This window comes from Genypterus blacodes, unplaced genomic scaffold (genome assembly GCF_046128005.1).
Source record: "Genypterus blacodes isolate CSIRO-AG114 ecotype Tasmania unplaced genomic scaffold, CSIRO-AGI_Gbla_v1 ptg000337l_1, whole genome shotgun sequence".
NCBI classification, from domain to species: domain Eukaryota; kingdom Metazoa; phylum Chordata; class Actinopteri; order Ophidiiformes; family Ophidiidae; genus Genypterus; species Genypterus blacodes.
The window spans coordinates 11,840-147,280 of record NW_027467122.1 but is presented as its reverse complement, the minus strand read 5'-3'; the positions used below and the strand labels follow the sequence as shown (position 1 = coordinate 147,280).

The 135,441-nt window shown below is 48.1% G+C and overlaps 16 protein-coding genes and 1 non-coding gene across 23 annotated transcripts in view; 9 read left to right on the top strand and 8 right to left on the bottom strand.

The window, feature by feature from the left end:
• The window catches only part of LOC142988579 (galactose-specific lectin nattectin-like), a 2,468-nt gene extending 1 nt beyond the window's left edge, over positions 1-2,467 (top strand). The window contains exons 1-7 of the mRNA XM_076137777.1: positions 1-86; positions 185-229; positions 442-457; positions 555-646; positions 775-909; positions 1,878-1,986; positions 2,169-2,467. The exon at positions 1-86 is cut by the window's left edge and continues 1 nt beyond it. Of these exons, the coding sequence (XP_075993892.1) occupies positions 185-229; positions 442-457; positions 555-646; positions 775-909; positions 1,878-1,986; positions 2,169-2,230 (459 nt within the window). The 5' untranslated portion in view covers positions 1-86 and the 3' untranslated portion in view covers positions 2,231-2,467. The remainder of the gene's footprint in view (positions 87-184; positions 230-441; positions 458-554; positions 647-774; positions 910-1,877; positions 1,987-2,168) is intronic.
• A 590-nt stretch (positions 2,468-3,057) lies between these two features.
• On the bottom strand, positions 3,058-5,843 carry LOC142988613 (exportin-4-like). The gene is made up of 5 exons (XM_076137829.1): positions 5,781-5,843; positions 5,304-5,428; positions 4,856-4,973; positions 4,678-4,770; positions 3,058-4,289 (listed from the first exon to the last, which is right to left on the bottom strand). Exons 1-5 carry the CDS (start codon positions 5,841-5,843, stop codon positions 4,092-4,094), a joined length of 597 nt encoding a protein of 198 aa, XP_075993944.1. The 3' UTR covers positions 3,058-4,091.
• An 827-nt stretch (positions 5,844-6,670) lies between these two features.
• On the top strand, positions 6,671-9,139 carry LOC142988583 (galactose-specific lectin nattectin-like). The gene is made up of 7 exons (XM_076137780.1): positions 6,671-6,758; positions 6,857-6,901; positions 7,114-7,129; positions 7,227-7,318; positions 7,447-7,581; positions 8,550-8,658; positions 8,841-9,139. The coding sequence occupies exons 2-7, from the start codon at positions 6,857-6,859 to the stop codon at positions 8,900-8,902; spliced, it is 459 nt and encodes a 152-aa protein (XP_075993895.1). The 5' UTR covers positions 6,671-6,758; the 3' UTR covers positions 8,903-9,139.
• A 564-nt stretch (positions 9,140-9,703) lies between these two features.
• On the bottom strand, positions 9,704-12,515 carry LOC142988611 (exportin-4-like). The gene is made up of 5 exons (XM_076137828.1): positions 12,453-12,515; positions 11,976-12,100; positions 11,528-11,645; positions 11,350-11,442; positions 9,704-10,961 (listed from the first exon to the last, which is right to left on the bottom strand). Exons 1-5 carry the CDS (start codon positions 12,513-12,515, stop codon positions 10,764-10,766), a joined length of 597 nt encoding a protein of 198 aa, XP_075993943.1. The 3' UTR covers positions 9,704-10,763.
• An 825-nt stretch (positions 12,516-13,340) lies between these two features.
• LOC142988584 (galactose-specific lectin nattectin-like) lies at positions 13,341-15,811 on the top strand. The gene is made up of 7 exons (XM_076137781.1): positions 13,341-13,430; positions 13,529-13,573; positions 13,786-13,801; positions 13,899-13,990; positions 14,119-14,253; positions 15,222-15,330; positions 15,513-15,811. The coding sequence occupies exons 2-7, from the start codon at positions 13,529-13,531 to the stop codon at positions 15,572-15,574; spliced, it is 459 nt and encodes a 152-aa protein (XP_075993896.1). The 5' UTR covers positions 13,341-13,430; the 3' UTR covers positions 15,575-15,811.
• A 3,880-nt stretch (positions 15,812-19,691) lies between these two features.
• On the top strand, positions 19,692-22,157 carry LOC142988585 (galactose-specific lectin nattectin-like). The gene is made up of 7 exons (XM_076137783.1): positions 19,692-19,776; positions 19,875-19,919; positions 20,132-20,147; positions 20,245-20,336; positions 20,465-20,599; positions 21,568-21,676; positions 21,859-22,157. Exons 2-7 carry the CDS (start codon positions 19,875-19,877, stop codon positions 21,918-21,920), a joined length of 459 nt encoding a protein of 152 aa, XP_075993898.1. The 5' UTR covers positions 19,692-19,776; the 3' UTR covers positions 21,921-22,157.
• A 1,423-nt stretch (positions 22,158-23,580) lies between these two features.
• LOC142988610 (exportin-4-like) lies at positions 23,581-25,533 on the bottom strand. The gene is made up of 5 exons (XM_076137827.1): positions 25,471-25,533; positions 24,994-25,118; positions 24,546-24,663; positions 24,368-24,460; positions 23,581-23,979 (listed from the first exon to the last, which is right to left on the bottom strand). Exons 1-5 carry the CDS (start codon positions 25,531-25,533, stop codon positions 23,782-23,784), a joined length of 597 nt encoding a protein of 198 aa, XP_075993942.1. The 3' UTR covers positions 23,581-23,781.
• An 821-nt stretch (positions 25,534-26,354) lies between these two features.
• On the top strand, positions 26,355-28,829 carry LOC142988582 (galactose-specific lectin nattectin-like). The gene is made up of 7 exons (XM_076137779.1): positions 26,355-26,448; positions 26,547-26,591; positions 26,804-26,819; positions 26,917-27,008; positions 27,137-27,271; positions 28,240-28,348; positions 28,531-28,829. Exons 2-7 carry the CDS (start codon positions 26,547-26,549, stop codon positions 28,590-28,592), a joined length of 459 nt encoding a protein of 152 aa, XP_075993894.1. The 5' UTR covers positions 26,355-26,448; the 3' UTR covers positions 28,593-28,829.
• A 3,812-nt stretch (positions 28,830-32,641) lies between these two features.
• LOC142988589 (galactose-specific lectin nattectin-like) lies at positions 32,642-35,177 on the top strand. Its single transcript, XM_076137788.1, has 7 exons — positions 32,642-32,707; positions 32,806-32,850; positions 33,063-33,078; positions 33,176-33,267; positions 33,397-33,531; positions 34,588-34,696; positions 34,879-35,177. The coding sequence occupies exons 2-7, from the start codon at positions 32,806-32,808 to the stop codon at positions 34,938-34,940; spliced, it is 459 nt and encodes a 152-aa protein (XP_075993903.1). The 5' UTR covers positions 32,642-32,707; the 3' UTR covers positions 34,941-35,177.
• A 3,643-nt stretch (positions 35,178-38,820) lies between these two features.
• LOC142988627 (transcription termination factor 2-like) lies at positions 38,821-46,181 on the top strand. Its single transcript, XM_076137851.1, has 23 exons — positions 38,821-38,955; positions 39,554-39,659; positions 39,803-39,889; positions 40,019-40,088; positions 40,294-41,169; positions 41,298-41,418; positions 41,557-41,745; positions 41,817-41,974; positions 42,106-42,187; positions 42,280-42,405; positions 42,554-42,704; positions 43,006-43,111; positions 43,192-43,376; positions 43,479-43,632; positions 43,719-43,810; positions 43,967-44,052; positions 44,133-44,281; positions 44,371-44,550; positions 44,669-44,727; positions 44,857-45,010; positions 45,115-45,197; positions 45,418-45,492; positions 45,594-46,181. Exons 1-23 carry the CDS (start codon positions 38,928-38,930, stop codon positions 45,736-45,738), a joined length of 3,462 nt encoding a protein of 1,153 aa, XP_075993966.1. The 5' UTR covers positions 38,821-38,927; the 3' UTR covers positions 45,739-46,181.
• A 570-nt stretch (positions 46,182-46,751) lies between these two features.
• Positions 46,752-66,663, top strand: LOC142988626 (M-phase phosphoprotein 8-like). 6 transcript variants are annotated; one of them, XM_076137850.1, is made up of 14 exons: positions 46,752-47,183; positions 48,570-48,731; positions 50,563-51,627; positions 51,754-51,850; positions 52,024-52,269; positions 52,515-52,637; positions 53,410-53,498; positions 63,342-63,482; positions 64,063-64,149; positions 64,414-64,568; positions 64,735-64,886; positions 65,123-65,247; positions 65,347-65,430; positions 65,828-66,663. In XM_076137850.1, the coding sequence occupies exons 1-14, from the start codon at positions 47,088-47,090 to the stop codon at positions 65,882-65,884; spliced, it is 2,679 nt and encodes an 892-aa protein (XP_075993965.1). In that variant the 5' UTR covers positions 46,752-47,087; the 3' UTR covers positions 65,885-66,663. The 6 variants fall into 6 exon arrangements, with proteins under 6 accessions (XP_075993965.1, XP_075993964.1, XP_075993963.1 ...); XM_076137849.1 differs by lacking the exons at positions 63,342-63,482; positions 64,063-64,149; positions 64,414-64,568; ... (2 more) ...; positions 65,347-65,430; positions 65,828-66,663 and adding exons at positions 55,434-55,722; positions 57,250-57,318; positions 57,448-57,738; positions 57,883-61,020; XM_076137848.1 differs by lacking the exons at positions 63,342-63,482; positions 64,063-64,149; positions 64,414-64,568; ... (2 more) ...; positions 65,347-65,430; positions 65,828-66,663 and adding exons at positions 55,434-55,722; positions 57,250-57,738; positions 57,883-61,020.
• A 2,446-nt stretch (positions 66,664-69,109) lies between these two features.
• LOC142988591 (zinc finger MYM-type protein 2-like) lies at positions 69,110-85,479 on the top strand. Of its 2 annotated transcripts, none has more exons than XM_076137791.1 (24): positions 69,110-69,200; positions 73,393-74,079; positions 74,469-74,637; positions 74,764-74,918; positions 75,362-75,510; positions 75,626-75,788; positions 75,954-76,166; positions 76,276-76,426; positions 76,588-76,703; positions 76,835-76,960; positions 77,202-77,352; positions 77,433-77,605; positions 77,709-77,903; positions 78,018-78,159; positions 78,420-78,541; positions 78,626-78,776; positions 79,008-79,145; positions 79,992-80,176; positions 80,288-80,459; positions 80,644-80,795; positions 81,102-81,216; positions 81,755-81,997; positions 82,225-82,369; positions 82,616-85,479. In XM_076137791.1, exons 2-24 carry the CDS (start codon positions 73,408-73,410, stop codon positions 82,848-82,850), a joined length of 4,233 nt encoding a protein of 1,410 aa, XP_075993906.1. In that variant the 5' UTR covers positions 69,110-69,200; positions 73,393-73,407; the 3' UTR covers positions 82,851-85,479. The 2 variants fall into 2 exon arrangements, with proteins under 2 accessions (XP_075993906.1, XP_075993905.1); XM_076137790.1 differs by having other exon boundaries at positions 75,626-75,815.
• A 6,316-nt stretch (positions 85,480-91,795) lies between these two features.
• LOC142988593 (gap junction alpha-3 protein-like) lies at positions 91,796-93,196 on the bottom strand. The gene has a single exon (XM_076137792.1). The coding sequence runs from the start codon at positions 93,194-93,196 to the stop codon at positions 91,796-91,798; it is 1,401 nt and encodes a 466-aa protein (XP_075993907.1).
• Positions 93,197-95,255: 2,059 nt separating this feature from the next.
• On the bottom strand, positions 95,256-99,972 carry LOC142988576 (gap junction beta-2 protein-like). Its single transcript, XM_076137774.1, has 2 exons — positions 99,821-99,972; positions 95,256-97,930 (listed from the first exon to the last, which is right to left on the bottom strand). The coding sequence occupies exon 2, from the start codon at positions 97,895-97,897 to the stop codon at positions 97,115-97,117; it is 783 nt and encodes a 260-aa protein (XP_075993889.1). The 5' UTR covers positions 97,898-97,930; positions 99,821-99,972; the 3' UTR covers positions 95,256-97,114.
• Positions 99,973-100,827: 855 nt separating this feature from the next.
• LOC142988621 (lambda-crystallin homolog) lies at positions 100,828-110,564 on the bottom strand. The gene is made up of 9 exons (XM_076137839.1): positions 110,420-110,564; positions 109,689-109,796; positions 108,625-108,751; positions 106,854-107,015; positions 106,586-106,681; positions 106,255-106,353; positions 103,162-103,270; positions 101,767-101,873; positions 100,828-101,139 (listed from the first exon to the last, which is right to left on the bottom strand). The coding sequence occupies exons 1-9, from the start codon at positions 110,458-110,460 to the stop codon at positions 101,035-101,037; spliced, it is 954 nt and encodes a 317-aa protein (XP_075993954.1). The 5' UTR covers positions 110,461-110,564; the 3' UTR covers positions 100,828-101,034.
• A 1,574-nt stretch (positions 110,565-112,138) lies between these two features.
• LOC142988587 (galactose-specific lectin nattectin-like) lies at positions 112,139-114,599 on the bottom strand. The gene is made up of 7 exons (XM_076137785.1): positions 114,520-114,599; positions 114,377-114,421; positions 114,149-114,164; positions 113,960-114,051; positions 113,697-113,831; positions 112,620-112,728; positions 112,139-112,437 (listed from the first exon to the last, which is right to left on the bottom strand). The coding sequence occupies exons 2-7, from the start codon at positions 114,419-114,421 to the stop codon at positions 112,376-112,378; spliced, it is 459 nt and encodes a 152-aa protein (XP_075993900.1). The 5' UTR covers positions 114,520-114,599; the 3' UTR covers positions 112,139-112,375.
• A 5,035-nt stretch (positions 114,600-119,634) lies between these two features.
• trnas-uga (transfer RNA serine (anticodon UGA)) lies at positions 119,635-119,716 on the bottom strand. The gene has a single exon. It is a non-coding gene; the product is annotated as a tRNA-Ser (tRNA).
• Positions 119,717-135,441: the final 15,725 nt, after the last annotated feature.

Below are 135,441 nucleotides of genomic sequence, written 5' to 3'. Positions count from 1 at the left end.
ATAAAGGTGCTGAGTTTCTTCCTCCAACATCATCCTGACACAGAAACCTGCTGCTGCAACATCAGCTCCTCTTCATCACCACTGAGGTCAGTGTCTTAACTTTGTTTGGTCTGATTCTGTGATGCCTTTACTGTCTGAATAAAAGCTCAGTCATCTGGACTCCTTCCATGTCTCTATTCCACAGATGGCATCCTTTCTTCCGCTCCTCACGCTCCTCACTGTGGCTCTGGTGAGTCAAACACACACTCAGGTTCTTAGGGCTTCATCTTCCATTCCAACTGTGTAGTGTTCTGTGCTTTCTACTTCATCTTCCTCACTTTCTCTCCTCCTTAGTTTATTGTCTTCAGATCTTCTTCATTCTCTTGTTGATATCTTAACAGGAATTTGACTCCATTGCTTTTTGATTTTCCCTCTGACTTTGTGTTTCTTCTTCCTTTACAGTTTGCCTCAGCTGAAGGTCGGTCCTGCTTCCTTCCTTTGATTACATGTTGTGCAAATGAACATGAACACAATCATTGATACATTTTGATTGACTGACTGGTTCTGTGTGTTAGGGCACTGTTGGCATCATTGCAGAGGTTGGGGCCGGTGTCACGGTCGTTATTTCCTGCCTGTATTGAGGCCTCTGAGCATGCCTGACGCTGAGGTAACCAATCAGCTTCCAGCTGCTCTTTAGTCATTTCACCTTTAGTTCAGAGGTTTTCCTGAATTTTAAAAGTTCATTCAGACTCTTTTCTTGTTTTTAATCTCTTTCTCCTTTCTCCTCTCGTTAAGTCTTATTGCATGAGAATGGGGGGACATTTGGCCTCCTACCACAACTTCAGAGAACGGAACTGTGTGCTGAGATTTATCCGGGCGAGATTTCACAGAGCTCGCAACACCTGGACTGGACTTTACGACGCCCTTAAGGTCAGTAAAGAACAAGGAAAGAAAAATCCTCCCAGAGTTGCATGACGACACGTCAGTCAGTTGATCTCAGAAGAGTGATGCCTACTGTGGCCAATCACATTAATGTGGGGGAGGAGAGGACACGCCCCCTCCAAGTCAGAAGGCAGATCTCCGTCCAACTAAAAAATGTTACAACTCATCTCACATTTCCTTGGACTCTGAAGAAGGAGAAGGAGAGACTTTGACTCAATGTCGACGTGGTTCCTTAAGATAAGATAAGATAAGAGATAAGCTAAGATAAGATCGTTTATTTAAGTCATTTTGCATGCAACTGACAGCAATCACACACAATTGAAATTTGTCTTGCACCCCCTACATATCACACACACAAACACATGCACTACAGAGGGGGTGCAGGGCAGCCATTTTTCGGCGCCCGTGGAGCAGTTGGGGGTTCGGTGCCTTGCTCATGTGCACCTCGGCAGTGCTCTGGAGGCAAACTGGCAACTCACTAGCTACCAGTCTGCTTACTTGGTCCACATGGGGGACTTGAACCGGCGACCCTCCGGTTCCCAAACGGAATCTCTACAGACTGAGCTACTGCCTCGCCAAATTTGTGTAGCACACTTGACTCTTATTGTGTTTGGTAACTTTATTCTCCCCTGACTTTGCTTTCTCTGCCTTTCCTGACTGAAAAGCCGTCCTGCTGCAAGATGCCTGATTACATTCACTCTCTTTCTGCACGAGTAGAGAACACAATGAAAATGTGACTCATCGTCATGTCATCCTGTCTTAAAGTGACAGTGCACCATTTCCTGGTCTGGGTCTTCAATGGCAAAAACCCATCCTGGTCACATTGGATGAGTTATGGAGCTTTATGAAGTATTAACAGTTAGAAAGGGCAAACTGACACATAAGCTCAGAGTACACACATATACAAGTACCAACTATTCAATTAACAATCATTTTCCACATCCATCCTCTTCCAGGAGGGTCGCTGGTTCTACACCGATGGCTCCAGATTTAACTACAGACCCTGGCATCACGGGGAACCCAACAACTGGAGGAATGAGGACTGTGCGGAGATGTACTCCTCAGGTACCAAATACTCACTGTATCCTTGGCAACCAGGGCCACCAGGGGCACCAGGGGGGACTGGATCTGGACTGGATCGTTTGTGCTGTTAGAGTTAAAGATGCCACAAAGACAAAGAATGAAACCTTCATCACACAGACCACAGAGATCCAAACTGTTGTCTAATGTCTGACGTCTTTCCACAGGACGCTTCAACGACCGCAGGTGTGGAGATAGAAGATCCTTCGTATGCGCCAAACACGCGTGATGACCTTCATCATCCTACCATCAGGTCCAACTCATCCTAAACAACAGGCCTCAATGATGTCATCATTTGGAAGGCTGATCCACTGTGGAGGCGTTGTAACAAACATCAACAGAATCACCTCCCTCCTTCATTCATCATCAAACTCAAGCTTTCATTGTGATGCTAAAGTTCTGGCTCTGTTCTGATTGTGGTGAGAGTGAAACCTGCTTGGATTCAATAAACTACTTGCATTCTGAATTTGGTTGAGCTTCTTTCTTTCTTTAAAGCTCATTTTAGTTTGTATTCTTATTTGGGGTCCCAGCACAAAATGCTGAAACGCTCAAATGGTAATTTGATCTTTTCTGCTAGATTTGCCTCCAGCGGAAAAACGCAAACCGACAAATCGACTAAATAATTTCAAAATCACAAAATGTTTCCAATATTTGACGTATAAAGTTATTCTGTTTCTGTTTTATGACTCAATCTTCTTTGTTTTCTACTCGGATCCACTTCCAGCTCCAGTGGACTTGGGTCAGTTTGTCATGACCCAAGTTTCACTTCACAGACTTGTTGACTTGGAAAGACTCGAAAAAAAGAAGAAAAAAAAAAAAATAGAATTATTGTCGTCATCCCAAATCTGATCAGTAAAGTAATACTCTGTAGCACTTTGGGATTGTTCCTAACTATGCAAAGTGCTCTACAAATAAAATGTATTATTATTATTATTATTATAAATGCAGAAATCATGAAATCAATCCCAACTTCCTCCAGCAGAGGGCAGAGCTGCTCACACTAACGAGCAGACTGAACCTGAACGCATCATAATAATTAATAACTTTATACAGCGGGCAGATTAAAGACATTACAACAAAGCAAACATGTAAAGAAAAAAGCAGAGGCGTGATTTTATACAATACATTTATGTACACGTATACACTTTAACAAACGCACAGAGCAGCTGATCAGAGTCTCTGCTTCAGTCCAGTGTGAGGTGGATCAGCTGTAGAAATACAATGAGACAAACCTTCAGGCAGAGGCCACGCCCCCTCGTGTTTGCTTCCACGGGGGCAAAGTAAAAACTACAAGAGCAAAAAAAGCAAACCACAAAGGTCAAAGCCTCAACTGTCGCACTTCCTGTTGGATTGGTCAGGCCGTCGTATGAAAACGTTTCAGTCCAGACTTTTGTCTTTAAACTTTTCTTACAATTCTTCAGAATGTATGAATGTATGTTCACCCTTAACTCCTCGCCATCCCTTTGGTTTCATCAACACAAGCTCCTGTGCAGCATCAGCGACCCCAACGACCGCTGTTGTCATGGCAACTGTGTGTGTGTGCGTGCGTGCGTGCGTGTGTGTTTGTGTGTTTGTGTGTGTTGTAGGCACATTTGTCACTGTTGTCCAATGAAGATTCAGCTCACACACACACAGAACAATCAACAAACAAAGGCACTCTGGGAAGGATTTCTGGGTAAATGTGTCAGAACGGAGACTTACCATGATCTGTGTGTGTGTGTGTGTGTGTGTGTGTGTGTGTGTGTGTCTGTGTGTGTCTGGGAGCCTCCAGGTACGTGAGCGAGGTCACAGCAAAGGTCTAGGAGCCGCCGTTCTGGGCTTGATGCTCTGGCTGAGTGCGTCTCCGTGGTTACTGCGCCGTCGGTCTGGGCTGGAGGGGGCGGGGCAGGAGAGGCGGGGGTGTCGAAACAAGACATCCACAAATGAGAGAAAGGGGCTAAACAGGCAACGACCCCCTCCCAGGAGAGAGGCAGACACACCCTCCTTTCAGGTCTCTGACCGTCTTTTCTACCCACAGTTCTTCGGGGCAGAGGGGGCGGGGCTGAAGGTGGCTGACTGGTTGGTTCGGAGGCAGCGTCGGTTTCCAGTGGTTATTTCACGCACAGTAGGCCGCCCACGTTGGCCACAAACTCCTCCAGGCTCTTGAGGAAGGCCACCTTCTGCTTGCGGTCCATGGTGGGCGGCCTGCTGCTCGCTGTCAGCTTGTTAAAGGCGTCGGCCAGCCGCTGGTAGATAACGGCGTCTCTCTGAGAGGACAGCAGCGTCTCCACCAGCTCAGAGTACTCCGCCTCACGGGAACAAGCAGAGAACATGCCAACGTCAGCCACAAGGAGGTCTGAACACTGAGCTGTGCTGCACATCACCACTAGAGGGCCTCTGGAGGCATGAAAACATTTACACTACGCTTTTCTAAACGTCTTTGTCTTCTGAACCTAATCCAGCTAAAGAAATCTAAAATGAAAATGTAATCATTTGTCACTGTTGGCACAAATGTAGCAAATAAAATCAGGAATTCTTGGAAAATAAAATCCCCTCACATGGACTTCCTACTCCAGAGGGTTCGATTGAACGTCCTGATCATGACGTCGATGCTCTGGAACTTTCAGAGCATCGACGTCACGATCAGGACATCAAACCCGGGGAGCCTGGAGTGTTTGGAGTCTCTGGTTCACTCACTTGGTGCAGACACACGAGCGTGTACAGAGCTTCTCCCGCCGCCACCGTCATCTCCATGTTGTGCTTCTGAAGGACCAACATGTCGAACACCAACTGCACACAGACCAGAAGGCCACCAGGTGAGGGAACAATCGGGACTCAAACCTTTACTGGCCCTAAGACCTGGACGGGCTCGTACCTTGAGGAAGTGCCGCGTGGCGATGAAGAGCGGCGTGTCCTTCTCCTGGTTCTTGGCGCACTGTTCAGCCAGAGGAGACAAAGCTTCCAAACACAGCTGGCTGACCTCTGAACTCATGCTGGAGACAAACGTCAAGGTCAACCAACCACAGAGGAACCAGATCTGAACCCTGAGAGGCTTTACCCTCATGCAGATCCACACTTTCATGGACTCGTTAGTTTGAGCTCAACCAGAGAGAGAAATCACTCAAACAGAAGATATTTGAAATACTAACATTGAACCAAACCACTTCCTGTACTGTGAATTTAGGTGTAAACACTGCCGATCTCACTGAGAATCAACACTCAATCCTTGTACGTGACCGTGTTCACACACGTGCAAACTTTGTGTGTGAAGCACTTGTGGATGTTCTGAGGCGAGTCCTTTGAGTGACAGGCCGGGAGGATACGAGGTCATTCCCAGCTCCAGGGAGAACATCAGGCTCTTGAAGAGTTCCTCTGGCAGCTGAGGGATCTTCTCTGGAAAGATCTTGCAGATGATCTTTGCAGGCTCCTTTGCAGCCTGATCCACCGTCTGGTTTGGATTTCAAAGTACCTGTGGTTGTCTGTGGACATCTGGAGATGAGGACAGCAGTTTAGTATCAAGTGCTCCAGTTTGATCATTTGTTGTGATCTGAGTGGGAGGCCTGAAGGTCTGTGTCCCTGCAGAGACATGAAGCTTCTCCTCTGGGAGCTTCAGCAGCGTTTGTGTTTTGCTGCTGGACTCCATGATCAAAGTCAATACAGCCTGAGAATAAACTGCTGAAGAAGTTTGCACAGCATTTTCATGTTTAATTTGATGTTTACCAAAGATCCCCAGGTTATTAAACAATATCAGAATATGTCCACATCCTTAGGGCTTCATTCGGTGATCTCAATGTGCTGACACTGCTGAATTTGCCAAACTCCTGTCTGTCACACGGTTCCCTCTCTTGATCAAACAGTCCCATGGTCGCTCTCAGGCTTTTGTTGCAGTAATAAACTATAATAAAGCTTCTTTTTGGTTGGTTGGACGTAAAGGAGCAGTTCCCCTAGCATACACAGTGTAAGTTCAACCTTATGATCCCCATAAAGACATCTAACCCATAATAGCTCTACAGTCTTGCTTCCTAGTGATTCCCTAACAACCAGCTGGCAGTGACACAAGTTGCAGTTTGGATCTAAACCTAAATGCATCCTGATCTGAAGGTAGAGAGCTGCATCTTCATCAACTCTTACCTCTGATCACAAACTCTGTGTGGTGAGCAAAAGAAAGTGATGGTGGAGACGATGAATGGATGAATGTCTCTCATCTCATCCCACCTTTGACCCTGAAGAATGGCAGCACCCGTTCAGATTCTGCTCCATCTGCAGTGAGATCTTGTGGAGCCGAGCTGAGCGCCGCCACTTCCTGGAGACCTCAGATGATTTTTGAACTGATGTGACAATGAGACATCCAGACCTTCTTCCTGAGGTGAAGGGGACTCCAGAGTCTCAGGGACTCTGAGGAGTCATGGTTTATGAATCAGTGGAAACCTTTCACTTCTTTTCTATCTTTGTCACTTTGATGAAACTTGATGCAGCCGTGGAATCGTTCCATCTTAAAGTCACATGGAGCTCCTGAGGCTGAAACCGTCTCAACCTTATTAACCTTTATTCAAAAGCACACAGATCTGCTGCTTATTTACTGAAGGCAGCTCCTTGATGTGTCATTATAGACACATGATAATACAATGTTTGTGTGTGTGTGTGTGTGTGTGTGTGTGTGTGTGTGTGTGTTTGGGGCGATGTTTTGAAGGTATAAAGGTGCTGAGTTTCTTCCTCCAACATCATCCTGACACAGAAACCTGCTGCTGCAACATCAGCTCCTCTTCATCACCACTGAGGTCAGTGTCTTAACTTTGTTTGGTCTGATTCTGTGATGCCTTTACTGTCTGAATAAAAGCTCAGTCATCTGGACTCCTTCCATGTCTCTATTCCACAGATGGCATCCTTTCTTCCGCTCCTCACGCTCCTCACTGTGGCTCTGGTGAGTCAAACACACACTCAGGTTCTTAGGGCTTCATCTTCCATTCCAACTGTGTAGTGTTCTGTGCTTTCTACTTCATCTTCCTCACTTTCTCTCCTCCTTAGTTTATTGTCTTCAGATCTTCTTCATTCTCTTGTTGATATCTTAACAGGAATTTGACTCCATTGCTTTTTGATTTTCCCTCTGACTTTGTGTTTCTTCTTCCTTTACAGTTTGCCTCAGCTGAAGGTCGGTCCTGCTTCCTTCCTTGGATTACATGTTGTGCAAATGAACATGAACACAATCATTGATACATTTTGATTGACTGACTGGTTCTGTGTGTTAGGGCACTGTTGGCATCATTGCAGAGGTTGGGGCCGGTGTCACGGTCGTTATTTCCTGCCTGTATTGAGGCCTCTGAGCATGCCTGACGCTGAGGTAACCAATCAGCTTCCAGCTGCTCTTTAGTCATTTCACCTTTAGTTCAGAGGTTTTCCTGAATTTTAAAAGTTCATTCAGACTCTTTTCTTGTTTTTAATCTCTTTCTCCTTTCTCCTCTCGTTAAGTCTTATTGCATGAGAATGGGGGGACATTTGGCCTCCTACCACAACTTCAGAGAACGGAACTGTGTGCTGAGATTTATCCGGGCGAGATTTCACAGAGCTCGCAACACCTGGACTGGACTTTACGACGCCCTTAAGGTCAGTAAAGAACAAGGAAAGAAAAATCCTCCCAGAGTTGCATGACGACACGTCAGTCAGTTGATCTCAGAAGAGTGATGCCTACTGTGGCCAATCACATTAATGTGGGGGAGGAGAGGACACGCCCCCTCCAAGTCAGAAGGCAGATCTCCGTCCAACTAAAAAATGTTACAACTCATCTCACATTTCCTTGGACTCTGAAGAAGGAGAAGGAGAGACTTTGACTCAATGTCGACGTGGTTCCTTAAGATAAGATAAGATAAGAGATAAGCTAAGATAAGATCGTTTATTTAAGTCATTTTGCATGCAACTGACAGCAATCACACACAATTGAAATTTGTCTTGCACCCCCTACATATCACACACACAAACACATGCACTACAGAGGGGGTGCAGTGCAGCCATTTTTCGGCGCCCGTGGAGCAGTTGGGGGTTCGGTGCCTTGCTCATGTGCACCTCGGCAGTGCTCTGGAGGCAAACTGGCAACTCACTAGCTACCAGTCTGCTTACTTGGTCCACATGGGGGACTTGAACCGGCGACCCTCCGGTTCCCAAACGGAACCTCTACAGACTGAGCTACTGCCTCGCCGAATTTGTGTAGCACACTTGACTCTTATTGTGTTTGGTAACTTTATTCTCCCCTGACTTTGCTTTCTCTGCCTTTCCTGACTGAAAAGCCGTCCTGCTGCAAGATGCCTGATTACATTCACTCTCTTTCTGCACGAGTAGAGAACACAATGAAAATGTGACTCATCGTCATGTCATCCTGTCTTAAAGTGACAGTGCACCATTTCCTGGTCTGGGTCTTCAATGGCAAAAACCCACCCTGGTCACATTGGATGAGTTATGGAGCTTTATGAAGTATTAACAGTTAGAAAGGGCAAACTGACACATAAGCTCAGAGTACACACATATACAAGTACCAACTATTCAATTAACAATCATTTTCCACATCCATCCTCTTCCAGGAGGGTCGCTGGTTCTACACCGATGGCTCCAGATTTAACTACAGACCCTGGCATCACGGGGAACCCAACAACTGGAGGAATGAGGACTGTGCGGAGATGTACTCCTCAGGTACCAAATACTCACTGTATCCTTGGCAACCAGGGCCACCAGGGGCACCAGGGGGGACTGGATCTGGACTGGATCGTTTGTGCTGTTAGAGTTAAAGATGCCACAAAGACAAAGAATGAAACCTTCATCACACAGACCACAGAGATCCAAACTGTTGTCTAATGTCTGACGTCTTTCCACAGGACGCTTCAACGACCGCAGGTGTGGAGATAGAAGATCCTTCGTATGCGCCAAACACGCGTGATGACCTTCATCATCCTACCATCAGGTCCAACTCATCCTAAACAACAGGCCTCAATGATGTCATCATTTGGAAGGCTGATCCACTGTGGAGGCGTTGTAACAAACATCAACAGAATCACCTCCCTCCTTCATTCATCATCAAACTCAAGCTTTCATTGTGATGCTAAAGTTCTGGCTCTGTTCTGATTGTGGTGAGAGTGAAACCTGCTTGGATTCAATAAACTACTTGCATTCTGAATTTGGTTGAGCTTCTTTCTTTCTTTAAAGCTCATTTTAGTTTGTATTCTTATTTGGGGTCCCAGCACAAAATGCTGAAACGCTCAAATGGTAATTTGATCTTTTCTGCTAGATTTGCCTCCAGCGGAAAAACGCAAACCGACAAATCGACTAAATAATTTCAAAATCACAAAATGTTTCCAATATTTGACATATAAAGTTATTCTGTTTCTGTTTTATGACTCAATCTTCTTTGTTTTCTACTCGGATCCACTTCCAGCTCCAGTGGACTTGGGTCAGTTTGTCATGACCCAAGTTTCACTTCACAGACTTGTTGACTTGGAAAGACTCGAAAAAAAGAAGAAAAAAAAAAAAATAGAATTATTGTCGTCATCCCAAATCTGATCAGTAAAGTAATACTCTGTAGCACTTTGGGATTGTTCCTAACTATGCAAAGTGCTCTACAAATAAAATGTATTATTATTATTATTATTATAAATGCAGAAATCATGAAATCAATCCCAACTTCCTCCAGCAGAGGGCAGAGCTGCTCACACTAACGAGCAGACTGAACCTGAACGCATCATAATAATTAATAACTTTATTCAGCGGGCAGATTAAAGACATTACAACAAAGCAAACATGTAAAGAAAAAAGCAGAGGCGTGATTTTATACAATACATTTATGTACACGTATACACTTTAACAAACGCACAGAGCAGCTGATCAGAGTCTCTGCTTCAGTCCAGTGTGAGGTGGATCAGCTGTAGAAATACAATGAGACAAACCTTCAGGCAGAGGCCACGCCCCCTCGTGTTTGCTTCCACGGGGGCAAAGTAAAAACTACAAGAGCAAAAAAAGCAAACCACAAAGGTCAAAGCCTCAACTGTCGCACTTCCTGTTGGATTGGTCAGGCCGTCGTATGAAAACGTTTCAGTCCAGACTTTTGTCTTTAAACTTTTCTTACAATTCTTCAGAATGTATGAATGTATGTTCACCCTTAACTCCTCGCCATCCCTTTGGTTTCATCAACACAAGCTCCTGTGCAGCATCAGCGACCCCAACGACCGCTGTTGTCATGGCAACTGTGTGTGTGTGCGTGCGTGCGTGCGTGTGTGTGTGTGTGTTTGTGTGTGTTGTAGGCACATTTGTCACTGTTGTCCAATGAAGATTCAGCTCACACACACACAGAACAATCAACAAACAAAGGCACTCTGGGAAGGATTTCTGGGTAAATGTGTCAGAACGGAGACTTACCATGATCTGTGTGTGTGTGTGTGTGTGTGTGTGTGTGTGTGTGTGTCTGTGTGTGTCTGGGAGCCTCCAGGTACGTGAGCGAGGTCACAGCAAAGGTCTAGGAGCCGCCGTTCTGGGCTTGATGCTCTGGCTGAGTGCGTCTCCGTGGTTACTGCGCCGTCGGTCTGGGCTGGAGGGGGCGGGGCAGGAGAGGCGGGGGTGTCGAAACAAGACATCCACAAATGAGAGAAAGGGGCTAAACAGGCAACGACCCCCTCCCAGGAGAGAGGCAGACACACCCTCCTTTCAGGTCTCTGACCGTCTTTTCTACCCACAGTTCTTCGGGGCAGAGGGGGCGGGGCTGAAGGTGGCTGACTGGTTGGTTCGGAGGCAGCGTCGGTTTCCAGTGGTTATTTCACGCACAGTAGGCCGCCCACGTTGGCCACAAACTCCTCCAGGCTCTTGAGGAAGGCCACCTTCTGCTTGCGGTCCATGGTGGGCGGCCTGCTGCTCGCTGTCAGCTTGTTAAAGGCGTCGGCCAGCCGCTGGTAGATAACGGCGTCTCTCTGAGAGGACAGCAGCGTCTCCACCAGCTCAGAGTACTCCGCCTCACGGGAACAAGCAGAGAACATGCCAACGTCAGCCACAAGGAGGTCTGAACACTGAGCTGTGCTGCACATCACCACTAGAGGGCCTCTGGAGGCATGAAAACATTTACACTACGCTTTTCTAAACGTCTTTGTCTTCTGAACCTAATCCAGCTAAAGAAATCTAAAATGAAAATGTAATCATTTGTCACTGTTGGCACAAATGTAGCAAATAAAATCAGGAATTCTTGGAAAATAAAATCCCCTCACATGGACTTCCTACTCCAGAGGGTTCGATTGAACGTCCTGATCATGACGTCGATGCTCTGGAACTTTCAGAGCATCGACGTCACGATCAGGACATCAAACCCGGGGAGCCTGGAGTGTTTGGAGTCTCTGGTTCACTCACTTGGTGCAGACACACGAGCGTGTACAGAGCTTCTCCCGCCGCCACCGTCATCTCCATGTTGTGCTTCTGAAGGACCAACATGTCGAACACCAACTGCACACAGACCAGAAGGCCACCAGGTGAGGGAACAATCGGGACTCAAACCTTTACTGGCCCTAAGACCTGGACGGGCTCGTACCTTGAGGAAGTGCCGCGTGGCGATGAAGAGCGGCGTGTCCTTCTCCTGGTTCTTGGCGCACTGTTCAGCCAGAGGAGACAAAGCTTCCAAACACAGCTGGCTGACCTCTGAACTCATGCTGGAGACAAACGTCAAGGTCAACCAACCACAGAGGAACCAGATCTGAACCCTGAGAGGCTTTACCCTCATGCAGATCCACACTTTCATGGACTCGTTAGTTTGAGCTCAACCAGAGAGAGAAATCACTCAAACAGAAGATATTTGAAATACTAACATTGAACCAAACCACTTCCTGTACTGTGAATTTAGGTGTAAACACTGCCGATCTCACTGAGAATCAACACTCAATCCTTGTACGTGACCGTGTTCACACACGTGCAAACTTTGTGTGTGAAGCACTTGTGGATGTTCTGAGGCGAGTCCTTTGAGTGACAGGCCGGGAGGATACGAGGTCATTCCCAGCTCCAGGGAGAACATCAGGCTCTTGAAGAGTTCCTCTGGCAGCTGAGGGATCTTCTCTGGAAAGATCTTGCAGATGATCTTTGCAGGCTCCTTTGCAGCCTGATCCACCGTCTGGTTTGGATTTCAAAGTACCTGTGGTTGTCTGTGGACATCTGGAGATGAGGACAGCAGTTTAGTATCAAGTGCTCCAGTTTGATCATTTGTTGTGATCTGAGTGGGAGGCCTGAAGGTCTGTGTCCCTGCAGAGACATGAAGCTTCTCCTCTGGGAGCTTCAGCAGCGTTTGTGTTTTGCTGCTGGACTCCATGATCAAAGTCAATACAGCCTGAGAATAAACTGCTGAAGAAGTTTGCACAGCATTTTCATGTTTAATTTGATGTTTACCAAAGATCCCCAGGTTATTAAACAATATCAGAATATGTCCACATCCTTAGGGCTTCATTCGGTGATCTCAATGTGCTGACACTGCTGAATTTGCCAAACTCCTGTCTGTCACACGGTTCCCTCTCTTGATCAAACAGTCCCATGGTCGCTCTCAGGCTTTTGTTGCAGTAATAAACTATGATACAGCTTCTTTTTGGTTGGTTGGACGTAAAGGAGCAGTTCCCCTAGCATACACAGTGTAAGTTCAACCTTATGATCCCCATAAAGACATCTAACCCATAATAGCTCTACAGTCTTGCTTCCTAGTGATTCCCTAACAACCAGCTGGCAGTGACACAAGTTGCAGTTTGGATCTAAACCTAAATGCATCCTGATCTGAAGGTAGAGAGCTGCATCTTCATCAACTCTTACCTCTGATCACAAACTCTGTGTGGTGAGCAAAAGAAAGTGATGGTGGAGACGATGAATGGATGAATGTCTCTCATCTCATCCCACCTTTGACCCTGAAGAATGGCAGCACCCGTTCAGATTCTGCTCCATCTGCAGTGAGATCTTGTGGAGCCGAGCTGAGCGCCGCCACTTCCTGGAGACCTCAGATGATTTTTGAACTGATGTGACAATGAGACATCCAGACCTTCTTCCTGAGGTGAAGGGGACTCCAGAGTCTCAGGGACTCTGAGGAGTCATGGTTTATGAATCAGTGGAAACCTTTCACTTCTTTTCTATCTTTGTCACTTTGATGAAACTTGATGCAGCCGTGGAATCGTTCCATCTTAAAGTCACATGGAGCTCCTGAGGCTGAAACCGTCTCAACCTTATTAACCTTTATTCAAAAGCACACAGATCTGCTGCTTATTTACTGAAGGCAGCTCCTTGATGTGTCATTATAGACACATGATAATACAATGTTTGTGTGTGTGTGTGTGTGTGTGTGTGTGTGTGTGTGTGTGTTTGGGGCGATGTTTTGAAGGTATAAAGGTGCTGAGTTTCTTCCTCCAACATCATCCTGACACAGAAACCTGCTGCTGCAACATCAGCTCCTCTTCATCACCACTGAGGTCAGTGTCTTAACTTTGTTTGGTCTGATTCTGTGATGCCTTTACTGTCTGAATAAAAGCTCAGTCATCTGGACTCCTTCCATGTCTCTATTCCACAGATGGCATCCTTTCTTCCGCTCCTCACGCTCCTCACTGTGGCTCTGGTGAGTCAAACACACACTCAGGTTCTTAGGGCTTCATCTTCCATTCCAACTGTGTAGTGTTCTGTGCTTTCTACTTCATCTTCCTCACTTTCTCTCCTCCTTAGTTTATTGTCTTCAGATCTTCTTCATTCTCTTGTTGATATCTTAACAGGAATTTGACTCCATTGCTTTTTGATTTTCCCTCTGACTTTGTGTTTCTTCTTCCTTTACAGTTTGCCTCAGCTGAAGGTCGGTCCTGCTTCCTTCCTTTGATTACATGTTGTGCAAATGAACATGAACACAATCATTGATACATTTTGATTGACTGACTGGTTCTGTGTGTTAGGGCACTGTAGGCATCCTTCCAGGGTTTGGGGCCGGTGTTACGGTCGTTATTTCCTGCCTGTATTGAGGCCTCTGAGCATGCCTGACGCTGAGGTAACCAATCAGCTTCCAGCTGCTCTTTAGTCATTTCACCTTTAGTTCAGAGGTTTTCCTGAATTTTAAAAGTTCATTCAGACTCTTTTCTTGTTTTTAATCTCTTTCTCCTTTCTCCTCTCGTTAAGTCTTATTGCATGGGAAGGGGGGGACATTTGGCCTCCTACCACAACTTCAGAGAACGGAACTGTGTGCTGAGATTGATCCGGGCGAGATTGCACAGAGCTCGCAACACCTGGACTGGACTTTACGACGCCCTTAAGGTCAGTAAAGAACAAGGAAAGAAAAATCCTCCCAGAGTTGCATGAGGACACGTCAGTCAGTTGATCTCAGAAGAGTGATGCCTACTGTGGCCAATCACATTAATGTGGGGGAGGAGAGGACACGCCCCCTCCAAGTCAGAAGGCAGATCTCCGTCCAACTAAAAAATGTTACAACTCATCTCACATTTCCTTGGACTCTGAAGAAGGAGAAGGAGAGACTTTGACTCAATGTCGACGTGGTTCCTTAAGATAAGATAAGATAAGAGATAAGCTAAGATAAGATCGTTTATTTAAGTCATTTTGCATGCAACTGACAGCAATCACACACAATTGAAATTTGTCTTGCACCCCCTACATATCACACACACAAACACATGCACTACAGAGGGGGTGCAGGGCAGCCATTTTTCGGCGCCCATGGAGCAGTTGGGGGTTCGGTGCCTTGCTCATGTGCACCTCGGCAGTGCTCTGGAGGCAAACTGGCAACTCACTAGCTACCAGTCTGCTTACTTGGTCCACATGGGGGACTTGAACCGGCGACCCTCCGGTTCCCAAACGGAACCTCTACAGACTGAGCTACTGCCTCGCCGAATTTGTGTAGCACACTTGACTCTTATTGTGTTTGGTAACTTTATTCTCCCCTGACTTTGCTTTCTCTGCCTTTCCTGACTGAAAAGCCGTCCTGCTGCAAGATGCCTGATTACATTCACTCTCTTTCTGCACGAGTAGAGAACACAATGAAAATGTGACTCATCGTCATGTCATCCTGTCTTAAAGTGACAGTGCACCATTTCCTGGTCTGGGTCTTCAATGGCAAAAACCCATCCTGGTCACATTGGATGAGTTATGGAGCTTTATGAAGTATTAACAGTTAGAAAGGGCAAACTGACACATAAGCTCAGAGTACACACATATACAAGTACCAACTATTCAATTAACAATCATTTTCCACATCCATCCTCTTCCAGGAGGGTCGCTGGTTCTACACCGATGGCTCCAGATTTAACTACAGACCCTGGAATCACAGGGAACCCAACAACTTGTGGAATGAGGACTGTGCGGAGATGTACTCCTCAGGTACCAAATACTCACTGTATCCTTGGCAACCAGGGCCACCAGGGGCACCAGGGGGGACTGGATCTGGACTGGATTGTTTGTGCTGTTAGAGTTAAAGATGCCACAAAGACAAAGAATGAAACCTTCATCACACAGAACACAGAGATCCAAACTGTTGTCTAATGTCTGACGTCTTTCCACAGGACGCTTCAACGACCTCAAGTGTGAAAATCGAAGATCCTTCGTATGCGCCAAACGCGCGTGATGACCTTCGTCATCCTACCATCAGGTCCAACTCATCCTAAACAACAGGCCTCAATGATGTCATCATTTGGAAGGCTGATCCACTGTGGAGGCGTTGTTACAAACATCAACAGAATCACCTCCCTCCTTCATTCATCATCAAACTCAAGCTTTCATTGTGATGCTAAAGTTCTGGCTCTGTTCTGATTGTGGTGAGAGTGAAACCTGCTTGGATTCAATAAACTACTTGCATTCTGAATTTGGTTGAGCTTCTTTCTTTCTTTAAAGCTCATTTTAGTTTGTATTCTTATTTGGGGTCCCAGCACAAAATGCTGAAACGCTCAAATGGTAATTTGATCTTTTCTGCTAGATTTGCCTCCAGCGGAAAAACGCAAACCGACAAATCGACTAAATAATTTCAAAATCACAAAATGTTTCCAATATTTGACATATAAAGTTATTCTGTTTCTGTTTTATGACTCAATCTTCTTTGTTTTCTACTCGGATCCACTTCCAGCTCCAGTGGACTTGGGTCAGTTTGTCATGACCCAAGTTTCACTTCACAGACTTGTTGACTTGGAAAGACTCGAAAAAAAGAAGAAAAAAAAAAAAATAGAATTATTGTCGTCATCCCAAATCTGATCAGTAAAGTAATACTCTGTAGCACTTTGGGATTGTTCCTAACTATGCAAAGTGCTCTACAAATAAAATGTATTATTATTATTATTATTATAAATGCAGAAATCATGAAATCAATCCCAACTTCCTCCAGCAGAGGGCAGAGCTGCTCACACTAACGAGCAGACTGAACCTGAACGCATCATAATAATTAATAACTTTATTCAGCGGGCAGATTAAAGACATTACAACAAAGCAAACATGTAAATAAAAAAGCAGAGGCGTGATTTTATACAATACATTTATGTACACGTATACACTTTAACAAACGCACAGAGCAGCTGATCAGAGTCTCTGCTTCAGTCCAGTGTGAGGTGGATCAGCTGTAGAAATACAATGAGACAAACCTTCAGGCAGAGGCCACGCCCCCTCGTGTTTGCTTCCACGGGGGCAAAGTAAAAACTACAAGAGCAAAAAAAGCAAACCACAAAGGTCAAAGCCTCAACTGTCGCACTTCCTGTTGGATTGGTCAGGCCGTCGTATGAAAACGTTTCAGTCCAGACTTTTGTCTTTAAACTTTTCTTACAATTCTTCAGAATGTATGAATGTATGTTCACCCTTAACTCCTCGCCATCCCTTTGGTTTCATCAACACAAGCTCCTGTGCAGCATCAGCAACCCCAACGACCGCTGTTGTCATGGCAACTGTGTGTGTGTGCGTGCGTGCGTGCGTGTGTGTGTTTGTGTGTGTTGTAGGCACATTTGTCACTGTTGTCCAATGAAGATTCAGCTCACACACACACAGAACAATCAACAAACAAAGGCACTCTGGGAAGGATTTCTGGGTAAATGTGTCAGAACGGAGACTTACCATGATCTGTGTGTGTGTGTGTGTGTGTGTGTGTGTGTGTGTGTGTGTGTGTGTGTCTGGGAGCCTCCAGGTACGTGAGCGAGGTCACAGCAAAGGTCTAGGAGCCGCCGTTCTGGGCTTGATGCTCTGGCTGAGTGCGTCTCCGTGGTTACTGCGCCGTCGGTCTGGGCTGGAGGGGGCGGGGCAGGAGAGGCGGGGGTGTCGAAACAAGACATCCACAAATGAGAGAAAGGGGCTAAACAGGCAACGACCCCCTCCCAGGAGAGAGGCAGACACACCCTCCTTTCAGGTCTCTAACTGTTGTGTTCAAAATTCTTCTTCAGGCCAGCAACAAGGACTTCAAGGAGAGGGAGAGAGAGGCCACACTTAGGCTGTTTATCAAGCAATAGAGGTTAAAGTTGTGATGCAGAGTATCTGACTCAGCTGAGATCTCATGGTCTCAGCTGAGGTCTCATGGTCTCAGTTGAGGTCTCATGCTGCTTCAAATGGTCCACAGACTTCACGCAGTTAACTGTCTACATTTCCACAACATGAGCCCGAACCTTGGATTTCCATACAATTTATACTGTTCAGTGTGTGTGTCTTCTTCGTGTTGGTTTGTGGTTGGTGCACAGGCGTGTCCACGCCCATCGGCACACGATTCCCTCTTCTCAGGTCCTGTGCATTACAGATAGTATAGAAGTAGTGCATCTTGCCGTATCTGGCGATGGTATGCCAGTGGGGGTCTTCTCCTCTTGCTGACAATGTACCCTTTTGTCAGTTATACATTTCCTAAATTGGAACTCGGTATTGAGCTTCCTGTTGAACATGGGCTTTCTGAGAATCTCTTCTCTGTGAGGCTCTTATGTTGGAGGCCCACTTGAGGCCTTTACACTAACACAGTACTTTCCACTAGGTCACAGCCGCCTAGTTCAGGGGTCTTCAACGGTTTTCAGGCCAAGGACCCCCAAACTGATGGAGAGATGGAGCAGGGACCCCCTTCTAAATATATTGTATAAAATTGTTTTTTATATCAAACTGGGCCTAGTGTCCTGTAGAAACATAGCTACCCTGTTAATGTGCATTAAATTCTAAGCTATGCGGCGAGGTTCCCGGTGAGGTTCCCGGTGAGCTTCGTGGCTGGGGAGGCACTGACTCTTTCGAAATCAGATTTACAAATATATACAAATTCAACAGAGAGCAATGCACTCTCTCAAATGCAACAAATTCAACCACATCTAGAAAATGATGACATTTTCCCAAATTTGACAAATATTTGAATTTGCCCCAAACTTGCTGCAAATGATCCTGGTGCCATCTAGATGATGTAGTTGAGATTCTGGAGCTCTCGCTCTTTCCTTGTCGAAGAGACGGCCCTTTCACAGAAATGACCCATTTGATCATTGGTAACACTGACATTTTTGTGACACCCAGTTATGAAATGAATACATATAAAACACTCTTCAACCTCCATAGCTCTGTAGCCCTGTAGGTTTTGGGACACAAAAGTCCAAATGTTGGAAGACTAAAGTCCTAATATCCAGAGAATTAGACAGCTGAGCCTCAGCACAATGTCTTTAATGTGACACAAACTGTGTTTTGCAGCTGGACTCCATGATCAAAGTCAGTACAGCCTGAGAATAAACTGCTGAAGAAGTTTGCACAGCATTTTCATGTTTAATTTGATGTTTACCAAAGATCCCCAGGTTATTAAACAATATCAGAATATGTCCACATCCTTAGGGCTTCATTCGGTGATCTCAATGTGCTGACACTGCTGAATTTGCCAAACTCCTGTCTGTCACACGCTTCCCTCTCTTGATCAAACAGTCCCATGGTCGCTCTCAGGCTTTTGTTGCAGTAATAAACTATAATAAAGCTTCTTTTTGGTTGGTTGGACGTAAAGGAGCAGTTCCCCTAGCATACACAGTGTAAGTTCAACCTTATGATCCCCATAAAGACATCTAACCCATAATAGCTCTACAGTCTTGCTTCCTAGTGATTCCCTAACAACCAGCTGGCAGTGACACAAGTTGCAGTTTGGATCTAAACCTAAATGCATCCTGATCTGAAGGTAGAGAGCTGCATCTTCATCAACTCTTACCTCTGATCACAAACTCTGTGTGGTGAGCAAAAGAAAGTGATGGTGGAGACGATGAATGGATGAATGTCTCTCATCTCATCCCACCTTTGACCCTGAAGAATGGCAGCACCCGTTCAGATTCTGCTCCATCTGCAGTGAGATCTTGTGGAGCCGAGCTGAGCGCCGCCACTTCCTGGAGACCTCAGATGATTTTTGAACTGATGTGACAATGAGACATCCAGACCTTCTTCCTGAGGTGAAGGGGACTCCAGAGTCTCAGGGACTCTGAGGAGTCATGGTTTATGAATCAGTAGAAACCTTTCACTTCTTTTCTATCTTTGTCACTTTGATGAAACTTGATGCAGCCGTGGAATCGTTCCATCTTAAAGTCACATGGAGCTCCTGAGGCTGAAACCGTCTCAACCTTATTAACCTTTATTCAAAACCACACAGATCTGCTGCTTATTTACTGAAGGCAGCTCCTTGATGTGTCATTATAGACACATGATAATACAATGTTTGTGTGTGTGTGTGTGTGTGTGTGTGTGTGTGTGTGTGTGTGTGTGTTTGGGGCGATGTTTTGAAGGTATAAAGGTGCTGAGTTTCTTCCTCCAACATCATCCTGACACAGAAACCTGCTGCTGCAACATCAGCTCCTCTTCATCACCACTGAGGTCAGTGTCTTAACTTTGTTTGGTCTGATTCTGTGATGCCTTTACTGTCTGAATAAAAGCTCAGTCATCTGGACTCCTTCCATGTCTCTATTCCACAGATGGCATCCTTTCTTCCGCTCCTCACGCTCCTCACTGTGGCTCTGGTGAGTCAAACACACACTCAGGTTCTTAGGGCTTCATCTTCCATTCCAACTGTGTAGTGTTCTGTGCTTTCTACTTCATCTTCCTCACTTTCTCTCCTCCTTAGTTTATTGTCTTCAGATCTTCTTCATTCTCTTGTTGATATCTTAACAGGAATTTGACTCCATTGCTTTTTGATTTTCCCTCTGACTTTGTGTTTCTTCTTCCTTTACAGTTTGCCTCAGCTGAAGGTCGGTCCTGCTTCCTTCCTTTGATTACATGTTGTGCAAATGAACATGAACACAATCATTGATACATTTTGATTGACTGACTGGTTCTGTGTGTTAGGGCACTGTTGGCATCATTGCAGAGGTTGGGGCCGGTGTCACGGTCGTTATTTCCTGCCTGTATTGAGGCCTCTGAGCATGCCTGACGCTGAGGTAACCAATCAGCTTCCAGCTGCTCTTTAGTCATTTCACCTTTAGTTCAGAGGTTTTCCTGAATTTTAAAAGTTCATTCAGACTCTTTTCTTGTTTTTAATCTCTTTCTCCTTTCTCCTCTCGTTAAGTCTTATTGCATGAGAAGGGGGGGACATTTGGCCTCCTACCACAACTTCAGAGAACGGAACTGTGTGCTGAGATTTATCCGGGCGAGATTTCACAGAGCTCGCAACACCTGGACTGGACTTTACGACGCCCTTAAGGTCAGTAAAGAACAAGGAAAGAAAAATCCTCCCAGAGTTGCATGAGGACACGTCAGTCAGTTGATCTCAGAAGAGTGATGCCTACTGTGGCCAATCACATTAATGTGGGGGAGGAGAGGACACGCCCCCTCCAAGTCAGAAGGCAGATCTCCGTCCAACTAAAAAATGTTACAACTCATCTCACATTTCCTTGGACTCTGAAGAAGGAGAAGGAGAGACTTTGACTCAATGTCGACGTGGTTCCTTAAGATAAGATAAGATAAGAGATAAGCTAAGATAAGATCGTTTATTTAAGTCATTTTGCATGCAACTGACAGCAATCACACACAATTGAAATTTGTCTTGCACCCCCTACATATCACACACACAAACACATGCACTACAGAGGGGGTGCAGTGCAGCCATTTTTCGGCGCCCGTGGAGCAGTTGGGGGTTCAGTGCCTTGCTCATGTGCACCTCGGCAGTGCTCTGGAGGCAAACTGGCAACTCACTAGCTACCAGTCTGCTTACTTGGTCCACATGGGGGACTTGAACCGGCGACCCTCCGGTTCCCAAACGGAACCTCTACAGACTGAGCTACTGCCTCGCCGAATTTGTGTAGCACACTTGACTCTTATTGTGTTTGGTAACTTTATTCTCCCCTGACTTTGCTTTCTCTGCCTTTCCTGACTGAAAAGCCGTCCTGCTGCAAGATGCCTGATTACATTCACTCTCTTTCTGCACGAGTAGAGAACACAATGAAAATGTGACTCATCGTCATGTCATCCTGTCTTAAAGTGACAGTGCACCATTTCCTGGTCTGGGTCTTCAATGGCAAAAACCCACCCTGGTCACATTGGATGAGTTATGGAGCTTTATGAAGTATTAACAGTTAGAAAGGGCAAACTGACACATAAGCTCAGAGTACACACATATACAAGTACCAACTATTCAATTAACAATCATTTTCCACATCCATCCTCTTCCAGGAGGGTCGCTGGTTCTACACCGATGGCTCCAGATTTAACTACAGACCCTGGCATCACGGGGAACCCAACAACTGGAGGAATGAGGACTGTGCGGAGATGTACTCCTCAGGTACCAAATACTCACTGTATCCTTGGCAACCAGGGCCACCAGGGGCACCAGGGGGGACTGGATCTGGACTGGATCGTTTGTGCTGTTAGAGTTAAAGATGCCACAAAGACAAAGAATGAAACCTTCATCACACAGACCACAGAGATCCAAACTGTTGTCTAATGTCTGACGTCTTTCCACAGGACGCTTCAACGACCGCAGGTGTGGAGATAGAAGATCCTTCGTATGCGCCAAACACGCGTGATGACCTTCATCATCCTACCATCAGGTCCAACTCATCCTAAACAACAGGCCTCAATGATGTCATCATTTGGAAGGCTGATCCACTGTGGAGGCGTTGTAACAAACATCAACAGAATCACCTCCCTCCTTCATTCATCATCAAACTCAAGCTTTCATTGTGATGCTAAAGTTCTGGCTCTGTTCTGATTGTGGTGAGAGTGAAACCTGCTTGGATTCAATAAACTACTTGCATTCTGAATTTGGTTGAGCTTCTTTCTTTCTTTAAAGCTCATTTTAGTTTGTATTCTTATTTGGGGTCCCAGCACAAAATGCTGAAACGCTCAAATGGTAATTTGATCTTTTCTGCTAGATTTGCCTCCAGCGGAAAAACGCAAATCGACAAATCGACTAAATAATTTCAAAATCACAAAATGTTTCCAATATTTGACGTATAAAGTTATTCTGTTTCTGTTTTATGACTCAATCTTCTTTGTTTTCTACTCGGATCCACTTCCAGCTCCAGTGGACTTGGGTCAGTTTGTCATGACCCAAGTTTCACTTCACAGACTTGTTGACTTGGAAAGACTCGAAAAAAAGAAGAAAAAAAAAAAAAATAGAATTATTGTCGTCATCCCAAATCTGATCAGTAAAGTAATACTCTGTAGCACTTTGGGATTGTTCCTAACTATGCAAAGTGCTCTACAAATAAAATGTATTATTATTATTATTATTATAAATGCAGAAATCATGAAATCAATCCCAACTTCCTCCAGCAGAGGGCAGAGCTGCTCACACTAACGAGCAGACTGAACCTGAACGCATCATAATAATTAATAACTTTATTCAGCGGGCAGATTAAAGACATTACAACAAAGCAAACATGTAAAGAAAAAAGCAGAGGCGTGATTTTATACAATACATTTATGTACACGTATACACTTTAACAAACGCACAGAGCAGCTGATCAGAGTCTCTGCTTCAGTCCAGTGTGAGGTGGATCAGCTGTAGAAATACAATGAGACAAACCTTCAGGCAGAGGCCACGCCCCCTCGTGTTTGCTTCCACGGGGGCAAAGTAAAAACTACAAGAGCAAAAAAAGCAAACCACAAAGGTCAAAGCCTCAACTGTCGCACTTCCTGTTGGATTGGTCAGGCCGTCGTATGAAAACGTTTCAGTCCAGACTTTTGTCTTTAAACTTTTCTTACAATTCTTCAGAATGTATGAATGTATGTTCACCCTTAACTCCTCGCCATCCCTTTGGTTTCATCAACACAAGCTCCTGTGCAGCATCAGCGACCCCAACGACCACTGTTGTCATGGCAACTGTGTGTGTGTGCGTGCGTGCGTGCGTGTGTGTGTGTGTGTTTGTGTGTGTTGTAGGCACATTTGTCACTGTTGTCCAATGAAGATTCAGCTCACACACACACAGAACAATCAACAAACAAAGGCACTCTGGGAAGGATTTCTGGGTAAATGTGTCAGAACGGAGACTTACCATGATCTGTGTGTGTGTGTGTGTGTGTGTGTGTGTGTGTGTGTGTCTGTGTGTGTCTGGGAGCCTCCAGGTACGTGAGCGAGGTCACAGCAAAGGTCTAGGAGCCGCCGTTCTGGGCTTGATGCTCTGGCTGAGTGCGTCTCCGTGGTTACTGCGCCGTCGGTCTGGGCTGGAGGGGTGGGGCAGGAGAGGCGGGGGTGTCGAAACAAGACATCCACAAATGAGAGAAAGGGGCTAAACAGGCAACGACCCCCTCCCAGGAGAGAGGCAGACACACCCTCCTTTCAGGTCTCTGACCGTCTTTTCTACCCACAGTTCTTCGGGGCAGAGGGGGCGGGGCTGAAGGTGGCTGACTGGTTGGTTCGGAGGCAGCGTCGGTTTCCAGTGGTTATTTCACGCACAGTAGGCCGCCCACGTTGGCCACAAACTCCTCCAGGCTCTTGAGGAAGGCCACCTTCTGCTTGCGGTCCATGGTGGGCGGCCTGCTGCTCGCTGTCAGCTTGTTAAAGGCGTCGGCCAGCCGCTGGTAGATAACGGCGTCTCTCTGAGAGGACAGCAGCGTCTCCACCAGCTCAGAGTACTCCGCCTCACGGGAACAAGCAGAGAACATGCCAACGTCAGCCACAAGGAGGTCTGAACACTGAGCTGTGCTGCACATCACCACTAGAGGGCCTCTGGAGGCATGAAAACATTTACACTACGCTTTTCTAAACGTCTTTGTCTTCTGAACCTAATCCAGCTAAAGAAATCTAAAATGAAAATGTAATCATTTGTCACTGTTGGCACAAATGTAGCAAATAAAATCAGGAATTCTTGGAAAATAAAATCCCCTCACATGGACTTCCTACTCCAGAGGGTTCGATTGAACGTCCTGATCATGACGTCGATGCTCTGGAACTTTCAGAGCATCGACGTCACGATCAGGACATCAAACCCGGGGAGCCTGGAGTGTTTGGAGTCTCTGGTTCACTCACTTGGTGCAGACACACGAGCGTGTACAGAGCTTCTCCCGCCGCCACCGTCATCTCCATGTTGTGCTTCTGAAGGACCAACATGTCGAACACCAACTGCACACAGACCAGAAGGCCACCAGGTGAGGGAACAATCGGGACTCAAACCTTTACTGGCCCTAAGACCTGGACGGGCTCGTACCTTGAGGAAGTGCCGCGTGGCGATGAAGAGCGGCGTGTCCTTCTCCTGGTTCTTGGCGCACTGTTCAGCCAGAGGAGACAAAGCTTCCAAACACAGCTGGCTGACCTCTGAACTCATGCTGGAGACAAACGTCAAGGTCAACCAACCACAGAGGAACCAGATCTGAACCCTGAGAGGCTTTACCCTCATGCAGATCCACACTTTCATGGACTCGTTAGTTTGAGCTCAACCAGAGAGAGAAATCACTCAAACAGAAGATATTTGAAATACTAACATTGAACCAAACCACTTCCTGTACTGTGAATTTAGGTGTAAACACTGCCGATCTCACTGAGAATCAACACTCAATCCTTGTACGTGACCGTGTTCACACACGTGCAAACTTTGTGTGTGAAGCACTTGTGGATGTTCTGAGGCGAGTCCTTTGAGTGACAGGCCGGGAGGATACGAGGTCATTCCCAGCTCCAGGGAGAACATCAGGCTCTTGAAGAGTTCCTCTGGCAGCTGAGGGATCTTCTCTGGAAAGATCTTGCAGATGATCTTTGCAGGCTCCTTTGCAGCCTGATCCACCGTCTGGTTTGGATTTCAAAGTACCTGTGGTTGTCTGTGGACATCTGGAGATGAGGACAGCAGTTTAGTATCAAGTGCTCCAGTTTGATCATTTGTTGTGATCTGAGTGGGAGGCCTGAAGGTCTGTGTCCCTGCAGAGACATGAAGCTTCTCCTCTGGGAGCTTCAGCAGCGTTTGTGTTTTGCTGCTGGACTCCATGATCAAAGTCAATACAGCCTGAGAATAAACTGCTGAAGAAGTTTGCACAGCATTTTCATGTTTAATTTGATGTTTACCAAAGATCCCCAGGTTATTAAACAATATCAGAATATGTCCACATCCTTAGGGCTTCATTCGGTGATCTCAATGTGCTGACACTGCTGAATTTGCCAAACTCCTGTCTGTCACACGGTTCCCTCTCTTGATCAAACAGTCCCATGGTCGCTCTCAGGCTTTTGTTGCAGTAATAAACTATAATAAAGCTTCTTTTTGGTTGGTTGGACGTAAAGGAGCAGTTCCCCTAGCATACACAGTGTAAGTTCAACCTTATGATCCCCATAAAGACATCTAACCCATAATAGCTCTACAGTCTTGCTTCCTAGTGATTCCCTAACAACCAGCTGGCAGTGACACAAGTTGCAGTTTGGATCTAAACCTAAATGCATCCTGATCTGAAGGTAGAGAGCTGCATCTTCATCAACTCTTACCTCTGATCACAAACTCTGTGTGGTGAGCAAAAGAAAGTGATGGTGGAGACGATGAATGGATGAATGTCTCTCATCTCATCCCACCTTTGACCCTGAAGAATGGCAGCACCCGTTCAGATTCTGCTCCATCTGCAGTGAGATCTTGTGGAGCCGAGCTGAGCGCCGCCACTTCCTGGAGACCTCAGATGATTTTTGAACTGATGTGACAATGAGACATCCAGACCTTCTTCCTGAGGTGAAGGGGACTCCAGAGTCTCAGGGACTCTGAGGAGTCATGGTTTATGAATCAGTGGAAACCTTTCACTTCTTTTCTATCTTTGTCACTTTGATGAAACTTGATGCAGCCGTGGAATCGTTCCATCTTAAAGTCACATGGAGCTCCTGAGGCTGAAACCGTCTCAACCTTATTAACCTTTATTCAAAAGCACACAGATCTGCTGCTTATTTACTGAAGGCAGCTCCTTGATGTGTCATTATAGACACATGATAATACAATGTTTGTGTGTGTGTGTGTGTGTGTGTGTGTGTGTGTGTGTGTGTTTGGGGCGATGTTTTGAAGGTATAAAGGTGCTGAGTTTCTTCCTCCAACATCATCCTGACACAGAAACCTGCTGCTGCAACATCAGCTCCTCTTCATCACCACTGAGGTCAGTGTCTTAACTTTGTTTGGTCTGATTCTGTGATGCCTTTACTGTCTGAATAAAAGCTCAGTCATCTGGACTCCTTCCATGTCTCTATTCCACAGATGGCATCCTTTCTTCCGCTCCTCACGCTCCTCACTGTGGCTCTGGTGAGTCAAACACACACTCAGGTTCTTAGGGCTTCATCTTCCATTCCAACTGTGTAGTGTTCTGTGCTTTCTACTTCATCTTCCTCACTTTCTCTCCTCCTTAGTTTATTGTCTTCAGATCTTCTTCATTCTCTTGTTGATATCTTAACAGGAATTTGACTCCATTGCTTTTTGATTTTCCCTCTGACTTTGTGTTTCTTCTTCCTTTACAGTTTGCCTCAGCTGAAGGTCGGTCCTGCTTCCTTCCTTTGATTACATGTTGTGCAAATGAACATGAACACAATCATTGATACATTTTGATTGACTGACTGGTTCTGTGTGTTAGGGCACTGTAGGCATCCTTCCAGGGTTTGGGGCCGGTGTTACGGTCGTTATTTCCTGCCTGTATTGAGGCCTCTGAGCATGCCTGACGCTGAGGTAACCAATCAGCTTCCAGCTGCTCTTTAGTCATTTCACCTTTAGTTCAGAGGTTTTCCTGAATTTTAAAAGTTCATTCAGACTCTTTTCTTGTTTTTAATCTCTTTCTCCTTTCTCCTCTCGTTAAGTCTTATTGCATGGGAAGGGGGGGACATTTGGCCTCCTACCACAACTTCAGAGAACGGAACTGTGTGCTGAGATTGATCCGGGCGAGATTGCACAGAGCTCGCAACACCTGGACTGGACTTTACGACGCCCTTAAGGTCAGTAAAGAACAAGGAAAGAAAAATCCTCCCAGAGTTGCATGAGGACACGTCAGTCAGTTGATCTCAGAAGAGTGATGCCTACTGTGGCCAATCACATTAATGTGGGGGAGGAGAGGACACGCCCCCTCCAAGTCAGAAGGCAGATCTCCGTCCAACTAAAAAATGTTACAACTCATCTCACATTTCCTTGGACTCTGAAGAAGGAGAAGGAGAGACTTTGACTCAATGTCGACGTGGTTCCTTAAGATAAGATAAGATAAGAGATAAGCTAAGATAAGATCGTTTATTTAAGTCATTTTGCATGCAACTGACAGCAATCACACACAATTGAAATTTGTCTTGCACCCCCTACATATCACACACACAAACACATGCACTACAGAGGGGGTGCAGGGCAGCCATTTTTCAGCGCCCATGGAGCAGTTGGGGGTTCGGTGCCTTGCTCATGTGCACCTCGGCAGTGCTCTGGAGGCAAACTGGCAACTCACTAGCTACCAGTCTGCTTACTTGGTCCACATGGGGGACTTGAACCGGCGACCCTCCGGTTCCCAAACGGAACCTCTACAGACTGAGCTACTGCCTCGCCGAATTTGTGTAGCACACTTGACTCTTATTGTGTTTGGTAACTTTATTCTCCCCTGACTTTGCTTTCTCTGCCTTTCCTGACTGAAAAGCCGTCCTGCTGCAAGATGCCTGATTACATTCACTCTCTTTCTGCACGAGTAGAGAACACAATGAAAATGTGACTCATCGTCATGTCATCCTGTCTTAAAGTGACAGTGCACCATTTCCTGGTCTGGGTCTTCAATGGCAAAAACCCATCCTGGTCACATTGGATGAGTTATGGAGCTTTATGAAGTATTAACAGTTAGAAAGGGCAAACTGACACATAAGCTCAGAGTACACACATATAGAAGTACCAACTATTCAATTAACAATCATTTTCCACATCCATCCTCTTCCAGGAGGGTCGCTGGTTCTACACCGATGGCTCCAGATTTAACTACAGACCCTGGAATCACAGGGAACCCAACAACTGGAGGAATGAGGACTGTGCGGAGATGTACTCCTCAGGTACCAAATACTCACTGTATCCTTGGCAACCAGGGCCACCAGGGGCACCAGGGGGGACTGGATCTGGACTGGATCGTTTGTGCTGTTAGAGTTAAAGATGCCACAAAGACAAAGAATGAAACCTTCATCACACAGACCACAGAGATCCAAACTGTTGTCTAATGTCTGACGTCTTTCCACAGGACGCTTCAACGACCTCAAGTGTGAAAATCGAAGATCCTTCGTATGCGCCAAACGCGCGTGATGACCTTCGTCATCCTACCATCAGGTCCAACTCATCCTAAACAACAGGCCTCAATGATGTCATCATTTGGAAGGCTGATCCACTGTGGAGGCGTTGTAACAAACATCAACAGAATCACCTCCCTCCTTCATTCATCATCAAACTCAAGCTTTCATTGTGATGCTAAAGTTCTGGCTCTGTTCTGATTGTGGTGAGAGTGAAACCTGCTTGGATTCAATAAACTACTTGCATTCTGAATTTGGTTGAGCTTCTTTCTTTCTTTAAAGCTCATTTTAGTTTGTATTCTTATTTGGGGTCCCAGCACAAAATGCTGAAACGCTCAAATGGTAATTTGATCTTTTCTGCTAGATTTGCCTCCAGCGGAAAAACGCAAACCGACAAATCGACTAAATAATTTCAAAATCACAAAATGTTTCCAATATTTGACGTATAAAGTTATTCTGTTTCTGTTTTATGACTCAATCTTCTTTGTATTCTACTCGGATCCACTTCCAGCTCCAGTGGACTTGGGTCAGTTTGTCATGACCCAAGTTTCACTTCACAGACTTGTTGACTTGGAAAGACTCGAAAAAAAGAAAAGGAAAAAAAATAGAATTATTTTCGTCATCCCAAATCTGATCAGTAAAGTAATCAAAGCAGAAATCATGAAATCAATCCCAACTTCCTCCAGCAGAGGGCAGAGCTGCTCACACTAACGAGCAGACTGAACCTGAACGCATCATAATAATTAATAACTTTATTCAGCGGGCAGATTAAAGACATTACAACAAAGCAAACATGTAAAGAAAAAAGCAGAGGCGTGATTTTATACAATACATTTATGTACACGTATACACTTTAACAAACGCACAGAGCAGCTGATCAGAGTCTCTGCTTCAGTCCAGTGTGAGGTGGATCAGCTGTAGAAATACAATGAGACAAACCTTCAGGCAGAGGCCACGCCCCTCGTGTTTGCTTCCACGGGGGCAAAGTAAAAACTACAAGAGCAAAAAAAGCAAACCACAAAGGTCAAAGCCTCAACTGTCGCACTTCCTGTTGGATTGGTTTAGGCCGTCGTATGAAAACGTTTCAGTCCAGACTTTTGTCTTTAAACTTTTCTTACAATTCTTCAGAATGTATGAATGTATGTTCACCCTTAACTCCTCGCCATCCCTTTGGTTTCATCAACACAAGCTCCTGTGCAGCATCAGCAACCCCAACGACCGCTGTTGTCATGGCAACTGTGTGTGTGTGCGTGCGTGCGTGCGTGTGTGTGTTTGTGTGTGTTGTAGGCATATTTGTCACTGTTGTCCAATGAAGATTCAGCTCACACACACACAGAACAATCAACAAACAAAGGCACTCTGGGAAGGATTTCTGGGTAAATGTGTCAGAACGGAGACTTACCATGATCTGTGTGTGTGTGTGTGTGTGTGTGTGTGTGTGTGTGTGTGTGTGTGTGTGTGTGTGTGTGTGTGTGTGTCTGGGAGCCTCCAGGTACGTGAGCGAGGTCACAGCAAAGGTCTAGGAGCCGCCGTTCTGGGCTTGATGCTCTGGCTGAGTGCGTCTCCGTGGTTACTGCGCCGTCGGTCTGGGCTGGAGGGGGCGGGGCAGGAGAGGCGGGGGTGTCGAAACAAGACATCCACAAATGAGAGAAAGGGGCTAAACAGGCAACGACCCCCTCCCAGGAGAGAGGCAGACACACCATCCTTTCAGGTCTCTAACTGTTGTGTTCAAAATTCTTCTTCAGGCCAGCAACAAGGACTTCAAGGAGAGGGAGAGAGAGGCCACACTTAGGCTGTTTATCAAGCAATAGAGGTTAAAGTTGTGATGCAGAGTATCTGACTCAGCTGAGATCTCATGGTCTCAGCTGAGGTCTCATGGTCTCAGTTGAGGTCTCATGCTGCTTCAAATGGTCCACAGACTTCACGCAGTTAACTGTCTACATTTCCACAACATGAGCCCGAACCTTGGATTTCCATACAATTTATACTGTTCAGTGTGTGTGTCTTCTTCGTGTTGGTTTGTGGTTGGTGCACAGGCGTGTCCACGCCCATCGGCACACGATTCCCTCTTCTCAGGTCCTGTGCATTACAGATAGTATAGAAGTAGTGCATCTTGCCGTATCTGGCGATGGTATGCCAGTGGGGGTCTTCTCCTCTTGCTGACAATGTACCCTTTTGTCAGTTATACATTTCCTAAATTGGAACTCGGTATTGAGCTTCCTGTTGAACATGGGCTTTCTGAGAATCTCTTCTCTGTGAGGCTCTTATGTTGGAGGCCCACTTGAGGCCTTTACACTAACACAGTACTTTCCACTAGGTCACAGCCGCCTAGTTCAGGGGTCTTCAACGGTTTTCAGGCCAAGGACCCCCAAACTGATGGAGAGATGGAGCAGGGACCCCCTTCTAAATATATTGTATAAAATTGTTTTTTATATCAAACTGGGCCTAGTGTCCTGTAGAAACATAGCTACCCTGTTGATGTGCATTAAATTCTAAGCTATGCGGCGAGGTTCCCGGTGAGGTTCCCGGTGAGGTTCCCGGTGAGGTTCCCGGTGAGGTTCCCGGTAAGGTTCGTGGCTGGGGAGGCACTGACTCTTTCGAAATCAGATTTACAAATATATACAAATTCAACAGAGAGCAATGCACTCTCTCAAATGCAACAAATTCAACCACATCTAGAAAATGATGACATTTTCCCAAATTTGACAAATATTTGAATTTGCCCCAAACTTGCTGCAAATGATCCTGGTGCCATCTAGATGATGTAGTTGAGATTCTGGAGCTCTCGCTCTTTCCTTGTCGAAGAGACGGCCCTTTCACAGAAATGACCCATTTGATCATTGGTAACACTGACATTTTTGTGACACCCAGTTATGAAATGAATACATATAAAACACTCTTCAACCTCCATAGCTCTGTAGCCCTGTAGGTTTTGGGACACAAAAGTCCAAATGTTGGAAGACTAAAGTCCTAATATCCAGAGAATTAGACAGCTGAGCCTCAGCACAATGTCTTTAATGTGACACAAACTGTGTTTTGCTGCTGGACTCCATGATCAAAGTCAATACAGCCTGAGAATAAACTGCTGAAGAAGTTTGCACAGCATTTTCAGAATATGTCCACATCCTTAGGGCTTCATTCAGTGATCTCAATGTGCTGACACTGCCTAATTTGCCAAACTCCTGTCTGTCACACGCTTCCCTCTCTTGATCAAACAGTCCCATGGTCGCTCTCAGGCTTTTGTTGCAGTAATAAACTATGATACAGCTTCTTTTTGGTTGGTTGGACGTAAAGGAGCAGTTCCCCTAGCATACACAGTGTAAGTTCAACCTTATGATCCCCATAAAGACATCTAACCCATAATAGCTCTACAGTCTTGCTTCCTAGTGATTCCCTAACAACCAGCTGGCAGTGACACAAGTTGCAGTTTGGATCTAAACCTAAATGCATCCTGATCTGAAGGTAGAGAGCTGCATCTTCATCAACTCTTACCTCTGATCACAAACTCTGTGTGGTGAGCAAAAGAAAGTGATGGTGGAGACGATGAATGGATGAATGTCTCTCATCTCATCCCACCTTTGACCCTGAAGAATGGCAGCACCCGTTCAGATTCTGCTCCATCTGCAGTGAGATCTTGTGGAGCCGAGCTGAGCGCCGCCACTTCCTGGAGACCTCAGATGATTTTTGAACTGATGTGACAATGAGACATCCAGACCTTCTTCCTGAGGTGAAGGGGACTCCAGAGTCTCAGGGACTCTGAGGAGTCATGGTTTATGAATCAGTGGAAACCTTTCACTTCTTTTCTATCTTTGTCACTTTGATGAAACTTGATGCAGCCGTGGAATCGTTCCATCTTAAAGTCACATGGAGCTCCTGAGGCTGAAACCGTCTCAACCTTATTAACCTTTATTCAAAAGCACACAGATCTGCTGCTTATTTACTGAAGGCAGCTCCTTGATGTGTCATTATAGACACATGATAATACAATGTTTGTGTGTGTGTGTGTGTGTGTGTGTGTGTGTGTTTGGGGCGATGTTTTGAAGGTATAAAGGTGCTGAGTTTCTTCCTCCAACATCATCCTGACACAGAAACCTGCTGCTGCAACATCAGCTCCTCTTCATCACCACTGAGGTCAGTGTCTTAACTTTGTTTGGTCTGATTCTGTGATGCCTTTACTGTCTGAATAAAAGCTCAGTCATCTGGACTCCTTCCATGTCTCTATTCCACAGATGGCATCCTTTCTTCCGCTCCTCACGCTCCTCACTGTGGCTCTGGTGAGTCAAACACACACTCAGGTTCTTAGGGCTTCATCTTCCATTCCAACTGTGTAGTGTTCTGTGCTTTCTACTTCATCTTCCTCACTTTCTCTCCTCCTTAGTTTATTGTCTTCAGATCTTCTTCATTCTCTTGTTGATATCTTAACAGGAATTTGACTCCATTGCTTTTTGATTTTCCCTCTGACTTTGTGTTTCTTCTTCCTTTACAGTTTGCCTCAGCTGAAGGTCGGTCCTGCTTCCTTCCTTTGATTACATGTTGTGCAAATGAACATGAACACAATCATTGATACATTTTGATTGACTGACTGGTTCTGTGTGTTAGGGCACTGTTGGCATCATTGCAGAGGTTGGGGCCGGTGTCACGGTCGTTATTTCCTGCCTGTATTGAGGCCTCTGAGCATGCCTGACGCTGAGGTAACCAATCAGCTTCCAGCTGCTCTTTAGTCATTTCACCTTTAGTTCAGAGGTTTTCCTGAATTTCAAAAGTTCATTCAGACTCTTTTCTTGTTTTTAAATCTCTTTCTCCTTTCTCCTCTCGTTAAGTCTTATTGCATGAGAAGCGGGGGACATTTGGCCTCCTACCACAACTTGAGAGAACGGAACTGTGTGCTGAGATTGATCCGGGCGAGATTTCACAGAGCTCGCAACACCTGGACTGGACTTTACGACGCCCTTAAGGTCAGTAAAGAACAAGGAAAGAAAAATCCTCCCAGAGTTGCATGAGGACACGTCAGTCAGTTGATCTCAGAAGAGTGATGCCTACTGTGGCCAATCACATTAATGTGGGGGAGGAGAGGACACGCCCCCTCCAAGTCAGAAGGCAGATCTCCGTCCAACTAAAAAATGTTACAACTCATCTCACATTTCCTTGGACTCTGAAGAAGGAGAAGGAGAGACTTTGACTCAATGTCGACGTGTTTCTTTAGTTAGTTTCTTCTCTGTGAGGGTTGATTGACATGTTTGTAACCTAACACAGCAAACAAAAGTACATCACTACAGTGCTGAAGGGCTTTCAGAGAGAATTTAGGCTTTAGAAAATGATGACTTTGACTTCACTCCATCTTAGAAAGACAAGAAATACTTTTTTCCTCCTCATTACTTTTGTCAAAAGCACCACAGACCTCTGAAGTCTTCTTCACAGTGAGAGAACACAACCAGACGGATTCATTACATTACATTACGATCACTTAGCAGACGCTTTAATCCAAAGCGACTTACATTACATTACCACCCATTACAGAGGGGGGAGTAATTGAGAGTTTGCTGCCTTGCTCAGGGGCACCTCGGCAGGGACTTGAACCGGAGACCCTCCGGTTCCCAAACGGAACCTCTACAGACTGAGCTACTGCCTCGCCAAATTTGTGTAGCACACTTGACTCTTATTGTGTTTGGTAACTTTATTCTCCCCTGACTTTGCTTTCTCTGCCTTTCCTGACTGAAAAGCCGTCCTGCTGCAAGATGCCTGATTACATTCACTCTCTTTCTGCACGAGTAGAGAACACAATGAAAATGTGACTCATCATCATTTCATCCTGTCTTAAAGTGACAGTGCACCATTTCCTGGTCTGGGTCTTCAATGGCAAAAACCCACCCTGGTCACATTGGATGAGTTATGGAGCTTTATGAAGTATTAACAGTTAGAAAGGGCAAACTGACACATAAGCTCAGAGTACACACATATACAAGTACCAACTATTCAATTAACAATCATTTTCCACATCCATCCTCTTCCAGGAGGGTCGCTGGTTCTACACCGATGGCTCCAGATTTAACTACAGACCCTGGAATCACAGGGAACCCAACAACTGGAGGAATGAGGACTGTGCGGAGATGTACTCCTCAGGTACCAAATACTCACTGTATCCTTGGCAACCAGGGCCACCAGGGGCACCAGGGGGGACTGGATCTGGACTGGATCGTTTGTGCTGTTAGAGTTAAAGATGCCACAAAGACAAAGAATGAAACCTTCATCACACAGACCACAGAGATCCAAACTGTTGTCTAATGTCTGACGTCTTTCCACAGGACGCTTCAACGACCTCAAGTGTGGAGATAGAAGATCCTTCGTATGCGCCAAACGCGCGTGATGACCTTCATCATCCTACCATCAGGTCCAACTCATCCTAAACAACAGGCCTCAATGATGTCATCATTTGGAAGGCTGATCCACTGTGGAGGCGTTGTAACAAACATCAACAGAATCACCTCCCTCCTTCATTCATCATCAAACTCAAGCTTTCATTGTGATGCTAAAGTTCTGGCTCTGTTCTGATTGTGGTGAGAGTGAAACCTGCTTGGATTCAATAAACTACTTGCATTCTGAATTTGGTTGAGCTTCTTTCTTTCTTTAAAGCTCATTTTAGTTTGTATTCTTATTTGGGGTCCCAGCACAAAATGCTGAAACGCTCAAATGGTAATTTGATCTTTTCTGCTAGATTTGCCTCCAGCGGAAAAACGCAAACCGACAAATCGACTAAATAATTTCAAAATCACAAAATGTTTCCAATATTTGACGTATAAAGTTATTCTGTTTCTGTTTTATGACTCAATCTTCTTTGTTTTCTACTCGGATCCACTTCCAGCTCCAGTGGACTTGGGTCAGTTTGTCATGACCCAAGTTTCACTTCACAGACTTGTTGACTTGGAAAGACTCGAAAAAAAGAAAAGAAAAAAAAAAAGAATTATTGTCGTCATCCCAAATCTGATCAGTAAAGTAATCAAAGCAGAAATCATGAAATCAATCCCAACTTCTTCCAGCAGAGGGCAGAGCTGCTCACACTAAAGAGCAGACTGAACCTGAACGCATCATAATAATTAATAACTTTATTCAGCGGGCAGATTAAAGACATTACAACAAAGCAAACATGTTAAGAAAAAAGCAGAGGCGTGATTTTATATAATAAATGTATGTACATTATTGAAAAAAGGACTGAGCTGAGGGTCCTTCTTCATGTTCGTTGTTTTTGGTGGTGAATGATGAGGCAAAGATGAACTAAAATCTTCAGATGAGTTTTACTGGAATAAGACATTGAAGAGCGCTCGTCCTGCCCCCGTCATTGTGTCGTGGGTCAGGCCGTGAGTTTCCACGTACATTTGCATTTATGCCGCAAACACAAGGCCCTTCGGTAACCTCCTTTGATCTGAAGATGCTCCCCCTGACTGCCCGTCAATGACTGCCCTGCCCTGTTGACAGATATGTGTTATCAAGCCCTCCTGAAGTGAGAAGCTGTAAATGCTTGTATTTATTGCTCCACCAACAGACTTTCCCGGAGCCAGCCATTTGGTCACTGCAATCACACTGACCCCAGTTCCTGCATTTAGCTATATGTTTGACATTAATTGTTATATTCCAACAACATGTATACACTTAAACAAACACACAGAGCAGCTGATCAGAGTCTCTGCTTCAGTCCAGTGTGTGCGTGGATCAGCTGTAGAAAAACAATGAGCCAAACCTTCAGGCAGAGGCCACGCCCCCTCGTGTTTGCTTCCACAGGGGCAAAGTAAAAACCACAAGAGCAAAAAAATCAAACCACAAAGGTCAAAGCCTCAACAGTCGCACTTCCTGTTGGATTGGTCAGGCCGTCGTATGAAAACGTTTCAGTCCAGACTTTTGTCTTTAAACTTTTCTTACAATTCTTCAGAATGTATGAATGTATGTTCACCCTTAACTCCTCGCCATCCCTTTGGTTTCATCAACACAAGCTCCTGTGCAGCATCAGCGACCCCAACGACCGCTGTTGTCATGGCAACTGTGTGTGTGTGTGTGTGTGTGTGTGTGTGTGTGTGTGTGGTAGGCATGTTTGTCACTGTTGTCCAATGACGATTCAGCTCACACACACACAGAACTCACTTACTCCAGAATTACTCATTACGATCATTACGATCATTTCTCCTGTCTGACTTTGTTTTCCTGCCTCTGTAGTCCAGTCACACACTTCCTGTCTGTTGACAATAGCTTTTCCCACTGCCAGCGCCAAACAAATCCAAGCCAGACTCTCATTAACCTCAAACAACATGGCATCAGCAGTAAACTCCAATTAAACCTCACAGAACCCCAAACATGAATGATTCAGTTAGTTTAATATGTCTTCCTGTCATTCATTGCAGTGATTGCTTCTGATGTTCTTCCGTAGATTTGGTCCCTCTTCTTCTGCACACTTCAGACCTACAGACACCATTCACACATCAAAGTGCTCAGAGTGTTAATATTCAGAATTCACTTGCCTCAGTTAAGGTCAGAGTACATGATTTAACCATGGGAGACTTCCAATAATATTCTGTGGACTGACGAGACAAAGTGGAACTTTTTGGAAGGTGTGCGTCCCGACAAAACACACAGCAGTTCAGCATGTCCAACATTGTGGTGGTAGTGTGAAGGTCTGGGGCCTCTTTGCTTCTTCAGGACCTGGACCTCTTTGCTGCTTCAGGACCTGGACCTCTTGCCGTAAGTGGTGGAAGCATGCATTTTGTTCTCTACCAGAAAACCTCAAGCCCACTTGGGTTATTTAGCAGGACAATGATCTGAAGCACACCAGCCAGTCCACCTCAGAAAGATTCAAAAAACAACGAAATGAAGGGTTTGGAGTGGCCTAGTCAAAGTCCAGACTTATATCCCATTGAGATGCTGTGGCATGACCTTAAACAGGCCGGTCATGCTAGAAAACCCTCCAATGTGGCTGAATTTAAACAACTCTGCAAAGAAGAGTGGACCACACCTCATTGCCACTTATCCCAAACATTTTTATTGCAGTTGTTGCCAGGCATCAGGTTTAGGGGGCAAATACTTTTTCACATAGGGCCAGGTTGGTTTGGATAGCATTGAGAAACTGCTTTTTGTATTTACTCAGGTTATCTTTGTCTGAAATTAAAATTAGTTTGATAATCTTTAACATTTAGGTGTGACAAATCTGCAAAACAGAAGAAATCTGAAAGGGGCAAACACTTCTGTCTCCTCAAACTAAAGGGTTAAATGAGGGCGACCTTAGCAGCTAGTCTGCTTGATGCTACAGCGACATATTAGCTTCTACTTTGACACAGCTCATGATTAGGCAATTGAGCATAACCTTAACTGTCAAATCTCACAAGACACAACAGTTATACAATTGAAGCATTAACGATGCTCACGCAAAATAAATCCATATTTTCTATTTATTATGTGCAATGTGCGATACACTGTACAATAATGTGCATGGACAAATTGGCAACAGCAGTTTTGTATGTAACAGGTGACTGCATCCACGAAACAAATTTTGTTGGGAATCTAGAGGTGCCCAAACATAGGTATAAGTTATTATTTTTTTAATTTTAATTTTAGCTTTTCCTTAACAAAAAAAAAAAACTGTTATTATTACTATCTTTTAATTCAGATTGATCCATTGTGCGTTGTTCTGGTTTTTATATGTGTATTTGAGTTCTTTGTAAAGCGTGTAAGCTAGTGTACGTTAAAACGAGTGTCCAAATTAGCTGGTGACTTTAGACTGAACGAATCCCCGTTTGCTTAATGACAGCCGACGCGGCTATGCTGTAGTCACAAGTTAACGTGGTCTTCCGTTAATAGGTCACACCAGCGGCATAGCAAAACAAGACGCGCGGGGGCAGAAAACGATGGTGAACGTAGCGCGATCCTAAAGTCCTGAAAATGTCTGATTTGGTGGAATGTTACAGTTTTACATGTATATAAAACAATGTTGGTTTCATCCAAAATGTTTAGCCACATTTTAACAAATCGAAAAGAGTTTTGGAATCATTTCTGAATCATTTCCGGTTTAACCCTACGCCGTCAAAAGATTTCACAATAAAGTTCCTCCATGAAATAGAAAAATTATAGCTTCAGAAGATGCCGCTTCAATCGGGTGGATCAAACCCGATTCCTATTATTAATTCCAAATAATGATTCTGTATTGCGTTGCTTTCACTTTACGTGCGATTTTGTAGCTACAGCTCATCTGTTTTTGCATGAGAGGTTTTACTGCGATACACATACCGGAAGTACTCCCTCACGTTTGCTATTGGTGGAAGAGAAATTCCGAATTTTACGTCTAGCAACAAAGTCTGCTGTCGGTCTGTGAGCGATGGAAAAGGTTCGCTGTGGCGTTCATGGTGCGTAGACGTGAATAAGTTGTGATTCTCGTGTTTAAAATGGACTTGGCCTTTTATTTTAGTTTCCGGGGCTCAGGTTTACCTTGGTCTTTCTGTGCAGCGCGTGACAGTTGCAGTTTCTGTTCGTGCCTCCTGATGCCGCAGTTTAAATTGTTGCTGCGCGTCTATTAGTGCAGTTACGAAACCTCAAGTGGTTCACTTTAGATTTATCAAAACTCACAATGACATGGCAGTCTGACATTTGTTTGACTTGGTTTATTTTTCAAACATTACTTAGTAGTTAGTTACTATTTGAATTGTCTTGAACTTAAGTGTTTATGGTCAAATATGAAGGAAAATGTGTTTATGTGGGGCTCATAGGTTTATTGTGACTCGATAGTTGTATTAGCGAAGCAAAATGTTGCATTATGTGGTTATTACACGTCTTTTCTCAAGTTGTAGATGAACCAGTACCTGTAGACTGAGCTGCCTCTTGGGTTCTCATTGGGTCTGACTTATGATGCAATCATCTGAGTCCGAGACAAGAACATTTGTCACTTTGAATGGAGCACACTTTTTCAATGTGACAGAATAAGGTTTATTCTCTGTCTCTAAACAGGGAGTGTGTGTATGTTGAAGACGGGTGTTAGAGATGGACCAAACAAAGGCAGAAGCTTCTACGTCTGCGTCGACAAACAAGGCTGTGAGTTCAGCCAGCAGGCAAGGTATGAAGATCATCACACACACACACACACACACACACACACACACACACACACACACACACACACACACACACACACAGGCTTTGAGCTCATGTTGGACTCACCAGCTTACACACTGCTTCTGTAATGTGTCTCTCCCTCAGTGTTCCAGCCTCCCATTGCCTCCAACATGAAGATTCCATGGTGGAGCTCCAAGCCCTGACCTTCAGCCAGCAGCAGCAGAGCTTCAGGTGAGGAGAGAAAGAGCAAGGCCTGCCCGCCTGTCCCTGTTCGCCTGTGTGTGTGTGTGTGTGTGTGTGTGTGCTTGACAAATTCCTCCTTATGTTTCTGATTTTCTTACCTGATGTCTCTGTTTCCAGGTTGTTCTACCGGTGTGTTGTGGGTAAGAGAGCAGGTCAGAGGTGGTGTGGGAACGTTCCCTGGTCAGCCGTGAGTCCATCACCATACACACACACACACACACACACACACACACACACACACACACATCACACACACACAACATCTTAAGTAGTGAATTCAAATCATCTGCATGCTTTCATGGATCTCTATCCTAAACCATTCAATTCTGTAAAATAACATGAAATCAGAATGCTGCAGGTTTGTAAACACGTGTTCTGGTCCATCGCTGCAGCCTGATAAGGAGAAGAAGAAGCCTCTGGCTGACAGACAGCTGCAGCCTTCCTGTCTGCCGCCCGTACGGAACCCCTTCAAGGCCCCCAGCAAGACGGACCAGGACTCTGAGTGGAGGAAGACGCTGTGTGACGAGGGAGAGGAGAGAGGGAGAGACCAGAAAGCTGGAGAGGTGAAAGAAAGAGACGGTGAAGAAGAAGAAGAAGAAGAAGAAGAGAGCAAAAGTGCTGAGTCAGAGAAATACAGAGGGAAACAACTTCCACCAGGGATGAAAATAAAGAAGAGGGTTTCAGATGAGGAGCAGAAAGCCAAGGGCCAAGAGGAGAAGTGTGAGGGGGAGGAGGTAAAGAAGAAGAGTTCTGCCTCCAGCGTGAAGCCAGCTGACCCTCACAAGGAACAGCAGACCCCTGAGCCCTGCGCTGGGAGAGGAAGAGGTTCTGAGGGGAAGGACAGCCTCCACAAATCTGCCTCTAGAGAGGCCGATAACACCCACAGCCCCCCGTCTGACCCGTCTGACCCGTCTGACCCGTCTGACCCGTCTGACCTGCCTCACAGCACCCAGCCACCAGATCAGCAAACATCTACAAACCCAAACACCAAACCCGCCACGGCGCCAGACGGGTCAGAAGCATCGAAAGTCGCCACTCCGTTCGGGGACTTCAGCGACGACGATGACGTGCAGTTGGTGTCGGTGACGCCCGCCGCTCAGAAGACTCCGCCCACCTCCACCGCTCAGAAGACTCCGCCCACCTCCTCTGTCCAGAAGCCCATCACCTCCTTCCCAGGGTTCCAGCCGGCCTCCCAGCAGGTCAAAGGTCAACAGGGAGATCCCCAAGGCCTGCACAGCTTACTGTCAGCTCAGCTCAAACAGAAGAAGGTGAGACAGTTTCTGTTCTTCCACGCTGTTTCCTGCTCCGGCTGCTGTCGACGACAAATGAGCAAATCTCTCTCTCTCTCTCTCTCTCTCTCTCTCTCTCTCTCTCTCTCTCTCTCTCTCACTCTCAGGCCACTCTGTCTGTGGTGAACGTGTCGGCTCTGCCAGATAGAGGGGAGAGGTTGAGGACTCAGGTGAAGGAGCTGGAGGAGGCGCTGGAGTCTCTGAGCCTCACTGCTGCTCGTGAGCCTGGTAACTCACTTCACACTGCACTGCACTGCACTGCACTGCACTGCACTGCAGAAGGATGTATAGTGACAGTAGAGACGGGGTTAATATAAAAATGAGAGGAATCGTGAACGTGTTTGTTAACGTCTGGATGGTTTCCAGAGCCCGGGGTTGGTGGACAAAGTGGCCATGGAGCCGACGGCGGCGCCCACAGTAAGGTTAACCCGTTCAGCCGCCAGGGAGGGACCATCCTGCTCCCCGCCCTCCCGACCCAGCAGCCCCCCCTGGCCCAGGCTCCAGGCGGCTCCCTGGACCTCCAGCTGGGCCAGAGCTGCACCCAGACGTATGGAGGTACGTAGGTTTACTCGCCGACCTATCCTGAGTCCTTCCTCACGGTGATACTCAGCCCTTCCTTCCCTCAGCAAACTCGCAGGTTCAGGGCTTCTATGGCGGCAGGATGACTGAGAATCGTCTGCTGGCCGTGAAGAACGCCACCTGTGAGGCCATCGACCATCTGCACCGCTCACAGGAGTCCTGTCCGGGGCCCGAGGCCGAGGCCCCCGACCCCAGGGGCATCAAGGTGAGCGTCTGTGTGGGTTTGCCTCAGAGCAGAGCAGGCTTTCTTTAGGTGGCCTTAAAGGGACAGTGCCCCTGGTGCCTGTTCACTCTCCTCTCCTCCCCTCCCCTCTCCTCTTGTGATTGATTGAGCAGGTGACCCTTCTGGCCCATCAGAGGAGAGCGCTGGCTTGGCTGCTCTGGAGAGAAACACAGAGTCCTTGTGGAGGAATTCTGGGTAAGTTAGATATTTGTAATGCTTCTTTTACAGTGTGACCTCTGCAGTGTCGTGAACGCCTCACCGTATGTTTGTCTCCTGTTTGGACTCAGCCGACGACATGGGCCTGGGAAAGACCCTGACCATGATCGCTCTTATACTGGCCCAGAAGAGGAAGGCCAAAAAGGAAGAGGACCAGCAGGAGGACAAGAAGCCGGAGCGCTGGCTCTCCAAAAGCGGTAACTGGAACTTCTCATCTTCTCTGTGATAATATTGTGGCTTTACGGAGGTCTGTGAAGGCAACACGCCGCATACATCAGAGTATCAGGGTCCAGTCAGAGTCTGTAGGTGTGTGAGCCTCCTTGCTGGTTCTTCCTCCTCCTGCAGACTCCAGCCTGGTGGTGTCCAAAGCCACCCTGATCATCTGCCCCGCCTCCCTGATCCACCACTGGAAGATGGAGATCGAGAGACACGTGAAGGGAGGCCGGCTGACCGTGTACCTGTACCACGGGCCCAACCGAGAGAAGCGTGCCAGAGTGTGAGGGACACACGCACGCACGCACACACACACACACACACACACACACACACACACACACACACACACACACACACACACACACACACACACACACACACACACACACACACACACACACACTCTCAGAATGTATTCTGCACACACCTGCAAAAAGGGGTGCAAAGGGGGGGAGTTGACAGAGAGGCAGAGCGTTAAACAGAGGGTCTGCTCTGCTGGTTCACCTTCTGGGAATGAAGTGGTTAAGCCTTCTCTTTCTTCTTCTTCTTCTTCTTCTTCTTTTCCTCTGGCCGTCCCTCAGGCTGGCAGATCATGATGTGGTGGTGACGACGTACAGTCTTGTCTCCAAAGAGTTCCCAGCTCAGAAGGAGGAGTCTGAGGGTCCAGACCACAGTGCTGATGATGTGGTGTGTAGGCTGAGCCATGGGATCTGATCCCATTGTAGAAACCCCCTCTTTCTTCCAACCAACCTCCCGTCCCTCCTCAGCCTGCAGGTTCCGCTCCTCTGCCTCGAGTGCTCTGGGCCCGCGTGGTCCTGGACGAAGCCCACAACATCAAGAACCCCAAGGTGCAGACCTCCATGGCCGTGTGCCGGCTGAGGGCCGCCGCTCGCTGGGCCGTCACAGGCACGCCCATCCAGAACAACCTGCTGGACATGTATGCGCTGCTCAAGTAAGGAAGCTGCACGCAAAGGCTCATTCATCATGATAACACACACGTCGGTGTATGTACACGTCACCGTGCTATTAGTCAAACATCTCGCCGTCGCCTCAGGTTCCTGCGTTGTTCTCCGTTTGACGAGTATAAACTGTGGAAGGCTCAGGTGGACAACGGCTCCAACAGAGGGAGAGAGAGACTCAACATCCTCACACGGACGCTGCTGCTCAGGAGAACCAAGAACCAGCTGGACTCCAAGGGGAAACCACTGGTGGGCGCAAACACACACACACACACACACACACACACACACAGTGCTTATAGGTGGGGGATCATCTCTCACGCTGACTCTTCCAGGTGTCTCTTCCTGATCGGACCTGTGAGGTTCACCGGCTCACGCTGTCTGAGGATGAGCAGGCCGTGTATGACGTGGTCTTCGCCCAGTCCAGGTAACGGCAGTGTGGCTCAGGCGCCGCTCATATTTAAGATGTTGAGGGTGCAGCGTGTTGTCCCAGGTCACAGGAGGCCTTAAGGTCCCTGGATGGACACAAAGCTCGTTCTGGAGTAGATTTTGATACCAGAATGTGGACTTGTTTTGCTCCCAGATCTACTTTACAGAACTACCTGAAGAGACATGAAGGCAATGACGTGAAGAAGGGAAACGCATCCACGCCCAATCCCTTTGACAAAGGTGAGACCTCACCTGGTGTTACAGTGTACAACAGAGTGTGTGTGTGCATTTACCAGTGTTGGCGTGTCTCCTGTCCCAAGTGGCCCAGGAGTTTGGGATGTCCCAGTCCCAGTCGGACCCTGCCACGTCTAGCTCCCAGCAGCCCCAGCAGGCGTCCAGCACAGTCCACATCCTGTCTCTGCTGCTGCGTCTCCGACAGTGCTGCTGCCACCTGTCCCTCCTGAAGAAGGTATACACACGCACACACACACAAGCACGCACGCACGCCGATCCTCTGACAGAAGACGTCTTATTGTCTCTCTCCGTCTCCCCGCTCAGACTCTGGACTCGTCAGAGCTCCAGGGTGACGGCGTGGTCTTGTCTCTGGAGGAGCAGCTCAACGCTCTGTGCCTCTCGTCCAGCCCCTCGCCCTCGGGCCCCGACCCCAAAGACACGGTGGCCCTGAATGGCAGCCGCTTCGCTTCTCGACTATTTGAGGGAACCAGCAGCAGCACTAAGGTGAGCGGCCGCTTACCGCTGCCAAAGGCTCGTCAGTGATGGCGTTTCTCCGTGTGAAAGGGATTCTTTTTTCATTTTTATTTGAGTAAACACGAAATGTCATTTTGGCTTCTTCTAGATTTCTGCCATCGTCAGCGAGCTGGAGTCGATCAGAGAGAGAAGTGACGATCAGAAGAGGTAAGCTCTCCAAAGTGTCCAAACATGTGTGTCCTTCATCACCGTCAATGACAAGTTCAAACTCATAGGACATCTACAGTGATTCTTTGGTACTGATACAAATGCGTCTTCCTGTCTGTCTGTGTCCAGCGTGATCGTGTCCCAGTGGACCAGCATGCTTCAAATCGTGGCCACTCACCTGCGTCAGATGGGCCTGAAGTACGCCGTCATCGACGGGACGGTCAACCCCAAACGCCGCATGGACCTCGTGGAAGAGTTCAACACCAACCCTAAAGGGCCACAGGTAACTCCTCATCGCTCCTGATAAGAGGAAGGACTGACAGCTGCCCCCTGTTTCCTTGGAGCAGTGGAGGGCGTAGAGTGAGGACTTGTTGCTTTCTGCTGCAGGTGATGCTGGTCTCTCTCTGTGCTGGAGGCGTTGGGCTCAACCTCATCGGGGGGAATCACCTGTTCCTCATGGACATGCACTGGTAAAGAAAACGTTCCAATCATGTGGAGGACAATCATCTGTTCCTCCGGATAAAGACAAAGATCACATCCTCCACACCTTTCCTTTAGCAACAGTATAAAAGTTATTTAACCCTTGAAGGCCTAAAGACGTCTTTGCAATAGAACATTTAAATGAATTTCTTTTTATTTGCCACCTAAACACTAATCTCTTAGGAAGTAAAACACTTTGGTCTCACACAGGAATCCGGCCTTGGAGGATCAGGCCTGTGATCGAATCTACAGAGTGGGACAGAGAAAAGACGTCACCATCCACAGGTGAACGAGCTCTCAAACTTCACCAACACACAAACAGAGGGAAGCCATGAGGGTCAGAGGATTTATAAGTTAGGATTCTGTGTGTGTGTGTGTCTTTGCAGGTTTGTGTGTGAGGGCACGGTGGAGGAGAAGATCTCCACGCTGCAGGTGAGGAAGAAGGAGCTGGCCCAGAACGTGCTGTCGGGAACAGGAAGCACCTTCACCAAACTCTCCTTGGCCGACCTCAGAATCATCTTTGGGGTTTGAGCGAGACGGAGAGAGAGCGTAAGACACCGCGCCAAGCTGCAGTATCCACGGCAACATTGCTGCACGTGCATTTAATCAATCAAGTCTGAAATAAGTGACAGAAATCTAAGATGTCCTCGCTGTAATGGCATGAGCAGCTGTCTGCTTCCCTTGGGCTCCGCTAAACAGAATTCATGCGCTTTAAAGTTCTCCCTCTCTAAGTGCTTCTTCTATTCTACATGGCTTCATGAATGAGGATGTGTGTTGATGTGACTGTGGTTCCCCTAAACTGGATCTTAACCACATCAGTCACACTTTGTGGCTCTGCTACTCATCTAATGTGCACAAAGATCCTTTTGATGGGGTGGGACACATGAACATCAACTTAAGGGGCACAGGTTCAGTTCGAGGACAAACCATGATGCATCTGAACACGATAATGCTTAAATGTGGTCCAGAGTTATATTGTGGTAGTAAAACCACAGCCTCACTTCAGTCCGTGCAAACAAAACAACCACAATGTTCCTTATCAGGCTTATTTTAATGTCAAAGTGTAAATTTTTACATGTTTGTGTGATGGAGTGCTTTGTCGTTGTGGACATGACGCTGAAATAAATAAAGGTGATATTGTGTTAAGTAAATTAATGTGAGTGCTTATGATTATCAACTTTGTTTCATGATTCATCCATTCTGAAGAGAATGGAGGAAAAGTTCCACTGACGGCTGAGGATGGGGGTCCTGGTCTGGGTCCTCAGACCTGAGCCATAGACAACCATTCAGAGCTGCTCCTGAGTACAAACAGCAATATCTCAAATAAAAGGACACTTAAAAACTTTTAAGAATGTTCCTCTGAGGGCAGTCAAATGTAACAGTTTGGGTTTAAAGGTGCTTCTTAAATCTTATTACAAGACTAAATATGGGAGCCAGACATTGATTTAAATCACACAATCCAGGGTGATCTCACATGTGACGTTCCACTTTCTAGCAATCTATGGAATCAAACCTTTACTTGGTGTATAGAGAGTGAGCGGACAGACAGACAGACGGACAGGTAGCCGGACGGACGGACGGACGGACGGACAGAGCACCTGTGGGACAGAGGACAGGTGAGCAGGACATCACAGGGGCGCTCCTGGGACGGAACATTTCACCCTAAAAGCTCAGAATCCGATCCAGAAGGCCGCTGGACCGAGCTGTCTTTCGTCACCGCAGCCTGGGCTCGGGGGAGGTCCGCCATTAGGGACCGGGCCGTGGATGTAGCGGGCGGTAGCTGGCGGAGCGAAGAAGCCCAATCCCCGCCTGCCGCAGCGCCACAGCAGCGAGACAGCGAGAGGGCCGGGGCACGAACACACCGACACGAACCTGCAGCCATGACCGAACCTGAGAGAATGGACCTCCCGGACAGCGAGCAGGAGGAGGAGGACGTGTACGAGGTGGAGCGGATCATCGACATGCGAGTGGAGGAGGTGAAGAAGGATAGCTTACGGTGCTAAGTAGCGTTAGCTGCCTGTCTGGCTGGCTTTAGCTGGCAGCTAGCAGGCAAACGTCACTTTCGTGGCTTTCGCAACACTTTGCTTTATTTCGCCATTTTGAAACTTTAATTAATGAACACACGAGAGGTCCCTGCGTGTGTCTTTGTCTCCGTGTTATTACATGTGACCGCGTTTAGTCACGGCGGGGCAGTAGGCAGCGTTGTTTACGTGCTAAGCGCTCAGGCCGAGGAGGAGAACGTTTCCTCCGCGGGTTCATGATCAGCGTGCCGCGGCGACATGGAACCTGATAAACTAAACCGTGAAACAGGGTGTAACAGTGTGTGTAACTGTGTGTAAAACAGTGTGTAACACTGGATAACGGTGTGTATAACGCCGCTACACCGTCTCACTCTCTGCGCTACAGTTAGCATGTAGCTGCGCTTCTTGAAAAGTCTTTGAGCGACTATTCTGCGTTTATCAGCCAACAACTAGCGCGCGCGTGTGTGTGTACAGCCTCATTGCTGAAGACGGCCAATCAATCAATCAATCAATCAATCAATCCTCTGCTTGTGTTAAATGATCATCCTGAGCCTGACTGCAGCTCTGCATCAGGCTCATTTATGATCATTGGTATAAAGAAGTCACAACATTGTGTAACGCTCCCTCCTGTCAGTATTCACAACAAACACAAGGACAGAGAGCAACTTAACATCACCAGCTGGCAAATGATACAATGAAACTTCAATCCTTCAGTTCTATATTAACATTTGTCCAAACATTCCATTTTACAGCTGATTGGGCAGCAAGATACTAAAAGTTATTCTTTGATCAACTAAATGATGAACATAACACGTGACTACTTTGTTGAAGGTGACTTCATTGTTTAGGATGAATTCCCTCCTCACTGCTGTCTGCTGGAGCGTTGTCTCTTCAGCAGCAACGCTGTCACAGCCACCTGCTCTTTCTCCTCCTGCACATGAATAGAACCTCACACTGAAAGCTAAATGTTCCTCCTGGATTCCTGAATGGAACCATTGTGGGATAATGTAATCATTTTATTGTATGTATTTAATTTGTAAGAGACCATAATGGCTGTAATTCCTTGTAAATTCACATTTACTTAAATATTGATATTTATGTAATTATTATACACTTACACTATTCTGTGTTGTCTCCATGTTGTTTTATATTAACACACATTAATGTTGGATAAATATAAATATTGGAGTTAGTATAGTAGAAAGCGGCAGGTATCAAACTCCTCACCTGTTGAAGTCTCTTCATACTCTGATCACAAAAGTATTCAATCTATCCATATATGTCCAACTCACATTTTGCTGGAGGTGAGCTTACAGCTTCCTGTCGTCTCTCTGCTCTCAGGGAGAGGTGCTCTACAGGGTGCGCTGGAAGAACTACTGCTCTGACGATGACACCTGGGAGCCAGAGGCCCATTTGGAGGATTGTCGGGAGGTCCTGTTGGCTTTTAAGAGGGCCCAGGCTGAGGCCAAGGCCAAGAGAGAAGCAGAAGCCAAGAAGCCCACGGTAAGACTCTGTCCCAGTCAGCAGCACTGAGGACAGTGCTGATGTAGGACAGAACTCAGGGTAACTCACTGTTAGCTGCATGCTTATAGCAGGTCTAACAATGAGTTTATGCTTTTCCTTACTTAGATGTAAATGGTTTAATTTAGTGTTAGTAGTGAACCCTAACAGTGTGTGTGTGTGTGTGTGTATGTGCAGTTTTGATTGGACAAACTCTGCCATGCAATAAACCGGCTCCTGTTATGAAAATAACATCAAACATGAAGTTATCATTATCCTACCAGGTCTGATAACACAACTAAGGATTTATAGTGCTCTTTATACTTTCACATAAAAGTATCTTAACATCTAAATATTGTCTGTTCATTTATGGGACAAAGCCGTGCAGCTTCTCCAGCAGCAGTTCCTCTCCCTCCTCTTCCTCTGCCCTCGTGCAGAGTACAGATTGAGAGCCGCGCTGTTATTTTCAGCACAGCATCTCTGAGAGCACAACTGGCACCTCCAGTTCAGAGGTCAATCATCTCTGTATTAATGTTCTGCAACTTAGCAAGAGCAGCTGCTCTGGGCTATCAACACATGGATCGTGTCGGCCTGTAGTCAGTTGTGTGACTTGTGAAGGTGAGCCTGATGCCTGCAGTGGAGTTTCTTCTTGTATAAACTGGCATCTGGCCTCTTGGCATCTGGCATTTGGCCGGTGCATAGTTTACATGGATACATTGTGATACTGTATCACAAAGTGGGTGAGTTGGGTGTTGTGGCCTTTGCACCACTGAGGCTGAGTCTGGGCCACAGCAGTCCAGTGTTGCGATTCTGTACTGATGATCTCCTCAACACACCAGTGGAGTGGATGAGAGAAGTGTTCCAGGACATCACGCTCTCTGACAGGATCTCCCCTCCTGCTCTTGTCATTCATATGGCCCTGCTGAAGGCTCCGTCATGTCAAAAAAAGACTTGCTGAGCTCAGCATCTAAGTCACCCTCAGGCTGGTGAGGAGAATTCAAGATAAAGCCCCTTTACTCTGACACATCCTTATCAGCCATCTGGAAGGTGAACGCATGGTGGCATCAAAGGCAAAGACGAGGCCCGGTCAGTACATCAAGCACAGGCCTGTTCAGCGGGGAGACGGGCTCTGTGTTTCACTGGAGTCCACTCAGGATACACATGTAACTCTTTAGTGTTTGAGGGCAGCTCCTCTGGAGGCCGAGAGAGGCTGTGACTGTATCTGGCACACAGAGGAGAGATTGTGATCTCATTTGGTGTATATACTATATATTTTGTATATACATTTTAGTTTAGATTCTGGTATTTAATAATGCTTGTTTCACATTTTCAGGTTAAAATATTAGTTTGTCATTAGGTTTTGTCCCGTTTGTCCTAAAGGGACCAGACTGCTGCAGTGTTGTGAGTCTGTCTGGACTCATGTGGGGATGTACAGTGCTCAGCAATGTTGAGTGTCATTGGAAAAGAGGTTTGAGAGGTTCTGAGGGTGGACATAGTCGCCACAACACTGTGGGACTCGATGCAGTGTGCTGCTTGACAGTCAGGATGTTGTGTTCTGTTTGATTTGGTTTCCATGTGTGTTTGTTAGGCAAGGCAAGGCAAATGTATTTGTATAGCACATTAACATACACAGAGGTCACTCAATGGACTCAACCAACATAAAAACAATACATGATACAATGATAGGTAAGATAAGAAGTGATGAGCCAACATCAGACACTGATTGAATTGATCATTTGATTTAAGTTTGATTAGATATAATAACTGAATTCAGAGGTTATTGTAGATTGATTAATTCTCCAATCACACATTCCCTCTTGTCCCTTTGTGCTAGAAGCTGCTGCCAATGAAGAGTGACGTGTTTGATGCCGACTCAGAGAGCGACAGCGACAAAGAGCATCCAAATGAGCCGCCCGTCAAGAAGAAAAAGAAGAAGAAAATACGGGAAGAAGACGAGGAAGCTACTTCAAAAGAGAAGAAGAAGAAGAAGCAGCAGCAGCAGCAGCAGCAGCAGCAGCAGCAGCAAGGCAAGTTGAAAGATGAGTTCAGGCCTCTGCCTGCACCAGAGACGGATGGAGAGGAAGAGAGAGCTCCGTCTCCACCCTCATCTCCCAAAGAGAGGAAGGTAGAATCGGCTAAACGATTGATCGACTCTGAAGAGGAGAATGATGAGCCTGTCTCTAAGAAACACAAGAAGGACAAAGGAAAAGACAAAGGCAAGCACAAGAAAGACAAAGGAGAGGGCTCAAAGAAAAAGAAAGTGAGGAAAGAACAGAAGATGGATTCATCTGAAGACGAGGCCACTGCCCCGCTGGAAGAAGAGCTGAGTGACGGACCATCAGAGTCCCACGCTGAAGACACTGCAGCAATGGAGACGGCTCTCAAGTCTGTGGATAAGGGACAGTTAGAGGACAAGTTGAAACAAATAAAGGGAAAGTGGGAAGTAAAGTTGCAGGGAGCAAAGGACATCTTCCCTGACAAAAAGATCAAAAAGTCTGAGACCACAGTCCAGCAGAAAGAGAGCAGCCTGCAGAAACTCAAGAGCCTCACCTCCAAGGCCAAGAGAGAGACGGCCCCCATGTCCTCAGACTCCAGTGACAGCTCCATAGCAAACAAGAAGGCCAAAAGCAAAGGCCAGGAAAACGCCTCGGCTCCGCCCAGAGTCCCATCTTCCTCTGCCTCCTCCTCCTCCTCCTCCTCTTCCATCACAGCAGCCAGCAGCACCAAGGGTAAAGAGGAGGAGGGGCCTAAAGAGGAGGTGGTGGGGCCCAAGGAGGCCAAAGGCTCCACTAGTTTGTTTGAGAAGTTCTTGTTGAACTGTGAGGCGAAGGACCGCGCCCCCCGCCGTCAGGCCGTCCACCAGCCCCCCGCCGAGAAGAGCAGCAGCAAACCCACAAAGGTACGCTCGTGTGCAGGGAACGAGTCAGGTGAAGCTTTGGTGTAAGATCGGTTCAAGTACAGAAGTTATGTTTAAAGAAAGGTATTGTCTGATTATTTAGTTTTCTTCTTTTTCCCTCAACGTTAGGTGGCAGGGAAAGTCGAGAAGGTTACCAAGGCAACCAAAGATTCTCCCGCTCAGAGATCGGAGTCTGAAAAGGGGGAGAGGACCAAGCAGTCAGACGGTAAGAACCTCACACACCATGCTTGCTCCTCCTCCTCTCCTCAGGAGCTCCAGTGGACGGTCCTGGCCACCCGTCCTCACTCCAGGGCCTCAAGAGCTCTGCTTAGGTTCCATCTCTCCCCTTTGTGCCCTGCAGACCTGAAAGCCTGTATGCTGTTTGTTCTGTTCCTCTAGCCTCCAAACCTGGACAGAGCTACGGCTTCAGCCTGGACAGCGACGAGAGGGAAGGGGAGGAATCCACGCCAAAGCTGAAGTCCGCAGAGGATTCCCGGGAGCGGAGGGAAAGGCCAGAGGACGCTCAGCGCTCCGGCTGGGAGAGGAGAACCCCAACAGACGACAGGAAGAAGAAGAGGGAGGACAGCGAGCCCAGAGTCTTCATGGGATGCGAGGACAATCTGGACAGCCAGGACCCGTTAGAAGGTGCAGTATTTACCTTCAGCCAAGGGTTCTGTAGACAGGTGGGACTGGGGTCAAGGAAATGGGGATTAGATTCAGAGGCAGAGGAGAATCCAGAGACTCAGATGTAGACATCAATACATCTGACTGTTTGGACTGGGGGGGGGGTTACACTCTCTTAATCCAGAGAGTTGTTTCTTCTGACTAGCAGTATGTAGAGGAAGTTTGATGTGAAGGTGTTCCTCTCCCTCTGCTGGATCTTCTCACAGATAAGGGCCAAACCACTCTGAGTCTGGGCATGGACATCAACCTGGACTGGCTGTCTCTGGACGACTTTCAGAAACATCTCAACGGAGAGGATGAGATGCTCTCTGGTCCACCGCTTTCACCCAGTACGTACTTCCACACGGGCGCCATGCCTCCAAACGTTGTTCAGGGGTCTGACATGTACAAAGGACAAAGGTCAAAGGTCAAGTCTTTAACGTTCTTATGCTGCATTTCATTTACAAGAAACACAAACGCAAATTATAGTAGTGGTGAGGGGGGAAACATGACATCATCATCATCATGAATGATGTCATGGTTAATGCTGCCATAATGAATGATGTCATGGTTGTTGCTGACATGAATGATGTCACTTTGAGACCATGTTGGAAAACGTCTCTGTGTCCCTGTTCCCTGTCAGCCTGGCTGTCTCAGTAATCATTAACAAAGGTCAGGGGTCAAGGAAATGAGCAGCATGATGGGTAGGGCTGGGGTCAGGGGTGATGGGTAGCGGCTTTGCTCAGAATGCTTCGTCCCACATACTCACTCACACACACACACACACACCTGTTGTGGAGTTTGGAAGAGGTGAAATCAGCCTTTTCCTCCGTCAACCTGTTTGTTCCTCTACGACACTGCCAGGCTTCATCACTTCCTGCTGTGATGACCTTGGGCTAAAGTATCACAAACACACACCAGGAGAAGTGTCACACACACATCCCCTCTCAATGATGCTCCACCTCCCTGTGCAGTGCCTCAAAAGTCAATCAAGTTTCCCTTCCACCTGGAGGCAAACAGAAGCAGAGGCTTGATCTGTTATTGAAGTGCACAGTGACGTTAGCTGTCATACAGGGTTGATCTTCCCTTATTCCCTTTCATTGCTTCCCCTTTTCGTTTCAGGTGAGTTGCGGGAAGCAGTGAAGAATGGAGATTACATGGCTGTGAAACTAGCGCTCAACTCCAAAGAGGACTACAACCTGGACCAAGAGGCAAGTCCCAGCCCACCTAGGGTCCCACAGCACCTGGCTGTGATTAGCACAGCACTTTGCTTCTGTGAGGAAATAATGAAAATGCCTTCTTAAAATGGTTTCTTTACGGTTTAAAATTCCAGACAAAAGTATATTTGACAAACGATGGCCCTGCACCTTGGCTGCCTCTGTTCTGTGTTGTGTGTGAGTGGTTGTTAATCACTTTTTGTGGGTTGAATAATGAAACATGGTGCTTTATCGGTCAAAGACGACACGGAGACAGACAAAAGGAATGAATACGATGCTCTTAAATAGATACAAATATATATTATAAACTAGTCGTCATTTTATTAACAACTTAAGAAGAAATTAACCATACAGCTTTCCTTATGCTTCACTTACTTTGTGCGCTTAGATCAAACTCGGTAGCAGTCGTGCTCGGGCATAAGTGGCTCATTTAGCTGAACGGGACTAGAAATAGGACGCAGCAAAGGCCTGATAGTTTTAAGAGATGCGCCTGTTGGACATTTGGAAGGTTGTGGAAACAAACTGAACCAGCCGACAAGGAAAACGCCGCCTCAAGATCTCAACCCGCCGGCTGCTTCACGCATACCTTCACTTCTGCACCGCAAGACATTTTTCTGGACTCCAAACTCAGGTGAGAGCGTCTTCCAATGACGTCATTGTTTCTGTAAACTGGTACTGAACACCCTGATTTTGAAGAAGTAGCTGTGGTAATAGTAAAGTTTCAAGCACGGTGTTTGAGTAAATAATTGTGTAAACAGATGTATAGTTTTTAGAGAATCGTGTACAGATAAGTTGGATTCTGCTAAATGGTGTTTGAATAAGACGGTGCGTACTTTGGCTACATTCTTACAAAGCCAAAGTCGCTCTTACAGCTGTTTATATTCAGTGCCTGTACACGTCGTCTAGCTCCGAGTCTACAGTCAAATAGGACTTCAGTGCTGAAATTTGATGTATTTAATAGAACAAACATTCAAGGTCGATGCAACAGCGCTTTTATAGGCTGAACATTTTCTTAATTAATAATTAATGTGTAATTGTACTTTGGTGTTACTTTTCCAAGGGTTTGTTTGAGAGAGACGTGTGAGCAAGCAAGTCAAAGAAGAGCACAGCCGACGTAACAAGCAGCTGGAGAAGACCAGAAGAACACTGTGATGCAGGTACATACATGCTTTCAGAACATGAATCATCCTCCTCATCATAGTAGAGAATGTGCCAGTAGCTCTCATGTTGTTAGGAAACCTATGTTCTGTTTTGTTTAATGAACAAAGAGAGAGAGAGCTAGCTGACACCTGGCTCACCTTTACTCAGACCTCTCATGCTTTGCCTTTGTATGTGGCCTGGTCCTGGACTCTTAACAGAAGAGTGTTGTATTGTTTTAAAGCACCAGTTTGATACGTTTGCACCCTTCTGCTAAGCACGCATCTTTAGCATATGACATCCAACGTAAAATCATGATGTTATTCAATGTTTTTGTTGAGATCATTGAAGTAGGTGTAGCTTTGGTCTCTACTCTGTTGTATCCATGCAGCATTTCACCCAACATCCCATGACAACATACCCTTGGTCAGACATGAACAAACGTTGTAGTCGCTGCCTGATCCAATAAAGCCATTAACTGTTCTTGAATGGGTTACATGTGGTTTTTGTCCTGCTGATTGGAGAGGAGTCAGGGTGTTTTGGGCTAAGTAGCTTGTGCTCGAATGAGCCTGAACTTTGTCGTGGCGTCTCCAACGTGCTGTTGCGTTTCGTGGCGATCAAAACGCGTTTAAATTATTTTCGACAATAGGCCACCATTGACCAGTCAAACTGCCAACCAGGTTTTAGTTTTGTCTCTGCGTTTTCCTAACAAGTGTCTTTAAGCTAACACAATCAAAGAATTGATGGAGTCGGGTTTGACTGTCAGTCTTACATATACTTATTCTCTTACAGGCATGTACTATTGAGGAGAAGAAATCATTTGAAGGAGAGAGGAACTTGATTGAAGAGAGATGTTCGAGTGAAGCTCTTAGGTTGACTTCCATCCTTGACTGTAGAAGAAATGAAGAATGTACATTGAAAGACAGCACAGTCACTGAGAAGACAGTGGAGGAGTTTCAAAACAGCCAAACAGCTGGAAAGGACATGAATGAATATCAGAACACAGCTTGCTTCTCGGCTTCTGAGCAGGGAGGTCCAGGAGAAGAAGACCCGGGGCCAGGAATGGAAGACAAGGCATCAGGTGACACAGAAATTGGTTTGTCAAGTGAAATGAGTTTGAAGTTGAAACATTCAAGTCAAAGCATTAATGCAGAAATGGCGCTTGCAAGGGAAGACGACAGCACAAAACAAATGGGCAGTAATGAACACAGCTCCTCTGAGGAAGGGAATGACTCAAGTGAGGAGGCAGAGGACATGGCGTCCTGTCACTCACATAGCACAGATCACGGTCAGTCAGAGTCCGAGTCGAAGGACGTCGCGAAAATGCAATCTGGCCGCTGCAAGAAATCTGTGGAAAGGAAACAACCAACACGAATGAGTTTGCGAACCTGCAAGAAGGTGCTGGTCACGCCGCCTAGTGCAGAGGAGAATGACAGAAGAGAATCTGGTAAAAAGCACTTCTGTTTATATTGCCAAATGGGTTTCACCCAAATCGCTAAGCACTTGGGAAGAAAGCATGCAGAGGAAACCGATGTTGCCCACGCAATTCACTTTCCTAAAGGCTCCAAAATCAGACAGACGCTGCTTGATCAAATTCGCAATAGAGGTGATTATGAACACAACTGCAGGGTTCTCAGAAGTGGAGAGGGGGAGATTGTGACAAAGAAACAGGTAAACAATCCTGCCATATCTGTCCGTGATTTTCTGCCTTGCCAGCACTGCTATGCTTTTTACCGCAAAACTGATTTATGGCGACATGAGCGGTCATGTAGAGCCAGGAAGGGGGATCTTAACACCGGTGAGAGGAGACGAGGTCGAGTCCACAGCGCCGCCTCTCGACTGCTGCCAATGTCAGAGTTCTTAACCGGAGGCTGCGAGGAGATCATCCACATCATGCACCAAGACGACATCTCACGCCACATTAGAAACGACCCTCTCATTTGCAAATACGGCAACGCTCTGTCAGCTAAGCACGACCACGACAAGTCTCAGTTCGCTTACATCGCACAAAAGATGAGGGAGTTGGGTAGATTTGTGCTTGCCGTCAATGAGCTTGACCATAGTGTGCAATATCTGCAGGAGATATGTCTGCCTTCCAGATTCAGTTTAGCTGTGGAAGGGACCAAAAAAGTCAGTGGTTATGACCCAAGCACCAGTAGGTTTAAAACTATCTCCCTTATCTCAAAGATTGGCTACTCTTTGAAACGAGCGGCAGAAATAGCTTTTGGGGAGAGTCGCATGACGGAAGACAGTGAAACGGAGACTGAAGTCAGAAAGTTCATCCAGCTTCTTGATACTAAATGGAATTCTCGTTTTTCTCGGAGAGCTCTAGCGGCCTCTCTAAGGCAAGAGGTCAAGAAAGTGGAAATAGACAATTCAACTGTGACAGATGATTTAGTAAAGCTCCACAAATTTATCAAAAAGGAAGGCGATGAAGCAAAGAAGGAGATAAAACAAAGTCCAAGTTTGTCCACGTGGAAGAAGCTCAGCGAGGCCACGCTAGCAGATGTGTGTCTGTTTAACAGAGGAAGGGTAGGGAATATTGGTCGAATGCTTTTGCAAACTTTCACTAAGAGAAAGAGTAAGGGAACGTTTGTTCTTTCTACAGATCAAATAAGGAAAAGCACAAAATTGGAGCTGGACCTTGGTGACAATTTCACCATGTTGGAACTGGAAGGTCAGTATGGAAGGAATATGTTGGTTCTGCTGACAGAAAGCATGGTTTGGGGAATTGACTTGCTCATTGAAAATCGAGAACAGGCCGGTGTGTCAAAAACTAACCCTTATCTGTTTGCACGAACTGAAGGCTCGTCGTTTATCAGAGGATTGGATTGTTTCAAAAGATCTGCAATGGAATGTGGCGTTAGAAACCCAGATGCTCTTCTGTCGACACCATTAAGAGAGCAGATTGCCAGTTGCTGGCAACTAATGAGTCTTGGTGAACATGAATTGGATAAAGTGGCCAAACTGGTGGGGAGAAGCAGTCAGGAGTGTTACAGACTGTCAGAAAACCCACCAGCGTTGGAGGACGTGAGCAAGCAACTGCTCAAGATGGACCGGACACCATCTTCAGCGCTTCCCAGCACTTCAGAAGAGGGTGCGTATCATTTACTATACTATCCATCATTTCTCAAACATTCTTTGATTCCTGTTTCCTGGTGTAAGTAGTAGCTTCCTTGGGTAGATATGAGGTGTTTTGTGCAGCCCTGATTCCATTTCTCTACATTATTCCTCTTTTCAGGCACTAGCCCAAAGACCCCTGCAAAGAGAAAAGCTTGGAGTGAGAAGGAACAGGCGGCAGTGAAACGTTGCTTAAGTGGCTTCATTGACAGAATGAAAGTTCCGGGTAAAAAAGACTGCAACGCATGTATAGCGGCTGAGCCCGATCTTCTCGGAAGATCTTGGACAGATGTCAAAAATTACGTACATAACACACTACAGACATTACGAAAGAAATACTATCAACACAGTTCGGACACCAATATCGGTACTCTGAAGCCCAAGAATCCCAGAGGTGAATTCGGAACCCCAAAGACTGATCTGGTGGATGTGAACACGGCCTGTATTATGACCACAGAACCAGCGACTGTCTTGGGAGAAAACTTTTTGTCAACACCTTCGATAGGGACATTCCCAGAAGAGATGACATCAGGTTACACGCCCATGTGCTCTACCAGTACCAATATGGTCCTTACAAGTCAACCATTGATTTCCACTTTCACACCACTTAACGCTACTGATACACAAGTGGTTCCCACATTTAGTCCACAAAATACTACAAGTGCACTAATGCCGCCCACATACACAACGGAAAACACTGGAATCTTACCAATGTCTTGCGTGTATACTCACAACAGCAGTATGCCGCTCCCCCCTATGTACCCGCCACAGAACACTACACCAATGATTCCTACTTTGAATGCACTTAATGCCCCAACTAGCCCATTGATTCCTACATTCACACCATTGAACGCTCCTAGTACACAACCCATCCCTCCGTTCTCGCCACTTGATGACACGAGTAGGCCTATTATGTCTTCATTTACACCTCTGAACCATTCAAGTACACTAGCATACCCCACGGGCGCCCCTGGACCTCCTGCGACCGCACAGGTTGTCCCAACAATGCACACGTCCATTGTTCCTGACAGATCGCTGGCGGTACAGGAAGGCTCGCCAATGTCTTCTGCAGGGAGCGCAGCCAAGCAATCTGGCAAGACTCAGAAGAGACCCAAGAGGTTGTGGAATGAGGAGGAACAAGCTGCTGTGAGGCGTCAGCTAGGCGACTTCTATAAACTTGTGAAAGTGCCCGGCAAAAAAGACTGCGATGCGTGTTTAGCTGCTGAACCCGCCTTAAGTCGGAGGACATGGAGGGAAGTCAAATATTATGTACACAACTGTATTCAGTCCATGAAGAGACGAGGCGGTGTGACAACCTCCAGACGCAGCGGAGGACAAGAACCAGAGACTCTGAGCTCCAACACGGAGTGGGACGGTCCCGTCTATCTGTCCCTGTAAAGACTGGTCAGGAACATGGAAGAACAGTGAGGGACAATGTGTCAGAGTGTTACTCTATAACCCTTTCATAATGTAACATTGATTCACTCACTGTGGAGGAACCAGTGGCCATTGAGACTCTACACAGTGAAGAGAATGGCCCGTGGTCCTTGATGTGACGGATCCTGAAATCCTCAGAATGAGGCCCACTCACCTAAGCCCTTTGTGTATTTGCATGAACACAAACACATTTAGGTGCAGACAACCACATCTGTAGCTTTGGTTCAGAAAAAATAGATATTAGATGTAGTTAGATGAATTTGTAATAGTTGATTTGTAAAAATCGTGATATATACATATATAGATCTATATATATATATATATATATAATCAGAATGGTTGTGTCTGGATTTGTGATTTTGTAAACCCAACCCTCCCTCTGCCAGGGTGGGACTGCAGCCTGCCTGTGGCCCTGAGGAGGGGCCACCAGGGAGGGGGGACACCATGGGGGAGCCACCACCCACACTCACTTTGACAAACTACCATAATATCTGTGCAATTTGTGAAAGTGGATCAACACGTTTGTTTCCCACCCTGCACTTAGCCACAGTGACCTCAGTGTCTGTTCACTTCCAGAGGGGTTTCTGCTGCTCTGGCTCATACTTAGGTGGCCTTCGTACTGCCTGTGCTGTTTCAGTATCATTTCTTTGTATTTTATTTAACAACACACAAATCTAAATACGTAGCTCTCCCTCCAAACTATAGTTACGTAGATTTGCTCCACATAAACCCTGAGTGTTGGACCCGAGTGTATTATAATCCTGCTGTAGCCAGTAGCCCACACTGCTGATCCCCTCAGCTGTGATGGTGAACCTTCCTTCCTGATGTTCTAGAGTTAGGAGCTAAATGTGTAAACTTCTCACTGAAGCCTTGTTTGTCTTTGAGCTTGCTGATGTGTTCATTATCTACATGTGTTTGAAACCTTCTTTCTATAGAGATTTGTTGTATTAATGTTTCACTACACAGCATTTGTTGAGAACACTTCAGCCTTTTATTGTATTTTCCTGTTGTGTCTGAGGTCAGAATGCCCCAAAATCAGCATTTCATTATTTAGTTGAAAGGTTTTATGAGCTGCATATCTGACTCTAATGCTCCATGCTGTGTTGATTTGTGACTTGTTTGCTGTAGACCTTTGTGCTCTCTGCCATGTTAACAGAAACATGCTGGGAGCACTTTTAGAAACTCATCATGTGCTGCTCTGGTGTAGCTCTATAGGAGATGCTAAGCATCCACACCAGCGCGCTGACCTTTGCACTTTGCCATTGCAGTGTGGATAAAAACTTCTGCAGCATGAGACATTCTTATTTAGACTAGACATTTTAAACTACCTGACCTATCTAAAGTTACTACAAACAAATGTTCCCTAAAATATCTGATTGCGAATGAGAGTTACTCCTCCTGGAATCAAAAATGTAAAATGTTATTTTCCTTAAAGCTCTTAAAAATCATAGTTCTTAGTGATGAGCCTGAGATGCTCCTCATGACACACGTGTTAGCATGTTTACGTGGTAAACAACAAAACTTGTTCATTGAACCATGATTTGTCTGATCCCTCTAACTTGTTAACCCTTAATGTGTTAAATGAAGCAACCACCCCTCCCATAGCACAGTGCTGTCAGCAGCAGCAGGTTTGACCCTTCACCCATTTCACACAGAAGCCTTGTGTTTCAGACTGCTGGTCTCAGGTCCAACCCACATTTGATCTTTCATACGGGCATGTTGGTCTCAGGCTGTTAACACAAGACCATGTACACCTCACCGCCAAATCCTGTTGTATTTCACTGACCATTAAAGTGGTACATGTGCATGCATGTTAACATGAGTATTGTTGTGTTGAACACTCGCTGGTACATCCAACCTGGTCCTCCATCCTATAGACGCAGTTGGCCTTGTCCTGGGGGTTTGTTGGAGGGTTTAGTTCTTCTCACTGCACGCCTCAGGGCCTACAGAGCTGGTCGTGTTGTGGTGTTGCCTAAATCCGGACGGCGGTACTCTCATATCTGTGATCGTGGAGTGAATGTTAGTCCTTAACAAGCTTTTCTTCATAGAGCTCTAGACGGCCATGGCACAGTTTGTTTATGTGGCAAAGCAACCGGACGTGAAACTCGATAATGTAACATAAAGCCACAGAGGGTCATTACCTGAGGAGACTCTGGACCTGGTCCATCAGGCTAACATGCTGTAGGAAGTGCATGTTTTCAGCCAAGAGACTTGCATCATAGTTCTAAATTGAAATCAGCCAAACTCAACAGAAGCTTACTGAGGAACAGTTCAAGATCATGCTACTGTAACATGGCTCAAACATGTTGAGGTTAGAAGAAGCCACCTCCATGTGCACCTGCTCACCTGGTGACTGAACCCTTTGAACTCTGTCCTCGTACAGGTTAGCTGCATTTTTGCCTCAATTGCAGCAAAGATCCGTCCGTCCGTCAGTCTATGCAGATACGTTTGATATGGAGTGAAAGAACATTCACAGGTCTTTGCTCTAAGACCATTGGAAGTTGCGTCCTTCGTGTTGTCTTCCTTACCTGCCCAGGACAGACTCACACGTGTAAGGGATGTAGTTGTTGCGTTCTGTGAAGTCCTTCCACTCCTGAAACAGCTCCAATAATTAGAAATAATGTCAATAATAATCTGTTGAAGTTTTAGAAATGATATAGGATCATTCAGATACTTTCTCTGCTGTCTGTTGTTTCAAAGTTTGTTTCTGTAGATAGCTTGTTTCTATTTGTGCTTGTATAAGCACTGTGTGTGTGTGTGTGTATGTGTGTGTGTGTGTGTGTGTGTGTGTGTGTCGCTCTTCATCCTGGAATCACGTCTCTTCCTCTCACTGTTCTTCATGTCTTGTATAAAGTGTACAGCCTCTGCTTAGACAATAAAATGCTGCTTGGCTTGAATCTTAGATTTTTGTTTTGTAAAGATCGATGCAGTCGCTACGTTTACCTTACAAGCTAAACTTAGATTGAGACAAATTAGAATCTGAACTTCTGCTGAAGGCGTTAGCTCCAACCAGATGTCACAGCAAAGTCTGTTTAATTAGAAACTGTTTCTCTCTCCCCTCTCTCTCTGTCTCTCTCTCCTTCCTCTCCTCTCCTCTCTGTCTCTCTCGCTCCCTTCCCTCCTCTCTCTCTCTCTCTCCTTCCTCTCCTCTCCTCTCTGTCTCTCTTGCTCCCTTCCCTCCTCTCTCTCTCCCTCTCTGTCTCTCTCTTCCTCTCCTCTCCTCTCCTCTCCTCTCTGTCTCTCTCGCTCCCTTCCCTCCTCTCTCTCTCCCTCTCTGTCTCTCTCTCTCCTTCCTCTCCTCTCTGTCTCTCTCGCTCCCTTCCCTCCTCTCTCTCTCCCTCTCTCTCTCTCTCTCCTTCCTCTCCTCTCCTCTCTGTCTCTCTTGCTCCCTTCCCTCCTCTCGCTCTCCCTCTATGTCTCTCTCTCTCCTTCCTCTCCTCTCTGTCTCTCTCGCTCCCTTCCCTCCTCTCTCTCTCCCTCTCTCTCTCCTTCCTCTCCTCTCCTCTCTGTCTCTCTTGCTCCCTTCCCTCCTCTCTCTCTCCCTCTCTGTCTCTCTCTTCCTCTCTCTGCTCTAGAAACAAAATTACAATTCAATCTTAAAGTACCTTCCACAGAGTTTGATATATTTAGCTAGAAATTAATCTTGCAATGCAAAGTGGGGAGAATTTTGGGGGCAAATCTCTAGAAGTTCTTCATCTCAGTAAATCCTCCTGAAGTCTTCGATCCGTCCGTTGATTGAATCCTTCAGACGTTCAGTGCTGCGTAGGAAAGCGTCCAGTCAGACCAAACCCAGGGGTCCTAAGGGGCCCTGAAGCTTTCTTCTGATTGGTCCTTCACCTCTGTAACATGATGACATCACCAGCTAGTGTACATGCTATTCCAGCTCAGGCCCGATGCAGTTAGCCTATGAGAACAGAGGCAGATATAAGAGAGGGGGAGTAACGCAAACAACCTCACTCAGTGTGCACAGTGATGCAGAAGATGATGTCATTATTATTGAAATCCTTCCTGTGGCCTCTGCGACAAAGTGACGCCATGTTTGATTAAATGTTGGAGTCTCTCCTTCCTCCGTCTGTCTGTCCGTTCATTAAGCAGCGGCGGTTGTGTAGGGTGTGTGTGTTGACTGTGTGTGTCGGCCCTCAGGATGCCAGTGGGATGTCCCTGTGCATGCTGGCAGCAGCGGGGGGGCAGGATGACATCCTCAGGCAGTTCATAAAGAAAGGAGTGAAGGTGAACGGGCGGCAGAAGAACGGCACCACCGCCCTGATGCACGCCGCCGAAAAGGTAACAGAGCCACCACACGTCTCTTAAAGGGCCAGTCCACCAATATGACCTTCTTTCAACCTTTGTTACTGCTGGGCTGTTATGCAGCACAGACCAATGTTCTTAAATGAGCTGGAAGCTGAGACACATAATGAACATCATCTTAGACCAGCAGACTGATGGTTGCTATGAGACGTGGTCTTGTGATTTCCTGTTCTGGTGCGACCTGGCAGCCGCTCGCTGGAGTCCTGGTCACAATGCTGGGCTCTCTCTCTCTCTCTCTCTCTCTCTCTCTCTCTCTCTCTCTCTCTCTCTCTCTCTCTCTCTCTCTCTCTCTCCCCCCCCCCCCCCCCCCCCTGTGCAGCCACAGCTTTGATATCTGGGCGAGGCAGCCCTGATTAGAGCACACTGATGCAGACACATCACCATAGAAACGGGCAGAATACACTTGTTCTACCAACGTTACTTCAAGCATCGGGCAAAGATAGAAAAGACAAAAGTTCAGCTTGGAGCCCAGCAACAAGAACCAACAGAGCGCAGGTTCCATCCTGTTGTTAGGGGCGCCGCTCTCATGTTGGGTTTTCTCTCCATCTTCCTCCAGAATTTCTTGACGACGGTCGCTCTACTGCTGGAGGCCGGATCCTCCGTCAACGCCCAGACGCTGGCCGGGGAGACGGCGCTGATGAAGGTGAAACTACTGTGGCATCACACACACACACACACACACACACACACACACACACACACACACACACACACACACACACACACACACACACACACACACACAGCAGCAGGGGGTGGAGTCACAGGTCATGGAGTGGGAGGAGTCACAGACAGACGTGCAGCAGCGTTCAGAGCATTTCCTGAGCTTTAAACCTGTGACATTCATTTCCATTGTATTATGCGCGACAAATGTGTTCCCTCCTCCTCCTCCTCTCCTCGGCTGCAGGCGTGTAAGAGGGGGAACGCCGACGTAGTGCGCCTCCTGCTGGAGTACGGGGCCGACTGCAACATACTGTCCAAGCACAAGAATACGGCCATCTACTACGCCGCCAAGCTCAACAGCCTGGTGGTGTGCGACCTCATGAAGAACCACACCAGCACGTGAGTGTGGGCCGCAGCTCGTCGCTATAACAACGCCACAACAGCCAACTCTCTTCATCATCTGTTCCAAACACAAATACGTACAACTCATACAAACCCACACGCGTGTCCCCCTGTCTGTCCCCCTGTCCGTCCCCCTGTCTGTACCCCTGTCTGTCTGACGCAGGTTGACCAGTGTGGCTGAGGACGCCATCCGTGCGTACTTTGAGTCCCGCCTGCTGCTGCTGGAGCCCGTCTTCCCCATGGCGTGCCACAGGCTGTGTGAGGGGCCGCACTTCTCCATGGAGTTTGGCTACAAGTCACAGCCACTGCCCGAGGGTAGGACACTCACACACACACTCACACACACTCTCTCTCACTCACACACACACACACACACACACACACACACACACACATTCATGTTTATCATCTGTGTTTTTGATGGAAAGGCAGTCAATCCAAAAATGTTCTTCATGTGGATGGAAACATGAAGCTTTCATCTCTCTCTCTCTCTCTCTCTCTCTCTCTCTCTCTCTTTCTCTCTCTCTCTCATCCCATTGTTCCTCCTCCAGGCACAGGCATCCTCCTCTTCATCTTCCACGCTAACTTCCTGAGTGAGATCACAGCCAGGCTCTGTGGCCCCTGCAGCGTTCAGGCTGTGGTGCTCAACGATAACTTCCAGCTCCCCATCTTCCCGGTTGGTCCTTGACAGAAACACCACGATGATGATGATGATGATGATGATGATGTGGTCGTGTTCTTACTCATGCTCTTGTGTCTGTGTTGGGATTTTCAGGACTGTCACTTCATCTACTCCTTCAGTCCAGGCCCAGGCATGAACAAACTCTACATCCATCTGGCCGACTCGCCACAGGCCAAGGTGACACACACACACACACACACACACACACACACACACACACACACACGATGATCGTAATCTTGACCTGAGGAGTGAACACAATGATGTTATTTGTATTTGCTGTAAATTCTTGTATCATCTCAGCAAACCAGACGGTGACTGTTGCTAGGAGACATTGTCCTGCGACCCTCTGTTCTTACTTCTCACTGGTTTTGTCTTAGTGCAGACCGATGCAGCTGTAATGAGGCTGTTAGATATCAATGATGGCTCAAAGAAAGTAGATGACTGATTGATTGGATGATTGATCACAGAAACAGTGTGTCGGTGATGAAGAGCCTCACACTCATCACTTTGTGTTTGTGGCGTTGATGTATAATCAAAGTTGTCTAACCTTTGCTGTTCCTCGATCCTTCAGGTCAAACTTCTCATCGGTGCCTACAGAGTCCAGGGTCAAGGGTCACACCTCGTATGACCAACACACACACACACACACACACACACACCTGGCTCCAGCAGCAGCAGCAGCAGCCCCTGCTCTGGCCACTAGAGGGCCTGGTTTACTCTAAACAGGAATAAACGCACCTACCTTTTGAATGTGGTACAGTCCAGGTTAGTTTCTGTCTTTCTCTTTTGAAGTTTGTACAAACGGACGCTGGCGACGTTCATCCTGCGTCCCACCGTTTAACGGGAAATGGAATGAGTTGCGGTGTGAGACTCTGCAGCTCCACAGCCTCGCTCGGCACGTCTACACACACATTCACACTCTGATCCACCACTTTACTCTTCTGTTTCTGCTGTGATCCTCTTCCTTGTGGACATGAGCTTCTCCAGGCGCACACAGCTCAGATCTGTGCTCCTCTGGCCTCTCCTGCATTTCCTGAGTTGCTGTTAATAATCATTTGTGCATTTTTATTTATGTTTCTGTACATATGCAGTCCTGACTGGATGCCGGACTGTGTGGGACGCTTTAGGTTGTACAGCACAATGTTGTTTACTTTAATGTGACGCGTTAGACTCGTCTGCTTTTTTGCTATAAAGGCTTTTAAACTGAAAAGCTTGGTAGTCGCTGGTTTGTTGCCTTGGTTACCTGAGGCCAGCTCTCTTTTGGTAGGTTATCCAGGGGAATTGGGGATCGCACAACAAAACAATGTCCTACTTCTGTCCTTGTTTCTCATAACAATGCGTGAACTTTTGAGTGTTTGTAGTATTTCCTGAGTCTCTGCTCAGCCAATCAGGGGGCTCTCAGGGGGGTTAGACTTCTCCGGCTGAGCCTGAGGCCAGCTGATGAATATTCATGAGGCTGGTCCCAGCACACACATCTTTAGGGTTATGTAGCTTGAACGTACAGCTAGACGGCAGTGTTAGCATAAAGCCGAGGGGTCACATGATACCGATCAGATGACCTTTAACACCGCTCACCAGTCACTGAGACTCAGTACTGCCATGATGTGTGCTGATTAAAGCAAACGTGCCAGTGGGACTCATGGACAGAATATGACTCCACTTGCCTTTACCTAACCAGTCATGTCCAGGTGCGTGCTGTCTGTCTGTCTGTTGGTGGTCTCGATGGAGGTATAAAGGAGGTTTGGGCGGGCCTGTAACCGTGCAGACGGAGGGCGTCTCCTCCCTGAGTGTGTGGAGGCTTTGATGGACCCCGCAGCTGCTCTCCGCTCACCCTGAGTCTCTCTGTCCTAAATAAAAGATGTAGCCATGTTTTTTTCATTTAGTCTGCTGGTCTCTCATCACTCAAACTCCAGCAGACATCAGAGGAGGTTCTGTTCAGGGGGGAGAGGACCCGCTGTGATCCAGACTCTCTCTGGGTTCTTCAGGCAGAACTTCTCTCCTTCAGATGCCTTCACCTGATTAGAATCCGTCCAAATGTCTCAAGGATTTTAGAGCTCCGCCCACTCGCCAGCTTCTCTCTCCGTTATGCGGCTGTATGGTTGAAGGTGCAGGAGCTACATACAGTAACTCCACCCATGGAGATGTCTGAACTGTGAGTATTCTGAGAGGATCACACAGTGGTCTCCTCCTGCATATTAATGAACTTCAGCCCCCAGCTCACCTCATCTCTCATCTGATGACGGCTGCCTTTAGAGGACAAACCGTCTCCCATCTCCATCAATACCTTCTCCACCAGAGGCACTGCAGGAGCGCGATCCTCTGGTGGGGAACACAGGGATCTCAGTGGAGCCCACACACACACACACACACACACACCAAGAGCACGTCTGAGGAGGAACGCACACAGGAGGGACCGAGGCCACAGTGGGATTTGAACCCAGGCTGTTTGTTTCTTCTTTACCAGCATGGAGTGACATCAACATAACTTCACTTTACTATGTTCATTATTTATTATTTGATGTGATACACGATTTGACTTTTTGACTTTTATCCATGTAGGAAAACAAATAAAACTCGATTAGTTTGGTTGATTAGTAAATGAAGCGTCCCGCCCTCTGGTCCTGTCCCGGATGGTTCTAGGGAGCGGTCTCGGTTCCTGCTGTTGTTCCGGTGAGCATGTTTTGTTCACCGATACTTGAACGCACCTTCTCTTCCACATTGAGACGTGGTGTTCAGTTCTGTTTGACTTTTTGCGTGGCATCTGTGAGATAAAGCACCGGGTTATCGCGGTGTCGTTTCCTAGGTGGTTGTGAAAGAGTTGTGGAGCTCATTCTTCCATGTGTTAGGACCTCATGGCGCCTGAGGAAACATCGCTCTCATATATAAGGATACATAATATTCCCGTGCCGCTGTGGAGAGGAAAGCACGTGTGTGACAGCACAGTTCGTGTTTTATGTGTTTTCAGATGAAATGACGTATTGGACAACATGAACTCTCTCAACCTGGATGGTGGATTCTGATTGGATCCGGGTTTTGTACTTCACCACAGCCTGGTTGACACTTTTGCCTGAAGCTTCCTCTTGTTTACTCCATTTGTAACCCACAGGTGAAGGGAGATGAGATGATTTGCCGTCACAGTTTGATCTTTTTCCACTCCAATAGGGTCGTTTAATTGCCAACCATGCTGTCGTTGATTGATTTAAGTGCGCCTGCGCGGCGGAAAAAACATACGAAAAGGAAAAGATTCCGTCAAAGAGCAGCGAAGAGCAGAGGTCTCACTCCGCCTCACATGCGTGGTTACAGAACGTGATAACATTTTCAATTCAACGAGCTCCATTGAACGAGACGTAAAAACAGGTGACACAATACAAAAATACAGAGTATACGGAGTGAGATCAGACTAAAACACCACGTTTATTTATTATTAATGCTAAATACATACGAATGAAGAACATTAATCTAAGACACATTTAGGTACATGTGGAAATGATCTCTAAGTCAGTGGCAATTAAATTATTTGGACGAGTCTCACAAATAATCACACACCGGTTGAATAGTAAAACATTTATTTTTTAGAAGTATAACATAACAATATACACACTACGCAAATGTTTAATCACCACACTACAGTTGTGCAAAATGTGACATAATCCGTTCAAAGGTTTCAAAATAACCCCATTCTTCCCATCAATATCTTGCCTCTGAAATCAAACTATCACATAAACAAGCATAATAATAAATGTGCCCTTCCTCTAAACCAGTGAACCTGCAGCTCTGGGCCGCCAGGGGGCGCGCTACGTCACGTGAGTCCCCCCTCCCCCGGATGCGGAGTGAGCCATCTTGTCTCGAGACGATCTTCCGGAAAGTTCTACGTAGTGCGCACGCGCTCCCGGGATTAATGTCAAGGCACAAAAGTGGCGCTTCAGTGTTTCAGCTCTTCTCCGGTAAGCCAACCTCACTCTCATTTACGTCCCGCTCTTGCCTCCAATCTCACAAAGTTTAGGGAACTTGTGTGGGGCGGCCGGCGGGGGTCCCGGCGTCCCTTTGGGGGTCGCGTCGGGGCGAGCAGACACATTTTGTGGCGCAATTAAGAGTTAAATTGGGGAGAAATGCTGGAGCTCGGTGCGCGCTGTGACTCTGCCGCCTCTGGGCTCAGTATTGTTCAGTTGGCTCCCTAATGGCGGACACAGGCAGCGCTGCTTTCCGCTAAGGGGGAGGCGGAGGGGAGAGGGGGGGGGCAGCTTGTGCGGGGATACCGGGGTAAGAGCCGCCCGTGGGTCGCGGTGGCCCCGCCGCTAGCTCACCTAAACACGATGCGGGATTATCTTTGCGCCGCGTTGTTTACCACCGCATGACACAAACGAAGGCAGTTCATATAATATGGAGCTCTAGGGCGCCCCAGGTGGCCACTGCGTATATTTGCCACTGATTGCGCCAGGCTGGACTCGGCGCAGCGGGACTCGCGGTCCAATTAAAAGCCCCACGGTCACAGGTATCATACGAAGCAGCCTTTAAAATCCGTTTCCGGTTGTGTTTAGTTGGCGTCAGCGTGTGTGTAGCTAGAAAACGGTGCACCGGAGCCGGACGAGGCTGTGGAGCAGAGCGCACGTCCCCGCGCCGGCACGGCTGCGTTCATGCATGTCTCTCTCTCTCTCTCTCTGTGTGTGTGTTTACTCCGCGACGCGCATTTCACTTCCTTTCAGCGTCATTTCCACTTATTGGACGCGCTTAACTCGTGCTGATGTTGCTGTTAAGCCAACAATGGCGCAGTCTGTGTGTCTGTGCTCTCCTCCCCTCCATCCGCCGCTAATCCAATGGCTGTTTGCGCCAGGAAGGGCAGGGGTGGGAGCGGAGCGGAACACCCCAAGCCACGTTTCAGCCACTTGAGAGCGGACCTGCCCGGGCCGTGTGTGGAGGGGCCGGGGGGGCCCAGGTGCTGCTGCCTCCCCCCGGACTCTTGTTGGTCAAAGTTTGAGACCTCCCGGTTCCTTTGAGCCAAGTTTGCTCCAAAGGAAAAAGGGCTCGGATCGGGTCGCGTTCCCGGGACAGGAGCTGTTGCGGTGCCCTCCCCGGTGAGGTACTAATGAAGGACACGGCCGCGGGACTCGGCCGGCCCCGGACGCGTGGTAGGCTGGCTTTCATTCATGTCAGGGCTGTGTGGTCTACGTGCAGTTTAGCTTTGAGCCGCCAGGTACCTGGAATGAGCAGAACATGAGCCGCCAGCCGCTCTGCTGGCTGCGCATTACGCACCACTCATCAGTGACATCAGCCTTACGTAAGATTCATTCCAGGCGCTTGTGTTGTGCGGATGTGTTGTTAGTCGGCTGTAATCTGCGCAATTGGCGCAAACGTGTGCACGTGTCCACCTCGTGACCGGTGTCAGCATGGCATCATGAGCGGACAGTTGGGGGAGGTAGAGGAGCACCCATAGGTGCTGCTGTGGTCGCACCTGGTTCCGGTCTGAGGCCGTCTGATCGTCCCGGCTCATATCTCTGCATTGCAGTCTGGACCAGACTTCCCCCCTCAGAGCACCGCGGAGCTGCACAGAGCGGCCCTCTGTTGGTGTGATCACAGGCCCTAGAAGTGAGCTGCTCACGTAGGGGGAGGGGGCACTCCAGGTCCTCCTTCAGGTCCTCCTTCATGTCCTGACAGCAGTCAGCCAGTAGTTGGTTCTGACCTGAGGCTGAAGCTGAGGTCAGGCTGTGCAGCACAGGAGGAACTAATCATGCACCTCAACCTTCAGCAGCATCTTATTGATCTTGAACATCTTACTGCTTTGGCTTGTTTCCTGTCACATGGTGTGTGTGTGTGTGTGTGTGTGTGTGTGTGTGTGTGTGTGTGTGTGTGTGTGTGTGTGTGTGTGTGTGTGTGTGTGTGTACACGTGTACGTTAGAGCTGTATCATTTCATTGAGAAATAAACAGAATACTGTTATTATTAATGGAGTGGTTGATGTTATATGTGTGTCCATCACTGTAAGAGAAACTAGAATGAGAAATCTGCTCATTCCCACTCATGAATAATAACAATTAGAGTAAATCCTCATTCCAGCAATTTGATGTGCTGATGCCTCACTGCTGTGCTGGGCTGTCACATCTACACATGTGTAGTAGTTGCAGATAATGTGTGTGACATGTACATGAACAAAACACTGAAGCAGCGCCAGAGTCAAGTTGCTCAACAGAATGAGAGATGTTTTCTCACGCAGCTTTGGTGTTTCTGCCCAGTTTGTGTTCTTCTGGCATGAAGAATTGATCTTAGCTCAGTGCAGGAGTCTGTTATGATGCTTGGCGTCCAGCAGCACAACCTCTGGCCCTGCTGCACCTTTGTCTCATGGTGGGGAATCACAGGGCGTGTTTGATCCAAGTGAGGCCTCCATGCCCACTGTGTGTAGTGTAGTGTGTAACACAGTGGAGAGCTGGAACAGGAAACTTGAGCTGAAGCTAATCCATCATCATGTTCCTCCAAGCTAAGCTAAGGACCACAGCACAACCACAGAGATGTCCTGAATACATCTAACACTAAGACACAATGGGGCACCTTTTATAAAAGCGTGTGTGTGTGTGTGTCATTAGAAAGGTGGTATTTCAATCAGTCCAACTCTGTTGTACCCAGATGTAGAGCACGGAGAACATGTCCCTGTGGTGGTACTGTTACCACAGCAACCAAGGTGTAGCTTCACTGGTTGCTAGTGGCAACAAGAGACAAGCTGTGTGGAGCGACGTGTGGGGGGAGGATGAGAGAGATGACAGGTGAGAGGAGAAGTGGAGCACCAGGTTGTTGGGGAGGAAGATGACGGCAGTGTGGGAGGAAGAGCAGCGCTGCCCCCGGTGCTGGGAAGGCGCGCTGAACTGGAGACGTCTCGCCGTCCTGTCGCCTCGCAGTGACTTCCTGTCGTAAATGCAGTCAGAAATGATTGGCTTGATTGTTGCTGCCTCGCCATCGTTGTTGTGACATCTTAGGAAGCAAACGATGCAAGAATGTAACAGGAAGTGACTCATGAACAGGATCACAACTGAGCTGAGGCCTAGTGTTGGGCGGTACATTCAGGTGACCCACAATTGGGCCATCAAACTTAGGATGTGGCCCCAGATGACTCCCAACTGGGGGAGCTGACCAATCTGTCTCCAGCCGTGCCGCACAATTCATCAAACTGAGATCACAAAGCACCAAACAATAAGAAGCTGCCACGCCTCTAAACCATGTTACAGTTACAGTTATACTACAGCTGCCCTGTGGGCGGCGCTCAGGAACAAGGGGGCTCCAAAATGCAGCGTGTTTTAGCTAAAGGTATCGTAGATGTGTCCTGCAGAGTGTGTGTGTGTGTGTGTGAGAGAGGGAGAGAGTGAGAGAGCACCAAACGTACTGCGGTACAGTGTGTTTACTTTAGATCCTTTTAATCACCGTCGCAGTGTTTTCATCTTATCTCTGCTGACACCAACAAGCAATCAATGACACCTTTACACCGTTTAACAAGAGCGGAGTGAGCTGATCTCACACACACACACACACACACACACACACACACACACACACACACGCACACACACACACACACACACACACACACACACACACACACACACACACACACACACACACACACACACACACAGGTCCATATATCTCTATAGAAGGTGAAAGACGCGAGCTGTGGTTGTGCAGTAAAGTTTGAGGGTTTGGAGCTGCAGCGTGATGATGGAGCCTCTGGATGCTCAATAAATAATACATGAAGTCATAATTTGTGTTTAAGTCTCTAATAATCATCAGGTGTCTGATATTGATCTGGTATTTTCTACCAGAGCCTGATTGTGTCTCCAGGAGTTCAGCAGCCAGTGAGGTTCAGTCTCCATGATGTCAGGGGAAAGGAGACGGATCACAGTGAAAGCAGGCTGTGGTCTCTCTCACTCACACACACACTCACACACACACACGCACACGCACGCGCACGCGCACACACACACACACACACAGGTAACGAGCCTTCACCAGGTGTGAGGACGCTGTGTGTGTGTGTAGGGGGGAGGGGGGTCCTCAGGGGACAGCTGAGCCACCTGTAGGGCTGTCAAACATCATAAAACTGATTGCTGGTCCTTGTGATCGCCTAATTGTCTCTGCCTTTTGTTTGTGTTTCCAGGTGGTTGCCTTAGCGATGGACGGGGAGGCAGAACCAAACCCTGTCGTAGCAGAAGAGGCAGGGGAGCAGGTGGAGCCGGCGGACGCCACTCCCTCCCCCCCGCGGCAGACCACACCCTCCCCTGAGGAGAGTGGGGAGGCAGTTTCCATGGAAACAGTAGACGGAGCTGCCAAAGATGGCGGCGTGGAGGACAATGACGATGACGTAGTTCTCGTAGGGGAGGAGGCCTCCCAGGCTTCCGAGTCCCAAGACGCAGTGAGCACAGATGGCACAGAGGCGGAGGTCCACCTGTCCACAGAGACCCGGCCTTCCCAGACCCCCAGTCCCCCGGTGTCTTCCAGCGCCCCCACCACCCCACCTAAAGGGCCAACCACAACCTCAGCCACAGAGCCTATCGTCATTGACGACGAGGAGGACTCTGTACACAAAGACACTTCCCCCCCCTCCTCGCCGGCGCCCCCTGCAGGCTCCTCTGCCCCTCCCTCGCCCAGTGGCCTCAGCAGCACCGAGCCGTACTCAGAGATCAGGATCGCCAGCGTCACCACGCTGGGCTCCGGCACTCAGAAAGGAAGCTCCTCTGTTCCCACGGCAACGGCCCTGTCACTTGCGACGGAAGAGCAGGCAGATATGAACCTGATGATCACCTCGGTGACGTCGCTGCAGGGCGGAGCCTCAGCTGCCACAGCGGTGAGGCACAGCAGCTGTGACATCTGGGCTTAACTGTTTGACCTTTGACCCTCACAGAGATGTGAGATATGAATCTATGATCTGTCTGGGAAACATGAGTGAAAGATGATGAGGGTTATTTAAGAAACTATTTCCTTTGATTTCAGCCACGATTCCATTCTTTTGCTACAATGAAACACTAAATGTTTGACATCATTGATTCTATAAATGTTCATATTACTTAAAGAATAAACGATCCGTCCAGGAGGGAACGTAAAGGAACGTGTTTGAAGTAGGATTCATATCTAAATGTAATTATTGTTTGTAAAATGTTGAGATTGATGCGGTGTAACCGTGGTAACTGTGTGTGTAGTTGTTGGTCAAACTAAACTGAACCAGTTTGTCTGCAGGCAGGCGAAGGTTCTGCAGAAGAGAACGACCTGCAGATCAGCGACGCCTTCAGCCTGAACGCTGACACTTCGCCCCCTCGGCCCACCGCCTCCTTCAACCCCGGGCGTGGCTCAGGACCTGTGGGTCAGCTGGTGCAGAACGGGGACACGGGGACCCACAACAGAACAGGTACAGGACCCGTGGTGGGCCAGCTGGACCGGGCCGCTTTAGTTCTGTTATCTTCATCAGCCTGATGGAGGCGCTGTGACCTGATGCCTCTGCTGCTGCTCCTCCTTCCCCCCCCCCCCCCTTCAGACTCCTGGATCTCCCAGTCAGCTTCATTCCCCCGCAACCAAAAGCAGACGGGGGTGGACTCTCCGTCACCCGCCACCTCCCTGCCCAAACCGCCGGGCCAGTCTTCCTCCTCGTCTTCCTCCTCAGGGCCCCAACCGCAGGCCAGGACAGTCAAGGTGAGTTCTGCCTGCTCACTGGGAGCTCCATCATGAAGCAACCAGGCACACAGGAGAGGATGAGACGTAGATGTTCCCTCAGCCATCACTGTAGACTGATTAGTTAGCTGATGGAGCTCATTGGTTAGTTCCTGTATCACTCCATGTTCTACTGTTGTACTTGTGTGTAGTGCGGTAGGTGTCCACTAGATGTCAGCAGATACAAGTGTACATGCAGGTCAGCCACGTTCAGACGTTACTCTTCATCTCATTTACATCAAATGAGTCACAGCAGCAGTCATGATGAAATATCTTTAAAGTTTAGTTTGTGCTGGGAGCAAAGACTCATGGGAGATGTGTGTGTGTGTGTGTGTGTGTGTTAAAGTGTTAGTTGAGCTTTCAGACTGATGTTGGGCCGGACAGACGCCTGATCCTTTATCCTCCCCTCATGTGTTTGACTCCAGGTGACCTGTGCCAACTGTAAGAAGCCTCTGAAGAAAGGCCAGACAGCCTACCAGAGGAAAGGATCCACGCACCTCTTCTGCTCCACCACCTGTCTCTCTGCCTTCTCACACAAACCCGCCCCCAAGAAGAGCTGCACCATGTGTAAAAAGTGAGGGCATGTAGAGATACAGGGGTCAGAGGTGCAGACGGACAGAACACCTCCAGCTTCTGCTCCTCTTCAAGAACCCATTCATGTGTCCCTTTGTTGCCGTCTTGTGTTTCAGAGACATCACAAACATGAAGGGGACCATTGTGGCTCAGGTGGACTCCAGCGAGTCTTTCCAGGAGTTCTGTAGCACCGGCTGCCTGGGTGCGTACGAAAACAAGCAGAACCCGCCCAAATCTGGCCTGAAAACCAAATGCACCGTCTGCGGCAAACTCACAGAGGTCAGCCCACTCAACATCGCTCCAAATGTAGGAGGAAGTTTCTATCTCACAAACTGACACTTCTTACTATCGAGTGATCGTTTGCCTCTGGTGTGAACGACTCGGCACGAGGGAAGCGACTCGGTACTCAGTTCATTTGTCGTTCTGCTGTTTCTCCGTCCACAGATCCGGCACGAGGTCAGCTTTAAGACCGTGACCCACAAGATCTGCAGCGACGCGTGTTTCAACGTCTACCGCATGGCCAACGGGTTGATCATGAACTGCTGCGAGCAGTGCGGGGACTACCTGCCCAGCCGAGCCTCGGCCAACCACTTCCTGCTGGTAGACGGCCAGCAGAAACGCTTCTGCTGCCAGAACTGCGTCAAAGAGTTCAAGCAGGTACTGTGGACCCCAACAGAGACGCAGAGCTCCACTAACGACCCGGTGAAGCTGACTCGGCTCCTCAAGTGTCTTGGTGATGACGGCGGATCTGCTTGGACTCTTTCAGGTCAACAGTAAGCTGGCCAGCTGCCTGACGTGTAAGACTCTGATTAAGACAGGCGAGGTTCTCCACAGCGTCGGCCCGGCCGGCACCGTGGCCTCCTACTGCTCCGTCAACTGCATGAACAAGGCCAAGCTGGTGACCTCCACCTTCATCAGTGAGTACAGAGGCCCTGCAGACACAGTGAAGACTCATTTAGAAGTTTGAGTCTCAACCAAATGAACGGGTAGCCCATCCCAGTAGTTCTGCTCAAAGCACCACTGTCCTGAGGTGTATCAGCTGTTTGACGTGTGTGTGTGTGTGTGTGTGTGTGTGCAGGTGCAGAGCCCACCTGTCACTTCTGTAAGAGGAACTCCCTGCCTCAGTACCAGGCCACACTGCCAGAGGGAAACATTCTCAACTTCTGCAGCTCGCAGTGCGTCACTAAGTTCCAGGTGAGTCCAGCAACGATTCCAGTTCAAGCAGACAAACACAAACAACAGAAAAAGGAGGGAACAGACAGCTGCTGTGGGAGTCTGAAGCAGGTATGTTGATGGATGTTACCACGGTGACGTCTCCTTTACAGAACACTACGCTCCAGACCACCACCAACGGTCAGACGCAGCCGCCCGCTACAAACGCCACCATCCAGCTGAAGTGTAACTACTGTCGAGGGTCCTTCAGCCTGAAGCCTGAGACGCTGGAGTGGGAGGTGAGAAAGTCCCAACAAACCTCCGACGCCCTTTAACTCCACCCTACACACACCATCATGCTCTGAGCCCAGACCCCGCTGTAGATCTAAGCTGAGCCAGACAGAGCAGAGAGCCTAAGTCCTCAATCACTACAATACGGCCCGGGTCCAGAAGTACCACTGAACCCCCCAGAGAGCTCATGTGGAGGTGTTTGTGTGTGTGTGTGTGTGTGTGTGTGTGTGTGTGTGTGTGTGTGTGCAGGATAAGGTGTACCAGTTCTGCAGTAAGACCTGCTGTGAGGACTACAAGAAGCTGCACTGCATCGTGACTTTCTGCGAGTACTGCCACGAGGAGAGGACGCTGCACGACACCATCACCTTCTCCGGGGTCAAGAGGCCCTTCTGCAGCGAAGGTACCCGACGCCGACGCCCCCTCTGCGTTTTGTGCCCACGTCCCAGTTTCACTTCAGGCTTCCCTTCTTCTTCTCCTCAGGCTGCAAACTGATGTACAAGAACGAGTTCATCAAGCGTCTGGGTCTGAAATGCGTCACCTGCAACCACTGCAACCAGATGTGTAAGAGGGGCGTGACGCGGCAGCTGGGCGGCATGACGCGGGACTTCTGCGGCGAGACGTGCGCCAAGAAGTTCCACGACTGGTACCACAAGGTCCGCAGCTTGTGACCTTTGACCTCTCTGCCACGAATCTGGGAGAACCTTGTGTGTTTTGCGGTGATGGTGGTGTGGTGACGTTTCTCCCTGTGGCCACTAGGCGGCGCGGTGCGACTGCTGTAAGGTGCAGGGGAACCTGGGCGAGTCTGTGATGTGGAGGGCAGAGGTCAAACACTTCTGTGACCAGCAGTGTCTGCTGAAGTTCTACTGCCAGCAGAACGAGCCCATCATGGTGACGCAGAAAGGCCCGGAGAACACCGGCCTGGGGATCGGCCTGCCCGGGACCAAACTGGGGGTGAGTAAGAGTCCATCCTCCTCACATCTCTCCTTCTGTCCTACACTCTCTCTCTCTCTCAGATCTGAGAGGGGGTTTGGAGGTCAAAGCTGTGATGTTCTGTTGCCGTTTCAGCTGGTGAACCAGGCCAGCGTGGGATTCACCGCTGGAGGTTTGATGAGAGACGTCAAGAACAAGGCGGTGCTCTGCAAACCCCTCACCCTGACCAAGGCCACCTACTGCAAACCACACATGCAGAGCAAATCCTTACAGACGGGTAAAGCCACGCTACATACGGCCATGATGAAGAGCTGCTGTTAGATTATAGATCCAGATTCAGGTCCCTGTACTTCAGACTGTCAGGCGTCCAATGATTAGAACTCTTCTGCTGTTCACATTCTGACTCTCTGTGATTGCACTATGATGTCATATGAGGACACTGGCCTACATTATAGATCCAGCTTGAAGCCTTCCTGGTACTCGGTGCAGCCTGGTGTTTGTGTTAATTAGTGCGTGTGTGTGTGTGTGTGTGTGTAGATGTGGACGACGGTGTAAAGAGGGAGTACGTTCCTGTGCCCATACCTGTGCCCGTCTTCATCCCCATGCCCATGAATCTGTACGCCCAGGTCACACCCACTCCACTCGCTCTACCTGTACCGGTGAGGCATGGCGCTCCGTTCACCAGCACCTCTCAGTGCGTCTCCCAAAGGTCAAAGTTTGATCGCATCTTCCATCTTCTCCAGGTCCCAGTGCCCGTGTTCCTGCCCACCACCCTGCAGGGGGCCGACCAAATCATCCAGGCCATCAAAGAGCTGAAACCTGAGGTGACCTCTGACCCCCAGGAGGCCGACCTTCCACCTGTGGCTCAGGTGGTTGCAGAGGAGCAGAAGCCAGGTATGAGGGAGGCGGGGCCACAGTATGTTTACAGTCTGTAGAATGGAGCATGAACACGGGTTAACGCCTCTTAAAGCTCCTCTACATGAACATATACGTTTGGTGAGAGACAAATAGGTTGACCCTTGACCTTTGATGTTGAGGAAACACCCCAGGCCTCCTTGAGGATCCCTTCAAGTTCATGCCCAGCTCTGAAGTGAGGCCCTGTGTCAGCGTCTGCTTGTGTTTCAGATGTGAAGTCAGTGGAGCTGAAGAGGGAGCGGGAAGGGGAGCAGTCGGGCAGCAACTGTGACGATGAAGAGGAGGTGGAGGAGGAAGAGGAGGAGGAATACCAGCCTGACCTGGACCTGGAGGCCGACTTCCCACAAGGTTAAAGACCTGCATGTGCTGAATCTTTCCATCCCTTAAATCAGTCTGTGTCCTTTGAGCTTCAGCATCTTAATACTTCATGATCTCTTCCTCTTCCTGTATCTTCATCATGAGGGAAGTCTCTACCAGACTACAGCACATTACGTACTGTATCAGATAGTTGGCGTGCATGTAAACGTAGCTCATCCTCATGATGACCTCATCCTCATGATGACCTCATCCTCATGATGACCTCGTTCATGTCACCCAGGGTCTTTCCTCCTTTATGGGATCAAGGGGAGACGTGTTAAATAAGTTATTAGCTTTAATAAACTCTTTCCTTCCAAAGTCTGGTACCTAAAAGCGTCTGTGTGTGCTTGGTGTTGTAGTAATGAGATCCTAACTCCTCCCTCTGGTTATTCTGGTCCTGGTCATTGTCTCCTCTATCAGGACTCGTCTGCATGTGTGTACAAAATAGCTTGACCTACCGAGAGGTATGTAGAAGAGATGCTTATTGTGTAACTGAGCCTCTGTTGGTGCAGAAGGTGCTACTGTCTCGGCCAATCACAACGCAGCTCATAGGGGGAGGATCTGAGCTCATGCATGTTGAAGCTTGAATGTACAGTAAGGTGTCCAGTGATTATAACTCTAATGCTGTTCACATTCTGACCGGTTGTGATTGCACTATGATGTCGTATGAGGACACGCACACACACACACAGAGTTGCTGAGCTGCATGAGTGGCACCTTCTCTCCTTTGTAGATATGTAGGTGCTCCCTTTGTAGATATGTAGGTGCTCCTTTAGTTTAATATGTGAGGGATGAATATTTCATGAAGTTATTCATGAATTCTGTTTCCTGCTGTAGCCTCAGATCCTGCTCCGGTGCTGGAGGGAATGGAGGAGGACATGGGCTTCTCTCTGCCCCCGGTTCTGACAGAGGTGAAGGAGGAGGAGGAGGACCTGGAGGAGGACCAGGAGGAGAAGGAGGGGAAGGAGGACCTGGAGAAGGAGAAGGAGAAGACGGCGTCAAGACCTCAGCCCAGGAGACGGGTACACACACACACACACACACACACACGTCTTCTGATCTGGTGCGTTGATAGTCTAGTTGCCATCTGTCTCTGAGCATCAGGACTAATAGTAAATGTGTGTGTGTCTCAGGGCAACAAGAGGCAGGCAGTGGAGGCGGGGTCAGATTTGGCCTCTCCATCGTCCCCGTGTCCAGCAGACGGACACTCAAAGGGACGCTCGCTGCCTCTCAAAGCTCGCTACGGCGTCAATGCCTGGAAACGCTGGGTGCTGTCTTCTGACCAATCAGACGGCTCCAAGCCAGGTGAGTTACCTGACACATTCACTCAGCAGGCTCAGAGTTCAGGGCAGATGATTATGAGACACAGCTGTTAAAGACAAAAGTCGTAGTCAGATATTGGTAATGATGATGCGACGGTGAGATAAGATGAAGATCACACATCATACATGGAGCGCAGGTCTTCTAACAGAGATCCGTTCTGTTCCAGCTCCTGCAGTCCGGTCCAAGAGGAACCTGCTGGCGCTGAGTTCAAAGGAGCTGAACGTGGCTCTGTCTCAGTTTGTCAGGGAGGTTTGCAGACCCAACGGCGAGCGATACGCCCCCGACAGCATCCTCTACCTCTGCCTGGGCATCCAGCAGGTTGGTACACAAACACATCCACTGCTTCAAAATCAGACGTTGAAAGTTGAACATTGGCCAACAGCAGGATTCCTACAACCATGAACATGTGGGAGTCGTGGAGTTTCAGTGTTTTGGTGGTAAAGTGTCTGTCCAGTGATTATAATTCTTTGCTGTTCACATCCTGAGCAACAATGCTGATTCTTTAAATATGAGGACACAGACATGAAGCTCTGAGAAGACATTTGGTATCCATGCAACATTTAAGTGTGTGTGTGTGTGTGTGTGTGTGTGTGTGTGTGTGTGTGTATGTACGTACGTACGTAGCATCTTCATGCCAAAGGCAGGAAGGACGACCTCTTTGGTGACCCCTGCTACAAGCAATTTGGTGAGGAGCTCAACAAGGTTTTGAAGGACTGGCAGCCAAGCGTGCTTCCTGATGGTGAGTGGCCCACAAAGCTACGTTAGCCTGTGAGCTACAGGGCTTGTATTATTGAGACGATGCTCATTTGATATGAAGCTGGGCCTGTCATCGATCACTATTATGGTTTGTTTGTGTTACTTTTCAAGCCTACAGTCACACACACAACACATGTAGTAGATCAGTGCCATAACTGAATATAGCTACATTATTGCATAGACCAACAAGTGCTACATTATAAATAAACCAAAATGTTCAAAGTGTTAATTTAAGACTTGATTGTAAAGGTAAACTTGTAGACTGAAGATGAAGCATCAGGGTCTGTGTCCAATGATTAGAACTCTTCTGCTGTTCACATCCTGACACTCTGTGATTGCACTATGATGTCATATGAGGACACAGCACGTATGTTCATCTGTAAACAACACCACCCGTTCAGGCCTGAATAAGGAAACAAACACTTACAGGGTTTAAAGTCTACATGAGCAATTCAACACACGCCGCCCCATCACCATCTTAGGTTAGACTTTGGCGTTGATGTGGTCTCCCCTCTCTGCAGGCTCCCTGTGGGGTCGGGTGGAGGAGCAGTGCTTGTGTAGCAGCCGGCAGATCGGCGAGCAGAGTCCCGCCGCCCTCCTCCGCTCGCTGGTCTACCTGAATACCAAATACTTCGGCCTGCGCACGGTGGAGCAGCACCTTCGTCTGTCCTTCGCCAACGTCTACGGCCCAGACACTGTTCATCCGGTCACCAAGGAGACCGCTGTCTGCATCCGTGTGCCTTCAATCTCTCAGGATCACCACGGTGAGACGCTCTCCTTGGCTGGTTGATGTTCAGTATCAGCAAGGTGGCTTAGTGCTGTCTGCAGACACATGGAAGGGTAAAGGTCATGGTGAGGAGTTGGGAGACGGTCCGTAAGAGATGAAGATCACTGCAGTCTTCACTCTGCCAGCATCTGTTTATTTAGTCATGGTGTCAATGTTTACCCTCTGATCTTGAAAAGCTTTAACGTTGTCGTCTTTCCGTCGCAGTGGAAGGAGAGTCTAGGAAAAGGAAGCGGAAGGCAGAAGACGGCGACCCGGACTACAGACTAGACGACGACTTGAGAGGCTCGACTGTCCGCTGCCCCGTGAAGAAGCACGAGTGCCGTCTGTACGAGGTCTACAGGTCCAAGTGGTGGGTGGAGTCCCTTTGCCTCAGCTTACTGTGACGTCCTGTGATTAGAACTCATTGCTGTTCACATTCTGAACCTCCGTGTTGACCTTTTGTGTTCTGAGGACGTCTCCACAGACTCACAGCTCCAGATGATCACGAGTCAGATGGTTAACAGAAGGACTCTCTCTCTCCCTTCTGTCCTGTTCTTCTTGACTCTCCCTCTCCCTACATTTCCACTCCTTTGCTCTCCCCTCTTTCCTCCTCCAGCCCACCGTCGTTGCGGGAGCGTCTGGATGTCTTCTACGTTCAGCCGGATCTGTCCTACAGTCCCAGCGAGAAGATCTGGTTCGGCTCGTCGCCGCTGGAGCGAAGCCTCCTGGAAAGCCTCCTCACCAGGGTCCTCCTGGTCAGGGACATATACACGGACAAACAACACTTGGAGGAAGATGAGGATGAGCAGGAGGAGGAGGAGGATGGGGGTGGAAAAGGTCTGGGAAAGTAGCCATGACTTGGACTTGGGTTAGTAGAGCTTGAACCAGTCGGAAGAGCAGGACAGCTTAGCGGTATGTGCTCCTCTCTGGCCCTCTTCCTCCTCCTCCTCCTCCTCCTGCCTGACCTGCTGAGAGAGAACGACCTAAGAAGCTGGAGCTCAGTCTCAAACTTTGCTGCTGGGGTCTTTGGGAGGTCGGGGGGGAAAGGAAGCGCTTACTCGCACGTTCCAAGCCTTTTCTTTATTTGGGTCAAAAAGCAGATGTGGGGACAAACCGTGTCCTCCCAACCTAGAAGAACTAGTGGGGATGAGCGGGAGGGCAAGGAGAGAGGGGAGGGCAAGGAGCTTGGCACCTTGTAGCCGCTCAGCGTTTAGCATGAATTCACCTTCAGAGGGATGAAGTCAGATTAGTCGGTACATCTGTAGAACTCTGTCAGACTGTAATCCTTCCTCTTGTCATTAGCGACCACGAGTCCACGTCAGGAAATCCACACTCCTTCTTCCGTTAACTTTATACTTCAAACGTCCGGCCGCTCTCCGTGCTCCTGGCTCCAGAGACAATGCCCCCGGGCGACTACCAAGAAGTGTCCTTCTGCCCGCTCAAGGCAACAGAAACGCCTCCTCAGTCAAACAAGCTGACCCGGTTAAGATGCGCTTTTTAGGTTTTTGCACAGATTGAAGGTTTTAGAGGATGAGACGCCGTGACCAATAGTGAGACGAGGAACGATTACACCATCATCCAGGCGTTTGTATCCACGTACAGACGGGCGGCAGGTTTAGTGACGGTGTCAGAGGTCAGTATGTGGCAGAGCAGCATCAGCCACAAGTCCAGTACCTACAGGGACCGCAGGAGCCAGGGGATCAGGTCCAGAAGCAGAGCCACAGGAAGTGATGGGGCTTTAGTTTGACGGTGTCTCCCCCATGAACATGTGGCCAGGTGTGTGTGTGTGTGTGTGTGTCTCTCTGCGTTTCACAGGGTTTCTCTGCTAAAGCCCAAATCAAAGTTCCCTCTCCAGGTCTTCAGCCCCTTGCTACCATTGAAGTGTACTTAACCTACTGGCACTCATCTCAGAGCCTCCATGGACCTGTGGTTGTTGTTGTCGTCTTCTGAAGGAAACGCTGCTGATGTCCACCCTCTCTTCTCTTTGTGTTCGTACAGAGCAGATACCAGCACTCGCGGTTTGGACCTCAGAGTTAACGTTGAGTTCCGCCCGTGTGATTTTAGGCCGTTGGTGGTTTTATGTCTGAACAGAGTGAGGTGGAGCTTCAGTCAGAGTCCTGCTTGGTTTAGGAGGAACAGGCGGGATCAAACGCACCCCATCACCGCTTTGCTTCTTAGTGCATCAGGGGTGGACGGAAGAGGGAGGAGTCACGCTGGTGGAGGTGTTGGTGTTGGTACAGTCCGGCCTCTTGTACCTCTTTGAGTGGGAGAAACTCTTTGATTGTCACAAATATTTTCAGGTATGAACTCAACTCTCAGTCACGGCGTTTACAGGCTCACTACACCAGACGCCGCTCCATCTGTGCTGCCATGGAGACGCACGCACAGACGGCCTGTACGTGATCCCAGCATGAGGAAGAGTCCGGCAGGGGAGGAAGAGCAGGCAGAGGTGGATCCTGCTTCAAAACAAACTCACAGTGAGCTTCAGTCGCTTCACTCTCAGGCTTCAGGCTGATGGAGTGAGTTCACATGAACGACGCCAGATTTGATCCATAATGTGAATGATTTATGAGTGAATGAGTGTGTTTGATTGGAAATGGGTCAGGGCGTCGCCAGGGTAACCCACCTCCCCATGCTCTGTCTCGCCTGGCAGATGCACGCTCGCATCGACGCATCATGTGGCGTCTCTGACTGTCCTAACTGTGTGTGTGTGTGTGTGTGTGTGTGTGTGTGTGTGTGTGTGGGTGTGTGTGTGTGTGTGGGGCTCTGGAGAGGCTGGAGAGCGCCCCCCGTCATCCCGCTTCTCCTACAACATGCGTGTTGTTCTCAGGTGAGGGACTCAGACTGAAGGACTGAAGCAGCTCCTTCTGCTGCGTCAGAGGAACTTGACTCCATGTGATGTAGCATTACAGACACACCAGGCCCAGACGGTGAAGTGTAAATATCTGTGAGACGAGCGGAGGCCACACAGAGGGAACGCACCTACAGCTTGAGAACCCTTCTCCTAAAATGACTGCTTATTTATTTATCTTTGATTAGTTTCTGTTTCCACTGGGACGGCATTTTGTCCCTCACGGCCCTGAGCTCTCTGCTCCCCCTGCTGGATAATGGGTGTCGGCGCAGGAGGACACGGTCGCCCTCTAATGATGAAGGACGTCTGTTACTCTGGGCCCGTCCTGCGTCTGTCCTGCCCCGGTCGTCCCTTCTCTGGGTCTTCGTCCCTCACTCGTCCCTCTGACCCGGGTGCTTGTTGCGTGGCTCCGTCCTCCAGAGCGCCGCAGAGCAGAGGTTTGTGGCACAGAGGGTCTGGACTTTATACTTCACGCTTTATTGGGAGCTGAACAGTCAGGAGTTCTGTCTGCTCACTGATTTGATGTTTTTATTTATGTGGTCCTTTTTTCTTTTTTTTTTACCTTCATCTCATGACATTTATTTGGAACTTAATTTCTGTTTGTTTCAATAAATTGGAGAAAGTGTTATTCTAAAAAAAAAAACAAAAAAACATCTCTATTTCAGACTTTATTTTTCTATCAAATCCTCAGCTTGTTTGAACTCCTGTGTAAATGTATTTATGTCTGAAAACTCCAAACCTGCTCTTATTTAAGCTAAATGGTTTTCACTCAGTGACTCAGGATCTGCTGCGTCGTCATCACACTGCAGACAGAAGAAGAAGATGCTGTGATGAGGCTCCATTATTCACTGCACTATAAACCTGAGGGTTAACAGAAAGAAGACAGAATCACAGCTTCACCTCCTGAAGCTCCACTCAAACACTCTGAGCTCGTGTGGGGCACTGGTGTTTACCACCTTCTGATGAGCACCTGAATGCAGCACAGGGATTTGAGCCTGACACACCCACTGTTTAGGAAGCAAGCCGCTGCTTCACTCTGTCTGTGGGTGTGGCCTGATGAAGCTGACCAATCAAAACAGAGCATGGCCATTTGGTAGGGGTGACTTTAAAGAGACAGTACTTTAAAGGCTGGTTTCACACAGTGTGCACAGCAATGCTGCAGTGAGGGAGAATAGAACAGTTAATAAATGTGTGGGGTTGATAAAGTATAGTGTATACAGTCTGGATGAGTCCTTTAGACTTGACCTGCTTTTAACTCCCACAAGCATATGAACATGTGACATTAAACACCTGACAAAACCTTAATCAGACAATGAAAGCAGAATGTTTTGAATGGAAGTGTTTGGTTTCCCTGCTGCTTCTTCCTCAGTCATGTCACGCCTCCAGTGTCGCCCCCTTGAGGCTCCTGTGTGTAAACGATGCCTTCACGTCCTCCTGTCCAACTCAAGTGTTTGAGCCCCGAGGTGCCTAACTCTCCCTCTTGACTTTTTTCCCTCTCGCTGCTATCGTGTCCCATTTTTGCAAGGTGACGGCCTGATGTGACAGAAGGGCGTCGAGCGTTATCTGGACGTGACGGACAGCATGGCAGGAGTAGGCGCGGCTACTCCACAAGTCCTGTTGAAAAGGTTAAAGGGCCGAGGTGTGTGTGTGTGATGTAGCTTTATCTCTTCATCTATCTATATAACCTTTCCTACAGCTTTATACTCTCCTTGGTCTCTCTCTTAGTGGAACCATTCCTGTTCTCACAAACACAAACCAAAGCTTCTGATCCCTGTGTCATCAATAAGCTGTTATGGTTGGCTAGCTGCTCGGCCTTGGCAGAGGTATGAACTCTGTGTGTGTGCGTGGAGCCCACAGTGACAGGGTTGTGGTGTTTTGTGTGTGTGCTCCCTCAGAGTTGGCCAGACTCCAGAGTAAAGCCGGCCCGACCCTGAGCGCCCGCACAGACGGGCCTGCAGGTGTAAAAACATTTTCCCCCCTCGTGGTTTTTTTTTGTTTCGGCTCAATCCCTGGCTCTTTCAGGGCCACAAAGGGAACGCTGCGCTCAGCAGGGTCATGTGGGCAAGGCCGGGGGGGGGCAAAGGCGGTGATCAGGGCCTCTGATGGGCAGCGAAGCCTTTAGAATCACAACATAACGCCTGTCACTGTTTAATGATGCAACCACTGTGTGTGTGTGTGTGAGAGAGAGACCCGCCACACATTGAGACACGCCAGAGCAGCTGAAGGACAGGGCAGAGTTTATCTGAGACAAGTGTGTGTGGCGGTGTCAACCTTCATTGCTGCCTCACAGGAACAAGGCTGTGGGTTTGAATCCCAGTGGAGTTTTTTGTTTGTCCCTGTAGAAACACTTACGTTAGATTTAACACTGATCTGATCTGTAGGTGTCACTGCAGAGCTCTGTCTGTCTCCCTCTCTCTCTCCCTCTGTCTGTCTCTCTGTAGTGGTTGATTGGTTCATCAAATGACTCTATAAAGTTCAGACATTAGACTAACTGAGCACATTAACCCTTTGAAGTCTCAGCTTATCAAGTAAACTCCTGAATGTTGTAACTGTTGTGCACCATATTTTTGTTTTTGAGCTCTGATGCTTCATGTTTTGATGTTCAGAAGAAGAAGAACGCGGCGTGAAGTTTAACAGCCGAGTACCAAACTGGAAAGGTCTGTGTGTGAGGAGCGGCGATGTTTCCATGAGCCTCAGGTTCATCACACTCCTGAAATACATAAAGGGGGCCTGAGGTATTTGTGCTGTGGGCTGAGTGTGAATTTGTTTGGTGATTAAAGACTATAAATAGCCTCGTGCCAGCGCTGACTGGGAGGCCTGCAGTCAGACGGCAGAGTCACTTTTCACACTACAGGGTCACATGGAGCCTGAAACTGCAAGGAAACCACAAATCTCACAGGTTCACTCTGACAACCCAGCCTCTGGGCTCTGAGGGAAAGAGATGCAGACAGGTGAGTGCAGAAACTCATCTGATCTCAGGTCAACAACGAAAAAGAACTGAGAGAATAAGGACAGATGTCTTCTTCCTCCTCATGTCTGTGAACACAGCAAACAGCCCCAAACAGCAAACAGCCCCAAACAAACAAACAAAACATATTAGTTAGTCAAGAAATATCCCCGTAAAGGCAATAAAAGCCTCAGTAAGTTAGCTTTGGCCCCTCAGCCCCTGGTCCCTCTCGGCCCTCAGCCCCTGGTCCCTCTCGGCCCCTGGTCCCTCCCGGCCCCTGGCCCTTATCGGCTCTCGGCCCCTGGTCCCTCTCCATCATGCTGACAGACGGACTATCTCCCATCACTCTGCAGCCACTGGACCCAAGAGCCCAGCACTCATGCACTCTACTCTGTTTTTGGCTTTGCTCATCAGACCCCACCCCCTTTTAGCCGATGAGCTCATCTGCAGGAAAACGCTTTTTCCTTTTTCAACTTTATAACGCGAAAGAGACATGGTGGGCTCCCGTCACTGTGCGCGTGTGTGTGTGTGGAGAAGAGTGGTGCTATTGCAGTGAATGAGGCGCCATTTTGAAGAAATATGTGTTCTCAGCATTAACCTTTGTTAGTTTGCTTTTTGCAAAATCAGTAACTTGTACGTCTGTCTGTCTGTCTGTCTGTCTGGTATAGTTCTTATACTTTGTGAGCTCGTCTTACATCACATGTCACAGTTGAAGAGTGAAGCCCAGGGCCACTTCCTGTAATGTGTTTCCCAGCTGATGCCCGTAAGGCTCAGTGATCCCAACGAGTTTCCCGGTTGAAGTAAACTTCGCTCACGTGTATGAGGAGTTGCACAGTGTTGTAAATTGTCGCTGGGTCCTTGAGACCGAACGGACTGAGATCGTGATCGATGTTTCGCTCTATGCTGCAAGACTGACACGCCCGTCTCACTTTCATTATTTTTGGATGTGGTTATGAAGGGAGTTTGGTCGGTTGCCTGGTTCATACTTTGTCACATTCTCACATCGTCGGTTGGAATGCAGAGTGAAGGAGTGAGCATTTGGGAGGTCAGGGGTCAAAGAGTCTACAAGGGGAGGAACAGAGAGACTCAGAAGCTCTGCAGGAAGCCAGCAGCCTTTTAACTACCAGAGGGTTGGGAAACAATTAATGTGACTGAATGTAGTGATTTTAGAATGCCTTGTAAAAACGTATATCTTTGGCCACTAGTTTTTCTCCTCTGGAGCCCTTCTTCTGTATCTCTACAATATGAAATGCAGTGATTTGAAATCGCTCCAGTGTATTCTGGGTCGGCTCCGTGGTCTCCTTGTCTTTGGACACGCCCATAAATACCTCCCAGCCATTCAGGAAGCGTCCTGATTAGATGCCCAGACCACCTCAGCCAGCTCCTTTGTCTCCCCTGAACCTCCTGAGGTCCGAGCTCCTCGTGCTGTCACCTTACTGAGGAAACTCATTAGTTCTTCTGTCACCAGAGGGTTGGAATGTAGAGACACTGGTAAACAGAGCTTTGCCTTTGGGCTCAGCGGTGGAGCATCTGCATCACAGTGGTTAATCCAGACTACCTTCACTGGAGAACCAGACTGAACTCCTTCACTGGGGGCAGTAGACAGGGTACTTTAACCTTTACGTGACCTTAGATGTACATGAGCCGACCTTCATCCCTCCGGACTTTCCAAGCTACTGCAAACCACAGCATGTGAGAGGTCAGTGCCTATAGCATTACCACAAGGTTGTAATTAGGAGGCCAACACCAAACAAACTAAAGGCCCAGGAAAGCCTGACAGCCCTACAGAGGAGACAACTCAGAGACAGGGGAACGGGGGGACGGGGTCTATGAGGAAGCCACAGATGGAGACGGAATGTCGTCCCCATGGGTCTCTCTCTAATTCAACCAGCCGGACTAACAAGCTTCAGGAATCATCCTCCAGTCCAACGAAGTGAACTCCCTAAGCAGAATGGTGCAAAAAGTTTATTTACTCAGTTTTTTATTAAACAGTTTGTAAACATTTGAGGTAAATGGACATTGACATGAACTCGTTCTTACAAAATATTCATTCAAACACAAGGCACTTTGTTCTTTTTTAAGACAGCACTGAGCATGAGAGGGTTAATGGTTCCTCCTGCCCCGACGAGCCGGAGAAGTCGTCTCGGCGCGACATGGTGGGAGGAGGAGTAGGTGAGAGGGGGAGGAGTCACGGGAACCATGGGCTTTAGGCACCACTTCCTGTCAGGGTTCCTACAGCAGGTGAGGGGAGGGCCAGCTACCCAACCAACGTTAGCTCAGCATGGAGCCGTTTGATATGACGTCTAAGTGGAGAACACAGAAATATAAATACACCGACTTTCGCTCGCTGCTGCTTTTCTTTAAACTCACAAGCATCAATTTCAGATTTCAGTTCTTTCGTCTACTCTAGCGTTTCTCTTTAGAGCCACCGTGTTTTTAGCATTAAGACATTTGTTCCTTTGAGGATAACAGAATGGGGAGTTGGGGGTCAGAACCATATCATCAGCATAGAACAGCATTTTCTTACCTAAATGTGCAAATCTTCATTAACTAGTAAAATGTAAACTTTAGGAACCAAAAACAAATGCAGCTTACAAAGATTCTTGTCATTTTTGTACAATAAACATGGATGGGAAGGTTGCTTCTTTATGTTTCACTTTGTACTTGATGCTTCAAACTCATCACGGAAGATCAAACCCCTGCTGGTGACTTCACTGTACTTCCCTCTGTGTGCTGGCATGAGTTTATCAAACGGTACAAAGATGCAATAGTAGCACTTAATGGTGTTTAACCCTCTGGAATCTGAACTCAGTTAAAAAAAGGAAATGAGTGTAAAAAGTCATTTTCAAGCCAACCAAAGAACTCTGAGTCTGAGTTTGAAAGAGCTTTGGAGATATTGTCACCCTACATTTGTCTGTCTCATATTTTACATGCGTGTCTTTTGTGTGTTTAGTTTCCTTCATAAAGGTTTGGTGCTAAATAAGTGCTGTGATCTCTGAAGCCTGGACGCTTCATAGCTTCAACCACTCCAACCCCACAGATCAATGCCATGCATGCTCTGTGTTCTACTGAGCTCATTATGGCAGTCAGTATTGCATGTAATACTTTTCCTTTTCCAGGAAACCTGCCGTCATAAATCTGGAACATTCACAGTGAAAACAGTCTGGATTTAGCAGCAGAAACTGAGACTGAAAACAAAAGTGAAGCTTGAAAAAAAAGTGTCCTCAGCTCAGCTGTGTAACAGGAAGTTTCCTTTAGGTGTTTACTTCTTCGTTTGTGTCCATATGACCTTTGACCTTTACTGGGGAAGTGGTTCCTAGCAGCCTGGTCCAGAGGAGAGCAGACCTGCAGCTCTGGCTACTGCTCTGCCTCTCTGTCAAGCTCTATCACTGAAGGCTCTACAGAGCTCCACCACCAGGGGGCACTGGCTTTGATTGCCTGTATGAAGGATCTTTGACTAGGTAAGGACAGTAACTATCCCCCCTCCTGTCCGCCCTGGTGCGACCTATTGGACACTCAAAAGCGTCCCAGATGTGCCAAAGAGGAAGTATCAGAGGTAAAGCCTCTGTCACTGTGCTGCTGTTTACCAGAAGGTTGAGAACATTGTGATGCTTTGATCCGTATCACCCTCTGCTATGCCGACGCCTCTTTACGCTGAGGATCATGGGAATAAACCAGTGGTAACCTTTCCAGTTCTAATATCTGTGGTGGATAGTGGGTAAAGCAAAGCCAATCAGAAGCTTTCTCAGTGAATCAGTCAGTTGTAGGTCTACGTGTTCACGTGATCACAAAGAACACGTGATCACAAAGCTGATGTCTCCAAAATACTCATGAGACAAACTAAGATCCCCTGCAGCTCACTGAGGCACCATTCTGTCATTTCTATTTTCTATTTGTTTTCTGTCCTGTTTCTGTCGCTGTCTTGTGTTTGTTATGAATGTGATTGTGTGTGTGAGTTTGTGTGTGTGTGTGGGGGGGGGCGTGGCTTGTGTTGAGCCTTATACAGACAGGTCATTGGCTCTGGCCCTGGTGCTGCTGCTCCTGCTGGCTCTGCTGAGCCGGCGCTGATCTGTGCCGGCGCTCAGCGGAGGCTCGTGCATCTCCACCGTGGTGATGATGACGTGGCCTTCCTCTTGCTCGCTCTTTCCCTCGCCACAGCTGCCTGCAGTGGAGGTGGTGCTGACGGCGCCTGTCATGGAGGCCGTGTCCAGGACTTTAACGGCGGCGGTGGGGAGAAGCGGTGCAGCGTCGACAGAATGCTGTTGCTCTCTGTTAGTGCTGGAGGAGGAGGTGCTGGAGGAGGGGGAGGGGCAGGGGGAGGCGGCCTTCATCTCCAGAGTCTGCTGCTCAGTGGCCAGGTTGGCCCAGTTCTGCTGCGTGGCCAGTCTGTGGTTGTTGCTGTTGTAGAAGTGGGAGGGGGGGGAGGGCTGGCAGAGGGTCTCCTCCTCCTGCTGGAGGTCGGCCATCTTAAACTCCCCCGTCGACAAGGCCGCCGCCCCCACAGGCGTCATGAAGGCCCCGCGACCCGCCGTCACGTCTGTGTAGTCGGGAGGGTAGCTGAGGCTGGGGGGGGCGGTCCTGGAGGCGGAGGCCAGGCGCTCCAGCCTGGAGATGTCGGCGCGATGCAGCGCCGCATAGTCGGGGGCAAACTGGTTGGTCATGCCCTGTTTCAGCTTCTTCCAGCCCAGGTGATAGATCTCTAACAAATTCAGCAAAAGAGACACGCAAGCCACCACAAGCATAAATAAAATGAAAATGGTCTTTTCAGTGGGCCTGGATATGAAGCAGTCCACCGTGTTGGGGCAGGGCCAGCGTGCACACTTATACAGCGGCCTCAGCTGGAAGCCGTACAGGAAGTACTGGCCCAGGATGAAGCCCACCTCAAACAGCGTCTTGAAAATAATGTTGAACACGTATGTGCGTAACAAAGCGCCTCTGATCCGGATTTTGCCATGTTCGTCCCTGATGGGCGGCTTCTCCTTCTTACCGCCGCCTCTCGCCGCAGCATCTCCTCCGTTTCTGTAAAGTTCCTTCTCCTCTTGTAACCTGGTAGCCTTCCTCACCTCCTCATCGCGCTCTCTCCGCTTCTCCTCCATGCGGACGATGTGCAGCACGTGGCCCAGGTAGATGAGGGTCGGCGTGGACACGAAGATGATCTGCAGGACCCAGAAGCGGATGTGGGAGATGGGGAAGGCCTCGTCGTAGCAGACGTTCTCGCATCCGGGCTGCTGGGTGTTGCAGGTGAAGTCGGACTGCTCGTCCCCCCACACCTCCTCCGCCGCCGCCCCCAGCACCAGGATCCGGAAGATGAACAGAACGGTCAGCCAGACTTTGCCGATGACCGTGGAATGTTCCTGAGCGTTCTCTAACAGCCGCCCCAGAAAGCTCCAGTCGCCCATGCTTCCAGATTTCTAGCCTATGGAGAAAGTATAGGCTGGGAGGAAAGAGAGAGAAGGAAGAAAGGGATGGAAGAGACAGAAAGGGAGTAAATGAAGAAGCGTCAACGACTCCCCCCATCAAACCTCGCTCTGAATGTTTGTGATCCTCAGGCCTTACCCAGCGGTTAAACACTCTGCACATACACACACGCAAAAGGACACCAAAAGCAGAGTGGAGGTGTCGAGCGGACATAACGCGATTTCACGTAAAAACTATTAGACGAACAAGAACTGGAAAGCTTGGTGCGGCATCACATAGAGAGAACAGATCAGGAGCCAAAACGCAGCATCAGCCTCAAACTGAGGCTTTTAGCCGCTCGTACTGTATGAGGCAGCAACACACACACACACACACACACACACACTCCCTCTCACCCGCTCGCTCCACTGCCCAACAGGCATGTGCTGAGATCAACATTATAATGCACCAAAACAGCATTTAGCAGAGATGGGGCTCTGGTATGACACACACACACACACACACACACACACAGACACACACACAGAAATGCAGCCACCCCCTCCCTCACCCACACACACCCCCTCCCTCTGTCCACTGTAACACTAAAGTCAAGCTAATGTAATAATTTAAAAGTCAAACCACCACCAAAATCATAGTTAGCTGGACTTTTGTTTAGGGTCGTTTTATTTTGAAAAGGCTTTAAAACAGGAAAAACTTATTTAAATTGGGACAAATGGAACATGAAGTTTAGATTGAAGACTGAAAGCAAATGTGTGATGTTTATCGTCTCATCTCGGTCGGCAGACAGACTTACTGACACGTTGGTGTGTTAAAGGTAACAAATCCATGGACTGGAGCTCACGATGCGTTCATGTGTCCCCGCCTGAAGGAGACCAAAATAAACATCAAGCAGCCAGCAAAGGCTCCGTTTGATCACACCAACAACCGGAAGCTTATCAATATGTTATCAATAAATCTGTGTTGTAATTTCACGAATCTCCAAAACAATAAAATCCGACCTGGACATTTTTAAAGAACAAAATCAAAGTTTACATCAGAAAGAGTTGATCCAATGAGATCATATTGAATCAAACTTCGTGACTTTGTCGTTATTCTGTAGTGAAGACGACACAATGCAGACTGTGCCAGAGGGCGCGCGCGCCGTCGGGCTTTGTGCCTGTTGTTCAGGAGAAGTGAAGCCGATCGATGATTTAATGTTCTTACATGAGAGCAGCAGACATTCAGTCCGAGCAGGTCCCCGCTCATTTAAGGGACTCCACCCCGGTTTGATGAACTTCAGCTGTCACTCTTGTGCTCCTTGCTGAGTTTGACCTCTGTGGTCTCCTGTGAGTGACCCCCCGCCCCCACGACCCGCCGTCTTACCGGAGCGATGCGCCGCCCGCACGTCTCCAAGAAACCGTCTCCGTGTGCGTCAGTGTGTGGAGGCGCGCTGGAGCCGCTGAGGGGACTCAGTGAGGCGCAGCTGCGTCCCGTTTCCAGCCATGTCGGGACTGTCACTGTGTGTGTCCATGCGTGAGTGAATCCACAGAGTCATCAGCCTGTCCGCACACACACACGCCCCGTCCCCCCAAACATGCCCCAGTGTGCGCAAAGTGTACCTGAACGCACCCCAGTGTACGCAAAATTTACCTGAACGCACCCCAATGTGGGCAAACTGTACCTGAACGCACCCCAATGTGCGTAAAATGCACCTGAATGCACCTCAAATGTACCTAAATCATTAAGTCGCTCCGGGATTTTACTGGAAAGAAACTTGATAAATGCTCTGAATTCACACTTTAAGACAGGAAAACAAAGTTAATCAACCTAATATGGATCAAAGTAGTAATTTGTTACATATTTACATAAAGTTTACATAGTTTAATTCCCTGGAATTGTCATTGATTTCATTTTTTTTTTCAGCAACTTTCTGATTTATGGTGAAATGTCCTCCATGTTTGATAATTTTGGACAAATTAAAGGAAATCCAACAAAGTGATAAAATGTTAAGGAAAACAAATCAGCATTAACAAAAGTCCATAAAGCAAAGAGCCACAGTTTGTTTCAATGATTTATTATAAAATCCTAAAGAGCAGAAGAGTTCAAAGTGCACATTAAGGAAAACAAAATGGGTACAAAACAGGAAGATCACAAACACTGCATTAATAATGAGTCCTTCATTAATGATGAAGGTCTGCTCTGTGCATTAGTAGCTGCTGTGTGATGTTAGAGTAAAGCGTCTCTATAGTAACCATCTGGATCAGGCCCCTCTCAGTGCTCAGCCAGCTTCAGGGTCTAAATATCACAGGACAGACACACAACCTGCATGAAACTAGGGGTCAGAGGTCACAGTCTTGGTCTCATTGTTTTGCAGGCGTATCAAACATTTTACAGTTTTGCTTTTCACACAGATACAAACTCCACTGATGTAGTTTGGATGTGAGACGTTTGACTTCACACGCGTCAGAACGGCCCAGATGTGAGCCCAGATCCTGCCCAGGTGTGAGCGATCCGGCCTGGTTCTTCCTGGAGGACAGAGAGGTTTGGGCCCTGCCTCCTCACATCAGGAGGCTTAGCTGCGATCAGTGTAGCGGCTAAATTAAGGCCCATGCTGAAAGGCGATACAGGCAGCTGGGGTCAGGAACGCACCGCAACACAATCCAGACTAACACAACAAAACCTCCTCGGGGGTTTCTACAAAGCAGACGATGTCATCTACCACATCCAGCACCACTCAGACGTCACTCTCAATGATTGGTAATAATACTCATTAATTGAAGTCATGTGACCTGACTGTTGCTATGATGTTCGAGTCAGTTGCTAGGACAGTTGCCAAGGTGTTCTGTGTGGTTGCTATGGTGTAAGGGCTTGACCGGTTCTTGTTGGTCCTTTGTGAATCTGTAGATCCATGAACATTTCCCTCTGCTTTAGTTTTTGGAGGTGCAAAAACACCCTTTTTCACTCAGTGTGCACAGCAGCACTGTAGAATTAGTCAGTGTGTGTTTATGCTCTTTCAATCATTGCACAGGTTCTTAAGATAAGAGCATGGGAATGTTGTCACACAGTTGAGGGGTGTCTGGTCATGTGACACGTGGGTCAGGTGACACGTCACACGTGTGCAGCAGGAGCAGTGAAGGACGCTGACAGACAGACGAGCAAACCCTCGTTCACACTTCAAACAAAACACCGAATTACAAAGAGATTTAGAGAGAAGGTGTTGTTTTCTTCAGCCTTGGTGTGTGAGCGTCTCACTTATACCTTCAATTCAAGTACAGGATGGGAATCCTCCCATCATGGGTTCTGTTCAGCTCTCATCTCAGGAACAAGAGGAGCAAAACTAAAACCTGTTCAACCTCTTTAAACTTCATCTCACTCTGCAGTCCCCTCAGATCCATCAGTGTCATGAAGGCACTCTGAGGGGCTTTGACTTCATTTGCTCCTTCATTTCATTCTTCTTCATTTCTCCTCCTTCCTCTTCTTAACACTTGCGGTCCAGGCTTTGTGGGTAACCTCTGTGCTCCTGCAGGTTCCACTGTAAACCGCTAGGTGTCAGTATAGAGTCATGCTTCTCTGACCAGTGGATACAAAAGCATCTAAATTACGCTGATCAATAAATTAACACTAAAATCTCCTTGTTAATAAAACTGTAGTAATCATTCAACAAAAAAACGTGAAGTCATACTCTCTGTCCACAAACTATCATTTGTGATCAATATCTTTGATTGCTTCTCTCCTAACTCGCTGCTTCTCGCTGTCAGAATACAATCAGGCTTTCACAGTAACACACACTCATGGAATCACACTGTAATGACTCAGAACTGGGTTTTTAACTATAACCAGTCTGTGTGGTGGCCTCTTCCTCCTCCTCTTCCTCCTCCTCCTCCTCCTCCCGCTGGTGTAGAAGGCCTGGGGGTTCCTCAGCAGATGGTCTTTTTGCTGGAGGAATCTGCAGACGACAGCATCTCGTTGGTCTTGTTCTGCAGGAGCGTGCTGTCGACGTAAGCGCGGCTCCTCTTGGGCGACCTGGAGGAGCACCTCATCACGGCCTTGATGATCAGGTAGCACAGCTCGGCCACGTTCAGCATCATGCAGAGGGCCGACGAGGACACCATGAAGATGGTGAAGACGGTTTTCTCTGTGGGCCTGGAGATGAAGCAGTCCACCTTGTTGGGACAAGGCCACTGCTCGCACTTCACCAGCCGAGGCATCTGGAAGCCGTCGTAGACGAAGTAGAGGGCGTACATGAAGCCGCCTTCAAAGATGAGCCTGAAGAACAGGCTGCAGGTGTAGGTCCACCACAGCGGGCCTGTGATGGGCAGACGCCTCCTCTTCAGTGTGGCCAGTTCCATGTCCGTCATCCTCTCGGTGCCGTTGGAGGCCAGCATGGTCCTCTTGTCCCCGCGTTTCCTGTAGGCCACGTGCATGGCCACCAGCAGGGCCGGCGTGGACACGAAGATCAGCTGCAGGCACCACATTCGGATGTGCGACACGGGGAAGAAGTGGTCGTAGCAGACGTTCTTGCAGCCGGGCTGCTGCGTGTTGCACGTGAAGTCGGACTGCTCGTCGCCCCAAACGCTCTCAGCAGCCAGAACCAGGATGGTGATGCGGAAGATGAAGAGGACCGACAGCCAGATCTTCCCCAGGCTGGTGGAGTGTTTGTTGACTCCGCCCAGCTGGGCGTACAGCGCCCCCCAACTCATAACGGCAGAGATGAGGCCGGATGTTCAGAGCACCTGAGGGAAGCAGGAAGAAGCAGAAGGTCACACAGAAGCACGACTACAACACGGACATGAGGGAGGTATGGTTCATGATGCTGCAGGATGCTGAGTCTAACAGTTTGACCCTCATGGATCCATGAACGTGTCACAGATCCTCCAACACCATGAGCCTCACAAAGGGTTCCCCTGTGACCTTTGACCCTGATATGTCTGCATTAATAAGTACAGACATGCATGCAGCCTCCAAACAGCACAACACAGCTCACTGAGTGACTACAGCTGATACGTTGAATTTAAAGTCATGAGTTTGGCAAATTGGTGCTCAATCTGTGGAGCGGATCTTTAGGTCAGATCTGCTCACATCTTCATCGTCATCTTCATCTTCTTCTTTGAGCTGATTTCTGAATCTAAATGAACTTTACTGTGACAAAAGGGGATTAGTGAGGCTCAGTCTCTCTCTCTCTCCCTCTCTCTCTCTCCCTCCCTCTCCCCCTGTCTCTCTGTCCCCCTCTCTTGCTCTCTCCCCCCCTCTTCCCCCTCTTTCTCTCTCTCTCCCCCTGTCTTGCTCTCTCTCTCCCACCCCCCCTCTCTTCCCCCTCTTTCTCTCTCTCTCCCCCTGTCTTGCTCTCTCTCTCCCATCCCCCCTCTCTTCCCCCTCCTTCTCTCTCCCCCCCCTCTCTTGCTCTCTCTCTTTCCCTCCCCCTCCCTCCCCCCTCTTTCTCTCTCTCTCTCTCACTCTTGTCTTTTCTGTCTGATCTGAGCAGAACTTTGCAGATCATGTCATTACTTTTACATTACTGATGACGTCTCGTCACAAAGAATTTCAATGTACAGTATTAACCTGTGTTTTTCTGTGCAAATGACAATAAACTCTTCAATCTTCAATCTTCAATCTTACTTCTGTCGTCCCTCACTTGACTCAGTTGTGTTGTTGTCAGACCCTCTCTCTCTCTCTCTCTCTCTCTTCAGGTCAGGTCTTTGAGCTCCAGCTTCTCTTCTCTGCTGTTTTAATCCTTTTTGCCTCTTTAAACAGCTGATTGATCGAGTGTTAAACCCAGAGCGACTCGGAAGAGGAAGAGGAAGAGGAGAGCTTCTTCTATCATAATCAATGATGATCATACCTCAGTGATGTAGAGACGAACATGCTGAATCTCTTCTTATCTTCCAGTTATTATGTCATAATATATATATATAAATGTGATGTCATGTGGGATGTGATGTCATGTGGGATGTGATGTCATATGGGACATCTTGAGCTATTTGGACTACTTGTGTTTTAATGTATGAATGGAACTGTGTTGTTTATTTATTTGTTATTTATTATTTATTTATAGTTTATTGCTGTTCTAAGATTCAGGCACAGCACAAATGCATTCATGTACAATGACAATAAAAGCTCTTCTATTCTATTCTGTTCTGTTCTATAATCAATCTGATTATGAACTGAAAACAGAAACACAACATTTATAAATATTGAAGCATTTATGAAGTTTGTTTTCACTCATGTCTCAGTTTGATCCTTAAGTGCTCCAGAGTCACAAACTGATGAGAGAGTTTATGTTTATGAGATCTTTAAGCAGATAACAGCTGATTACACAAATCAGACTCTCTCTCTCTCCCTCTCTCTCTCCCTCTCTCTCTCCCGCTCTCTGTCTTTCTTTCTTTCTTTCTTTCTTTCTTTCTTTTTCTCTTTTTTCTCTCCCCCTTTCTTTCTGTCTCTCTCTCTCTCTCCTCTTCGTCTTTCTCGCCCGCAAATTAAAGAAGGAAACGCGAAGATTCGACGCGTTAATAAATCAATCAATCAATCAATCGGGGTCTTTTCTCTTAGAGAAATGAATGGAGTTTGCTTTAAGAATAAAACAAACACTTCAGTTATATGACACGTAAAACACGTAAACGTCTCACCTGTCTGTCTGTGTGTCTGTGTGCCTGTCTGTCTGCTGCTCCGTCACATCAAGCTGCTGTCTCTTAATCCTGCTTGCATGTGAACAGTCTCGACTCGACTCCAGGTTTTGGTGGGACAGGATGTCTCTGCAGGACTGGTCCGGCCTGTCTGCTCCGCGCCAGAGACGCACCTGAGTCTCATCCCTCATGGGGGGGGCGAGGGCGGGGCGGGGCACCCAGCAGGCGCACCCAGCAGGGCCGTGATTGGCTGCCTGGAGCCCTGACACGCCCACAGCCTGGACCTGGACCGATCACTGCAGTGAGTCTTAAGAACACATGAAGCAGGAGCTCAATGGTGTCCAGTTTGAATCGGACCGGAAGTTCTAAACCCGACTCCACCTCAGGGCCTGGTCCGACCTGGGCCCACACCGGGTCCACACCAGGCCCACACCAGTTCAGGGTCCACACCAGGTCCACACAGGGCCGATCTGGGCTGAGTGCTTGATTCCAAACTCACAAAACTATTCTGGCTGAAATTTTGAGCCCAAGCCTGATTTGACAAGTCCTCTGATGTGGTCCTGGACTGGACCGTAGGTGAGCCCGGCTGCTCCATGCTGGATCATGAACCACATGATCGGCTCAGCTCAGATCTCCTTTACCTAATCGTTCCAAACCCTTACACACACACACACTGTTCACTGCATGTATGTATGAAATGTGTTTATGTTGTCATGGTGACACTTGATCAGGTCAGTCATGTGCTGGGCTCAAGTTTGTGTCTGTGAAATGAAATTTGCAACAGGAGAGCAAAGATTTCCCGGCGAGTGTTTCAGAGACTCGTGACACGTCTCTGAAACAGTGTGTGTGCGTGTGTGTGTGTGTGTGTAGGTCTTTATTTAAAGGCTCCAAACACAACAGCTGCTGTGTTCACCTGCAAACTCCACTTTAAACTCCGCCTTTCATTTGCGTCTACATGCATTGTGATGACATCATACTCTCTTACTTCAAAGACATGATCCTTATATTGGGTAAATTAATGTTTATTCATAACAAAATGATCTTCTCTGGATTTATAAAGTGTTGATGACATTGATCAGTTTGTAATGTGACTTCATCCTCTTCTGTTTGAGCCTGAAACTATTCAACCTCTCCATCAACACACAGTCTGTCTGCTGCTGAATCACACTGATGTGGCATGTTGTGACATGGGCCCGTTCCAGGTCAGAGGTCAGAGGTCAGTGCTGGTCCTTCAGCTTGGACAGAGCCATGAGCAGCTGGTCCCTCCTCTCCTTCCTGGCCGTCAGAGTCTGCTGGTCGTTGGGAATCAGCTCACACAACTCCTGCAGGCGGAACCAGGCAGGTTGGTTAGAGACGCACACACACACACACACACACACACACACACACACACACACACACACACACACACACACACACACACACACACACACACACACACACACACACACACACACACACACACACACACACACACACACACACACACACACACACACACACACACACACACACACACACACACACAAACACACCTCAGCCACCTGAGGCCAGCAGCTTCTCTGAACCTCCAAGTCGCCCGACTGGGAAACTCGGGACAAGAAGTACCAACAACAAACTGAGTAGAAGTCTGGTCTAAGTGAGGTCACATGACCTCCTGCTCCAGCTATAACACGCTAACCGGCTGTGACAGCATGTGATTGAGTAACGTGTGAGAGGGAACGCTTGACCTTCAGTCATGCAGAACTAAAGGCAGCAAACATCTCCTCCATTCAGCCCCTTCAGAGGGAAGACACCAGAGACCAACACAAACAGCAAACCTGTTCATCTGTACAACACACACACACACACACACACACCAGGTGAGCAGGCTCCCCTCCAGTCCTTCCACCCGCTGGGATGGAACAGAGACCCACTGGAGGACGTTGTGTTCTGCTGAACATACTTACATCAACAATCTTCTTGGATGCTTCCCCACAGAAGTCTGGCACCGGGCCGAAGGAGGCCAGGAGCCTGGTGAGCCCCCCTGCATAGCGCCTCATGTAGTCCTCCACACCTGCAGCACACACATCACATCCAGAACCACTAAGAACCTCCAACAATCCAATGACAAAGCTGTAAACAGAGCTAATCATTGACGCTGATCCATCAATGACCAATCACAAGACAAACAGTGATAAACAGGAAGTGTGGTTAAGTTTAGTGCCATCTGTGATAAAGACGCAGCAGGTGAGACGACATCAGACCAGGACGGGTCAGAGGTCAGGGGTCAGAGGTCAGAGGAACCTGCATGGTTACTGCAGATGTAATCAATTTAATGAAGTCAATCATTAAAAAACAAATCCAGGAACTCATAGTTTATAAGTGACACAGTTTGACTCCACATGTAGACTTTGTGTCAAACTTTACACCCTGAAGCTGAACTCTGGATGTTTATGTGAGCCTGAGTGCAGAACTCTATAGATCACACCAGAGTGAGAGAAGTGCCACCTGTGTGTGTGTGTGTGTGTGTGTGTGTCCACCTGCTCTCTGCTCTGCTGTCTCCACCTCATGAACCTCAGTTTGGTCATTATAGTTGTTGTTGTTGTTGTTGTTGTTAGTTTGGACGTTTTAACTCTTAACCTCCACCCTCAGACTCTGGCGCTGCGTGGATGCTGGTGATGTGGTACGCAGCATGAAGCGGGGGGGTCGGGGTGTCTGGTGTTGTGTGGGCTCCCCAGGACGGGACTCTGCCGTCCACGCTCACTGAGGGATGAGCGGACGGAGACGCCGAGGGCCCGAGTGCGCCGCTATCTGATTGGACCGTTTTGAGGGACGGGAAGCGAGACTGAGAGAAAGCGGCGGTGCCAGAGTTTCCTCTGATGGCTCCTGGTCTGGAGGCTGTGATCCAGGTTCTGTGAGGTTTGGGTTACTGGTGTGAGGGGGAGCATTCATGGCTGCTCATCAAAAGGCTGCTTTGTTCCTCCAAAGTGTACACAGACACGGTTACTCTCTGGGCTTCACACCCCCCTTTGATATTCTCCATCTACCCGAGGTTTCTCTTTCTCTCTCTCCCTCTCTCCCTCTCCCTCTCCCTCCCTCTCTCTCTGACATACATGATGTTACCGTGTGCCTGTGACATGTGAACTCTCTTATATAACTGAACCACTCTTGTTGCCCAGTAAATCACGATTTCTGTCACCACTAAGATTTTAGTTTTGCCTTGAAATGCTGTCCTTTTGCTTTAGCACCTCAATCTCTTCCCGTATGATATGAAGACTTTGCATTCCTTTACGTTTCCTGAACCTTTGGGATGTTCCATCGTCTGCTTGGTTCTGAGATCAAACCCCAGGTGGACCGGTTACCTTCAGGTGCGTTGAGGTGCACCGTCTCCATGGGTCCTATGAAGGCGTAACGCATTCCCAGTCCAGCTGACATCACCAGGTCGATGTCCTTCACAGAGATGACGCCGTCCTGGGGGAGCGAGGTACAAAGGGAGTTAGAAACCAGATAACAGATCAACGCTGGGCTGTCTGGAGTTAATCACTGATTAAACCCGGCGTTCACAGAGACGTTTGAACCTACAGACAAACACTGTTCAACTTCTACTACGTCTCAACCCACAGTATCCTTCATGGGCCCAGATCTCCTCACCAAGCAGCAACAAAGATGGCGAGAGGAGGATCAGTGGACAGTCCAAATGTGGGGGGAAATGTTTTTGTCTGTGAACAAAGCGGTTCCTCCTGATCTCAGGGTACCTCTGAGATCCAGCAGATTAGGTTTCCCTAATTGGTCAGTCCGGTGTAATTTGGGTTTCAGTGGACGGCACACAGGAGAGGGACGGAGGGACAGAGGGACGGAGGGACAGAGGGACAGAGAGACAAAGGGATGGAGAGATAGAGGGATGGAGGGACGGAGGGACAAAGGGACAGAGATATGGAGGGACAGAGGGACAGAGTGAGCGGTTAGAGATACCTGTTGGCTGCTCAAGTAAGAAATCAAAGCTGGGACGCAGACACAGAGAGACGGCGTGGGACAGGCTTGTCTTTGTTCGCCTGCCGTGTCCAACAACGGGCCCGTTATCTGAGCGTCGCCAGGCAGCGGGCGGAGTCTTTCCTCCGCCGTAATCACCGGGGGAAACCAGGAGCTTTCTCAGCCGCTCTGCTTTCCTGAGCTGGCCACAACTCAACGGCCCACTTTCCCCTGTGTGTGTGTGTGTGTGTGTGTGTGTGAGTGAGTGTGCGCGTGTGTGTGTGTGTGTGTGTGTGTGTGTGTGTGTGTGTGTGTGTGTGTGTGTGTGTGTGTGTGTGTGTGTGTGTGTGTGTGTGTGTGTGTGTGTGTGTGTGTGTGTGAGTGAGTGTGCGCGTGTGTGTGTGTGTGAGAGTGTGTGTGTGTGTGTGTGTGTGTGTGTGAGATCAGAGGCCCCCACTGCAGCTATTGATGTCAATGCTGATCTTCAAACATGAAGCTACATGAAGATAAAGACGTGATAATGAAGCATAAGTGTCCTCATGTGTCGCTCTGCCTCCTGACACAGGAACATAACAACACACACACACCACGCTCATCACCTGCTGAAGGTCAGGTGAAGCTCTCTCTTCTCTCTCTCTCTCTCTCTCCCCCCCCCCTCCTCATATTGGAGTGTAACTCCAGACCTACATTCTGTATGTGAGGTGATTCATCAGTGACAGCTGAGTCAGGCTCCAGATATACCTGTTGATCCACTCAGAGCAGAAGCCGTATGGAAACATTCCTGCCAGGCAGCCAACCGTCTGCTGAGCAGGAAGCTCACAGTTTGAGCTCTACAGAGGAGACGTTTGGATCAGCAGAGGTATGAAACGTGTCTGCTGACGTCAGCCTGCTGTGGGCCAATCAGGTGTGAGGAACAATAGAGTGTAACAAGTTCAAGTATCTGTGGGTCTTGAGTTAGAGCAGGAAGAGAGGAAGAGATCCTGTGAAATCTGCCTTTAAGCCTCTAACTCTACATCATGATGAACAGGTTTAGGTCTACAAAACATTCTGAGCGTTCACCTCAAGCAAAACAAGCCTCAGAGCCACAGAGGAGCCTCTCCGCCTCTCCGCCTCCTGGGGCAACGGCAATTTAACAGCAATGTGGCACTGCAGCAGAGGGGACGTATGTCTGCCCTCGGGGTTAATGCTCCTCAACATGCGTCCCAGCGGTGGAACGCGTATAAGCGCTCCTCACACGCTATGGAATGTCATGCAGAGATGAGTGTGACGCTCCACAGGCCTGTGTGAAGAAGACAATATCACAGGGTGGATGGATGTATGGACGCCGTGCTGCTGCTGGCACACTCAGGCGGGCGGAGCTATTTATAACACTCACATTCTGGAAGAGCACGATTAACAAACAAACCTGTCATGAAGCCCAGCAAAGCCCAGCAAAGGATGTTCTTCCTGAGGCAGCTGAAGAAGTTCAGCCTGCTAAAGACATTGATAGTACGCTTCTACTCTGCCATCATTGAGTCCATCCTTTTGTAACACTTTATTTATCAGCACTCATTTAGTTAACTTATTTAATTTAGTGTGTTTTTAAGGAAATCACACACAAATCCAGTCTAGAAAAAAAAAGGGAAAGATCGATTCATATTGACTCCAGGAGGAAAGACGGGAATGAAGGAGAAACAATGACTTTAAACTGCAAAGGGTTAAGTCTTTGTTTACACTCGGCTCACTCTTCTTCACTGTTCACTTCAACAAAGCCTCATTGGTTTTCCCATCATGCACTGCCAGGCCTGCGTGTCGTCTTAGATCTGTGCGGCCCAAATGACGTGAGGACCCAGACCCAGACCCAGACCCAGACCCAGACCCAGACACAGACACAGACTCAGACTCAGACTCAGACTCAGACCCAGACCCAGACCCAGACCCAGACCCAGACTCAGACTCAGACTCAGACTCAGACCCAGACCCAGACCCAGACTCAGACCCAGACCCAGACTCAGACTCAGACTCAGACCTAGTCAGAGGACCAACCTGCACCAAAAGCCAGTATGAGGATCACACAGTTGAGCACACACATGTTTACTTCCCTTTAGGAGCCAAGACTAAAAGGAAACGGTGTGGACTTTCGTTCTATCCTTTTCTCTTGGAGTGCAGCCGGAACCCTTCTCCACTTCGGCCTTCAAAGTTCTCGTTTGAAACTGCTGCTGTCTCGTGTTTCCCTCTTGGAAACACCAGGAAGGTAATCACAGCTCACAAGGAACTTTTTCATTCCTGCTCCATCACCGTGTCCCTCAGTCCCTCACACACAAAGACTCATTGACTCAGGACACAACAACCTGAGGGACAGTATGTCCATCGCCAGCTCCTCCACACCTGTTTCTCTCTCTCTCTCCCTCCTTCCCTCCCTCCCACCCAGAGACATATCCGTCTCCGTATGTCCTTCCTGTCCTGTCCCGCCGTCCCAGCGTCGTCCCGTCTCTGCACACACTGACCTGGACCAGCCTCCAGGACTCTGCGATGATGGCGGCCTGCACTCTGTTGACAGCGAAGCCGTCGATCTCTCTGTTGAGACGGACGGGCACCTGTCCCACCTGGAACCAGACACATCGTTGACAACAACACACAAAGACACACTGTAATGGCTTTATCTCCTTCCTATGTCCACATCTCATCCATGGACTCACACACACACACTGATTGCGTGGAGCCGTCTGGAGACCTGAGGTGGTCCTGAGGTCGTCCTGAGGTCATCCTGAGGTCGTCCTGCTCTACCTGCTAACACCTGCTGATGCCAGTGATTGCGTAATAACCTGGGCTGCTCACCTGGCTCATCAGGTCATGGGCGGCGTCCATCACAGCTGCTGTGGTGTCCGGGTGGGGCACCAGCTCCACCAGCTTCACAAAGTACGGTGGGTTCACCTGAGGACCGTCGGCACAGTCACACAACATGCAGCAGCAGTAACACAACTGGGGCAGACAGGAAGTGAAGAGCTCTGTGTCCACTACACTCTGATCTCAGTGAAACTCTGATCTCTCTTGTGATCCTCTAACAGCAGACTAAAGGATGCCAGAACTCTCGGCTTGTACTGACCGGATGAGAGACCAGGCAGCGACTTCGCCTCTGGACACCAGAGAAGACGTTACTCGGCACCAGGCAGGAAGTGGAGCTGCTTAGGATGACATCATCTCCCACCAGACCCTCCAGGGCCTGGAAGAGGCTCTGCTTGACCTCCAGGTTCTCAAACACACACTCCTGGAAAAGAAACAGCACACACACACACACACACACACACTGTATTAAGTGTTGAAAGAGTGTGAATGCAGAGGAGCAGCATTTGAGGTACAAAAAAGCGGAGGTGAAGAAATACAAGAGAAGAAGAAAAAAGAAGAAAAGAGAGAGAGAAGTTTGACATGAAGTGGTGACACGAGACAAAGTGCTGCTGCCTGAATCCAGACTGAACCGGTCCGACCCAGAGTGACGTGAGGAGTGGCAGCCAGGGTCCGGTCTCACCCGTGATGGACCGAATGGAGGAATGTGAACACGTGATCCGTGTACGCGTGATCAAACCCTCTCATCAAGGAAACAACGCTTCACTCCAAAGCAGTCTTACATCAAATGATCAAATTCATTTCAGGTTTGAACAGAGCAGATTTAACTCACACAGACACACACACACACACACACACACACACACATTACTGCACTGGTGTGTGTCTGCACAGCTTGAAACTCCTCCTCCGCTGGCTCCAGAGGTTTTGAACGATGTGATCCGTGGGTGTGAGGTTATCAGGACACCGCTGTCCCACTGTGAGAACAGGAAACCAGGCGCTCATACCTGCCGCTTCGCCGTTCCTAAATAAACCCTCCATTGTTCCCAGTGAGGGTGAACCCAGTGCAGCCTATTGATTGGTCCGGGCCGTACCTGTCAGCCAGGCGGGCTCAGCCTCATGAGGAACACTATTGTCTGCAGCAGACGGGTTCAGGCTCAACTCAGAAGACACTTTCTTGGCTAAAAACCCTCACTTCCTACGCACGTGTGTGTGTGTGTGTGTTATGATAAGATAGGAGAGAGAGAGAGAGTGTGTGTGTGTGTGTGTGTGTTCTCAGCGAGACAGAAGCCAGATGAGTGATCCTGAGTTAAGATGTCATGTAATGCTTTCAGCAGCCAGGTGCTTCTTGTCATAACAAACGTCACTCAGCGAGTCTTTAACGGGAAAGACTCGTCCGCTCTGAAGACGTCTGTCCGTCATGAGGAGGTCGCGACCCCTGACCGCACTTCCAGAAACACTTCAGGTTTGGGATTTTCCATGAAAATACTTCAACCGGATCTTTGTCATTATACTTTTGCCACCTACAGAGTTACAGTGTCTCTCTCTCTCTCTCTCTCCCTCCCTCCCGCCCTGCCCCCTGTCTGTCTGTCTGTCTCTCTCTGCCTCTCTCTCTCTCTCTGTCTCTCTCTGTCTCTCTCTGCCTCTCTCCCTCCCCCTGTCTGTCCCTCTCTCTCTCTCTATCTCCATGGGTGCGGCCTTCAGTCTTCACTCTAACCCAACACCATGATAATCTCTAAGTATCTCAGTCAAGCTTTAGTTACGACTCTAACACTAGACTAAGAGATGTGCGTTTGTCCCAGCTTTATTATTTACACTCTGTACTGAAACATAGATCTTTGTTATGGTGCCACTAGAACCCGTCTGTATCTTCTGTCTTTGTACATCTTTTGTTATGAGAGACAATGTGATGAATTCAGGAACAATGCAGCTCTAACTGGGCTAAACCAGCAATCACACCTGAATGAAGGCGTGTGTGTATGTGTGTGTGTGTGTGTGTGTGTGTGTGTGTGTGTGTGTGAGTGCGCGGTTACCTGTATGAAAAAGGCGCCATCTAGTGCCTGAGCAAGTTCATCATAGCTGCTGAGCAGGGCGAGCTGCTGTGAGGCGTTCAGGTGCCCTCTCAGCATGTGGGCTCCCTCCAGCTCCTCCATCTGCTTCCTGGATCAACACACAGGTGGAGGTCAAGGTAAACACACACACAACACACACACACCAGGTGGATTTCTCACGATGTCACACCGTGAGCCAAACTAAAACCAACTTCAGATTCCAACATAAACACTGATGAGCCAAGGTGATGCCTTCAGGGTGCAGACGGGAGGAGCGGCAGCACCAGACTGAATGCAGTCAGGTTGGTTTGAACGTCCAGTTAAGTCTCACATACGTGTGTCGTGATGATGGGTGACGTGACGTGACGTGACGTGACGTGACGTGACGTGACGTGTGTGTGTGTGTGTGTGTGTGTGTGTGTTCAGGCCACGCCCCTCTGTGACTCATGTTCATCGTATTGGAAATTCCAGGTCAAATCTATTTAGGATGTAGACAAACCTGTGTGTGACACACTTGGATAGACCTTATTATGGTCACATCACCATTCATATTCTAACTAGTCATTATCCTGCTGTTAAATATCTCTCTCTCCCCCTCCCTCCCTCTCTCTCCCTCCTCCTGCCTGTCTCTCTCTCTCTGTCTCTCTCCCTCCCTTTCCTGTCTGTCTCTCTCTCTCTCGCCCTCCCCCTTTCTGCCTGTCTCTCTCTCTCTCTCTCTCTCCCTATGCCCTCGAGTGCTTGACCTGGATTGTGACTTGCAAAACGATGACTTGATCCCACACCTGATAATAGGATAAGAAGCGTAACCGTGGTGATATATTTGCTGTAATGTAAACATAAATCTAAATCCAAACGTGTCGGCCGGCTCTCTGCAAAGAACTTGAGACTGGTGAGGTTTGTCTGTGATCACACAACATGCATGTGCTGAGTCTGGATAAAGCTCCTGTGACCCGGCTCTCATGCAGTCTACAGATACAAGACAATTACAATCCAAACAACATGGTGTGTAATAGGACACGTGTGACCCCAGGTGACCCCAGGCTGACCTGATCTCTGTGACGGCACTGGCAGATTGTCCTGGTTGGTTGTCGTAGATCTTCACTCTGTAGCCTCCACTGACAAACACCATCGCCCAGGAGCGCCCGATCAGCCCGCTTAAACACACACACACACACACACACACACACACACACACAAGTTTACACACTATGCAATGACAAGAATCTGATCCACCAAGAATTCTCCTCTGTGTGTGTGTGTGTGGAAAACCGGAGGGTTGCCGATTCGAGTCCCTGCCGAGGTGCCCCTGAGCAAGGCACCGAACCCTCAATTGCTCCCCCCTCTGTAACTTACTGGGTGGTAATGTAATATAAGTCGCTTTGGATAAAAGCGTCTGCTAAAATGCTCGTAATGTAATGTAATGTGTGGGTGTTCTTCAGAGTTTCAGCTTGAACCTCTCTGCTGCTCCCCGCTGACCTCTGCTTCCCTTTTCCTGTCTTCCTGTCTGGCTTTGCCACATGAGGCAATGGTGCACTGACTCATTACACAGATAGAATCGAACCCTCAACCTCTCTTCCAGCTCTCAGTATCCTTGCCCTTGAGACGGTGAAAGCAAACGTGAACATGTTTGCTTCTCAGTCCTGAGGTCACTGCAGTGGACAGCAGCGTTTACTCAATACTGATATTTATGATCACGTTGCAGAAGTCATGCAAACTCCCGCCAATATTTCCCGCAGCAAATTTGAACGTAAGTAACATAAAGTATTCTGTTACTCACCTTCCAATCACCGTGATGCTTTTAGCGTCGGAGGAGCTCATTTTCAGCTCTTTAAAGTTCTAACATATGATCACAATATCCCAGGGCAACAGCAGCTGAAAGCCCATTTGTAGCTCCGCCCCTTCAAGTCACGCTACGTCTGGTACGGTGTCCCGAAAGGTCCACGCACGCGCGTTTGCAACAACTTTATTAACAGTTAAACAACGTACATTAACAATGAGAATACAGAGTTCATCGTGTGTTCGTTATCACTTACAAATTATACAAAGAATTTTTATGTACCATTTCATGAAGCGAACCAAAGAGAACCCATGATGGAATAACGAAGCACATTGTTCAGTCCGAAGATTAAACAACACATAGAGAGAGAAAAATACTGGGAAGGATCTTAACACTCACAGTTTACGTAGACACTAATGTTGCCACTTGTGTGTCAAAAAAAGACGCTACACATTATTTTTATTCCATTAATAATTGTAACTTTTATCTTCTCATTTTTAGTTTAATTTTTTTAAATATTTGTTTAGAGAGGGGGAGAGAGAGAGAGAGTGAGAGTGAGAGAGAGAGAGAGAGAGAGAGAGAGAGAGAGAGAGAGAGAGAGAGAGAGAGAAAGAGAAAGAAGGAAGGTTGTATTATTTTGACTGTTGTTGTTGTTAAACTTCATACGTATATCCTGAGGTAAAAAAGGCAATTTAAAGGTACAAGTAGATTGAAATTTAAACAGCCGGAAGCTACGGCTGCTGGAGCTCATTTAGTCCCTATTGTTTGTATTGAGTATATGGACAGAGAATCGATGGAACAGATTGTTTTAGGTTTGCTAGTGATATTTTAGTCTGTGATCGGTTGATTCTGTAATTAGATGCGGTAATTGTCTGCTTAGAATAAGAAGTTTAAGTGTCAGATCATTCTATTAGTGCGGGAATTCGACTAAATAATTCTCCAATGCGTCGTGGTGGAGTCTGGGTGCGAGGAACCGAATAGCGAAAAATATTCCCACAAACCTACCGGCGACGACTTCGTCCCCGTTACGTCGGGCACAAACGTGTCTAGTCAGCCATATTGGTCATATTCTTGAACTGACTCAGAGGGTTCAACTAAGGGTGATCAATTAAGCCATATGTTTTACATAACGCAGAGGTTTAATTCACATTACCGTTCACGCGTGTTTAACACGTATCATTTGAACGTTTGAAAGTCCTATAATTAAACAAATGTCACTAGTCATTAACACTTGAATTCCCATCTCAAAGTATTCCGGAATCCAAATATATCCTTTTTTCGTCTATGCTACTCTGCCTTAAGTACAGATTGAGCAGGAGGTCATAAAACTACTATTCTTTTGATGAAGATGTGTCCTGCTGTGTGTTAACAGATGTTTTCTGTCCTGAGTGCTCCTGTCCTGTGTGTGTGTGTGTGTGTACCTGTGTGTGTGTGCGCCTGTGTGTGAGAGCCCTTTGGTGGGTGAAGGGATGAAGTGTTAAAAGCCTTTGTCTTGAAGCTCAGGTAGTTCTGCTACTCATATCTATGTTTTCTGGGCCTCCCATGGTGAAGAGCGATCAGTCTTCTGGGTTTTGTGTATCAGGCTGAGACTGTTGGAGCCAGTATTCTGATGGTGGATGTAACATTATGTTGACCATATAACTCTTATAGTATTTATAATAGATAGATGTCTATTTTACATCTTACAGAGCTCAAAAGAAAGAAAGAAGCTCAACCAAATTCAGAATGCAAGTAGTTTATTGAATCCAAGCAGGTTTCACTCTCACCACAATCAGAACAGAGCCAGAACTTTAGCATCACAATGAAAGCTTGAGTTTGATGATGAATGAAGGAGGGAGGTGATTCTGTTGATGTTTGTTACAACGCCTCCACAGTGGATCAGCCTTCCAAATGATGACATCATTGAGGCCTGTTGTTTAGGATGAGTTGGACCTGATGGTAGGATGATGAAGGTCATCACGCGCGTTTGGCGCATACGAAGGATCTTCTATCTCCACACTTGAGGTCGTTGAAGCGTCCTGTGGAAAGACATCAGACATTAGACAACAGTTTGGATCTCTGTGGTCTGTGTGATGAAGGTTTCATTCTTTGTCTTTGTGGCATCTTTAACTCTAACAGCACAAACGATCCAGTCCAGATCCAGTCCCCCCTGGTGCCCCTGGTGGCCCTGGTTGCCAAGGATACAGTGAGTATTTGGTACCTGAGGAGTACATCTCCACACAGTCCTCATTCCTCCAGTTGTTGGGTTCCCTGTGATTCCAGGGTCTGTAGTTAAATCTGGAGCCATCGGTGTAGAACCAGCGACCCTCCTGGAAGAGGATGGATGTGGAAAATGATTGTTAATTGAATAGTTGGTACTTGTATATGTGTGTACTCTGAGCTTATGTGTCAGTTTGCCCTTTCTAACTGTTAATACTTCATAAAGCTCCATAACTCATCCAATGTGACCAGGATGGGTTTTTGCCATTGAAGACCCAGACCAGGAAATGGTGCACTGTCACTTTAAGACAGGATGACATGACGATGAGTCACATTTTCATTGTGTTCTCTACTCGTGCAGAAAGAGAGTGAATGTAATCAGGCATCTTGCAGCAGGACGGCTTTTCAGTCAGGAAAGGCAGAGAAAGCAAAGTCAGGGGAGAATAAAGTTACCAAACACAATAAGAGTCAAGTGTGCTACACAAATTCGGCGAGGCAGTAGCTCAGTCTGTAGAGGTTCCGTTTGGGAACCGGAGGGTCGCCGGTTCAAGTCCCCCATGTGGACCAAGTAAGCAGACTGGTAGCTAGTGAGTTGCCAGTTTGCCTCCAGAGCACTGCCGAGGTGCACATGAGCAAGGCACCGAACCCTCAACTGCTCCACGGGCGCCGAAAAATGGCTGCCCTGCACCCCCTCTGTAGTGCATGTGTTTGTGTGTGTGATATGTAGGGGGTGCAAGACAAATTTCAATTGTGTGTGATTGCTGTCAGTTGCATGCAAAATGACTTAAATAAACGATCTTATCTTAGCTTATCTCTTATCTTATCTTATCTTAAGGAACCACGTCGACATTGAGTCAAAGTCTCTCCTTCTCCTTCTTCAGAGTCCAAGGAAATGTGAGATGAGTTGTAACATTTTTTAGTTGGACGGAGATCTGCCTTCTGACTTGGAGGGGGCGTGTCCTCTCCTCCCCCACATTAATGTGATTGGCCACAGTAGGCATCACTCTTCTGAGATCAACTGACTGACGTGTCCTCATGCAACTCTGGGAGGATTTTTCTTTCCTTGTTCTTTACTGACCTTAAGGGCGTCGTAAAGTCCAGTCCAGGTGTTGCGAGCTCTGTGAAATCTCGCCCAGATCAATCTCAGCACACATTTCCGTTCTCTCAAGTTGTGGTAGGAGGCCAAATGTCCCCCGCTTCTCATGCAATAAGACTTAACGAGAGGAGAAAGGAGAAAGAGATTAAAAACAAGAAAAGAGTCTGAATGAACTTTTAAAATTCAGGAAAACATCTGAACTAAAGGTGAAATGACTAAAGAGCAGCTGGAAGCTGATTGGTTACCTCAGCGTCAGGCATGCTCAGAGGCCTCAATACAGGCAGGAAATAACGACCGTGACACCGGCCCCAACCTCTGCAATGACGCCAACAGCGCCCTAACACACAGAACCAGTCAGTCAATCAAAATGTATCAATGATTGTGTTCATGTTCATTTGCACAACATGTAATCAAAGGAAGGAAGCAGGACCGACCTTCAGCTGAGGCAAACTGTAAAGGAAGAAGAAACACAAAGTCAGAGGGAAAATCAAAAAGCAATGGAGTCAAATTGCTGTTAAGATATCAACAAGAGAATGAAGAAGATCTGAAGACAATAAACTAAGGAGGAGAGAAAGTGAGGAAGATGAAGTAGAAAGCACAGAACACTACACAGTTGGAATGGAAGATGAAGCCCTAAGAACCTGAGTGTGTGTTTGACTCACCAGAGCCACAGTGAGGAGCGTGAGGAGCGGAAGAAAGGATGCCATCTGTGGAATAGAGACATGGAAGGAGTCCAGATGACTGAGCTTTTATTCAGACAGTAAAGGCATCACAGAATCAGACCAAACAAAGTTAAGACACTGACCTCAGTGGTGATGAAGAGGAGCTGATGTTGCAGCAGCAGGTTTCTGTGTCAGGATGATGTTGGAGGAAGAAACTCAGCACCTTTATACCTTCAAAACATCGCCCCAAACACACACACACACACACACACACACACACACAAACATTGTATTATCATGTGTCTATAATGACACATCAAGGAGCTGCCTTCAGTAAATAAGCAGCAGATCTGTGTGCTTTGAATAAAGGTTAATAAGGTTGAGACGGTTTCAGCCTCAGGAGCTCCATGTGACTTTAAGATGGAACGATTCCACGGCTGCATCAAGTTTCATCGAAGTGACAAAGATAGAAAAGAAGTGAAAGGTTTCCACTGATTCATAAACCATGACTCCTCAGAGTCCCTGAGACTCTGGAGTCCCCTTCACCTCAGGAAGAAGGTCTGGATGTCTCATTGTCACATCAGTTCAAAAATCATCTGAGGTCTCCAGGAAGTGGCGGCGCTCAGCTCGGCTCCACAAGATCTCACTGCAGATGGAGCAGAATCTGAACGGGTGCTGCCATTCTTCAGGGTCAAAGGTGGGATGAGATGAGAGACATTCATCCATTCATCGTCTCCACCATCACTTTCTTTTGCTCACCACACAGAGTTTGTGATCAGAGGTAAGAGTTGATGAAGATGCAGCTCTCTACCTTCAGATCAGGATGCATTTAGGTTTAGATCCAAACTGCAACTTGTGTCACTGCCAGCTGGTTGTTAGGGAATCACTAGGAAGCAAGACTGTAGAGCTATTATGGGTTAGATGTCTTTATGGGGATCATAAGGTTGAACTTACACTGTGTATGCTAGGGGAACTGCTCCTTTACGTCCAACCAACCAAAAAGAAGCTTTATTATAGTTTATTACTGCAACAAAAGCCTGAGAGCGACCATGGGACTGTTTGATCAAGAGAGGGAACCGTGTGACAGGCAGGAGTTTGGCAAATTAGGCAGTGTCAGCACATTGAGATCACTGAATGAAGCCCTAAGGATGTGAACATATTCTGATATTGTTTAATAACCTGGGGATCTTTGGTAAACATCAAATTAAACATGAAAATGCTGTGCAAACTTCTTCAGCAGTTTATTCTCAGGCTGTATTGACTTTGATCATGGAGTCCAGCAGCAAAACACAGTTTGTGTCACATTAAAGACATTGTGCTGAGGCTCAGCTGTCTAATTCTCTGGATATTAGGACTTTAGTCTTCCAACATTTGGACTTTTGTGTCCCAAAACCTACAGGGCTACAGAGCTATGGAGGTTGAAGAGTGTTTTATATGTATTCATTTCATAACTGGGTGTCACAAAAATGTCAGTGTTACCAATGATCAAATGGGTCATTTCTGTGAAAGGGCCGTCTCTTCGACAAGGAAAGAGCGAGAGCTCCAGAATCTCAACTACATCATCTAGATGGCACCAGGATCATTTGCAGCAAGTTTGGGGCAAATTCAAATATTTGTCAAATTTGGGAAAATGTCATCATTTTCTAGATGTGGTTGAATTTGTTGCATTTGAGAGAGTGCATTGCTCTCTGTTGAATTTGTATATATTTGTCAATCTGATTTCGAAAGAGTCAGTGCCTCCCCAGCCACGAACCTCACCGGGAACCTCACCGGGAACCTCACCGGGAACCTCACCGGGAACCTCACGGGGAACCTCGCCGCATAGCTTAGAATTTAATGCACATTAACAGGGTAGCTATGTTTCTACAGGACACTAGGCCCAGTTTGATATAAAAAACAATTTTATACAATATATTTAGAAGGGGGTCCCTGCTCCATCTCTCCATCAGTTTGGGGGTCCTTGGCCTGAAAACCGTTGAAGACCCCTGAACTAGGCGGCTGTGACCTAGTGGAAAGTACTGTGTTAGTGTAAAGGCCTCAAGTGGGCCTCCAACATAAGAGCCTCACAGAGAAGAGATTCTCAGAAAGCCCATGTTCAACAGGAAGCTCAATACTGAGTTCCAATTTAGGAAATGTATAACTGACAAAAGGGTACATTGTCAGCAAGAGGAGAAGACCCCCACTGGCATACCATCGCCAGATACGGCAAGATGCACTACTTCTATACTATCTGTAATGCACAGGACCTGAGAAGAGGGAATCGTGTGCCGATGGGCGTGGACACGCCTGTGCACCAACCACAAACCAACACGAAGAAGACACACACACTGAACAGTATAAATTGTATGGAAATCCAAGGTTCGGGCTCATGTTGTGGAAATGTAGACAGTTAACTGCGTGAAGTCTGTGGACCATTTGAAGCAGCATGAGACCTCAACTGAGACCATGAGACCTCAGCTGAGACCATGAGACCTCAGCTGAGACCATGAGATCTCAGCTGAGTCAGATACTCTGCATCACAACTTTAACCTCTATTGCTTGATAAACAGCCTAAGTGTGGCCTCTCTCTCCCTCTCCTTGAAGTCCTTGTTGCTGGCCTGAAGAAGAATTTTGAACACAACAGTTAGAGACCTGAAAGGAGGGTGTGTCTGCCTCTCTCCTGGGAGGGGCTCGTTGCCTGTTTAGCCCCTTTCTCTCATTTGTGGATGTCTTGTTTCGACACCCCCGCCTCTCCTGCCCCGCCCCCTCCAGCCCAGACCGACGGCGCAGTAACCACGGAGACGCACTCAGCCAGAGCATCAAGCCCAGAACGGCGGCTCCTAGACCTTTGCTGTGACCTCGCTCACGTACCTGGAGGCTCCCAGACACACACACACACACACACACACACACACACACACACAGATCATGGTAAGTCTCCGTTCTGACACATTTACCCAGAAATCCTTCCCAGAGTGCCTTTGTTTGTTGATTGTTCTGTGTGTGTGTGAGCTGAATCTTCATTGGACAACAGTGACAAATGTGCCTACAACACACACAAACACACACATGCACGCACGCACACACACACACACAGTTGCCATGACAACAGCGGTCGTTGGGGTCGCTGATGCTGCACAGGAGCTTGTGTTGATGAAACCAAAGGGATGGCGAGGAGTTAAGGGTGAACATACATTCATACATTCTGAAGAATTGTAAGAAAAGTTTAAAGACAAAAGTCTGGACTGAAACGTTTTCATACGACGGCCTGACCAATCCAACAGGAAGTGCGACAGTTGAGGCTTTGACCTTTGTGGTTTGCTTTTTTTGCTCTTGTAGTTTTTACTTTGCCCCCGTGGAAGCAAACACGAGGGGGCGTGGCCTCTGCCTGAAGGTTTGTCTCATTGTATTTCTACAGCTGATCCACCTCACACTGGACTGAAGCAGACTCTGATCAGCTGCTCTGTGCGTTTGTTAAAGTGTATACGTGTACATAAATGTATTGTACAAAATCACGCCTCTGCTTTTTTCTTTACATGTTTGCTTTGTTGTAATGTCTTTAATCTGCCCGCTGAATAAAGTTATTAATTATTATGATGCGTTCAGGTTCAGTCTGCTCGTTAGTGTGAGCAGCTCTGCCCTCTGCTGGAGGAAGTTGGGATTGATTTCATGATTTCTGCATTTATAATAATAATAATAATAATAATACATTTTATTTGTAGAGCACTTTGCATAGTTAGGAACAATCCCAAAGTGCTACAGAGTATTACTTTACTGATCAGATTTGGGATGACGACAATAATTCTATTTTTTTTTTTTCTTCTTTTTTTCGAGTCTTTCCAAGTCAACAAGTCTGTGAAGTGAAACTTGGGTCATGACAAACTGACCCAAGTCCACTGGAGCTGGAAGTGGATCCGAGTAGAAAACAAAGAAGATTGAGTCATAAAACAGAAACAGAATAACTTTATACGTCAAATATTGGAAACATTTTGTGATTTTGAAATTATTTAGTCGATTTGTCGGTTTGCGTTTTTCCGCTGGAGGCAAATCTAGCAGAAAAGATCAAATTAACATTTGAGCGTTTCAGCATTTTGTGCTGGGACCCCAAATAAGAATACAAACTAAAATGAGCTTTAAAGAAAGAAAGAAGCTCAACCAAATGCAAGTACTTTATTGAATCCAAGCAGGTTTCACTCTCACCACAATCAGAACAGAGCCAGAACTTTAGCATCACAATGAAAGCTTGAGTTTGATGATGAATGAAGGAGGAAGATGATTCTTGTTTTGCTATGCCGCTGGTGTGACGTATTAACGGGTGACCACGTTTACTTTACTATAGCATAGCGGCGTCGGCTGAAATTGTGATAGTTTAGCTGTTAACGCGAACGCCCTCTATAATAACAAAAGACAGAGTGAAGGCACTTTAGATGAAAATAAGTAAAACGTCTTATTACTTATCGACCTCTTTCAACACCTGCTGTCATTAAGCAAACGGGGATTCGTTCAGTCTAAAGTCACCAGCTAATTTGGACACTCGTCTTAACGGTACACTAGCTTACACGCTTTATGAAGAACTCAAATACACAAATAAAAACAAGAACAACGCACAATGAATCAATCTGAATTAAAATATAGTAATGACAGTTAAAAAAAAAAGGAAAAGCTAAAATTAATAAATAATAACTTGTTCCCAACAAAATGTGTTTGGTGGATGCAATCACCTGTTACACACAAAAGAACTGTTGCCAATTTGTCCCATGCACATTATTGTACAGCGTATTGCATATTGTTTAGAAAAAATAAAAAATATAGATTTATTTTGCGTGAGCATCGTTAATGCTTCAATTGTATAACTGTTGTGTCTTGTCAGAGTTGACAGCTAAGGTTATGCTCTATTTTAACCACTTGAGGGCGTTAAAGACCACAGTAAGACATTGGTCACATTCGCTGTGATAGGACAAATGAAATATACAGTACCGTCTGTCGGCCTGTCTCACAGAGAGAACACTCTCCATTTGCAGAGCCTGAGGACAGAGTCCATCCACCCAGTGAGGCTTTCAGTAACAGGGAGTAACAGTCAGGGAGGTGGAGGCAAACTGTGTGCAATGAAATGCAGCCATAAATGTAACCTACTGAGAGCGTGCGTCTGAACGAAAGCTCAGGGTCTCTCCCTGTGGAAGTGACAGGATGGAGCAAAGGATGACCTGACACTCGTCAGATTACAATCACTGTGGTGTGTAAACAAACACAGACACGTTTCCTTCTGTACAAGGTCCAATCACTGTGAGCAGGACTTGAACCTGCGCAGGGAGACCCTAATGGATTTCAAATCCAATGCCTTAACCACTCAGCCATCACAGCTACACTTGCACACGCACAAATCCATTTAAATGCGAATACAATCAACCAATTGTGAGGTTTTATGAAGTCAGTAGTTTGGAGTTACAGTATGAAGGAATCTGGTGACGACACTAAAGGAATCTGGTCAGAGGATGAAACCAGGACAGGATGATCAGTGACAGACTGACAGGGGGGCAGGGAGCGTGTGTGTGTGTGTGTGTGTGTGTGTGTGTGTGTACCAGGGTGGGGGTGGTAGGCATGTTTATGATGGGTAATGAACCAAGCGGCGGGACGCCCAGAGGGGGTTGTGGGGGTTCCGGATAGAGGGGCTGCCCCCCATATTTTCTCTCCCAAATGTGGGTCACATCCCATCCTCGGGTGATTTCCCTCAATGCTTCAGAAAGACCCCCCTGCTCCCCTCAAAACTCTTACCTAATTACTTCCTCATTGATGATCCTCTTAATTGAGCTGCGTTGTGTAGCTGGCGCTCTCCCGATGCTGTGTAGATCACAAATAACCATTAGACCACTTTGCCGTCGCTATCCTGCCACTTCCTGAATGCGTTACTGTGGGTCATCAGGCGTGGGGGGCGGGGCTGCGTCCGCAGGAAGCTGACTTTGTTCCCTCCTGAGGTCACAGGGTGAAGCTACTGCTCTTCACGACGTCAGAGTGCTTCATTAGACCTCTGGAGCTTCTTTACCTGCAGCCATCAGGAGTCACCACAAAGGGTCTTTACTTAGGGTTCAGGAACCTTGAGGGGCTTCAGAGAGCTTTAACATCAGGGCTTCCATCCAGTGAGGACCTTTTTATCTTCAGGAGAAGTAACCTCCTCCCCCGCTCATGTTGGGGGCTAAATGGGAGAGGAAAGGTCAGCAGACACGCAAGGCAAGACCCCCGAGGCCACGGGAAAAGAGCATCAGAGAGAGGAAATGCCCGTCGCTTCGCTTTGTGTCTCTTTGTCAGGACAAAGAAAGACGCCGACCTCGCCGCAGAGCCGAGCGCTCGCCTGCCACAGCGCTGCTATTTGTTTACATCCACGCACTTTGTTCCTCACGCTTCAGGTTTAAGTTTGAAGCTTCATGGTCGCGTGGGCAACCTGTGAATACATCAGCTCATAAAGTGAATCTATACTTTGGCTCCTAACAGATTTATCATTTATGTTCATAAAAGGCATCAGTGTTTGAATCTGCTCCCGGTTTGTTTGTGTGTGAAACATGAAACTCAGATTGGCCGACGTCTGTGAGCGATTTGATGATTATGTCCAGGTCAGCTGACACACACACACACACACACAGACACACACACGAACAAGCTCTTTTCTACATGATGCACATATACAGTAGTATATTGTGTGTGTGTGTGTGTGTGTGTGTGTGTGTTTGTTCACATGGGATCCTTCCACATTTACAGATGTGGTCACATACATCTCCCTGTTTATAGTTTGTAATTGTGTTTAGAGTAAAATAAGGCTGTATGTGTGTTAAAGTGATGATATGAATCCATTAAAGGGTGGATTTACGTTTATGTATTGATTTGTTTACATGTTTATTGTAGCATATTTAATTTATGTTGATGTATTATTTGTTATTCATAAGCAAATAATCAAAAAGAAGAAGGAAATATTTACATGGATATGAATGTAACGAGCCAATTACAGTGAAGAAGAAGAAGAAGAAGAAGAAGAAAGCGCGCGTGCGTGCGTGTGGCCGAGCAGCTGTAGCGGAGTAACGGAGCCAATGTTGGACCAACGTTACTGCTTTACTAGAGGGCCAGAGGCTGAGACCGAGAGCGGAGGGAGGCTCAAACAGCGCGGCAGGGAGCTGCTCCATTAGCTTGGACCAGCTAATGGAGGAGCCACCTGCTAATGGAGGAGGAGCTACGCTGACCGGACGGCTGAGTGGAGCCCGGAACCAGAACTCTCCTTGATTAAGTGAGTCACTATATTTTATGTATTTCTATGAGGGTCTTTGTTTTTAGCTCTTATGTACCTGAGCAGCATTCAGCCTGCTGTATTTAGTACTTTGTTATTTACGTTTATTCATCTAAAGCTACTTCAGCCAGACCCTCTTGTGTATAACAGACTGAGTTAGCTTAGTTAGCTGCTCTCTGAAGGGTTCACCTGATACATGAAGGTTAGTTTAGTTCTCTCCACTGAACTCTTCAGACACACTCAACCCCTTCATGCTGTCACTCACCTACTTTACCTCCTTTTCATCCACTTTCTCACAGCCTCACATACTTACACACACACGTGCCTAATCACACACACTCTTTCACACACACTCAGTCATGCTTCCCTACACCCTTTAGCCGGAGGACAAGGTACCAGTCGTCTGAGCGGAGCATGTTAGGGACTGGAGCCTCACCGCTGCTGTGACCTAGAACCCCCCGGACATCACACGGGTCCACACGGAGGGGGGACATTCTCAGGGTGTGTGTGTGTGTGTGTGTGTGTGTGTGTGTGTGTGTGTGTGTGTGTGTGCTTTGGTCTCCCTAGGTGGGCGAGGAGATGGATCCTGATCCCACATACTAAGCACATGTAGACCAGTAAGTGCTGAGGGTTTACTCTTCAGTCTGTTCTCAGTTTGTCCCGGGGTTCTCCTCCTCTTCCTCACCTGCTTACGTCTCTGCACTGTGATGGAGGCTGGACTGCATCGCTGACAGGTGTGTGTTTATCAGGAGTGGACATCTGTCAGGAGGCATCATCATCATCATCATCATCATCACTGTCAACACCATGAGGAGCAGACAGCATTGTGTCCTGTGTGAGTCAGGAGGAGGAGCAGCTGCTGGACCCACACACACACACACACACGCTTTCACTGCTGTCAGGCTCTCATTATGGTGTGTGATCAGGGCTCTCACACACACTCACACACTCACACGGTGTTCAGGCTGCAGGTGTTTGCTGTTTTTCCTTACAGAGACACACTTTACCCAGGCTCACGCTAAACCACCTTAAATACCACCTTAAATTCCACTCTGTCTGTTACTGTGTTTGTCCTTGAGTCTCTGTGTGTTTGTGTGTTTGTGTTGTTTGTGTGTAACTCATGGAGAAACGTGGTGTTGCCATCTTGACCACGAGGTTCTGGAAGAGGAGAATCCCAACATCATCGACTTAAATGGGACTGAAGCTGCTTCACTGGGCTGAGATGTGATTGGACGAGACTCTGCCCTGGAGGAGGAACAAATACTGCACAATGAGACAGGCTGCAGGGTGAGAACCGGCCCAGCAGACGGGAAGAAGAGGACAAGACAGAGGACAGACAGAGGACAGACAGAGGACAGACAGAGGACAGACAGTAAGACACAAGTGCTAAAGTACAGAAGTCGAACGTGACTCAGGCGCCAGCAGCCGTGGAACCGGCCGTTGTGTGTGTTTGTTGTTTGCTTCTCTCCATGGTGTGTGAGGCCTCAAGCTGTCGTCCTTCAGGGGTCAATAAAGTTGTATCGGATTGAATTGGAACAAATCTGATCAAAAGAAGAGATTGATGATTTACGAGTGTCCCTGTGGGAACCGATGCAGTGTATACAAAGTGTCTCTGTAGTCCAGCAGACAGAAGCATCACAGAGACACACATTCACTCTCCCCCCCACACCCCCGTCCCCTCTCCTCGTCTGTCTCTGTCTCTGTATTCTGTCCCGTCCCCTCTCCTGGCCTGTCTTTGTCTCCGTCTCTGTTTCTACACGCAGCGCTCCTATAATTACACCTCTCTTGTGTGGAGCCGTCCCGCCTCTTTGTCAGTCAGAGACACAGTAAACGTGACAGCGGCCTGAGTGAACACCTGTCTGCGTTTCTCTGAGGTGACGATAGGCCAATGGCGGTGAAGCGTGGCGCCGAGCCACAAATGCCTCACCGCCTGTAATCTGGGGAAACCGGAAGGAACAGTTGACACGGCGACTTCCTGAAATGTCAGATCTGCGGTTCAGACGATTGCAAATAGTTGTGTGTCGTGTTTGAGGAACGAACCGAGGGAGCAGAGGCCAGAGTCTGGACAGCGTGAGGTCACAGGGGTCATGAGGGTCAGCAGCCATCTTAGGTCGTTTGAGCGCCACTTCCTCTTTTCTAACTTGTTTGGACTGATTGGAGCTGGAATCATCCAAGTGAAGTCTTAAAGGTTTATTTTTTCCCGACTCCCCGAGGTGCAGGTGGAATTTCAGTCCTGTGAGGGTCAATCAATCAATCAATCAATCAATCACTTCTTGGTTCTTGACTAACACAGTTATGGATTGAGCTCGGAGCTCTTTTGTTGTTTTTGGGATCCAGAGTGCAGAATCAGCTTGAATTCTTCCTTAATCTGCTTTCCTTTCTCTTTCCTCGTCCAGAGCGTCCAGAGCGTCCAGAGCTTTGGTCTGCCTGTTGTGTGACGCGTCCACACATGGAGCTGATTGTACTGCAGCACCGTCTCTCCGCCAGCGCCGCCCTGTTACACACTCTGTTACCAGGACAACAGGTACTGTTGGTGACAACCTCAACTTAACCAGAGCAGGAAGTGATTACTGTAAACTCCAAACAAAACCCTGCTAGAAACAAGAGAAACCTCCTGGAATGTTGTGAAACAGCAAGACGACCAGACCTTTGAAGAGTTTAGTTTGATGATGTAAAGATGTGCAGTAGATTAGATATGATCCTATGTTACCAGGGTTACGGCAACATTTACCTACAAGGGACCACAAGACCTGGGTCCAGGTGATGTAGGTACTGGATCCCTCTTTGTCTCTCTCTCTCTCTCTCTCTCTCTCTCTCTCTTTGTCTCTCTCTCTCTCTCTCTCTCTCTCTCTCTCTCTCTCTCTCTCTCTCTCTCTCTCTGTCTCTCTCCCTCTCTCTCTCTCTCTCCCTCTCTCTCTCGCTCTCTCTCTCTCTCTCTCTCTCTCTCTTCCTCTCTCTCTCTCCCTCTTTCTCTCTCTCCCTCTCTCTGTGTCTCTCTCTCTGTCTCTGTCTCTGTCTCTCTCCCTCTCTCTCTCCCTCTCTCTCTCTCTCTTCCTCTCTCTCTCCCTCTCTCTGTGTCTCGCTCTCTTTCTCCCTCTCTCTCTTTCTTTCTCTCCCTTTCTCTTCCTCTCTCTCTCTCTCTCTTTCTCTCTCTCTCTTTCTCTCCCTTTCTCTCTTCCTCTCTCTGTCTCCCTCTCTCTCTCTGTCTCTCTGTCTCTCTGTCTCTCTCCCTCTCCCTCTCTCTGGGTGGAGTAATCTAATCATCCTCAGATGGATTTCAGCTAATTTCTCTTCTCTTTTATTGAGATTGATTGTGTGTGTGTGTGTTAGATGAACACTCCTGCCGGTGCCCTTGAGCAAGGCACTAGGCTGCAGAGCTGGAGGTGATCATCACCTGAGAGCTTCAGACTTCAGTAAAGCCCCGTTTCTGCAGTGAAGAGCCGGCAAGCGATGACATCAGCGGCGGCACGTGCTGCTGCAGTGGAAAGAGCGGCGGCCTGTTTGTCTTGGCCTCCTGGCTCTTATTGCTCCTCAGTGAGACGCTGGTGTCAGAGCTTGAGATGTTGCAGGTTTCTCCTCACGTGTGCCAGGAAAAGTGTTTGGAGAGCTTTAATGAGCTGGAGGGATTGATGGCTCTGTGGGCTCATTCCTGTCAAACTAACATTGCTACATGGCTTCAGCCGCTCGCCGTATTTACCCAGCAGAGACCTGGAAAAACACAGCAGCAGCAGGCCGCTCTCCTGACGTCTCCTCAGCACGCCGCCAGGCCTCGCTGCAGGAGGCAGACTGTAAATATTTGAGCTAAGTGGTTTCTTCCTGCTGCGTCTTTGCAACGCCGCGCTGCGAGGGCGCCGTGAAGCCGCAGCAGTAGTCCACCCGTGTTGCGGCGGTGTCAGGTTCTTGGTACCGTCTCATTGAATCTAAATGGAGGGGGGCCCAAGGATGAACAGAACCAGTTTCTCAGGGTGTAACGTAAACACGGCGCCCCGCTCGCTGCCTGTGAGACCACATTCCGATGCCGGAGCGCTCACGTGGCTCTAATCTCCCGCTGCCATCTGTAGGTGACGATTAAATCCTCTCAAACTGCGATCCGGCCATGCGTGCCCAGAATACTTGCCGCTCCCGCCGAGCGACGGGGCGGCCGTGCGTGGCGGCGGCCGCGGTGATGCAACGGTGACTGGCACCCGCTGCCCGAGGAGGAATCTCACACACAAAAGGAGTTGACTTTGGCTCGGCGCTCTCTTGATAAGGACGTCAAGGATTGTGTCTGACTGTTGACAGTCGGGTTGCGACACGACACAATGAGCATTCCTGAGCCGACCCACCGGCCGTTAATGCCTAACTCTACTGTACTGCAGCAGGTAGACCATGCTTTGAAGCCTGGAGATCAATCAGCTCAGAGGTGTGTGTGGACCTGCGGGCGGCACAGGTCAGGCAAGGGCGCCGAAGGCCGGGGAGGAGCCCAGGTCATCCTTTTGGACCTTCAGGTGGAGGAACATCTGATGGTTCCATAGACAAAGCTGTCAATCATGTGGCTTCCTCTGCTGTCACCTCTGGATCAGCAGGTCCAGTCCTCTTTCTCTCCCTTCTCCCCATGCAGTCTTCCTCTCTGCTGCCTGAGCCTGTGGTCATGGCGACAGGGTTAAACGAGGGGATGAAGATATCAGGTTCGTGTTTATGATTTCATGGCCGGTTTCTGACTAATAAGTGTTGTGTTTGGCTCCGTATGCTAAACACAACACAATCCCTCCTCACCGCAGGATGCTGGCAAGACCAAGAGACCCACACAGGTGCTGAGGCTGCAGTAGCCCGCCCCTCCTCCTTCTCCTCCTTCTCCTCCCCAACACGGCCAGATCCAAGATGACCCAGAATAACTCTGCCATCGGCTACAAGAGGGCAGACTTCCAGCTGCACACCAGTCTGGAGGCTCAATCCACCAGAAAGTGAGGGACAAGCTGGAGACCACAGTGGACCTCTTCCTCCCTCTTAGTAGATGCCCCAACCCCTTCTCCACCTCCTCCTCCTCCTCCTCGCTGCCTCTCTGACTGCTGAGCCGTCTGCTGTGTGTGTGGATGAGCTCACTGGTGAAGGACGAGGATCTCCTGTCCTCCTCCCACACAGCAGACCTGAGACCTGATGGGAGCTTCAGAACAGAAGACCGCCTGGAGCAAAGCTGGTGTCTTCACTTTGTACGCATTTGGTGTCTCGTCACCACCTACTGCTGGAAGAGGAGGCAGACAGACAGGCAGACAGACAGGCAGGCAGACCGGCAGACAGACAGGCAGACAGGCAGGCAGGCAGGTAGAAGGGCAGGCAGACAGACAGGCAGTGATGAGCCTTTAATAACAAAGTAAAAAAGGCCTCACACACCTCATGTCACACTCGCCCTGCGGCAACGTCTGTGCATGTGTTTGTGTGTGCCGTATATGAGTGATGGTAACACACACACACACACACACACACACACACACACACACACACAAACACACAGCCGGTTGAAATGTTGCCAGCGTGCATTTCATCAAACACACACACACACACTCCGTTCTTACCTGCGGCCTGCTAATGCAGCACGAGCTGAGCGGTGAGCCAGAGGTCAAAGGTCGGCTCGGTCTCAAACACAGACGCAGGAGTGTGAGCGACACGGCGGCTGGACAGTGTGAGGAAACACAGAACAGGAAGGTTTGTTGTTTCTGATCTTCTTCATCAGCTGCTCCTCTGCAGGCTTCAGACGGACTACAGGCCTCGTGATGGACTGACGTGGTGTTGTCGTGGTGACGGATCAGCACAAACAAAGACACAAACAAACCTCTGACCTCTGACCTCTGTGTATTTGTACACAGGGACACCCAACCCCACAAAGGAGGTCCAGTCTGCTCTGTATGGGAACTGGGCCAATTATAGCTCCCTCACAGCGCCGCTCATTGTGTCGCTACAGTTACGTAATGAAGCCAAACGTCCTGTGCGGCAATTGGGCGACCGCTCAGCGCCGACACTGGAGGACAGGCTAAGGGTTGAGGTTCAACCAGAACATCCACAGGCCCGTCAGATTGTCCCTGACGCTTGTCCTCAGTGTCTTTGTGTCTCTCAGGTCACCGCCACTATTTAGGGTCTGTCCCCTTCGCCCTCAGGTCCATGTCCCCCCCCCCCCCCCCTCCTGGCTGCGTGTGAGGCTGCTGACCGCCCGCATGCCTCCAGACACACACACACACACACACACACTGCTCTCTGTCCTCATGTCTCTCCCATGTTTCCTGACCTGCTCTGGAGTGTTTGTACACAGCGGCCCGAGGCGATCATGAGTTTGTGTTCCAGGAGCCCAAACAGGCTGAGCCCCCTATAGTGACGCCCTGTAGGTGAGGAGCTCCACACTCAGCAGGTAGCTTGGAATGCTGGCGAGCAGCAGCACAGCATAGATGTCCTATAGCATGTACGCTATAGAGCTGTCATGGTAACACCAGCCGTCACTCTGAGGACACGCGTGTGGAGCCTGTGGAGGAACAGGTGGGAGTTGGACCCCTGCAGTTCGGCTTTAGCTGCCGATCCTCCGACTTCTGAATTCATTTACAGAGGGAAGGCAGAGCGTCCTGATCTGGCTGCCGTTGTGTAACGCAGGATGAACCTCGGATTTTGTTTCCCACTACCGCCAAGTATGGTAAGGTCAGCTGGAGGTCGAAGTTATGTAACCAGGACGGGAAAGAGGGCATGGGAGGATGCTGCACCCGCTCATCTGAGTCTATCTTTGGTGGAGGACAGTGAGAGCCAACATGGCCGCCCTGCGCCTCAGTCTGGGTAAAGATCCGGTAAAGCTGCAGGCGTGAACGTTCAGAACCACGGGACAGGAACTCGCACTTAAGATGTTTCTGCAGCTCATTCTGTGCTGCTGCGTCCTCTGTTGACCCCCCATGTCGTGTAACACACACACACACACACACACACACACACACACACACACACACACACACACACACACACACACACACACACACACACACACACAGAGAAAGCCATACAAATGCAGAGAGGTATGCAGTGACGTCATCGTTCTGTTGTATTTGTTGAGTTCACAGGAGGAAGGAACAGCTGTAGCTCTGTGGGAAGTGGACTGATCACTACCACACCCTCCTGTCAATCACCACCAGAGTAACATATATATATATATATAGTATACACAGTACTGTATATGACATATATACTCCTTGTGTTCTGTGTAAGACTCCCTAGGCTCTGCTTCTTCTTCTGCAGCTCTGTTCTTGCTGTATTTGACTTCAGCTCCCTTCCCTCTCCCCAGAGTGTGAGTGTTCATGATCAGAGCGTTTCAGTGTGACTCAGAGACGACCCCGTGACCTCAGATGTCCCCTTCCACAGCGGTCAAACCCTCCTTTGTTGCGGCCGAGTGCTGCGGCCGTGCGTCACCTTAACACAAACCTGCCGTCGCTACACACTTCCCTTTGTCTCACAACCTCATTCAGACATCACAGTGTTAAAGCACACACACACGTGGAGTAATGGCTAAGTAACTCATGTTTACTGTACAAATACCTGTTTCATACAAGATGTGGATGTTGATAGACAGACAGGCAGGAATGTCTCTCTGTCTCCAGCTGACGTGTGAACCAGCTCTCTTATTGTTTTGTAAGTATGTTGGGCTTTTATTTTGGTGGGCCACTGTCTCCAGCTGTGTGACTTGTTTCTTCTGAAGCCTCTGCACTCCGAGGACCGGACCCTCGGCCGGTCTCTCTGAGAATCAGCAGCTTCACTCAGGAGCAGGACGGAGCTGGTCCTGAGGGAAGCTGCTTGATCTTCTCTCTCAAGCTGCTTCTCAGTCCCCATCTCAACCCACCATGTTACTCAGGAGACCTCTTCCTCCCCCAAAAAGCCACTTTCGCTCCACCAACCACAGGGCTGTCCCTAATGTTCTGTCAGCCAATCAGAGGTCTGTCCCTGCTGCGACCACAAGCTGGGGCTTCATGCTGCAGGCTGGGACTGTGGTCATGTTGATTAGTGGCTTTGGGATCTGTGCTGCTATATATACAGAGAGAGAGGGGGGAGAGAGAGAGGGGGGAGAGAGGGAGAGGTGTGGGGGGGGGGAGAGAGAGAGACAGACAGACAGACAGGGAGAGAGAGAGGGGGGCGGGGGAGAGAGAGAGTGAGAGAGAGAGCCAATTGCTACTCAAGAAAATGTGAAGAACTGGTGTTCAGTTATTTATGTACTGAAATGAAGTTCAACCCCACAAAAACTGAAGGCTGGCAGACAGACCCTCCTCCTCCTCCTCCTCCTCCCAAATTAGATGTTTAACAGAATTGACGTCACCCACAGACCCACATCCTCACAGGCAGTGAGGGTGATGGTTCTATTCAGGCAGCCATTCATGTACCAGAGCTCCGCCCCCTCTTCTTCTAAAAGCTATTAGTTAGGAATGAATGAGCAGTAAGGGGGGCGGGGCTTAAACAGTCTGACGGCAGCGTCCAGGTAACGAGGACGCACAGAACCAGATGCACACCAAAGCCCACGAGCCCGTGAGCTGGGAGTTGAACCAAGTGAACCCGTGTGGTCCGCCCCCCCTGTCCAAATGTTCCCGTCCCACCCTGCTGCTGTGGCGTCTCTTAATCCGTCCCTTATGGTAGAACATCTGTCTCACTTTTCATGGGTGGGCGGAGTGTCTTGGTTCTTGATGACAGCCTGCAGGCTGCAAACGGGGCTGTGACCCAGGTGAGCCACACGCCAACCCCAACCCAGAGCTGTGTCCTCGCCTCGCCAACCAGCTGGGATGTCATTTCTTGTTGCGGGTTCAAATCCCTGAAGGATCGTCTCCAAGCATGTCAGAGACGTGTCGGTCCAAACTGAAACTGAATCCATATGGGCCCATGTTTTCATCATTACAGCTCTCTGGCACAGGAACAGGAAGTGTGTAGAGATGAACGCATCGACCGAGAGGTGGAGCTGAAACCCACGGCGTAAACACGTCCGTCTCTGAAACACGTGTGTCTCTGAAACACTTCAGAGACACACGTTTGTCTCTGAAACGTCGTTAACCCAAGAATTCCCCCTGAAACTGAGAAACATCTCAGGCACATAAAAAGCTCCGACATGATGATAATCACATGTTTACTTCTGCAGCTAACCTGGCGTGTTTCACCTGTGACTCACTGGGATTAACACACACACACACGCACACACACACACACACACACACACACACACACACACACACACACACACACACACACACACACACACACACACACACACACACACACACACACACACACACACACTCTGATCCAGTGCCGTATCATAAATGTGACATTACGCTGACGTCTCTCTCGTTAAACGTTAGCAGCACATCTTGCTTTGCTGTTTTATTGCTGAGTGTAAATCGGGTCGTGAACAAAGTCCTTGTAGGAATGCAGCTGAGATAGGTTCACCCACCTGTCTGCATGTAGGAGAACCTGCTGAGTCACATCACTTAGACTCAGCTTAGACCCCAGGCATCAATCTGCTGACTTGGTGTCCCCCTGTTCACCTGGAAGTCTAAACACCAAGACCAGTGTGAGGAGGTAGAGGAGGAGACACACGGTCCTTTTCCTCTTCCTCACCTGGACTAAACCTGAGTCGGTCCAGTTAAACCTGTGTGTGAGGTTTGGCCTCTGCATGTAACCACAATGATATAAAGCCCCATAATGATATATGCCGTAATTGGTGTGTGTGTGTGTGTGTGTGTGTGTTCATGAGACACTGAACAGGGATCAAACCACTGTAGCTGACATTGAAAACTGCATAAAAGTGTTTTGGGAGTTTAAACAGAGAACATTTCGATGGATGCTGCACACACACACACACACTCTGTCCTGTCACTGCTGTGATGCGTTCAGGGCCTTATTTGGCAGACGTCTCCCTTGCTTCTTGCTCGTTGCGTCCTCGTCCCAGCGTTGGGATTTATTAGCGGCGCTCCCACAGGAACGCAGCGTGTTTGTGGTGTTTTACGATCGTCGGTCACCTCAGGAATGTGGGACGGACACCACATGTGCAAATATTATAACAAGCTCAGATAGCAGAGGTTTTGGATTGGCTGGTTGTGTTTACATGTTGAAGCTGCAATTAAAGCAAGAAACCTAAATGTGACTGCGTTCTGTTGACTGACCTCAACACGCCTGTACAAAAGGCTTCTGTGTCCGTTTGTGGATCAGATCCAAACGGGTCTTTGTGGGTTCATGTACAGAATACATTGAAATGCTTCGGGCCACAGAACCTAGAGCCGAGGTCCTGCAGCCTCTTCACTCCTTCACCATCCCGGATGTTTCATCCTCTCATTTCTTAGGGTCGTTGAAACGCTTCACGTCTGGATGAGTTAAGTTTGAGATAAAACATTTCCTCAGCCAGTCTTTCATGTCATCAGCAACGACGGCTAACTGGCTCCGTCACGGTCTGCGGTCAATCCTTCTGCTGCGACGCCATGGATTCATTACAGAGTGAGTTTGATCCAATGTGAGATTCATCACGGAGGCTGCAATACATCACACGCACACACACACACACACACACACACACACACTGCACAAGCCTTTGGAGAACATTCCAAGAACCATCACCTCGGACCTGGACCTCCTCCAGGTGCAGGCTCAGGTCTCAATCCTCACATCAGGACTCTGCAGATTCACCTGCCTGCTTTGGATGCGATCGGCACTAAATCAGTCACTTCAGTCAGATAAGATCTTGTGGAAGTCTCACCTTTCCAAGCCTCACGGGGAAATTCACTGTACAACCATAATTCACTGTAATATGTGCCGGGGGGGGGGGCTGTCAACAAGATTAAAGAGCAGCGGGGGGGTGGAGGACTTTGCTCTGTAACCTACATATCAGCTCCTGGCTCCTGCTGCACACCGGCCTGTTTGTATCCTGAGCTCCACTCTGGAAGTCTGTCTGATGGAGGATGTGTGAGACAGTTCTGTGTTCCCAACCGGCACTGAGGCAAGAAGTCAAATAATTTACTTGTCATGGATCTCTATCCTAAAGCAATTCTGACCTTTGACCCTGAACCCTCTGTATGTTGTCATGGATCTCTTCCTGGTCCCTTTCTCCTCAGTCTGCAGCTGGTGTGATGTCGCCCCGTGAAGCAGCTGAGAGGATGTAGTACAGATATGAACTGTGACGTCTATACTGCAACAGTCGCCTCAACACACACACACACACGCATAGATGTAAACAAGGAGAGGAGTATGGAACTTGACAGCAGCTTCAGCCCTCGCAGCAGATTTGAGTCATTGGGTTTCACGCCTCACTGCAATTGTGTGTCCTCCTCTGTCCACACACACACACACACACACACACACACACTTGTGGGTCCAGGTGTGGGTGTGTGAAGTCACCACATACATCTCTGTGCCTAAAGCCGACCTTTCATCACCGATCATCTCCTCTGTGTACGTGATGATTTGCCTGTGGTCGTCACGGTGACGTCTCAATGTTACACTTTACACTGTTTTTAATGGTGTTCCACCATGACGTCACTGTGACTATGATGAAGGTTCCATCCATCATCTTAGGGTTGAAGTCTTGTGTTCCTTCAGCCTCTGTGTCTCAGATGGGTCGCCTCGTCTGCGACACAGATCTGATGTCTGTGTGTGTGTGTGTGTGTGTGTGTGTGTGTGTGCGTGTGTATGTGTGTACGTGTGTATGCCTGTATGTGTGTATGCCTTAATGTGTGTATGCCTGTATGCGTGTATGTGTGTATGTTTATATGCGTATATGTGTGTATGCGTGTATGAGTGTGTGTGTGTGTGTGTGTGTGTGTATGCGTGTTTGCGTGTATGTGTGTGTGTGTGTGTGTGTGTGTGTGTGCGTGTGTGTACCTTCCCAGACTCAGCAGCAGACCTGGAGTGAGCGGTGAATCCCTGGCCCTCTAACTCTGGCCTGTTCTGGCTGCAGCTCAATGATAAACCAGCTGTTTATTAATGGACGCTGTGGGTGGATGAGCACCTCGCTGCCAAAATCAACCTGAGCCGCTTCCAGCTGTTAAACTGAGCTTTACTCTGAAATTAACTTTTGTTTTCTTTCACATTCTTGTTTTTTTTCACGATTTGTTTTGAAGCCAGGATGACGTCTCTGCCTTCTCCCCGTCAGACTGGATCCTGGCTCAGGGCTGAGCCTCTCTGAGTGAAGCCTGCTGTTTGTCAGAGGACCAAACTCTAACAGCTCCTGCGCTACTTTTGTCTGTTGAACACATCTATTGCTGCAGTGTGGATGATGTATTGGGACGGCGCAGGAGACTGACAGTCCAATTAATGGTGGTGGTGGAGAGAGCGCTGAGCCTGAGGGCAAGGCTTCCTCTCTGATTGGTTGATCTGCGTTTCAACCCTCACCTGGGTGATGAGTGACAGAATGAGATCGTCGGCCCGACACCCTTTAGGCTGAGGAGCTCGGACACAGCAGGATCCAGACCTAGAACACGGCAGATGGATTATAGGCAGCATCTGGCTGTGGTACATCTAAGTTTCATGGCTTAGCCTGAACACCTGACTAGGAACATGGAGACTTGGCAGAGACAAGTAGAGCACAGAATGACTTGTTTTGGACTGTCGGTACATTGGTACCAAGTGTCGAGACTTTAAATGAGGTCAGAGCTTCAGGTGATTTGCCAAATAATGAGCCGTTTCACCTCTGACCTGCCTCTAGACCTGCAGTGTTCCCACCACTGATCAGAGCTTGACAGCACCTGGTTTGTGTTCTGTCCGTCGCTATCCTTCGTCTTTGGCTGATGGCTGCTTTGCCGTTAGCCGTTAGCACTGAGTGTTATGAAACACAACATTTAGCCTGTCTCAGCTGCAGATAAATGAGCCTCATTAGCACTGGGGGCTAACTGGCCTCCCTGGCAGTGAAGCAGAGCGCTAACTGATGCTCACATCTTTGGGCCGGTGACGGCTGCTGTAAATGAAATGAACGAGATTCTCCATCATGTGTCAGCTGTGTCAGTCCTAGAGGCATGGCTGCTCAGAATGAGGTCAGCAACACTACAGACCCACAGGAAAGTAATGCTCTGGTACTGAAACGGCTCTGTTCCACAAGGGTGTCATGGAAACTGAGCTGAGACGTGCTACAGACATAATGTAGCACAGGAGGAGGAGACGTGTTGGACTTTGTCACGTTGTCTCAACTCTGTGAATGACAGAGATTTGTTTTTGTAAGTTTGTGTGTTTTATGTATATTTGTGTTTTCCTGTTGAAGGTTCGGCATGCCCGGTTTCTCGCGTTATATTTATATCTGGACGGCTTCTTGTATAAGAGCTCTCATCTGCTCCCAGGACCAACCACAGGCGTTTGTTTATGAAGGTTTGTTTGTTTGTTTTGCGTTTCTGTACGTCTCTGCCTCTTAAAGCCAAACTGACACAGGAGTTAATTTCTTTCTTCACATTAAAGCGTGGCTGGGTGTCATTCAACTCTTTAAGTTAGAGGTTAGCAGATCACGGTGAAGCATTTTTAGTACCAAGGCGTTTTTATGAGCTCTGATGTGTTCATGTGAAAGGCTCTGGGTTTCCAGCCAGAAGTGGGCGGAGCTGCAGGCCAACGGGTTCACGTCAAAGCATGAATGACAGAATTAACATCTGAGGTGTGAAAGGGAGGGAAATGTGGAGGACCGGAGGGCGAGAGGAGAGAGAGAGAGAGAGAGAGGTGGTGACGGAGGAGAAGAAAGAGGAAAGCAAAGGTGAGGTGTGATCAAAGGATGGAAACAGTGAGGAGCCGGCTAACTTCTCCTCCTCTGGCTCTGCTGCTCCTTCTGTCACCTCGTCTGTTCTGTTCCACACTCACATCCACTGAC

Coding starts and splice junctions, on each gene's coding strand:
- LOC142988621 (XM_076137839.1), bottom strand. CDS start 110,460: ATGAGCTCCTCCGACGCTAAAAGCATCACGGTGATTGGAAG. Junction 109,797..110,419: donor AGCATCACGGTGATTGGAAG/GTGAGTAACAGA, acceptor TGTGTGTTTAAG/CGGGCTGATCGGGCGCTCCT. Junction 106,682..106,853: donor GCTGCCTGGTCTCTCATCCG/GTCAGTACAAGC, acceptor GACGGTCCTCAG/GTGAACCCACCGTACTTTGT.
- LOC142988591 (XM_076137790.1), top strand. CDS start 73,408: ATGGACGGGGAGGCAGAACCAAACCCTGTCGTAGCAGAAGAGGCAGGG. Junction 77,904..78,017: donor TGCCCGGGACCAAACTGGGG/GTGAGTAAGAGT, acceptor TTGCCGTTTCAG/CTGGTGAACCAGGCCAGCGT. Junction 80,796..81,101: donor TCTGCCTGGGCATCCAGCAG/GTTGGTACACAA, acceptor GTACGTACGTAG/CATCTTCATGCCAAAGGCAG.
- LOC142988576 (XM_076137774.1), bottom strand. CDS start 97,897: ATGAGTTGGGGGGCGCTGTACGCCCAGCTGGGCGGAGTCAACAAACAC.
- LOC142988585 (XM_076137783.1), top strand. CDS start 19,875: ATGGCATCCTTTCTTCCGCTCCTCACGCTCCTCACTGTGGCTCTG. Junction 20,337..20,464: donor TGAGCATGCCTGACGCTGAG/GTAACCAATCAG, acceptor CCTCTCGTTAAG/TCTTATTGCATGAGAAGGGG. Junction 21,677..21,858: donor TGCGGAGATGTACTCCTCAG/GTACCAAATACT, acceptor GTCTTTCCACAG/GACGCTTCAACGACCGCAGG.
- LOC142988627 (XM_076137851.1), top strand. CDS start 38,928: ATGGAAAAGGTTCGCTGTGGCGTTCATG. Junction 42,188..42,279: donor TCCTTGTGGAGGAATTCTGG/GTAAGTTAGATA, acceptor GTTTGGACTCAG/CCGACGACATGGGCCTGGGA. Junction 45,198..45,417: donor TTCCTCATGGACATGCACTG/GTAAAGAAAACG, acceptor GGTCTCACACAG/GAATCCGGCCTTGGAGGATC.
- LOC142988584 (XM_076137781.1), top strand. CDS start 13,529: ATGGCATCCTTTCTTCCGCTCCTCACGCTCCTCACTGTGGCTCTG. Junction 14,254..15,221: donor GACTTTACGACGCCCTTAAG/GTCAGTAAAGAA, acceptor ATCCTCTTCCAG/GAGGGTCGCTGGTTCTACAC. Junction 15,331..15,512: donor TGCGGAGATGTACTCCTCAG/GTACCAAATACT, acceptor GTCTTTCCACAG/GACGCTTCAACGACCTCAAG.
- LOC142988610 (XM_076137827.1), bottom strand. CDS start 25,533: ATGGGACTGTTTGATCAAGAGAGGGAACCGTGTGACAGACAGGAGTTT. Junction 24,664..24,993: donor CTGGAGCTGGGAATGACCTC/GTATCCTCCCGG, acceptor GTTTGTCTCCAG/CATGAGTTCAGAGGTCAGCC. Junction 24,461..24,545: donor CCACGCGGCACTTCCTCAAG/GTACGAGCCCGT, acceptor GTCTGTGTGCAG/TTGGTGTTCGACATGTTGGT.
- LOC142988626 (XM_076137845.1), top strand. CDS start 47,088: ATGACCGAACCTGAGAGAATGGACCTCCCGGACAGCGAGCAGGAGGAG. Junction 53,499..55,433: donor ACTACAACCTGGACCAAGAG/GCAAGTCCCAGC, acceptor ATTCTCTTACAG/GCATGTACTATTGAGGAGAA. Junction 57,739..57,882: donor TCCCAGCACTTCAGAAGAGG/GTGCGTATCATT, acceptor TCCTCTTTTCAG/GCACTAGCCCAAAGACCCCT.
- LOC142988587 (XM_076137785.1), bottom strand. CDS start 114,421: ATGGCATCCTTTCTTCCGCTCCTCACGCTCCTCACTGTGGCTCTG. Junction 113,832..113,959: donor TGAGCATGCCTGACGCTGAG/GTAACCAATCAG, acceptor CCTCTCGTTAAG/TCTTATTGCATGAGAAGCGG. Junction 112,438..112,619: donor TGTGGAGATGTACTCCTCAG/GTACCAAATACT, acceptor GTCTTTCCACAG/GACGCTTCAACGACCTCAAG.
- LOC142988583 (XM_076137780.1), top strand. CDS start 6,857: ATGGCATCCTTTCTTCCGCTCCTCACGCTCCTCACTGTGGCTCTG. Junction 7,319..7,446: donor TGAGCATGCCTGACGCTGAG/GTAACCAATCAG, acceptor CCTCTCGTTAAG/TCTTATTGCATGAGAATGGG. Junction 8,659..8,840: donor TGCGGAGATGTACTCCTCAG/GTACCAAATACT, acceptor GTCTTTCCACAG/GACGCTTCAACGACCGCAGG.
- LOC142988582 (XM_076137779.1), top strand. CDS start 26,547: ATGGCATCCTTTCTTCCGCTCCTCACGCTCCTCACTGTGGCTCTG. Junction 27,272..28,239: donor GACTTTACGACGCCCTTAAG/GTCAGTAAAGAA, acceptor ATCCTCTTCCAG/GAGGGTCGCTGGTTCTACAC. Junction 28,349..28,530: donor TGCGGAGATGTACTCCTCAG/GTACCAAATACT, acceptor GTCTTTCCACAG/GACGCTTCAACGACCTCAAG.
- LOC142988611 (XM_076137828.1), bottom strand. CDS start 12,515: ATGGGACTGTTTGATCAAGAGAGGGAACCGTGTGACAGACAGGAGTTT. Junction 12,101..12,452: donor AGTTTGGCAAATTCAGCAGT/GTCAGCACATTG, acceptor AATCCAAACCAG/ACGGTGGATCAGGCTGCAAA. Junction 10,962..11,349: donor CGCTCGTGTGTCTGCACCAA/GTGAGTGAACCA, acceptor TGTTCCCGTGAG/GCGGAGTACTCTGAGCTGGT.
- LOC142988593 (XM_076137792.1), bottom strand. CDS start 93,196: ATGGGCGACTGGAGCTTTCTGGGGCGGCTGTTAGAGAACGCTCAGGAA.
- LOC142988613 (XM_076137829.1), bottom strand. CDS start 5,843: ATGGGACTGTTTGATCAAGAGAGGGAACCGTGTGACAGACAGGAGTTT. Junction 5,429..5,780: donor AGTTTGGCAAATTCAGCAGT/GTCAGCACATTG, acceptor AATCCAAACCAG/ACGGTGGATCAGGCTGCAAA. Junction 4,290..4,677: donor CGCTCGTGTGTCTGCACCAA/GTGAGTGAACCA, acceptor TGTTCCCGTGAG/GCGGAGTACTCTGAGCTGGT.
- LOC142988589 (XM_076137788.1), top strand. CDS start 32,806: ATGGCATCCTTTCTTCCGCTCCTCACGCTCCTCACTGTGGCTCTG. Junction 33,532..34,587: donor GACTTTACGACGCCCTTAAG/GTCAGTAAAGAA, acceptor ATCCTCTTCCAG/GAGGGTCGCTGGTTCTACAC. Junction 34,697..34,878: donor TGCGGAGATGTACTCCTCAG/GTACCAAATACT, acceptor GTCTTTCCACAG/GACGCTTCAACGACCTCAAG.